This window comes from Macaca mulatta, chromosome 9 (assembly GCF_049350105.2).
Source record: "Macaca mulatta isolate MMU2019108-1 chromosome 9, T2T-MMU8v2.0, whole genome shotgun sequence".
NCBI classification, from domain to species: domain Eukaryota; kingdom Metazoa; phylum Chordata; class Mammalia; order Primates; family Cercopithecidae; genus Macaca; species Macaca mulatta.
In genome coordinates, this window is record NC_133414.1 from 122,374,866 (window position 1) to 122,519,044 (window position 144,179).

General features: G+C 41.1%; 2 protein-coding genes across 12 annotated transcripts; one reads left to right on the forward strand and one right to left on the reverse strand.

The window, feature by feature from the left end:
• Positions 1-2,914: 2,914 nt before the first annotated feature.
• On the forward strand, positions 2,915-84,098 carry MXI1 (MAX interactor 1, dimerization protein). 10 transcript variants are annotated; one of them, NM_001261031.1, is given in 6 exon segments: positions 2,915-3,349; positions 24,023-24,155; positions 41,376-41,405; positions 75,830-75,944; positions 76,587-76,758; positions 81,779-84,098. In NM_001261031.1, coding segments are annotated over 6 exon segments (888 nt in total). In that variant the 5' UTR covers positions 2,915-3,075; the 3' UTR covers positions 81,943-84,098.
• Positions 84,099-90,234: 6,136 nt separating this feature from the next.
• On the reverse strand, positions 90,235-101,081 carry SMNDC1 (survival motor neuron domain containing 1). 2 transcript variants are annotated; one of them, XM_015148141.3, is made up of 7 exons: positions 100,879-101,081; positions 99,613-99,732; positions 96,709-96,898; positions 94,816-94,958; positions 93,727-93,888; positions 92,417-92,570; positions 90,235-91,472 (listed from the first exon to the last, which is right to left on the reverse strand). In XM_015148141.3, the coding sequence occupies exons 3-7, from the start codon at positions 96,709-96,711 to the stop codon at positions 91,335-91,337; spliced, it is 600 nt and encodes a 199-aa protein (XP_015003627.1). In that variant the 5' UTR covers positions 96,712-96,898; positions 99,613-99,732; positions 100,879-101,081; the 3' UTR covers positions 90,235-91,334.
• Positions 101,082-144,179: the final 43,098 nt, after the last annotated feature.

Consider the following 144,179-nt stretch of genomic DNA (forward strand, 5'->3'; position numbering starts at 1 on the left):
TGAAAACAAATAAGGAGGGGGCTTGGCACATTCGTCATTCCACATATGTGTTACCAAAATGAATATATGCAAGTAAACTATATGCGAGACTCTGGGGGCACAGTAACACAGACTTTATGAAACAAAAAGGCATTTCTCCTGCTTCCACTGTGTCTCTTGTGGTGCCATTGTCTGATGCTAAGAACTCACATAATAACAAAAAACAATGCCCCTATGATGGGGGGAAAACTTGATTTGGCACCAGCCGTGGTGTTTTCCATGGGAATGATGGTGGGGGCTGTGGCCGACTGTGGGAATAGTGCAAATCAGCACTTTTTTGTAGATTTTCTTCAAGCCATTGTTTATTTTGGCTTTGGTCAGATCCGTGGCCCAGCTTGAAGATTCCCACTGGGCTTTCTGAAACTCGCAGACCTATGAGAGATGGAACAGGCATAAATAAATAATTACAAAACACCCTTCCCCCACCATGCCACTCATGCACGCGTGTGCCTGCCTTGGTGGTGCATATATGTTGCAGTACTATATATCTGACCCATGCCACCACTGGGCAATTAAAGAGAAAGCAAGGTTTTGTCTGGGCTTAGCTGGTTCATTGTCTCAGTACCATCTTTCATTTGGGGCAAGAGAGATCAGAGCTGTTTCACATAAGGGCCAGTTTTTGCAAAAATGGCATTGGAGAAAGCTGGTTTGAAACTGTGCATACATGAGGTCTTCCTAACATTTTTAGATGTTTACAGGCGTTTCAACACGAATAACTCAGGTTGTGGTTCTCACAGAAACAAAAAAGTCAGTCATTGTTCTAATAATGGAAGATAAACTTTTATCTCCAACACTTAGAAGGTTCTACTCTATCGTAGCTAAAGGATGCAGCGATCACCCAGGCAAAATTTGTCACAAGATGGAAAATGAGCAAAGAGTATGTGTGGTATAATTATATTATGGTCCAAAATGAGAATACGTCGGCTTTAAAATGACAATTGCTAATTGTTCCTCTCATAGCAGCAACACGTTATTATGTTTTTAAAAGTGCACAAAGGCTTTCTTGAAGGCTCTGGGAGAGTGTGTGCATGTATACATATTCTGTAAGTTTTATACAGAGTATTTCACAAAGAAATGTATTTTCCTTTTTTTAAAAGAAAAGTTTCCATGACCTGTAAGAGTTTTTCTTTCTCTTTCTTTCTTTCTTCTTTCTTTCTTTCTTTCTTTCTTTCTTTCTTTCTTTCTTTCTTTCTTTCTTTTCTTTCTTTCTTTTCTTTTCTTTTCTTTTCTTTTCTTTTGAGATGGAGTTTCACTCTTGTTGCCCAGACTGTAGTGCAATGGCGTAATCTTGGCTCACTGCAATCTCTGCCTCCTGGGTTCAAGAGATTCCCCTGCCTCAGCCTCCCGAGTAGCTGGGATTACAGGCATGCGCCACCACGCCTGGCTAATTTTGTATTTTTAGTAGAGACCGGGTTTCTCTATGTTGGTCAGGCTGGTCGCCAACTCCCAACCTCAGGTGATCCACCCACCTCGGCCTCCCAAAGAGCTGGGATTACAGGCCTGGCCACTGCGCCTGGCCATCAAGAGTTTTTATGACAATGTGTATGAAGCTGCCTCTGAGTGGGGTGGCTGCATCGCACACCTCCAGGGGGCAGCATTGTCTTTGTCCTTTATATAAATGGTTTCCCTGGAGGAAAACTCCAGGTGACCTTGCAAAGTAACCATATTTAGATGGGCTTGTCATACAGATATTTTCCAAGGAAGTGCAGAAGAGTATTGTTCACTACATCTTGTTCCTTTCTTAGATACAAGTTACATCAGAATAGGGGACTCAGGCCCTTGCCTGGGTCTGGATTGGAAAAAAAAAGATCTTACCATGGGCCAGTCTGTGCTAAGTCAGATACAATTTAGTATACAAGCATCTTATCAGACATTTCAGTGATGTGGAAACTTAGGCCAAGAGAAGTTTAGGGACTTGTCCAAGCTCACACAGTCTGTATGCAGCAGCGCTGGGATTTGAACCCTTTCCTATGGCACTCTAGAGCAGCCTTCAATTATCCCCTGCCGCCTCCAGTACTTCCCAGGGCTGGAAAGCATCCATGATTGCTGACAGCAGCGGCAGTGAAACAATGTCAGCTGGGGAAGGGGTCTTCAAAGGCAAAAGGTGGAATTCAGTTGGGGAGGAGGGTGGTTCCTGAGCTGCCACTTCTGCCTTTCAAATAAAAGGGAGCCAGGTGTGGAGGCATCCTGGTGTGAGCTTTGCACAGCTGAACCACGGCTGGGGAGACGAGTGTGGAGAGGGATGCTGACATCTCCTCCTACTTCTGAAAAATAACTTTGCATTTGAAGGGAGAAAGGAGTGAGTAAATCTGTAACTCGGATTTGGACGGCCTGGGATTTCATTTGGCTGTGTGAAGGCACACACAGGTGCCTGCAAGTGTGTGCATGATTACGTATGTATGTGTGTCTGTGTGTAGGAGTGTTTGTGTTGGGGGTGGGGAGATCTCCTGGTTACATACTGGTTCCCTTCTTCCCATTTGGATTGGGGGCTTTTATTTAAGTCATAGCAGCCACCATGTATGGAGACCTAACTATGTGCCAAGCATTGTGCTGGACAATTTTTGAGGTATTATTTTTCTGTGAAAAAAGTAGTTTGTTTTTATGCAGGTGCACCCAGAGACATCAAATATTTTTTTCCATTCCGGTTAAAACAGTGTTCTACTCTGTGGTAAGTCTTGAAGAGAGGCAGGGAAGGCTGCGGGGACGGGCAGGGGCGGTCCCGGCCTCGCTAGTCTCCACCTTTTATTTTGACCGGTCCGATGGCGACAGTCTCGCACTAGGACCCAGGCGCCAGAGCGCCTCCGTCTGTCCTGTAGGTTCATTCAATCTCCCATACACACAGACCCACTGCGAGACCGACACACACTCCCATACACACACACACACAACTGCAGGCAGCGAGGCTCGGGAAGTCAGGCCGGCTCCTCGCCCCGGCGCCTTCTCCTCTCCAGCCGGCCGGGTCTCCCTGGGGGCCCGGAGCTCGGCCGGGCAGCGCAGCCCCGTTAGAGGACGAGCTCGGCGGACCCCCGTTGCTCCATGGGCAAACGCGGGCGGCCGCGCAAGGAGGCGCGCTGCGAGGGCGCGGGGCTGGCCCCCTCCGCGCCCCCGGTTGTGCCCCCCGCCGCGGCCGCGCCCCAGCCCCCGGCCCTGCCCGAGGAGCCTGCGGGGGCCAAGCCCAGGTGCCCCTTCTCGGACATTTTCAACACCAGCGAGAACTCGATGGAGAAGCACATTAACACTTTTCTGCAGAACGTGCAGATTCTGCTCGAGGCCGCCAGCTACCTGGAGCAGATCGAGAAAGAAAACAAAAGTAAGTTTGGGGGCCCCTGCTCTTCCTCGGCGCCCGGCTCTTTCTTTCTCCCCCACTTGGGCGACCCCTGTCGCGAGCTCGGCCCGTGCCCCCCCCCACCCCCCACCACACACATCCAGCCCTTGGCAGTAAAGCCGATGACACCGGAGAAAGGACACGCACGCACAAAGCTGCTAAAGATGTAACAAAGACGGGCAAGGGGGAGAGAGGGGCCTGTCGGTGCGTCGGTCTGTCCGTCTCTGGCGGGCTGGGGCTGGGAGGATGGCCCAGCGGAGGAGCGGGGGAGTGGTGTTGTTTGCTGACAACTGAGCCGAGAGCTCATCTCTTTGAGGTCGCCTTTCTTCCTTTTTTTTTTTTTTTTTTTTTTTTTTCCGGAGCCTTCTCAGGCAGACAAGTGTTGTTTTTCTGTCGCTCGTTCCTGGGTGGGGTGGGGATTAGAAGCCGAAAGTTGGAAACCATAGGCAGAGCTCAGAGGTTCCAGAAAGAAAACACAGACACACACTACAACAATAACAACCAAACAGCTCTCCACGGCGTGGGCTCGGCTCTGTCTCTCTCTCTCTCTCCCTCCTACTTCGCCTTTTTCCTTCCCTCTCGCAGCAGGACTGGGCTCAGGCCATCACGTCCACAGACACAGTCCCCCAGTTGCCCTGGGGTGCCACCGCCGCCCCCCCAAAGAAAGAGGCCGGCGGGGCCAAGCAACGCCAGCAGCTCGCCCCGGACACGCCGTCCTGAGCCCGGGAAACTTGGCCGTGGGGACGCGGCTAGAAGGAAACTTTGGGATCTTGGAGAAACAATAGTTGGGGAACAAGGTGTGGGCTGTTGTGTGCTTTTTCTTTATTTTCCGGGAGACGGCTCCTGAGTGAGCGCGCAGGGCAAGCAAGGCAAACGCCTTCCTGGTCGATTTCTACCTCCCCCCCCAACCCGCCCACCCCCAGATTCACGTGGAGAATAGTGCGTGGGTGGGGGTGTGCTGGGAACCCCACCGTGGCCTGGCCTCTTTTTTTGTATTTATTTGTTTCATTTTTGCCACTACCAGCCAGGTCCCCCAGCTTTCCCCAGGCAGTCGACTCAGCGCCCTAACGGGGGCACGCGTGTGCAGCGTATCCAGCACGGTCCTCAGAATAATAGCTGTGAAAAGGAGGAAGGGAACTAGGCAGACAGACCGACAGACAGGAGGAAACCGGGATGTTTAATGTGTCCGAACAAGTAGGAAGATCAGTGAAGTGCGAGTGTGTGTGTGTGTGTGTGTGTGTGTGTGTGTGTGAGAGAGAGAGAGAGAGAGAGAGAGAGAAAGAAAGAAAGAAAGAAGGTCCCGATTGCAACGTGTCAGATCTTGCAACCTTCCCCCCACCCAACACAACAACCCTCAGACACAAAAACACCATTGCTGACCGACACCCCAGGTCTTTAGTGTTAAAGTAACCGTGTGTTGGCAGCGCAATTATGCAGACGCTGTAAGGCCAAAACAAGGATTTGTGTTGCGAGGTCGGTGGTGCGTTCTTTTCTTTCTCTTCTCGCCTGTTTTCCCGGAGTGCTTGGGTTGCGAGAGAGGCGCATCGCAGGCTATGCAGCCGAATCGCTTCGCAATTATTCATGCTGGGGGGGGGGGGGGGGGGGGCGGAGGGTGGGGGGAAGCTATGTGTGCATTTGTCTGGAGGGTAGTTTCTGAAAAGCCAGAGCTGGTGGGGAGCTGGGTGAAGACGTGGTTTTGTTTGGTGTGTTTGCTTTTGTTGCAGGGGGGAGGGGCGCGATTTCTTTAGCTACCCCTATCCCCGGCTCCCAGTTCTCTGGAGTCTGTCCCGTGGCTTTGACTCTAACTAGGGGTACACCCCATGAGGGCACCTTGGCAGTGTGTGGCGAAGCTGGCTTGTCCCTCCACCCCAGCCCCCCACCCCCGCCCGCCAGCGAGGTGTATGGAGGAGGCGGTCGGAGCTTCCTCAGCGTCCCGCCCCCACTTCGCACCCGCTCCGCAGACAATCGGAGACCTCCCCCCGCCCCACCCCGCCGCCCTGGCCGCCGCCACCTCGTTGTTTACCCCGTGCCGGGGCTCCGGCGTGGCCACCAGTCACGTAAGCAGAGAGCCAGGCGCGCTGGGCTCGGGCTGCCCCGCGCGGGGCGGGCCCGTGGCGGCGTAACCGGGCTCCAGAGGCTGGTGAAGCCGAGGGGCTTCCTCCCAGCCCATCTCCCGAAGCGTCCGCCCTGCAAATCTGCCGGCCCCCGAGAGGGGTTTGGAACCTTAGCGCCCTAGTCTAAGTCAACTTCGTGTGCGTAATAAGTCCCTCGGCCCCGCAGCCCCCCTCCTCCGGCCGGCTCCCGGAGGGAGTATTTTTAGCTCTCTCGCCTCTTTTCGCCGCTGCTGTTTGGCTCTAAATGACGTGATGCCAACGGCCCCCAGATTTCCCCGAGAGCTTGGGGCGCTGCGCTGTGCCCACTTTGGCTGCAGAGACCCTGCTTCAGGCTCTCGCCCGTCTCCAACAGCTCGGACAGGCTGGGGTGACCTCCGGCAAACTCCGTGCGACCACCCGCCAGGCCCTCCGTTGTTCCCCTCGCAAAGAGAGGCGGCCCACGGGGGCCACTTTATCCCACCCACCCCCTCTCCTCCCCTCCTTCTGCCCGGTCTAGGTCTCTGGGTACGGAAAACGGCGGGCCCTACATCTGCCTCGTTTTATGGGGGGCGCTTCTTCGCGCTGGCGGCGCTCGTCGTTGTTTTCTGCTCGCTGCACACAATGCCCGCGCGTCACGGCAATCCGCGTGTGCACAGCAATAACGCGAGTTGGGGGGCGGGTCGTGCGTGCGCCCGGCTCGGGCACTGCGGGTCGTTCTGCGCGCGCGGGGCTTGTTTTGCTCCAGAGCTCTGCTTTCCGAAACGCTTACATCATTCAGTCGTTGGGGGAGGGAGAGGGATCTGGGCGTTCCGATAGGATTCCAGCATCTACCGGGTCCCTGGTTTCTGGAAGGCAGCAAGGACCCTAGCTTTTTAGTTATTATTATTGGGGGTGGGGTGAGGTAGTTTGTTGTGTACTTTTTTTTTTTTTTAGGTCACTACTGCAAAAGGGCATCGCTGGCCGACTCAGGTGCACAACCTCCCCGCCTTCATTTCAGCGAGTTCCCCTATAATCACTTGATCTCGGTTTCTCCGCCTTCTCCTCCTCCCCCTCCCGGCTAGAGACACATGGTTTCCACATGGAGACAAACTTCTTTCCTCCGACTGGACTTGACCTAGCTGCGTCATTCAGCCAATCGGCAGCTCCAGCCTCTTCTGACGTCACGCGTTGCTGAGGCCGGAGGCTGCGGGGGTGGAGCCAGGATGCAAGCCAGGAAATCTCCCGGAGCTGTAGTGAGGCCAGCTGGTCCAGTCTCTTCTTAAAGGGACGCTTTTCTCTCCGGAGATGAGTGTCGGGCCCCGATTCTCCATTTCGGGTTCGGTGAGACCTTTCTGAGATGCACGGTGGACCCTGGTCACGAGTTAACACGTTCCATTTTTACTGCTGTTTGCGAAGTACTTACTTGGCAGGAGCTTGCCTTATTTTCCATCGTAGCCAGAACTGCTTTTCTTTCCCTTGTTGAGGTTTCCGTACTGGTAGTGTTCACCAAGTTGTGGCCACATTGCTGAATTATTTCTAGTGGAGAGGTTGAGTTTTCTTGGAGGAGGGGTTCAAATTAAGTCACCCGTTGTTGACTGTTTGCTGTGTGCAAGGCAAGGGGATTCCCTAGGAAAGGCAGGTACATTCTCCCAAAATTCCAACTGATGTGAATCTCTACGGATCACAAATTGAAGGCCTCCAGAAATATTAATCAAGAAGGCTGTGACCCTGTTACCATAAATTCAGAAATTATATGTAAATAATCTCTGACATCACCTATACGCATTTTGAGTCCAGTGGAAGGGTGGGAATTAAGGACTGACTCATAAGTAGAAAAAGATTTTGGAAAAGGTTAAAACTAAAAGAGAAGAAGAGATCCATAAAGGGATGTTATGTGCATAAGAGCTGACTGGCAGGTAAGTGAAAGAAGCTGTGAGAGCAGGTAAGGTCTGGAGGAGAGAAATGGGCTTCCTAGTGTCTGGGGGAGGTTGCTTTGGAGGCAACACTTAAGATAGGGAAGGGCGATCAGATGAGAGTAGAAAACCATAAGGCTCCTTGGAGTGGATCACCTGGGTTTGAGGGTGGGGTGCTTTCCTAGGGGCATGGAGAGCCCAAGAAGCAGCCTCTTCCTCCTGGCAGGGGAAGCTGCTGTTGTGTGGTGTCATTTGGCCCCACCCTGCCTTCCTGACTTCATCTCCTTTGCCTTGCCCTGAAACCTCTGTGTCTGTCCGGCAGATCCACCAGCAAGCAGGCTTCACAGTCGAACCTCTGTGCTCGACTTAGACTCTTCTACTGTCTAGAATGCCTTGATTCTCTTATTCCCCTAGGGATATCTGTATCCTACCTTCTCTTCAAGACTTAGGGCAGTTCCCACCTCCTCCAGGAAGCTGCCCCTAGGTATTTCAGCCCATTTGGCTCTATTTCTTAAGTCATTGTACTTGAGAGAATGAAACCTTTGCAGTCACATGGAGCAGGGCCCAGCTTGCTACTCTACTGCTTACTGGCTTTGTGACTTTGTACACAACTTACTTAGCCTGAGGTTCCATTTCCTTTTTGCAAAATGGGGATAACAATAGTATGACCCTCATATCATTGTCAAACAACTAAATGAGGCACTGCACTTAAATATTTAACGTACCTGAAATATAATAGGTGCTCAATAAATAGCACCTTCTCTGAGCTTTGATAATCAGTACCATGCACTTCTCTACTTGCTTCCTGTGTGTTAGCTTTATCTTTACAAGGACATTATTAGTAACTTAAGAGAAAAGATCACTTACAGTATTCAGTGTATGTTACCCATTGCATATAGCACACCACTGGGCATACAGTAGTAGATCCTTAACGTAAAGTTTTTGATTGGTTAGATTTGTCATTTACTAGCTATGGCACAAGGATCAGGTTTGGAGGCCAGGGAACACATGACAGCCTTTCTGAGATTTGGAGAAGAGTCAGAAATACTGTTCTCCAACTCCCTTGGGTGATGAGACCAATCCCTGTAAGAAGATGATAGTTGAGACCTGAAGAGCTGAGACTGCATCCTGTGAACAGCTGTGACCCTGAGAACAAATAAGAAAGTAGGAGACTAGAGTGACTTCTGCTGAAATTGAGGGCTTTGACGGCAACTAATGTTCAAGCTGGTTGCATTTTTGCATGGCAACAATCTTATGATGAATTCATACATTTTTCAAATGTACATTGCACGTCTACTATGTGCAGATGCTTCTTTCTGAAAACTCTGTAGGTTGAAATATGGTGGGAGTGGAGTAGGGTATTTGTCTTTAGTGGAGTTATGTGAAGAGCATTCTTACATCAGGCCCTATTTCCTCTGCATCCCAAATTATGTTCCCCAGATTTAACTTATTTTTTCCAGTTTTAAATATGATCTCTGCTAACTGGTAAATACCAGAAGGAGGCTTTTTTGAGGATATTGTTATGGCTTTCAGAGTCACAGAGCTCCCAAGGACTGCATGCCCTGGAAAAGGGGATCCAGGGAAAGGGGACAAGGCCTTGGAAGTTAGAGAAGCTGAATTGAGCCATTCCTGGTTTGGGAGCAAAAAGGAGGCTCCATTAGCTACCAAGGCAAAACAGTAGCTGCTCATCCATCTCTCATCTCTGATCAAAACACTCTCCCACGGACACATCCAGAAATGGGGATTCATCTGGGGATGCCTGGGCAAAAGTCTAGAGGTGAAACTGAAGAAAATGAAGAGGGTGCCGGCATGCAGCAGCAGCAACTAATTGTATGGCATAATATCAATAATGGCTACCATTTATTGAACACTGACTATATTGCAAGTATGAGGCTATGCATTCATTATCTCCCTCGATCTTCATGCTAACCTTCTGATGGATGCAATTTTATTACCCCCTTTTACGGAGGAGGGAACTCAGGAGCCGGGATGCCTGGTAATTTGCCCAAAGGACATATAGCTAGTAAGTGACAGAGCTGAGTTTTGAACTTAGGCCTCTAATTCCAGAGCCTGTGCTCTTAACCATATACACATGTACTCATTTTACAGCCAAGGAATGAAGTCCAGAGAGGTGAAGTGACTTACTCAAGGTCAGCCAGGAACCTGAAGCAGAGCTGGTATTTGAAACACCTTGTTTATTGTCCAAGGTCTTCTTGTACACACCTTGCTTAGAAAAGGTTTAGAAGTGAGGCTGGAGACAGAATAGCCAACCAGAGTTTTTTTTTTTTTTTTTTTTTTTGGTCTTTCAGAGTTGTTCAACTCTCCTGGCCTTAACTCAAGTTTAGGGCTCCTAGGAAACACCACCCCCTCCTACTGCCTTTCCCAAGTCTGTCCTCTGGGCATATTAGAGGACTTGGGGCTGTTGCTATGGTACTGGGGCCAACAGCAGGTTCATCAAAAGCTGGGTCTTTTGCCTTTTGAAAAAAAAAACCAAGCCCTGCAGAAGCGAATTGGCCACAAAGATTTGCATCAGTCATTGTGGCTTGTTCTGTTTTAGATCCCCCTGCCTCCCTACCCCACCCCCTCCTCCCTACCACCACCACTTTCTATAAATACAGTTGGATAAATATTGATTTAAACTGGGTTTATGGAGGAGAAGCACATGCTTGCCTTGGCTTGGTCTTCACTTAGATACCACCAGTATGTCAGGCCTGACACACCTAACCCCCAACAGCTCTGGCTTCCAAATGTCCTGTTTTGGGGAGATGAATTGTGGTTTTGTGGCTTTTGAGTTTTTTTTTTTTTTTTAAGGAGAGAAAGAAAAAGAAATAAAAAAATAACAACCCAGCAAGAAATGGGAGTTTTCCTGCAGAATGAGGCAAGCAGTTTTCAGCATGCAGAAATGCGGGACCTTTATTGTAATCTGGCCTCCTAAACTATTCTTCTCCCTTCCAATGTTTCTTTCCGGTCCACTTCAGGTTTTTTTTTTTTTTTTTTTTTGAGATGGAATCTCACTCTGTTGCCCAGGCTGGAATGCATTGGCATAATCTCGGCTCACTGCAACCTCCGCCTCCTGGGTTCAAGCGATTCTCCTGCCTCAGCCTCCCAAGTAGCTGGGTCTACAGGTGGGTGCCACCGTGCCTGGCTAATTTTTGTATTTTTAGTAGAGACGGGTTTTCACCATGCTGGCTAGGCTGGTCTCGAACTCCTGACCTTGTGTTCTGCCCGTCTTGGCCTCCCAAAGTGCTAGGATTACAGGCGTGAGCCACCGCTCTGGGTCCAGGTTTTGTTTTTAAAGGAGGCAGGTAGTACCACAGAGCATCAGGTCCAGAAGAAGCCCCAGAGGTCACAGAGCATCCATCATCTGTACAGTCATGGAGTCTGAGACCCAGAGAGGGACACTGGCTTGCCCAAGATGACACAGCAGAGGCAGAACCAGGTCTTTCTGGGCTGTGTTCCCTCCCACCTGATACAAGAATCAGTTCCAGGTAGAGTCCCAACCTGGGCATTTGTTTCACAGGTCCAGTGCTCGTAAAGTCAGCAATTTTCAAACCTGGTTTACTGATCCCAGGGTGTGTCTGGTTATTGCAAAGGTCATTGCAACATTCTCAATAGTCTTTCAAAATGAAGCTAATTTCAATTTGCCATACTTAGAAAAATACTGTCTTTTACATTTGGGGGGTGGGAGGAGGGAGGAGCTAGAAGGTGGTGGCAGTGTCCAGATGGCTATCCCAAGCCTTGACTGAGGAGGAGGAATTCAAGTCTCAGGGGATCCTGCTGGAGGTCAAGAGTGGAGCTCTAGACTCACAGTGGGGAGAGAGAAAAAAAGAGAGGGAGGGAGGACGGAAGGGAATGGGAGAGGCTTCAATTCCCCAGGGACAGACACCTGCTCTCTGGCTCTTCTAACTTAAAGGAAGCAATTGTCTCTGATGTCATTGTATCCGAGTGGCCTGGCTAGAGGTGTTAAAGCTGTCAACAGCTGACTTGATCTTTGTGGTCAAAAATAATGGGCATTTGCCACCATCATGCTGAGCAGGAGGCTCCTTCTTTGCTTCCTCATCTTGGCAGAATGTGTGCTGGGCCCCTTGCTTATGAAATGTTTTGAAAGTTCAGGTGACCCTTGCTTTGAGCAATACACTCTAGGAAATATATGTAAACAGAATTCTTTTTCTTTTTTTTTTTTTTTTTTTGAGACGGAGTCTCGCTCTGTCGCCCAGGCTGGAGGGCAGTGGCGCGATCTCGGCTCACTGCAAGCTCCGCCTCCCGGGTTCACGCCATTCTCCTGCCTCAGCCTCCCGAGTAGCTGGAACTACAGGCGCCCACAACCGCGCCCGGCTAATTTTTTGTATTTTTAGTAGAGACGGGGTTTCACCGTGGTCTCGATCTCCTGACCTTGTGATCCGCCCGCCTCAGCCTCCCAAAGTGCTGGGATTACAGGCGTGAGCCACCGCGCCCAGCCAGAATTCTTTTTCAAAAAAAATTTAGAGAAACTTCTTGAAAAGCCCTTGTGGCAACTATTTTAGTAAGATGTGGAATTACGTTGTGAGCCATTTTCCCTAAATTTGTGTTTATTCATTCATTTATTAATTAAAACATAAAGAGTACATACTTGCTTAATGGGAGGCACTGGGCTAGGTCTTGGAGGTAGAGTGCCTGCCCTCATGGAGTGTATTATTGTAGTGCCAGGTTTTAGAGGTAGAGTTCCTGTCCTCATGGAGTGTACGATTCCACTGCCAGGTTTTAGAATTTCACTTGTCTTAAAGTGAACCCCAACAATGCAGGATGGCATTTGACTTGAGGTTTTCTGTCTTTGGTTCTAGCCATCGTTATAGACTGAATAAAAATTTAGCCTGAGCTTCCTAAAGGAGTAGTTCCTTCCCTCCCTGTCTCTTCTATCTATGTTTAAAATATATACATATTTTTGGAGACAGGGTCTTGCTCTTTACCCAGGCTGGAGTACAGTGGCACAGTCTCAGCTCATTACAACCTCTACCTCCTGGGCTCAAGCAATCCTCCCTGCCTCAGCCTCCCGAGTAGGTGGGACTATAGGAGTGTGCCACCTTGCCCCACTGATTTTTTTACTTTCTGTAAATACAAGATTTTGCTATGTTGCCTAGGCTGGTCTCGAACTCCTGGGCTGAAGCAGTCCGCCAACCTCGGCCTCCAAAGGTGCTGGAATTACAGGCGGGAGCCACCGTGCCTGGCCTGCAATCCTTTGTGTTTTTGTGTTTGTCCTTGTAATGTCTACAGATGTATTTTTTTTTTTCTTTTACTGCCTGAGCTTAGGAAACTGTAAGCAACATTGTAAATAAATACATTCCACTCTCAGTTCTTTACAGATAGGGGCCTTCTGCACTTGGAGGATTGTCCACACCAGCATTCCTCCCAAGTCCACTCTCCTGTACAATATGCTCTTGGCCACAGACCTCTAATACCCAACTCCTGTGTCTGTAAGGAAATTTAGACACAGCAAAATTAGAAAGATAAACACACGGTCTTGAGGGAGAGGGAGATTGAGAAATTCAAACTAAAGCCAATAAAAGGGGATTTGGATTACCTACTATTTGAAATTTCTTTTTCTGTGTCTTTATTGCCATTAGCAAGGATACTTGAATAAAGATGATTTGGAAGTAGGAAGGCTATTGTATTGAAGTGGAGGGCATGCCCAGGGTTGCTCTGGGCAAGTGAAAGCTGGTGTGGACTTTGTTTTTATTTCTACAGGGGCCCAGAAGTACCTTATGGTGCCCGTGTGTTATTTCCCTCTTACCTCCACTACAGCCTGACCGTCCTGCCGTATTTCTTGGCTCCCAAGACTGTGCGTGCCTTGCATACAACCTTCAATTTTTTCTACCAGTTGTAAAACTGAGCTAAGTTCAACAAATAATTTCTAAAACCTGCCAGAGAGCCAAGCTCTGTGCTTGGTGCTTCCAAAGTGAAGCATGTATGATCTCCAGTTCCATGTCTATATTCTAGTTCAAATGACAGACATAGAAATCAGTCAACAATTTTTGTCTGTCTTCTGGGAGTGTGATAACCTGTCCCCAAGAGAGCTGCTGACAAGCGCAATGTCTTCTCTGTTTTCCAAAGGAATGGTGATAATGGCCTTCTGTTATTGAGCATTTACTATGGGCCAGCACAATGCTACACGCTTTATATTAAATCCTCACAAACATCCAATATGCAGGTGCTGTAATAACCCTCATGTTGTAGATGAGGAAAGCCTTAGCTTTAGCAAGGCTAACTTTCCTAAGGCCACAGGCTAATAAATAGTGGAGTAGAGACTAAAACCTCAGGGTTTTCTTTCTTCCTAGAGAGACCTTAGGGCTCTGGGAAAAGCCCTGGGGAGTAAGAAACGTGCAAGAGGCAAGAATTGGAATCTGGAGGCCGGGCGCGGTGGTTCACGCCTATAATCCCAGCACTTTGGGAGGCTGAGGTGGGTGGATCACAAGGTCAGGAGATCAAGACCATCCTGGCTAACACGGTGAAATCTCGTCTCTACTAAAAATACAAAAGTTAGCCAGGCGTGGTGGTGGGCGCCTGTAATCCCAGCTACTCAGGAGGCTGAGGCAGGAGAATGGCGTCAACCCGGGAGGTGGAGCTTGCAGTGAGCCGAGATTGCGCCACTGCACTCCAGACTGGGTGACAGAGCAAGACTCCATCAAAAAAAAAAAAAAAAAAAGATTTGGAATGTGGAATGTTTTAACTTAGGCTGAGGGTCTCCTTGGGGATGCCTCCCTGGAGCGACTTCCTTTTCTCTCCACTCTTGCTAGGGTAGAGAGCAGGCTGTCAGAACCTCCAGGGCCCTTTGGGTGTTGACAGTGGAGCCAAATGGCTCCTTTCTCTAGACAGAGATGGTTTAGGGTGTCACTGCTTGCACGTGCAGTAGTACCTTGCCCAGCACCCCCTGGGGAACTCACCCAACCAGTAGGTCTCCTGTGGTTCTGCATACGAGGGTGTCAGGGTGTGAATCCACACCCTGTCAGGCTGTATTAGGCTTCTGGAGGCGCCCGAGCTTGTAGGGCAACTGGGCTGGCCCATACATGGAGCCAAGGGCTTCTGCCAGGGAAGCCAGAGGAGAGAGGCAAGTGTGAGCTGCAGAGATGAGCATTAGGTCCTCGCTGCCACTGTGACAGTGTGGGTCAGCTGGTTCCGGTCAGACAATGACATAGGCCAACCTCTTCCTCTCACTGATCCAGAGTTAGGAGATAAGAGGGATCTTAAATATAACTGGGTTTGGCCGGGCATGGTGGCTCATGCCTGTAATCCCAGCACTTTTGGAGGCCGAAGTGGGTGGATCACCTGAGGTCAGGAGTTCGAGACCAGTCTGGCCAACATGGTGAAACCCCATCTCTACTAAAAAGTACAAAAATTAGCCGGGCATGGTGGCGGGTGCCTGTAATCCCAGGTACTCGGGAGGCTGAGGCAGGAGAATTGCTTGAACCCGAGAGGCGGAGGTTGCAGTGAGTCAAGGTCGTGCCACTGCACTCCAGCCTGGGCGACAGAGTGAGACTCTGTCTCAGAAAACAAAAACAAAAGCAAAAAATCCCAAAATGTAACTGGGTTCCTGTTACTTTTTAAAAGCCCTTCAATAGTTTCTTTCCTGCCTCACTTAAAATAAAATCTGAACTCCTTGCCATGGCCTTCATCATTGCCGTTCAGAGTGAGTGTGATTGGAGGATGGAGAGCCTTGGTACCTGCTGGGAGCTTGTCAGAAATGAGACTCCAGATCTGCTGCAGCAGGATCTGCATTTGCCACAATACCCAGGTGATTTGTGTGCTCCTTAAAGTTTGAGAAGATGTCCTAAACAGTCTTTGTGATCATCCCAGAACTCCTCACCCACCCACCTAAACCTTACCCCACTTTTATCATTTATCCTGTATTCTACTCATCACAATTTACACTTACTCTACTTGCTTATTGTCAGTCTGGAGGGCTAGAATATAAGCACATAGAGGACAGGGACCATAAGTAGTTTTGTTCATTATTTTATCTTTGGCATCTAGCTTAGTGCCTGGCACATAACAGATGCTTAAGGAATATTTATTGAATAAATGATGAGTTTTCTGCCTTTATCTTTCTGACCTAGTGTTTCTCAACACAGGAGCTGTTGGTGTGACAGTTCTTGTACAGATTCGTCTGGAATATGGCAGGATTTAACATCCTTGGTTCCCACCCACTAAATGCCACTGGAAACCCCCTAGTTGTTGTGACAATAAAAAAGACACTCCTACAATGTTTCTAACACCTCTTAGTGTGATGGGATTGCCCTTGGTTGAGACCATTGCTTTAACCAATTTCGTCTGACCTTATGCGATTGAACATAACATGATGTATGCTGTAGGGTCCAAGAGTCAGAAAATTCAGGTTCAAATCTTTTCATAGCCTTTGTGACCTTGGGCAAATCACCTAACCTTTCTGGGTCTTATTTGTAAAACAGGAATCTCAGAGGCGTGCTGAGGATTAAATGAACCGACTAGAGGAGCAGCAACGTGCATGGCAGCCCTAGTTACGTGGCAGCTAGTAGGCAAATGGATGCGTGTTGTTCTAGGATCTAGGGACAATCCCAGCTTCCTCAAATCAAACCACTGTTGGCTGGAAGAGCTGGTGAGATCAGCTACACCTTGGACAGGCAAGAGAATGTTATTTTTATTATAAGTGCTGCATCTGAGACTGAGAGAACTCAGATACAAGGTGGCAGGAGCTGGTTGTGTGGTTTGGTGTTCAGGGCCTGGCTGGACCTAAGCGTGACCTCCACAAGTTTCTGCTGCCTGGAGAAGGGTGGTGATGCCAAGGGGTGGGGGCAGGGCAACTCAAGGCCAGCTCCTGGCAGGGGAGGGAAGGTTACCCAGGGCTTTGGCAAGAATGTGGGGCATCCTCTCAGCAGCAGGAGAAGACCTCTGGCAGTCTTTTTTATTTTTTAAGGCTTTAAAAACAAGTTATATCTAACTTTGAAAGAACAGACTATTGCAATACCAACATCTAGTAAACACAAGAAAAAATACAGTTTACTTTTGCTTTCAAATATAGATGCAGAAATCCTAAACAAAAATATCAACTCTTGGAACTGAACAGTGCTTCAAAAGAATCACACACCATGGCTGACCAGGTTATTTGCCAGATATTGCTGAAAGTCACAAAATCTACCAGCATAAATGATTACAGGCACAAATTAAAGAATAAATGTGATTACACTAATAAATGTTGAAAAGTATTTGGGAGGCATTTCTAATGAAGAAAACTACTTTGACACAGCAAAGATTGTTTCCTGTGGTGGTCTTTTAATTATAGTGGAAGGGTGAGGTTGGGCCCAAGGCTTGCGGTCATCACCAGGAGTGAAGGAGTTCACTCTGATGGCAACATTTCCTTGGGGAAGAATGAACCACGAACAGAAAAAACAGCACTCGGATCCTTTGGGAATGTAACTTGATCTTGATATTTAAAGGATTGGGCCCCACAGGTTTAAAAAGCTTGAGTTCTAACCCTTATTCCATCAGTTTGATAGACAGCTGTTGGCCTTCTGCCAGTTACCATACCTCTCTGAGCCTGAACTTTCTCAACTGAAAAATGGGGACTGTATTGAGAAACAAACTTAATAACACAAACTTCTATGACATAAACCTTGAAATGTTATTTGGGGAAATATTCACTTGGCATGGCCCTAGCAAACTCCTCCCAAATACCTTATCAGTAGCACCCTGGTGTCACCCCAAGTGGGGTGCTCCAGAGTAAGCAAGCCACTTAGATGTGCATGTTAATTGAGTCCTGCAATGCAGACGTCTTGGATCCAAGTTCATGCAAAAAAGAAGGAAAAGGACATTTGAGAGATTAACACATCCATTATAATCACTGAAATAGGCTGCTGTAATAAGGGCCATTTAATAAAATGTAAGAAGCCCTTTTCTAAGAGGGAAGAGATGGGTCAGGATGGAAGTCAAGTGCAGCTGTTTGAGCCTTTGCCAGTGGTCTGATCTCACCAGTAAAACTGGAGTTAAAAAACAACAAACTTCCAGATTCAGCCGTCTCAGATAAACACTGCCTCCCCCTGGCGTTCCACCCACCCCAAGTCCTTTCCCTTCCTCCCCAGCTCGGGCAGCACCTGAGTCGCTTGGTGCGTTTCCGTGTAGTTGGGATATCAGCCGGCAGCCCTGGCGACCGGAGCCCTGGGAGGCGGCAGCTACCTCTCGGGTTTAGCATTACGTCATTCCTTCTAGGCCCAAATTTATCTCGGCTGCACAGAGACCCGCAGCTCTGAGCTGCCGCTGACTTGAGGAGAGCTTACGCATGAACTTAGGCAAGGCTGACTCACCGGGCGAGGGAAAGGTTTTCTGCTGTTCTTCACGTTTCTGGGCTCCGGGGGAAGAGGAGGGGAGGAGGCTGCGGTAGTCATTTTGGAGTGGGGGATGGAAAAATGTGTAACTGTTACGGTTCTCACTTAAGAGCTTGTAGTTCACCTCCCCTATCCCCAATGTTGAGTATTTGAAAACGCCCATCCTTAAAAGATAGTTGCAGAAAACAGTGCCCTAGTCAGTAAACACTTTGCAGTTTCAGGGAAGTTTTCCAAAGTGCAAGGTGTCATCAACACAGTGACTTTGGACTTGTAACTTAACCTCATGGCCCCTTCCTCTCTCCCCATCTCTCCTCCCTAAAGAAAAGATACAACACATCAGCCTCCATTGTTTATGAATCTGCAATAAATCACTTGGAAATTGTCACTAAGTAAACTGTGCTGAGAAAGGACCCTTAAGAATTGAGGGCTTTGCCTGCCTCCTTCAGAAGGCAGATTGTCCCCATCTGTGGCTGTGATCGTTATAGGCCTGGGGGATTCTGGGGGACTTTCTCCATTTTCAAATGACTCCCTTGAGAGAGATACATACTTTAGGGAGAGGGCAGAACAGAGACTATGGGTAGGATTCCAGGTTCTTATATCAGTAGACTTCGGAAGCCTTGCTTTTCTTGTTTCCCCATCTGCATTTGTAGTGGAAACTTAATTCATTGGAGCAAAAGAAAGGCCATGGCTGCCTCTGGGTTCCTCTGGGTTGAGACTGTTGCTGAGGGATGGTTTGTGGGTAGCATTACTTTCCTGTGGATAGAGCCCTAAGCTTTGCGCTGGAGAGGCCCTTATAGCTGATATCCTAGGAAGGACTCCAGGAGGCAGCCAGAGCAGGGAGAAGGAAGTGGTACTTCAGTTGCTTTTGGAAAAGGCTGGAGATTTCTGTACATGAACCAACCCTTAATACTGCCCACCATGATCATCATCTCTCCTATTCTTCAATGCAGGTGGCCTTTTGGTGAGTCTCGCTCTACTTTCCATGTCCTCATCTCCCTCTTGGCCATGGCTCTAGAAGAAGGGCTCTAGATTAGTTCACCTGGAGGTCAACTGTGGAAGGCCATGCATAGGCCCCAGGCCTCTTGCATGTAGCCATCTCTTCCTAACCAGCTATGGCTCTGTGACCTCTGGAATTAAAGCCATCTTGAATTCATGTATATTTTCAGTTTGTACTACTTTTCTTGATTGCTTGTCACACAAGTTTACCTCCTATTAGGAAAAGTAGAGTTGTATTTGTCCTGACCAGGCGCAGTGACTCACGTCTGTAATCCCAGCACTTTGGGAGGCTGAGGCGGGCAGATCACGAGGTCAGGAGTTCGAGACCAGCATGGCCAACATGGTGAAACCCTGTCTCTACGAAAATACAAAAAATTAGCTGGGCGTAGCGGCAGGTGCCTGTAATCCCAGCTACTTGGGAGGCTGTGTCAGGAGAATCGCTTAAACCTGGGAGGTAGAGGTTGCAATGAGCCGAGATCGCACCACTGCACTCCAGTCCGGGTGATAGAGTGAGACTCTGTCTCAAAAAAAAAAAAAAAAAAATTCTACCCTCAACTAACAGATGTTCTAAATGAATGATATTTTCTGTAAAATAATCCACTCCCACCCCTACCCAACATGGCCCTTGTTAAGGGTGGAGGGTAGTTGTTACCAACACCCAATGGGAAAGCTCAGATCTGAAACGACCTAGTCAACAGCTAAAAAAACAGTCCCTTTTTCAAAGCCTTTACAAAAAAAAAAAAAAAAAAAAAAGTGTGGCTTGTGAACACCTCTCATTTTGGGTCTTCTTGGATTTGATGGAATATCTATTTGGTTTTAAATGTGGTGCCAAGTGTAATATTTAAAAGGACTGGCAGAATTTTGCAGCTTGTGACCTCACTGGAGATTTTATTCACTTTAGAAAAAAAGAAAAAGAAAACAAAAGGTATGAGGGAAAGGTATGTTAAAATGCAGCATGAAGCCGTTAACATTTTTAAGAGGGTAAGAGTTCCGTCTCAAGATGGTATTTTCTGCAGGAGCCAATGGAATGACCACGGGAGGGGGAAATTCTTCCCTCACCAGGAGCTTCATGTTATTTTGGATGTGATATCAACCAGCAGGTTAAAACGATTGGGGTGGAGGCCCGGCGCAGTGGCTCACGCCTATAATCCCAGCACTCTGGGAGGCCTAGGCAGGCAGATCATGAGGTCAGGAGATCGAGACCATCCTGACTAACACGGTGAAACCCCGTCTCCACTACAAATACAAAAAATTAGCTGGGCATGGTGGTGGGCGCCTATAGTCCCAGCTACTCGGGAGACTGAGGTAGGAGAATGGCATGAACCCGGGAGGCGGAGCTTGCAGTGAACCGAGATCGTGCCACTGCACTCCAGCCTGGGTGACAGAGCGAGACTCCGTCTCAAAAAAAAAAAAAATAAAAAATAAAATAAATAATTGGGGTGGAGAACAAACAGTTATGGGTATGTTTGCATGGTTCCCAGCTTGCTCCTAGAGCATTCAACAAGTACGATCCTCTTGTCCTTCCTCTCCCTAGATCCCTTGTTCCCAACTGGGGGACAGGGGAGGGATTTTGTGTCCCAGGAGACATTTTTGGTTGTCACACCGGAGGGGTAGTGGTGTGCTACTGGCCTCTAGTGGGTAGAGGCCAGGGATGCTCCTAAGCATCCTGCAAAGCACGGGACAGAGCTCCTGCTCCAAGGAGGAATTACCCAGATCAAAATGTCAATGATGCTAAAGTTGAGAAACCCTAGTCTAGACTTTGAGAATTTTTTAGATGGAGGACTTAGAAAGAGAGTGGCCATGAGAGCAGTCAGGGGCTTTTTTTTTTTTTTTTCTTTTGAGACTGAGTCTTGCTCTGTTGCCCAGGCTGGAGTGCAGTGGCGTGATCTCGGCTCACTGCAACCTCCGCCTCCCAGGTTCAAGCGATTCTCCTGCCTCAGCCTCCCAAGTAGCTGGGATTACAGGCACCCGCCACCATGCCAGGCTAATTTTTGTATTTTTAGTAGAGACAGGGTTTCACCATGTTGGCAAAGCTGGTCTCGAACTCCTGACCTCAGGTTATCCGCCCGCCTCAGCCTCCCAAAGTCCTGGGATTACAGGCATGAGCCATCGTGCCCGGCCAGTGGCAGTCTTTTAATGTGGTCTCTGCTCTCTTTAGCTAACTCCCCTTTTAGCTACAGAGGACAGCGTAAGAGAAAAACATCATCATCGCTTCTATTTACTGAGTGCCTAGTATATACTGAGTGCTGGAATTACTGCATTTAATCTTCGCAAAAAGCCCTACTGAATACATGAACCTCGAGAGCAGGTCTGTGTCTGTTTCTCTTTTACTATGCACACTAAGTCTAGTACAGTGCCTGGCACATGGCACGCGCTCAAGGTCGTGGCTATGATCATATCCATTTTATACATAAGGAAAATGAGACTGAAAGAGTTCACACTGTCAGTGTAAGTAGCAGAGTCAGGATTTGAATCAAACTCTGTTCAGCACCAGGGAGAATTTTCTGGCGTCTAAAAACATTAGTGAGGGACTGAGGGAGGAGAAAGTTTTTAAAAGTAAGATAACTACTTGTCTGTGTGCAAGCTGAGGTGGAAGAAGGGCTTCATGGAAACCCTCTCTGATGAAATCATCCCTCGTTTTTGAACAGCAATTTCGGCTTTTCCAGTTTCTGTGTGCGCTGTTGGTGCAGGTGTGTTACTCTTCTCATTTTGCAGATGAGGAAACTGAGGCACATACGTTACATGAGAAAGTAGGAGATAAACGACTGCAACATGATATTTGGAATAAAGCGTGTCTCAGCCCCTGGGCAACCGCAGGGAGTCGCTGAGAAACAAGTTTCCCCGGGAGTAGACTCCCAGCTTGCTCAAATCCTTCCCATTCCACATCGTGTCTGGAGGGGGAAAAAAAAATCCTTCCCTCCCAGAAGCAAAGTCCCACAACTACTTAGGCTTCCCTAGAGACAGGAAAGGAAACCCAGCGGGACTACACCTTCCGACGAACTTTGCGAATCGTGCGGAACGCAGGCGCTCTGAAACGGCGTGCGCACTACGATTCCCGGCAGCCGCGGGCGGGGGCGGGACTACATTTCCCAGGGGGCAGAGGCAGGGGCGGGAGGGGGCGGGCCGCGGCTCTGCTCCCGCCCCTCCCCCGTGCTCGCGCGGAGAGGTAAACAAACCACGCGCGGGCTGCCGGTGGCACGGCGGGCGCGGCTGGCGCGGCTGGGGCGGCTGAGGCAGCGGAGAGCGCGCCGAGCCGCGGCCGGGCTGGCCCGCCCGCCTGCCGCACATGTTCCGGGACGGCGCCTCGCCGTAGCCGCCTGCGGCGCCTCCTGTCGGCCCGGGAAGGGAGTGCAGAGAGGCGCCGATCGCCACCCGCGGTGCCCATGGAGCGGGTAAGGATGATCAACGTGCAGCGTCTGCTGGAGGCTGCCGAGTTTTTGGAGCGCCGGGAGCGAGGTAATGGCTGGGCGCCGCTGCGTGAGCCCGAGCGCTACTAATCTTTATGGGGAGTGCGGTGCGGCCGGTGAGGGAGGGCACGCGTGTGAGGTGCGCGCATGTGAGGGAGAGGGTGTGCGTGCGTGTAAGCGTAGGGGAGCGCGCGTGTGAGGGGTGGGGCGTGTGGGGAGGGGAGCGGGCGTGTGAGGGGTGGGGCGTGTGAGGGAGGGGTGCCCGCGTGTGAGGGGAGGGGCGTGTGAGAGAGGGGTGCACGCGTGACGGGAGGGGCGCGCGTGTGAGGGGGGGCGTGTGAGGGAGGGGAGCGCGCGTGTGATGGGAGGGGCATGTGGGGAAGGGAGCGCGCGTGTGAGGGGAGGGGCGTGTGAGGGAGGGGTGCGCGCGTGAGGGGAGTGGCGTATGAGGGGAGGGGAACGCGCATGTGAGGGGAGGGGCGTGCGTATGTGAGGAGAGGGGTGCGCTCATGTGAGGGAAAGGGCGTGTGAGGGGAGGGGAGGGGCGTCTGCGGGTAGGGGAGCGCGCGTGTGAGCGAGGGGTGCGCGCGTGTGAGGGGAGGGACGTGTGAGGGAAGCGCGCATGAGGGGAGGGGCGTGCGCATGTGTGAGGGGAGGGACGTGTGAGGGGAGGGGCGCGCGGGTGTGAGGGGAGGGGCGCGCATGTGTGAGCGGAGGGGTGCGTGCATGTGAGGGGAGGGGTGCGAGCATGGGGGGTCGAGCATGTGAGGCGAGGGGCGCGCGCATGTGAGGGGAGGGGTGCGCGGGTGTGAGGGGAGGGGCGTGCGTGTGTAGGGAGGGGCGTGTGAGGGGAGGGCCATGCGTGTGTGTGAGGGCAGGGGTGCGCACAAGTGGGGAGGGGCATCTGAGGAGAGGGGCTCGCGCGTGTGCGAGGAGGGGCGTGTGCGGGGAGGGTCGCGCGTGAGGGTGCGCGCGTGGGAGGGATGGTGCGGGGGAAGGGGCGTGTGCGGGAAGGGACGTGTGCGGGAAGGGGCGTGCGCGTGTGGGAGGGGCGCGCGTGCGTGGGAAGCTCGCGCGCGTGAGGTGCGCGTGGGGAAGTGTGTGTGCTGAGATCGTGAGTGGAGGCGTGTGTGAGAGATCGTGCAGGTGCGGGGGGAGGTGCGAGGGTGCGCCCGGAGGGTGGGGCTGTGGGTGTGCGGGGAGCGGGAAGGAGACGGGCGGAGGGGAGTTGGAGAGAGGACGGTCCGGGACTGGAGAGAGGGTGACCATGGAGAAACCAGCAGGGCCTGGAGTGGGAGAGGGTGCTGGGAGTTAAGAAGAAGGAGGAACGCGGATGCTGGGGGTGTCTGGGGAAAGCCGGTGGAGAGTGGGCAGAGGACTGGCAGCGTGCGGAAGAGGCCTCTGAATACCTGCGGGGTGATGAGATAGGGCCCCTTTGGCGGTGGCAGCCCAAGGGACTGTGGAGATGGGGCAGGAAGAGCAGGAACTCGGAGATTGTTGTCAAGAGAGAAAATGTCTCTGTAAGACTTGTTCGAAGTACGCGAAAATATTGGGCTTAAAAGAGACTCTTTAGAACAGAGAGAGTTGAAAGTAAAGGGGAATTTTTGAGTCAAGTAAAATCAATGAAGCGAATGGTAACTGGTCAAAAAATGTTCTAAAGCATCTGAAATCTCAAAAAAAAATTTTGGGGAGAGAAGGATTTTGGAAAAGGGGGATAAATTATTTGGTTTAGAGGAGGTATCAAAACACCTTCCAGCTGATGGGGTGTCACAGGATTGATGTCCAGGCGAGGGACATTAATCTTCTAACCAAAAAGAGTGGAAACATTGTACCTTTTTTTTTGCTTTCAAAAACCTGTTACTGCAAAGACCTTGGATTTGTGGTTCAATGGATTTGGGTACTATATTCTTCTTACTATACCTTTTTTTCTTGCTCTCTTCAGAGTGTGAACATGGCTACGCCTCTTCATTCCCGTCCATGCCAAGCCCCCGACTGCAGCATTCAAAGCCCCCACGGAGGTTGAGCCGGGCACAGAAACACAGCAGCGGGAGCAGCAACACCAGCACTGCCAACAGGTAGCAAGCTGGGAACGCTTAGAAGAGGGAACTGGAGGGAAGGAGCACATTTCTCCTGTAATCCCAAGTCTGGAGGAGCAGCACTTGATGGGTTTCTTTACTACTACCCTGGGGTGGGGATTTGGCCCTTTAATAAAGTCTAGAAATCATAACCTGGTTTTGCATGGAAGGGAAGGAATAGAATCTGGAAAGACAACCAAAGACGTTCTTGCTGGGATTATTAAGATGGCTATGACTGAGAGGACAGTAAGTTGAGAAACTTGAGAAACTTGGCAGCATGTGTCCATGCATGCAGCCACCTGCTAAAAGTAATTGTGGGGTGGCTTTTAATAATCTGGTCAAGTTTAGGACAGTCCAAGAAGGTTAAAAAAAAATCAGAAATAGGTCTGGCAGGATATAAAGCAGAATCAAGGGCTTTGTTAAAGGAATAAAAATATTTAGGTAGAATTGGTAGTGAGCAGGTATGGTTATTTGTTTAAGGAGGAAAGGGAAGACCGTACTATGAAAGTTTTGCCTCTTTAAATAAGATCCGATTGGTTGGTGGGCTCTAAAAGCAAAAATGAAAAAAAAAATCTGCTTATCTTTCAAGCAGAATAGATCTTTTAGAATATACTTGTCTAGATGTACTTGGAAAGGACGGGCCTAGTGGCTCTCACCTGTAATTCCAGCACTTTGGGAGGCTGAGGTGGGAGGATTGCTTGAGCTTAGGAGTTCAAGACCAACCTGGATGACATAGTGAAATTTTGTCTCAAAAAGAGAAAAAAATAGACGTACTAAGATGTAGCTGACTTCCATTTTTGAAAACTCTGAGTAGTATCTGGCTGTCTCTTCAGTGTTTTTATTCTGGGGAGCCAGTAAATTCCTAGGATTCATCTCATAAGAAGTTTTCAAAAGGCCTTTCTTAACAGAAGATTAACAGATGGCTGCCTTTTCCATTGATAAGGGGAATTAAATGAGACCTTTATTTCTGTTTCCCAGAGCTTTGTCTAGAGAGTATAATAAACATTCATTTTAGGGAGGACAGAGCAATCCCTGGGTAACCAAATTTCCCTGAAGGCTTTGGGGAGCTTCAGTCAGGTGGTTGGTTAGTCATTTGGAACAGCAGATTGGGACAGAATGGGGCTCTTGATGCAGAAAGCCTGAGGCTTCTATAGATAACAATTGGAACTCATGAGGTTGGATCATCCCACTCTGTATTTCAGACATCTCCGAGGAAAAACTAGGATTCACTTTTCTCCTTTGACTTCTCCGTAGAGCTGCATGTTCCCTTTTTTAGCTACTTTTCATTAAGACTACTATATAGTTTTTAATTTCTTAGGTTATAAAAATAATTAACCATAAGCTTGATGTACTATATGTGTTATGTGTAGGTCTAGAGATTTTGTTGTAGTATGGTGGAGATGAAAATATGTGGTATGATACACAGCATTTAAAAAAATGTACATTTGCTTGCCCTTACAGTTTCAGTGTTTAAGCTATCAAGAATTAAGACCTATTCAGGAATTTATGTATGTTTCAATCCACATAGATTAAAAAAACTCTTTTTTTCAACTTGGAGACATAGTAAGAGTACACATAGGAAACCAAACCTGAGTTCTGTCATGCTGCAAGTATTTAAGCCTTTCCTATTTTCTAGAAATTAGGTATATAATTTCAGTACATTTCCCATCCCTTACTATATTCATCTGTAAAATGAGATGTATTAGATTCTCACCAAGGTCCCTCATTATCCTGAACTTCTGTGACTCTGATTTATTGACAGTTTTAGAGATTGGTTACTATGTTAGTAATTTAATATGTCTCCCATCATTGCAGATGTGACATTTTTAGGAACTCAAGGATTGTAGAGGCATAAATAAGATGCACATTCCTAGGTTTTTATCAATTACGTTACCTGTCATTAATAAGAAACTCTTAGTCATCTGTTGACTTATACTTTGCTCAGCTTGGGGTTTGGGCTAAGTGATGTTTCTCTTTCATGCTAGCATTTCTGTTAGGATTCTAATATTATGTGTGGGACCACAGTGCTAATTACTGTGTTTTAGCATAGCATGTCGGAAAATTTGTAAAACTGCAAGCATGCCATAGTGTTCTTATAGTGCCCAAAGGAGAATATGTGAACGTTAGACCACCTAAAACAAAAGAAGGTACTTTTATATGGGAATATAAGTAGCAAGAAAGAGAGAGAGAGAAATAAATAGATTTTAGAATGTATTATCAAAAGATCCACAAATGTGTGGGGTTTGGGCTGGGGCCTATGAGAGAGAACTAGTATGTTAAAATGAAAAACTAGAAATTATTTCTCCTTAGCCTCTTATTTAAAATGCCTGCTTCGTGGAATTAAGGAGAGCTGAGGTAGAAGTTCCAATACTGGGGTATTTGGACAATAGTGTTGATCCATTTCAAAGAGGGCTCTGTAGGCTTCTTCTTAATTTTAAGTTTACTGTTGGATTTTAATAGAGATTTTATTATGCTGGTTACATAAAGCAGAAAGAAGACTTACAGAAATATCCATGTGTTTATCATCTGAAACAAGGAAAGGAATAGAGTTCATAAGTATATGTGTCTTATTTTTACCTGATCAAAAAGCTACTAGTGTGGAAGTAGCTTTTATTACTATACATCGTGAACATTGATGTATGTTATAAAATGACATTTGTTTCTTTGACATCATAGCATCTTTAAGATATAATGGTGATTGACTCTTTTACCCCTGATATTCTCAGGTATTATATGGTATGCCTGACAAAAATGTTACTTTAGGCCAGGTGCAGTGGCTCACGCCTGTAATTCCAGCACTTTGGGAGGCTGAGGTAGGTGGATCACCTGAGGTCAGGAGTTTGAGACCAGCCTGGCCAACATGATGAAACCCTGTCTCTACTCAAAATACAAAAATTAGCCGGGCATAGTAGCGTGTGCCTGTAATCTCTGCTACTTGGGAGGCTGAGGCAGGATAATTCCTGGAATTTAGGAGGCGGAGCTTTCAGTGAGCCGAGATTGCGCCATTGCACTCCAGCCTGGGCCACAGAGTGAGACTCCATCCCAAAAAATAAAAAAATAAAAAGTTACTTTATAAATTTATGCTGAAAGTTAACTCCGAATACTATAAATTCCTATTCCCCTTTCCCCCATGCCTTAAAATCTTATTTTCACAGAAGTACAAAGGAGAGAAAATAAATGATATAATGTGATATTACAGATATGTTCCTTGCAAATACCAGTAATTTTATCATTTGGGATGGTTCTGATAGTTGGAAGTGGGACCTATAATATATAATTATTTTTAAAATAAATGCTTGATTTTACTGTGGTCTTGGTCACAGCCTTCTGGCACACTTCCAAAAATCAACATTGCTAAGATGTTACTGCTGTTAGAGAATGTGGCTGCAATAGCTATCTGGCTCTTTGGGGAGCATCAGATAAGCTCAGATTCTAGCTTATTTACTATTTGGTATCACAGGTGAAAAAATCTCAAGGTCTGTCATCCTTAAAACTCTACTAAATAAGCCATGGCTGCAGTGTAACACTGATTTCTTCCTAAATATCTCTTCAATCGGCCTTCTTTCCTGTTATCTTCATTACTGTCCTCCTAATCTCAGCTACCATCATCTCTTACCTGGACGACTGCAGTAACTTATTACCTGGTGTCCTTGCAACCACAGTTCTTTTTTTTTTTTGTTTTGCTCTGTCACCTAGGCTGGAGTGCAGTGGTGTGATCTCGGCTCACTGCAAGCTCTGACTCCCGGGTTCACGCCATTCTCCTGCCTCAGCCTCCCGTGTAGCTTGGACAAAGGTGTCCGCCACCACGCCTGGCTAATTTTTTGTATTGTTAGTAGAGACAGGGTTTCACTGTGTTAGCCAGGATGGTCTCAATTTCCTGACCTCATGATCCTCCCGCCTCGGCCTCCCAAAGTGCTGGGATTACAGGCATAAGCCACTGTGCCCGGCCAGTTCTTATGAATTATATTGGTCAACCTTCTTTGGATACACGTTTTCTTCTACCTCAAGATCTTTGCATACATTCTGTTCCCTGCCGGAAATCATTTTTCCTCCCCCTTTGTTCTCTCTGTTGAACAACACTTTTCCTTCAGCTCGATCATAAGTTCCTCAGGAATGTTTCCTCATCTGTCATAGTAGTAGATCAGGTCTTCACATACTTCATGGCACCCCTATTTTTCCTTCATAGTGTTCATCACGTTTATAGAAATACTGTTATCCAATTCTTTCTTAAATTCGTATCCTATTCACTGGATTAAAAACACTGTGAGGCGGGCAGGGATTGAGTCTCTTCTGCTTCAACATTTATCCCTAGTACTTACCACAGTGCCCCGTACATAGTATGTGTTTCTTAAAGAATGGAAGGTTTTCAAACTCCAAGTAGACTGTCTTAAATTGAGTTTCTTTTTTGTGCTGAGTACCATATTAGACTTGAAGGAAGGATGATAGAACCCCTGCTTTGGCAAACTCTAATTACTTTGTGTTCTAAGGGATGTTAATGATACATTTGGAAAAACAGTATGTAGTATTTAAAGAATAAAAATCTCTAAACTGTCAATTCTTTTAAACAAGTAGGCTACAGAATGCCACAATTTTGAAGAACGTTCAGTGTCATCCTGTTTCGTGAAAATAAAATAATATAAAAACTTGCGTATTGAAAGAACCAGAAGTCTGTCAAATATTGGCAATAAATATTCGTATGAGCCTGTGACACGCACATAGTAATTGCATTGTTTTAAGGTAATCTGGGAAGTAGTAAATAGCCAATTTATGCTTTAATTTCAAGTTGATATATTTCTTCTCTTTAGTGTCCTATAGATACTAAAGAATCTCATAACAGCAGTATTTCAGTTCCACCTTCTAAGATTGAGGACACTAAAAAACAACTTTTCTGTTGCTTATAAGGCTTTAGTTTAATTTTTCTTAAACTATAGAATAAAGAAATGTTTTAGTCTTATTTTAGATAGAATTATTGTGTTGTTACATTTTTAGCTTTGCATCCTTATCGGCTATCTTCATGGATTTTTAGTTTTTCTGCAGGGAGGGATGGTGGTGAATTATTTTCCTAGGATAGTTACAAAGGATTTTTTCCAGTAGTAATTTGAGATGCTTTATCTTCTCTTTATTCTACATGAACCTATTTGTTCATAGAAGAATTGAATGAAGCCTTATTTTTATTTTTGTGTAATGTCTTTCCACTATTCTGTTTCAAAGTTTTTTATTTTAAAAAATAGTTTCTGGGTCTTTGTCCCCTAGAAAACTCCCAAAGTTTCAGGACAAAAATGTAGATTAGTACCAGTTAAACTCTTAATGATGTTGTTATTATTCTTCAGTATTTTCTGCATTTTGAGTGATTAACACTTCCAGTGAAATGTGTTTTGTGATAGTCTTCCACGAAAATTGAGTTAAATGAAAAATTCCCAAGAATTATATGCTTTATACTAAAAGAACTCAGGATTTCCTTTAAATGCTTCCTTGAAGTGTAAGTTTGCTTCCTTGAAGTGTATGCTATTTTTTTTTTGAGAGAAGTCTCGCTCTTATCCCCTAGGTTTGAGTGCAGTGGCTAGATCTCGGCTCACTGCAACCTCTACCTCCTTTAACAATTAACGATTCTCCTGCCTCTGCCTCCCAAGTAATGGGGATTAAGTCGCCTGCCACCACGCCTGGTTAATTTTTGTATATTTTGGTAGAGATGGGGTTTCACCATGTTGGCCAGGCTGGTTTGGAACTCCTGACCACAAGTGATCCGCCCGCCTCGGCCTCCCAAAGTGCTGGGATTATAGGCGTGAGCCACTGCGCCCGGCCTGCTATTGCTGGGTTTCTTAAGGTTATATTCCTCTACGGAAGTATTGAAGGAGACTTGTATGATCATGCCTTGTAAGTCAGTAGGACAGTTGTTTCTGTTCCCATTCGATGAAAGGCATTTTTGTCAAAATATTGAATATGTGATGTAGAAGATCACAAAATGTAGAAAGGGAATGCTTCAGTACGGTTCTCTGTTTTATGAAGACAAAATATTATCACTCATTTTATGGTTAAAGCACATGTGGCTTAGAGATGGTGATTGCTTAAGCCTTATAGCTGTAGATGGTGGCTGACTTTATTGTCAAGCTGGATTTTAAGCAATACATGCATCACTGTTGTAATCAGGCAGTACTGTTGACTCGAAGAAAGCTTTCTCTTCTAGATTTCTCCTTACAAATGAAAGAACATTGCCTCCTTTTGAATATGGCATGATTCTTTGTCATTTTTTCAGTAAGGAGAGTTTTCTAGATACTAATCTAATCAAAGAGGTTTGATAGTATGCTTTGACAAAGTATATTTCCAGGTCCCATTTTTAGTGTGATTTTATAGTGCCGATGAAATATAAACATGCATTTTTTTGTTAGATTGTTTTTTTATTTTGATTTCCTACATTTTAAAACACAGTCAGCGGTACCATAATTAACAGCATTACCCATAATATCAAGTCTATTTTTTTGAAGTTGCTCCTAATTTTTATATTGTTATTAATATACTCACCTCCTCCCCATAGATGCAAGTGTTATACATCTATAGGACCACTCATTTTTCCCCCAACAATTATTTACTGAGTATTTATTTCAGGCCTGACTCTTTTTTTTCTTTTCTTTTCTTTCTTTTTTTTTTTTTTTGAGACAGAGTCTTGCTCTGTTGCCAGACTGGAGTGCAGGGGCACGATCTCGGCTCACTGCAACCCCCACCTCCCGGGTTCAAGTGATTCTCCCACCTCAGCCTCCTGAGTATCTGGGACTACAGGTGCGCATCACCATGCCCAGCTAATTTTTGTATTTTTAGTAGAGACGGGGTTTCACCATGTTGGCCAGGATGGTCTTGAACTCCCGGCCTCAAGTGATCTGCCCGCCTCAGCCTCCCAAAGTGCTGGGATTACAGGCATGAGCTCGCGCCCAGCCAATGCCTGACTCTTTCTTAAAATGATTACCTTTGGAAGTCAGGTGAGTTAGGAAATTGCTGATATTTTCTGTACTTTTAAAGGTTTTTTAGAATATTGCTCTGTAATAGAATTTGTTGTTAACCAATGAAGTAGTTTAGATAATTAGTGGTTTATCTTAATGTCTTTTTAAACTTTGAGAATATGTTTAAGACCAGTTATTTTAACCTTCAAAATTCTCTGTAGTTTCTAGTGTTGCTCCCTTACCTAAGAAGTATTATTTTACAGGGTCGGGCGTGGTGGCTCACACTTGTAATCCCAGCACTTTGGGAGGCCAAGGAGGGCGGATCATGAGGTCAGGAGATCGAGACCATTCTGGCTAACATGGTGAAACCCCGTCTCTACTAAAAATACAAAAAATTAGCCGGGCATGGTGGCGGGCGTCTGTAGTCCCAGCTACTTGGGAGGCTGAGGCAGGAGAATGTTGTGAACCCGGGAGGCGGAGCTTGCAGTGAGCCAAGATTGTGCCACTGCACTCCAGCCTGGGCGACAGAGCAAGACTCCGTCTCAAATAAATAAATAAATAAATAAATAAATAAATAAATAAATGAGCTCTGTTGGCCAGGTGTGGTGGCTCATGCCTGTATTCCCAACAGTTTGGGAGGACGAGGCAGGTGGATCTCAAGGTCAGGTGTTCGAGACCAGCATGACCAACATGGTGAAGCCCTGTTTCTACTAAAAATACAAACATTAGCCAGGCATGATGGCACATGCTGGTAATCCCAGCTACTTGGGAGGCTGAAGCAGGAGAATCACTTAATCCTGCATAGTGGAGTCTACAGTGACTTGAGATCACGCTACTGCACTCCAGCCTGGGCAACAGAGTGAGATTCCATCTCAAAAAAATTTTTTTTCTTCTCTATTTTTTCTAGCAGTTTATGTTAGGTTTTACATTTAGATCTAAAATTCATTTAGAGTTAATTTTTGCAGAGGGGGTGAAGTAAAGGTTGAAGTTCATTTTTTTTTTTTTTTTTTTTTTTGCAAATGGACGTCCAGTTGTTCCAGCATCATTTGTTGAGAAGACTATACTTTATTCATCAAATGGCCTTGGCATCTTTGTGAAAAATCAGTTGACCACAGACTTGTGCATCTTATTTCTGGATTTTCTGTTCTGATCCTTTGATCTAAATATTCATCCTTATTCTAATGCCGCACAGTCTTAATTATTATAGTTTTTCAGAAAGTTATGAAATCAGGTAATGAATGTACTCTGACTTGGTTCTTCTTTTTCAAAAGTTCCTTTGGCTATTCTGGGTCTTTTGCATTTTTATTTTAATTTATTTATTTTTTTGAGACAGGCTTTCACTCTTTCACCCAGGCTGGAGTGCAGTGGCATGATCATGGCCCACTGCAGCCTTAACCTTCTTGGGCTCAGGTGATTCTCCCATCACAGCCTCCTGAGTTAGGAGCTGGGACCACAGGTGTGCACTCCTACACTTTGCTAATTTTTGTATTTTTTGTAGAGGTACGGTTTCACCATGTTGCCCAGGCTGGTCTTGAACTCCTGGGCTCATGCAATCCTCCCACCTCTACCTTCCAAAGTGTTGGGATTACAGGCGTGAGCCACTGCACATGGCCGGCATTTTTACATAAATTTTAGAATCAGTTTGTAAATTTCTACAACAGAGAGCCTGCTGGAATTTTTATTGGGATTGCATTGGATCTGTAAATTAATTGGGGGAAACTCAATATGTCTTAACTATTGAATCTTCTTGTTCATTAACATGGTATGTCTATTATTTGGATGTTTTCAAATTTCAGCAGTATTTTTTAGGTTTTCAGAGTGTGGGTCATGCACATACTTTGTTAAATTTACCCAGTATTCTTTGATGCTATTTTAAATGGCAATTCAATTTGGCATATTGGTTTTGTGAACTGACTTCGCTAAACTTAATTGTTCTAATAGTCTGTATATTCCTTAGGATTTTCTTTTTTTTTCTTTTTTCCGAGACGGAGTTTCACTCTTGTTGCCCAGGCTGGAGTGCAGTGGCGCAATCTTGGCTCACTGCAACCTCCACCTCCTGGGTTCAAGTGATTCTCCTGCCTCAGCCTCCTGAGTAACTGGGATTACAGGCATGCGCCACCACACCCGACTAATTTTTGTATTTTTAGTAGAGACAGGGTTTCTCCATGTTGGTCAGGCTGGTTTCGAACTCCTGACCTCAGGTAATCCACCTGTCTCAGCCTCCCAAAGTGCTGGGATTACAGGCGTGAGCCACCGTGCCCAGCTTCTTTAGGATTTTCTAAATAGACAGTAATGTTGTTTGCAAGTAAAGACATTTTTATTTTTTCCATTTCCTTCTCTGTGTTTCCTTTTTTTTTGTTTTATTTCACTGGCTAGAATCTCTAGTACAGTGCTGGATAGAAGTGATGAGAATGGACATTCTTGCCCTGTTCCTGATCTTATGAAAAAATGCATTCTTTGACCATTGAGTGTGACTATAGTTTTTCTTAGATGCCTTTTAGGTTGAGTGAATTCCTTTCTTCCCTTATTTGCTGAGTTTTTATCATGAATGGATGGTAAATTTTATTAAATGCTTTTTCTACATCTATTGAGGTGATACTGTCATTTTCTTTTTTATTCTGTTAATATGGAGGATTACATTGATTGATTTTTGAGTCTCTTAAACCTGCATTCCTGAAGTAAATCCTACGTAGTCATGTTGTATTGTGTACTGTTGCAGTACCGATACTAACAACCGAGAGCTAAAACAAACTTCACAGGTTTAAGGATTTAGTTCCCAACATGTCTGCCCTCGCTACAGATGCCAGCCGTAAGTTTAGGAGTCCTCAGGCCACTCTCACATCTGACCAACCGGCTGCAAATTCAGAGGTTCCTACAGCCCCTTCAGGTTTGACAATTTGCTAGCACTACTTGTAACTCAGGAAAGTGCTACACTTTGTCTGTTTTTAGAGACAGGGTCTCACTGTCACCCAGAGTAGAGTGCAGTGGTAAGATCATAGCTCACTGCAACCTCAAAATCCTGGGCTCAAGGCAGTCCTTCTGCCTCAGTCTCTCAAGTAGCTAACAGTACAGGCATGCGCTACCATGCCCAGCTGCTATGCTTATAATTGCAAGTTTTATTGTAAATGATACAGATCAGGACCAGCCAAATGCACAGACACAGAGAGTGAGGTCTGGGAGGAACCTGGACACAGAGCTTCTGTGCCTTTTCCATGGAATCAGGATGCATTACCCTCCTGGCACATTTATATGTTTACTAACCATGAAACTCACCCAAGTTTCAGGTTCCAGAGTTTTTATTGGGATATTATTACATAAGCATGATTGATTGAAGCATTGGTTATATGGTTGTCAGTTCCCAGTACTTCTCTCCTGGCCAGAATCAGTGACTCAAAGCCCCAACCCTCTAATCACATGGTTGGTCTTTCTGATGTGACCAGCCCCTATCCTGAGTTCTCTCTCCTTGGCATAAACTCAGGTGTGGTCCAAAGACTCACCATGAATAATGAAGACACTCCTAATTACTCAGAAAATTTCAAGGTTTTAGAAGCTCTGTCCCAAGAACTAGGGTACTTTCTTTATATTATTAGGTTCAATTTGGCAATATTTTGTTAGAATTTTTGTGTCTACGTTCATGAGAGATATTAGTATTTGTTTTGTTTGTTTTCTATGTAATTTCTTTGTCAGGTTTTGGTATCAGGCTAATACTGGTCTCATAAAATGATTTGGAAAGTGTTCCCTCTATCTTTATTTTTTCAAATATTTTATGTAGGATTGGTTTTATTTATTCCTTAAATGCCTGGTAAAATTTGCTAATGGAGAACTTACAGGCCTGGAGTTTTCTTTGTGGGAAGTTTTTTTTTTTTTTTTTTTTTTAAATTATGATTTTAATCTCTTTAATAGGTGAAAGGCAATTCAGAGTTTCTGTTTCTTCTTGAGCTAGTTTTGATCATTTGTGTCTTTCAAGAAATTTGTTCATATCATCTAAGTTATCAAATTTAGATGATCTGGGCAATTGTTGGCATAAAGTTGTTAATATTCTCTTATCCTTTTAATGTATGATGTATGTAGAATCTGTAATGATGCACACTCTTGATACTGTTTTTGTGTTGTAATTTTTGTCTTTTATTCTTCATCAGCCTTAGAGGTAGTTTATCAATATATTGATTTTTAAAAGTCAGCTTTCAATTTTACTGATTTTCACTATTTCTCATTTTCTATTTCTTTCATTCCTATCTCTGGTTTTTATTATATTTCTCTACTTCAGTTTCTCAGCGTTAGCAGTCTTGACATTTGGGGTCAGATAATTCTGTTTTGTGCATCTTAGGATGTTTAGCAGCATCCCTAGCATCTCCTCACAAAATGCCAGTAGCCTCCTCCTAGTTGGCATAACCGGAGTATCTCCAGACATTGTCAGATGTCTTGATGGGCAAAACTGCTCACAGTTGAGAACCATTGCTCAACTTCTTTCAGTTTAGTTTGTTCCTTTTTCTGCTTTCTTAAGGTGGAATCTTGGATCATTGATTTTGGACACTACCCTCCCAACAGAAGGATTTAAAGCTAAACAGTTGTGTTTAAGCACTGCTTTAGCTACATTCAACAACTTTTGATATGTTGTGTCATTAAGTTTAGAATATTTTCTAATTTCTCTGCAATTTGTTCTTTGAGCTGTGATTTATGTTCCAAATATTGGGATTTTTCTAATTAGCTTACTGTTGCTGATTTCTAATTAAATTTCATTGTGATTGGAGAACTTACTGTGTATGATTTCAGTACTTTTAGATTTGTTAAAAATTATCCTTTACAAAGCACATTTCTTTGAGATGTTTATGTAGTATGCCAAAAGATTTGTCAAGGACTTACATTAGGGTGTTTGCTATATTTGAAGTAAGAATTGATTTTTAAAGAATTCAGTCTGTATGCTATTAAAAAATTTTTTCCTGTTTACCAAAGTAAAATGTACATACAAAAAAGCATACAAATTTTGTGTACAGTTCAATGCATTTTTACAAAAGCAAAGAAATATTACAAATCTCAGAAACCCCCTCCTGACTTTTCCAGTCACTGTCACCCCTTCCCCAAGGTAACTGCAATTCCAACTTTTTTTTTTAATTCTAACTTTTTATGCCACAGTTTAGTTTTACCGGTTTTGAACTTTATGTGAATGGAGTTATGTAGTGTGTACTTTTCGTGTGTGTTTGGCTTTTTTCATTCAAATTATGTTGAAATTGTGTCGATTAATCCATGTTACTGTACAATAGTTGTAGTTAGTTTATTCTCATTGCTGTATAATACTACGTTGTATGAATGTTTCACAGTTTATGCATTCTACTATTGATGAATGTTTCCAGTTTGGGGTCAGTATGAATAGTTCTATATGAGCATTCTTTTGTATGTCCTTTGGTGAACATGTAAACATATATTGGTTTGGTATATGCCTGTAAGTGGAAATACTTAGTCACGAAGTATACATATATCCAGCTTTGATACGTAAGTTTTAAGGAAAAAGGTTTTTGATTGTAGTTATTGTTGTGCATCTTGTTTAGATACTTGCTGTTTGGGGCTTAGTTCTTGTGGTGGTAATGGTTTTGTCATTGTTAAGAAAGAAGCAATATATTTCTTATGAGGCATTTTTTCTAAAAGTTTACAGTATTCAACTTTTACTGTTTTTAATGGTTTTTAAAATGAGATGTACTTTTTGATGGAAACAAATGCACAAAACTACCATCTTAAAAGAAGAGTAATAATAAATAGAAGTTTTACTGTTCCACTAATCCCAGTATATTTTCAATCTCAACCCCTTTGGTACATCCTTGAGAGATACCTGCTCTACTGTAGCTGAAATTTTCTGTTTTTCTTGCCCTCTACGTATATGTGTAAGAATTGTAAGCTTTAGGATACCAATTAGAATTTAGCTTCATAGAATGTGTTCTTTTCATTGTGTGGAGGGCAACATGTGTGAGGCACTTCAGGATTAGAAAGTAAGTTAAATGATAATGTTAACAAAGTGTAGGGGTTTGGCTCATTAATTCATCAAAATTAGAAATCTTTTCTTTTGCTAGAAGAGAGTATTGGAATTCTGGAGTAGGGGTTTTTATTTTCTTTCCACGATGGTACTGCTCTTGAGCCAAACTGTACCATTTCGTATAGTTTCAATTCTATGGTTCATTTCTTTGACTACCACCAAACTACACCCTAAATAATCACAAGTTTATGTATTGGAGCTATGTTGTAGTCAATGAAAAGTCACATATCTGGTTAAGGTAGTCGCATTTCATAGATAATGACTCCCATTCAAATAGGGAATACATTAGGATGCCTCTCTTAAAGGGATGCTGTTTGTGAAAAATATTACCTGTGATTCAGTCATAAAATGATAGACATGTCTTTTTCTCTGTCATTGGAAGTTGTTAAGCATTCAGGGTAAGGGTGTTTGAAAGGAAGACACAGTTCATTAGTGTTTGCTCTCAGAGGTGCATTTTATTGGGAGAAGAAAAGTGGGCTAACTAGATGGGTTATTCAGAACATCTCAGCCTTACACAGGGAATTTATCGTAATTGAATATTTCAGTGGAACATTTTTGGAAGGGCTTGGGTGGACACATAGCTCAGAGAAGCAAAGGGGTTGTTTCTGAATGTGCTAGCGTGTGATGCGTTTAATTACTTGTTTATCGCCTCTGCTGTTTGGATTACTTTCTCTGTGTACATATAATTAGGCATCTCTCTCTGTAATATACTCCTAAACCTTGTACTGTCCTCACAGCTGACTAAATGATCAAGTAGCTTCAGTCACCTATCGTTCAGTTTCTCTTTCCATCATTATGGTTGTCGTTTGCTTATTTCCAGGCTAATTCTGTTATTGAGAATCTATCAATTTGTTGTCCCATGTAGTATAGTTAATAATGTTTTGGGTACCATAATTTTAATCTTTTAAAAAAATAATAAAAATATTAACAGCTAACAATAGCTAACGTCTGTTAAATGTTTATTAGGAGCTAGATGTTTTTATATATGTTTCTCTAATTCTCACAGTAACCTGGCTGAGGCATATGTAATACTCCAGTTTTACAGATGAGGAAACTAAACCAGAGAGGTTAAATAATTTGTCCCAAAGTTACACAGCTAATGTGAGTGACAGAGTTAATATTTAGATTCAGGACTTTCTTTCTCTAACACCATGGGTCTTTATGATCTCTCTGTGTTGTTTGCTGGTTTTGCTTTGGACTTCACAACTCGACTTGTTTGCTTATCTTATCCCTTCCACTTGGAATGGCATCTCCTTAACAGTTTCAGACTCTACCAGTAGCCAATGTACCTATCATTTAAGCCTTAGAACAAATGCCACCCTTTTCTGAAGTTTTTCTTACAGTGCCATTTGGAAGTAAACTGTCTCTTTTGAACTCCCATAATACTTTGTACCTTTCTTTGTATATTTATTTTGCCTTCAGTTATAATTATTGCTAAACATATCTTAATTTACCCAATGGAGACGGTCTTTGATTTCCTGCACTGTAAGACAGCCTTGAACACTGAAGCTTCTCAGTATTTGTTGACTTGATATTACAGGTAAAAACCCATCAAAACAGAAGTAAACACTATTGATGCTTTTTTAAAAAAATTGGAAGAACATGGCAACATGGTAATGATTTGTATATTTATAATCATTTTTGCTTCTTGTTATTTGAAAATCTTGCTAAATTTTGCTGGTGGTATAATTAAATGTGGCATGCATTTCCTGGTTTAGTGAAAACATAATCTTAGCTATCATTTTCATTAAAAAAAGATAATAAAGAAATGTCTGTTTGACAGGCAGGAAGAACCCGCTGTTTTAATTTTGTTCACAGCAGTGGGTCAGATTATGATCTTTTGGAGCTAGCTTTGATAATAGACTCAATATAATATTGGAATTCAACAATTGGTTATTGTCAAGTATATTATCTCTTGCACTGATGGCTGTCAGTGCGATTGCCAGACTGTTTAGAATAAGTTTATGGCTGTTTAGAATAAGTCTATGGCAAATAGTCTACTCTTCTCTAAATACAATGTTTCCGTTTATTACTTACTGTAGTATTTTATATGTGCATTGTCTTTTTGTTTTGTTTTTAGTTTTCTTCTCAGAGAGAGGCAATTAAACCAAAACTTGCTCACTAGTGGGGGTGGGGAATCTTATTATTGATTCTTTACTCCAATTTTGAATGATATTTTTTCTTCTAAACCTCTTTAAATAGGCCTTTTCCCTCTTCTAACTTAACTGATTTACTTTAACATTTAATTCAAACAAAGATTAACAAAATTTTAAATAAACACTTTTATGGTGATAAAGGCACACTGTGGTTGTAATTTATTGAATTTTGAGCTCCGAGTCGCTGTTAAACTAGGATTTCTGACTATGCTTTTATAGTTTCTTCTATCTGAATTCTTGAAACATGGTAAGACTCTATTTACTTCCCTCAAAGGAGAAGTCCTTTTGTTAAGATAATATTTTTTAAAATGAGTATCAGTCTTTTTAATCTCATGTCTCTTAGACTTTATGAAATTACTCATGAAGCAAAAGGTGGATAGGAGACAGTAACTCAGAGAAGTCTTTTGGCCCTTGAGCTAAGACAGTGGATAAAATTTACACAAATTACGAGACCAGCAAAAGCACTCTTTTTTTTTTTTTTTTTTTTTTTGAGATGGAGTCTCGCTCAGTCGCCCAGGCTGGAGTGCAGTGGCCGGATCTCAGCTCACTGCAAGCTCCACCTTCCGGGTTTACACCATTCTCCTGCCTCAGCCTCCCGAGTAGCTGGGACTACAGGCGCCCGCCACATCGCCCAGCTCGTTTTTTGTATTTTTTAGTAGAGACGGGGTTTCACTGTGTTAGCCAGGATGGTCTCGATCTCCTGACCTCGTGATCCGCCCGTCTTGGCCTCCCAAAGTGCTGGGATTACAGGCTTGAGCCACCGCGCCCGGCCAAAAGCACTCTTAATTTTAAGGTTTGAGGATCTGATTATTAAATATCCATTGAAATAATCAGATTAAAGCAGTCAATATTCTTTAAGCATTTGACATTAACCAGAATCTACAAAATGATGAAAGTTTTAGTTCTAGTGACAGGAATTTAAATTGTCCTTCACAAAATTCCTATTGTTAATGTCAAGTTATTGCAAAAGTAACACATGTTAATTCCAGGGAACTAGTATAATTCTAATAGTAGCTAACTTTAGAGTTCATTATATTTTGCTATTTAGTGTAAACTTGTTAATCCTTATAACAATGATGAGGCAAATACTGTTATTTTTCCTATTTCACAGATGAGGAAACCGAGCACAGAGAAATGGAGGGACTTTACTGAGGCCATACAGTATTTGAACTCAGGCAGTTTGGCCTTAGAGTCTGTGCCCTTAACCTCTATTCAGTATTGCTTCTCACTGAATGGTTAAGATTTGGGGATTATTAAAATAGACCTGGATTTAAATCATGGCTGCCACTTTATACTCTTGGGATAGGAGTATATTTCTTGACTTCTCTGAGCTTCAGTATTCTTGTTTATAAAACAAAGGTTGTTTTAGGGATAAAATAAGATACATTAACTGCTTATCCCACTGTTCCCCATATGCTGTGCTTGTTCAATAGATGGTATCATTTAAAACAATGAGAAGCAAAATGAAAAAAAGGCACCAAAACAAAACAATAACCATTGCTAACATTTCGAATTATCCAGTCTTGTAAAATATGTTTCTTGATTTTATTAATATATTTTTTCTTATATTAGTATATTTTTCTTTCATGTATAACTTTTTCTTGTTTTTGTTTCACAAAATAAGGTGGGAAGACTTGGATTTGCCTCTATCACTTAGCAGTAAGGCAAGCCTTTTTTGGCTTTTATGCTAGCCAAAACTTTTTTTTCTCTGTTTAGAAGTGGGTAGATGGAGATAGAGGAGAACATGGAAGTACACACACTTTTTTTTTTTTAAACAAAAACAGGATTATATTTAAAATTTCTTATATAACATCTACAGATCAACAAAATCTAGGATGCTAGAAGTAGGGAGAACATGTGCTAGTATTACTTTTATTAAAATAACAAACTCCAGTTTCAGAATATTTAGAGTTGTTAACTGAAAATACTTTATTTGAATGAGCAATCTTAATGAATGTAGACTATTTCCTCTTGATGAGTGAGCTTGTAGAAGTCTGACCATATATTGCATTGTTAAATACATTCATTGGGTGTAGCATAACCTCCTGTCTTTCTATAGCTTTTATCAACAAAGCATGGCTAATGCTTTTTTTTTTTTTTCTTTTAGATCTACACACAATGAGCTGGAAAAGAATCGGTGAGTCAGTGATGAGGTGCAGCTTTCACTTATGTTTAAAAGCAAATTCACCATTTTACCTGTGAAAATAATGTAATAGTGCATATGTAGTTGTAATTTTACTTTTCAGATGTACAGCCTATTGTGAGTCTGATACATATGTATTTTCTCCAAAAAATGACTTAAATAGTAAGCTTATAGCAGCTAGAAGACGTAAATACATTTTTAAAGCTTATTCGAATTTGAGTTTTAGGTGTAGCCTTTATTTCTGTCTCTGAAAACGAGTTAATTATTAAAAGCTCATGGTTTAAATGTGGTTTTGCTAAAGGGTAGTATTTCTAAAGAGTAGGTAATAAGCATTACAAATTGGAGGGTATTGAAATTTTCTTTCTTTGTAATTTGTTCATTCATTCATTCAATTTATTCATGCATTCAACAACTATTTATCAAATATGAGCTGTATGTCAGTGCCAGACAGGCAGAATGCTTTATATAGGAAATATAAGAATATATAAGATAGTTTTTATCCTTTCCTTAAGGAATTCAGAACTTTGTAAAGGAAAGACAGGTAATTAAAGTACTATATAATGTGGCAAGTATGGTAATGGAGAAGCAGAAGGTACTGGACGTACTGAAAGATATTTTGGAAGGTCACCTGATTCCTTTTTGAAGGGAGTCTTGGAAAGTCTGCAGAGGATGGTGAGTGAGCAGTGTATACTGAGGAAGCTGCAAAAGGGTTCAGGATGACTATAAAAGATTGTAACATGAAGTAAAGCATGCCAGGTATTGAAAAGTCTTGTCTACCATGCCGAACGAAGAGTTTAGACTTCCTGAGATCCATAGGGAGCAGTTAAATAATTTTAAGGTGGTTATCATTTGATCAGCCTGTTTCTTGGAAATATCATTCGGCTACAGTTTGAAGAATTGGTTGGTTGGGAGAAGGGATACCAGAGGCATAAAGACGCTTTTTAAGGCTGTGCAGTAATTTAGGTAAGAGATGATGGTGGCCATTGAGATAGAAGTAGACAAAGTAAAGAGTATGGAATGGAGTCAATAGAAATTGGTGATTAGTTATGGATAGTTGAATCTTAGATGGTATTACTATTAATTGAGGAAAGAGAAGAAGAGGACAAGTTTGGAAGAGAACATAAGAATTGTAAGAGTAAAATACTTTCTTTTTGGTATAGCGATTAGGTTAATAGCAGCCAGGCATGGTGGCTCATGCTTGTAATTCCAACACTTTGGAAAGCCCAGGTGGGAGGATCACTTGAAGCAAAGAGTTCGAGACCAGCCTGGGCAGCAAAGTGAGACACCCTCCATCTCTACAAAAAAATAAAAATAAATTAGCTGGGTGTGGTGGCATGCAGTCCCAGCCACTCAGGAGGTTAAGGCAAGAGGATCACTTGATCCCAGGAGTTGAAGGCTGCAGTGAGCCATGATCATGCCATTGCACTGCAGCATGTGTGACAGAGTGAGACCCTGTCTTAAAAAAAAAAAAAGAGATTAATAACAAACTGAAATCATATGTACCAGCTGTTTTTGACAAATAAGATCTCATGACCTTCAACTTTCTGTCCTCTCTTTAACACAAAATAGATTGACTAGCCTAACTGCCTCATTGCAAGTAAGTTTAAATGTCAAATCCCCTTGAAAAGGCTTAGCATAGTCTTTTAGGCAGACTCAGTGGCTGTGACTACTTTGTTTGCATGATACTCTGTTCTTGTCTCCTATTGTAAGGCTGAATAGTTAGCATTGTAATTATTTGTTCGTATGTCTCTTTCTGCCAAATGACTATGCCCCAAATGCAAAGATTCTGTTTTGTTCAATTTTGTATCCTCAGTGCCTAGCATTTGAGGCATGTATAGGAGACAGTGGCTCTCATATTGAGTGAAGGATAAAACTGGAGCTCAAAGTTGAGTGGTCGAGTCAAAGACATTTTGGTAGTTAGTGGTAGAAACTCCTTCGTTTTAAAGAATCTCTTTTCTGCTTTTAATTTCTGATTTATTAAAGATCTGGATAGATAAAGGAAGGACATATCTGGCTATGTTAAACATAACAAAAAAGACTGAGAAATGAAAGTTCTGAGGATCCTAAAAATAAAACCTTAAATTGAAGTTTACTCTAAATTAGATCATAGAGTATGTTTTGGGCCCATGGATTAAATATTGATAAACATGTGGCTTTTATAGTGGCTTTTACTTCATTTGGATGTGGTCCTTGGGAGACCCTCATTGGAAACCTGGCAAAAACCATGAACACTGGAGTAGAGACTCTTTTTAGTAACTATTTGGAATGGAGCTTTAAAAATCTTTGATTCAGTTTTGTTGAATGTATTTTGCAGATTCTTTCTGACTCATTGATAACCTTTTTAAAAACCCTCACAGAAGATGTGTGCATCACCCATAGTATTACTTTGGTATGCCATATAAGTTGTTTAATCTAGCATCTAGCTGTGGCACAGGTATAACACGTGTGGTTTTATTACCTGGGCTGTGTGTAATCTCCAATAAAAGTCATTTGTTCCTATTTTATTTACTTAGATATAAGACTTTTAGACTGGTTTCTTACCCTACCTTACTTCACTTAAGGCGTGATTTCCTTATCTTCTTCTAATAGCTTTGGAAGTGCTAACAGATATTCTTTATTAGCCCAGAGGACTAATAGACATTGTTTATTTCTCAAATTATTTCTTCCCCTCTCTCTTTACTCCTTTTCCTTTCGCTGTTCCCTGAGGCTTCATTGAAAGATGATATAGAATTAACTTTTCCAAGATATATTTGTTTTTAAAAGGGATTTTTATCAACAAAAATAAAACTCAAATTTAGAATAATAATCTGTACCCCGCTTCTGGAAAGTTACCAGTGGTGGTCTGGCAAAAAACAAAAATACTGGTAGACGTAGGATAGGGGAGGTGGTTTAGCAAGAAGGTGGCACAGGAATATTTTTAAAATTTAAGCCTATGTTGTTTTTATGTTTTAAAGCCCCCATCCAGTTCTGTTTAACAGTCCTCTTTACCAAGGCATCATTTTTATTTGACATGTTAAAGAAAGAAAAGTTAATCTAGCTTTGGCATCCTTTAAAATAAATAGAATTTTGGCTTTACCTTTGATATGCCTTTGAGTGTGATGTTATATGAAGACAGTAACTCACTATCAAAAGATTAGTTTTGTCTTCATTCTGAAAGACATTCCTGAAGTAATTCATATTTTTAAAAATTTGTCACTTTATATAACATATTCGTGTCAGAAATTACTTTTTTCCTTTTTAGCTTGGTTCTGAAATCTTGGATATAAGCTTCTCTGCGTCAGTGTTTTTTTTTTTTTGTTTGTTTGTTTTGTTTTTTGAGACGGAGTCTCGCTCTGTCGCCCAGGCTGGAGTGCAGTGGCGCGATCTCGGCTCACTGCAAGCTCCGCCTCCTGGGTTTACGCCATTCTCCTGCCTCAGCCTCCTGAGTAGCTGGGACTACAGGCGCCCGCCACCGCGCCCGGCTAATTTTTTGTATTTTTAGTAGAGACGGGGTTTCACCGTGGTCTCGATCTCCTGACCTTGTGATCCGCCCGCCTCAGCCTCCCAAAGTGCTGGGATTACAGGCGTGAGCCACCGCGCCCGGCCGGTGTTTTTTTTTTTTGAAACGGAGTCTTGCTCTGTCACCCAGGCTGGAGTGCAGTGGCGTGATCTCAGCTCACTGCAAGCTTTGCCTCCTGGGTTCACACCATTCTCCTGCCTCAGCCTCCCGAGCAGCTGGGACTACAGGTGCCCACCACCACACCCGGCTAATTTTTTTTCTATTTTTAGTAGAGACGGGGTTTCACTGTGTTAGCCAGGATGGTCTCCATCTCCTGAGCTGTGATCCACCCGCCTCGGCCTCCCAGAGTGCTGGGATTACAGACTTGAGCCACTGCGCCCGGCCTGAGTTAGTGTTTTTTTATTGGAGCAAATGCAGTGAGATTTGGAGTAGGTGATTTTAAATTGCTGATGAATGGCTAAGTAATTCCAGATAGCTATCTCAAACAAAGCCCTAAAATTGTTGAAGCCCTGGGATCTGGCCTAAAGGATATAATAGCCACCAGATGTTGAGGTTCATACTACCAGATCTCCAAGGGAAGTCTAGTGATGGAGTTTGGGTTTTGACAGGCCCAGAGTAGTTGGTTGTGATCCACAATTACCCCAGGATTCCTATAGCCCATTAGGGAGCTCTAGGTAGTTTCAGGACTGATAGAGAAATTCAGTTTTTCTTCTTGGATAGGTCTTGGGAGCTGTTTTCTGCCCAAATCCTTATTGGTTATACTGAGTCTGCTCTAGATGGTTCAGAGCATTTGTTACCTGTGTACCAACCCTGTCCGCCTAGGCCCACAACAGGTCATAATAGGCCTTGGAGATGGAGGGGAAGCAAAATACTTCAGATGTTCTGCATTCCTCAGGAACCTATGTGAATCATCTCATAGTAAACTTAATGAGACTTTGAGATTGAAGAATTAAGATATTACTTTGCCCATTGGCTTATCTTACAGGTTGGGTCCTTTGTCAGAGAAGACACAATTCAGTATCAGTACAGATTTTAGATTGCCTCATTGTTTTTTCATTTTTTTAATTCAAATTGCTGATGATGTTTTAGAAAGAATCAAAAACTCTGGCCAGGCATGGTGGCTCATGCCTGTAATCCCAGCACTTTTGGGAGGCCAAGGGAGGTGGATTGCTTGAGGCCAGGAGTTTGAGACTAGCAGGGCCAACATGGTGAAACCCCGTCTCTACCAAAATTACAAAAATTAGCCAGGCATGGTAGTGCATCCTTGTAATCTCAGCTTTTTGGGAGGCTGAGACACAAGAATTGCTTGAACCTGGGAGGTAGAGGGTGCAGTGAGCCAAGATCATGCCACTGCATTCCAGCCTGGGCAACAGAGCAAGACTTGTCTAAAAAAAAATAAAATCAACAACTTTAACAGGACTCTGATGGTCAAGAACCTTAGTGCTAGAAGGGCCAAAAGAGAACACTGGACTAATAATGTCTTCCTAGGCAGAGGAGAAGTGACTAAATATTTGTTAAAATAAAATAAAATAAAACAAAATAAGAAAAGGATGTCTAGTGAGTGGTAATAGGTGTTCTCCATATAGGGACTTTCACATACCTCTGAGGGAAAAATGGAAATTAGCATTTATAGAGTTCTTACTGTGTTCCACCACTGTGCAGGGTTGTTACATAATTCTGTAAGGTAGAAAGGCTGAAAGTTTGAGTCAAAGTGTCAAAAACTGGCCATTTTATCATCATAGCTACAATTTGAAACAAGATGGATATGAGCACAAAACAGTTCTAATCATGATCCTTTTTGATCATGAATATGAGAGTTATGGTTAATATCAATCTTTCTCTTCAGCAACAATTAATAAATACTATATGTGGCATCATGATAGATCAAATGAAGTATAAGATACCCTATTCTATTCTAAGGTTAAGGTCATTATAGTTTGGTATTTATATTTCATCTTTCAATATCATGATCTAGTTAAGTTACCAGTAAATGTCTAGAAGGGTACACTAATAGTGTTTTTCATACTGAAAATTGAAACTCACTAGTGGTCTATGTGATCATTTAGTGAATCATTTTGAAAAAGAAATTGAAGAAAACACCAAAGTACACTGCATGAAGTAAAGTTAAATATGGAATTGTGAAACTTGTGTATACTGGATTGTGATATAAAATACTGTGCGTCATAGTCAAAACCTACTACTGTGGGTAGTTAAGGAGAATGTATACTGAGCCATGAAGAAGAGAGATAATTTGAATATAAGAAAAGAATACGGAAAGGAGTCAGTGTGAGTAGAGCCGTGGAAGCAGGAATGTAGCATTGTAAGCTGTGTTCAGGAAGGAGTGAGTAGACCATATTGAGTTAAATAGCAGAGTCTTATCAGATTAGTAGTGGAAGACGAGGCTGAAAAGGTGGTTTGGAATTAGACTGTGGAATGTTACTGAATGCCAAGGAATTTGGATTTTATTTTATTGGCAGTGGTGAATTTTGAGGCTTTTGAAGCAAAGAGATAGGCATGTACAAAGCATTAAAAAAAATACAATCTAGCTCTGGAAGCAGGGAGACCAGTTTGGATGCTTTTTGAAGTAGTCCATATAGTAAAAAGATATGAGTCAGCACTCAGGTGATAGAATTGGGAACAGAAAGGAAGACAAAGGTCTAAGAAACACTGTAAATAAAAAATTATTTTCTGTTAATTGGTACTACTTATTTCTTCACATAGCTGCAAAAGTTATCTTGTCTCAGTGCCTACTGCAGCAAGGAAAAAAAAATGATCTTCTCAAAGAATATATCAAATTGAGTCATTTCTCTGTTTACAGTCAGCTTCTCACTACAATTAGATAAAGTCTGTGGCCTGCAAAGTGCACCACTCTATCCCTTATCTCCTGTAGACCTTCTGACATTGCTTCCTCTCTTTTCTTTAAACACAGCATGATCATTTCCATCTTAGGACTTTTACACTTGCTGTTCCTTCTGCTTGGAAAGCCCTGCTCTAGTTCTTCATCATTATTTAGTTCTCAACTCTCAGGTCATCTGATTAGAGAATAATAATCACCTCCTGGTCACACTCTATTGCATTAGTTTTTATGTCACCTTAACATGTATATCTGCCTGAGTTATTTATTCATTTATATTGTCTGACTTCTTTCACTAAAATATAAGTTTCAGGAAGGCAGGACTTTGTCTTATTTACCCGAGGACATAGCAGTCATTTAGTAAAAATTCATTGAATAAAAAATTATATGTGATAGTAGATTTATAATCAACATGTTTTCACATTATAATGACTTCAGTGAAAAGTGATGAAGATATATACTCTTGAGAGTTCAGTTGACCTAATAAAATAATTTTATAATAGGCAAGTAGAAAATTTAATGAATTCTTAAAATGTAAATAAATTATATGAGAAAACTTGGTAAGTGAGAACAGCTTAAAGGATTTTTACCATGCCAGAGTTTATCCTACTTTTTTAGAAGTGTATGGACTCATTCAGTCCTTTAGGATATCATACAGTACACTAAGATAAGGATAGGTAATTTTATAAAGGAGAACACTTTATCTGATGAAGTTTTTGCTATACTTGTGGGATCTTTATTCCTTTCTCATCCCATGACTTGAAAATGGTAAGCATTTTTACGAGGAAAAGATTTATTTATACTTGTAGACAAGAATCCTGTAAAAAATTTCAAATTTTTTGTGTTAGAATTTTTGATGGATTAGTTCTGTTTATTCCAATTATTTGGACATGATAATGAATATAATTTTTTTTTTTATCTATACTGCCTATCATGTCCCCATTTTACATGGATGTTTTAACAGAGTGATGGTTTTGGTCTACCTTATCTTAGAACAAATGTAAAAGTAAATCTTTATGACTGAGGTAAGGCAGTGTTTTCTCTTGGTACATCATCAGACTAATTTAGGATTCCTTGGCAGGAAGAGCATATCTGAAATGGTTTTCACTGCCTATTTTTTGTGCTTTTAAGATACTTGTTTAAAAAGGACCTTTTTTTTTTTTTTTTTTACATGGTGTGCACATTCTAGAAAAAGAATGTTCACTTGTTAGTAGGAAAGAAATAATATTGGTTTGGCAGAACTTTCTTTAAAACTCTTACCTCAACTAATAGTACTTAAAGGGTATTTGCTTGCATTAAAGTCTAGTTGCAGGGTTAGAGAAATCAAACCTTTATTGTAGGTTTGAAATTAACCTATAACTTCAGCTGGATTAGAAGTCTATGGTTTTAGATTGGGTACTGTAATTTTGGAAAGTTTAGTCAAAATCCCATTTTAGCCTTGGGTTTTACTAGGATGCAAAGGGTATTAGTATGTCTCAGTTTGAAAATACTTTAGAGTAACTTTCTCAACCTGATAAACAGCGTTAATGACAAACTCACAGCTTATGGCACTTGTAATGGTGAAAAACTGAATGCTTTCTCCCTAAGATCAGAAATAAGGATGTCAACTTTCATGACTTAATACTCAACATTGTACTGGAGGTTCTATCCAGGGCAGTTAGATAAGAAAAAAATAAATAAATAAAAGGCATCCAGATTGGAAAGAAAGAAGTAAAACCATTTCTGTTTGCAGGTATCATAATCTTCTGTACAGGTATACTTCGTTTATTGCACTTTGCAGATACTGCATTTTTTAGCAATTGAAGGTTTGTGGCAACCCTGTGTCAAGCAAGTCAGTTTCCAACAGCATATGTTCACTTCATGTTTCTATGTTGTATTTTGGTAATTCTTGCAATATTTTAAACTTTTATTATAATTTTATGCGTTATGATGATCTGTGGATCTGTAATCTTTGATGTTACTATTGTAATTGTTTTAGGGTGTCACAAACCATGCCCATATAAGATGCAGACTTAATAAATGTTGTGTGTGTTCTAATGGCTTCACTGACCGGCTGTTGCCCCATCTCTCTCCCTCTTTTGGTGCCTCCCTATTCCCTGAGACACAGCTATATTGAAATTAGGCCAATTAATAACCCTACAGTGGCCACTAAGTGTTCAAGTGAAACGAAGAGTCACGTGTATTTCACTTTAAATTTAAAGCTAGAAATCGTTAAGCTTAGTGAGAAAGGTATGTCAAAAACCACGACAGACTGAAAGCTAGATCTCTTATGCCAAATAGCCAAGTTGTGAATGCAAAGGAAAAGTTCATAAAGGGAATTAAAAGTGCTACTCTGGTGAACATCCAAATATGAAAGTGAAACAGCCTTATGGGTGATATGGAGAAACTTTTAGTAGTCTGGATAGAAACCAGCCAGAACATTCTCTTAAGCCAAAGCCTAATCCAGAGCAAGGCCCTAACTCTATTCAATTTTATGAAGGCTAAGAGGGGAGGAAGCTGCAGAAGAAAAGTTGGAAGCTAGCAGAGTTTGGTTCATGAGATTTAAGAAAAGAAGTCATCTCCATAACAAATGTACAAAGTGAAGCAGCAGGTGCTAAGGTGGAAGCTATAGCAAATTGAGAATATCTAGCTAGAATAATCAGTGAAGGTAGCAACAGGTTTTCAAAGTAGACGAAACCACCATCTATTGGAAGAAGATGTCATCCAGGACTTTCATAGCTACAGGCAGAAGTCATAGAGAAGAGAAGTCAATGCCTGGCTTCAAAGTTTCAAAGACTGGGCTGACTGTCTTAATAGGGGCTGATGGGCTAATGCAGCTGGTGACTTGAAGTTGAAGCCAGTACTCATTTACCATTCTGAAAATTCTAGGCCCTTAAGAACGAGGCCAGATCTCCTCTGCCTGTGCTCTGTAAATGGAACAATAAAGCCTGAATGACAGTACATCGTTTATAGCATAGTTTACTGTTTGAAGCCTACTGTTGAGACCTACTGCTCAGAAATTTTTTTTAAAAAATTATTGCTCATTGACAATACACCTGGTTACCCAAGAGCTCTGATGGAGATGTACAAGGATATTAATGCTGTTTTCATGTATGCTAACACAGCATCCATTCTGCAGTCCATTGGACCAAGGTATGATTTCAACTTTCAAGTCTTTATTATTTCAGAAATACATTTCATAAGGCTGTATTTCCCATAGATAGTGAATCTTCTGATGGATTGGGCAAAGTAAGATGAAAATAATTACATGTACAATAGCATCCAAAAGAATAAAATACCTAGGAATAAATGTAACCAAGAAGATGAAAGCTTTGTACACTGAAAACTATTAATACAAAATACTTTTGAAATAAATTAAGGAAGACCTAAATAGATGAAAAGATATCCTGTGCTCATGGATTGGAAGACTTAATATTTTAAGATGGCTATACTCTCCAAATTGATCTACACATTCAGTGCAAGCCCTATGAAAGTTCCAGCTTCCTTTGTTTTTTTTGCAGAAATTGACAAGCTGGTCCTATAATTCATGTGAAAATATAAGGTACCCAGAATAACCAAAACAATCTTGAAACGAATAAAATTGAAGAGCTTGCATTTCCTGATTTCAAATCTCACTATAAAACTACAGCAATCAAGGCAGTATGGAACTGACCAAAGAATAGACTTACTGATTAGTGGAATAGAGTTGAGCGTGTAGAAAGAATTTCTGACATTTATGGTCAACTAATTTTTAACAAGGATCACAAGACAATGTAATGTCTTTTCAACAAATAGAGCTGACACAACTGGATACCTACATACAAAATAATGAGGTTGGATCCCTACCTCATACCATACACAAAACTCAAAATGGGTCATAGACCTGAATTTAAGAGCTAATAAAATTCTTAGAATAAAACATAAGTGTAAATCTTTGTGGCCAGGCACGGTGGCTCAAGCCTGTAATCCCAGCACTTTGGGAGGCCGAGACGGGCAGATCACGAGGTCAGGAGATCGAGACCATCCTGGCTAACACGGTTAAACCCTGTCTCTACTAAAAAATACAAAAAAAAAAAAAACTAGCCGGACGAGGTGGTGGGCGCCTGTAATCCCAGCTACTAGGGAGGCTGAGGCAGGAGAATGGTGTAAACCCAGGAGGCGGAGCTTGCAGTGAGCTGAGATCCGGCCACTGCGCTCCAGCCTGGGCGACAGAGCGAGACTCCGTCTCAAAAAAAAAAAAAAAAAAAAAAAAAGGGTAAATCTTTGTGATGTTGCATTAGGCAATGGTTTCTTACATATGACACCAAAAACACAACCAACAACAACAAAAAGATACATTAGAATTTATCAAAGTGAGCCACGCACGGTGGCTCGTGCCTGTAATCCCAGCACTTTGTGAAGCTAAGGCGGGCAGATCACCTGAGGTCGGGAGTTCAAGACCAGCCTGACTAATATGGAGAAACCCCGTCGCTACTAAAAATGCAAAATTAGCCAGGCGTGGTGGCACATCCCTGTAATCTCAGCTACTCGGGAGGCTGAGGCAGGAGAATCACTTGAACCTGGGCAGCAGAGGTTGCAGCAGAACCTGAGCTGACATTGTGCTACTGCACTCCAACCTGGGCAAAGAGTGAGACTCCGTCTCAAAAAAAAAAAAAGAAATGGCCAATATACATGTGAAATGCTTAGTATTAGTAGACATTAGGGAAATGTGAATCAAAACTATACGATACCACTTCACAATTACTAAGAGCAACCCATCTAGGGTTGCTCACCAACTTTGTAGTCATCCATTCATCATACCAGTTACCACTGATCGGAGAAAGGTCTTGAAAAGTCCATTGAGTTTGCAGTTTGGCACTTAAAAAAACTGATAATCTCATCATCAGCTGATGGCACTGCACAGATGGCTCAACACTTTGGAATTACTTAAGACATGTAATTAACCACAGGTAAGTTTTCAATATATTATGTGGTGCCAGTATGTAATGTGGTATGAGTATTTAATAATGGAGAAAGATTAGGCTCAATTTAGCATATAAAAAGAATATACCTTTCTTTTAGCTGGAACTACCATCTTCCAGTAATTTACCAAAATAACAAACATAAAGGGAAAGAGGAGAGACTCCTGATATATGTTCTCTGGGTTTTTTAGAAAACATGGAATTGTTCCTTTGGCCACAGACATGCGATTCTGCAAGAAAGATGATATTGTAGACCTCAAAGGAATGGGTACTGTTGAGAAAAAAGTCCACAAATGTTACCATGGCAAAACTGGAAGACTGCGAGCATGATATTAGCATTGTTGTACACAAACAAGTTAAGGGCAAGTTATTTATTTATTTATTTTTTGAGATGGAGTCTCGCTCTGTTGCCCTGGCTGGAATGCAGTGGTGCAATCTTGGCTCACTACAACCTTTGCCTCCCAGGTGGTCCAAGTGATTCTCCTACCTCAGCCTCCCAAGTAGCTGGGATTACAGGCACCCACCGCCACACCTGGTAGTTTTTGTATTTTTAGTAGAGATGGGGTTTTGCCATGTAGGCCAAACTGGTCTCGAACTCCTGACCTGAAGTGATCCACCTGCCTTGGCCTCCCAAAGTACTGAGATTACAGGCATGAGCTACTGCGAAGGGCAAGATTCTTGCCAAGAGAATTAATGTGTATTGAGCATATTTTTTAAGCACTTTAAGAACTGAGGTAGCTTCCTGAAATGCATGAAGGAAAACAGAAAAAGAAGCCAAAGAGAAAGGTTTCTGGGTTCAGCTGAAGCACCACACTGCTCCATCCAGAGAAGCGTACTTTATAAGAACCAGTGGAAAGATGCCTGAACTGCTGGAACCTATTCCCTGTGAATTCATGGCATAATAGGTGTTTAAAAAACAAACAAGCAAACAAAAACCCTCTGGACTGGAAAAAAATGGGGGGGTGGTATAGGTTTCAAGGATTTCTAAATAACAGTGAAATCTAACAAAAGACCAGATATTGAAAGAATTTACTAGTTTTATAAATTTCATTTAAGATGTAATGGAATATAACTTGATTATATTTGTTATAACAACAAAATTAAAGGAGTATAGTTGTGGAGGAAAGGAGAAGCAACATTGTCCAGTGATCAGGAAGTAGCTACTGATCCAGTTTTCTGGATTTTATTTCTGGCAGATAAAAATGGTGGTTACTTCCCATTTTTAACCTAAAGGTAGAAAACTGACACCCATACTTTTAATTATTGCAAAAGTCCTGAAGAAGATAATTGTATTCTTTGCACTTTTTTAGACAGTAGGAGTCCAATTGCAGGGCTTAATTATAGAGGGTTACTGTAGAACACTTAAAAAGTGACTATGTCTTGGAAAGTAGGGATCCCTCATTTAATTGAATTTTCTTATGAAACTCCAAGTAGGGGACATTCATTTACTTGAATTTTCTTAGGAACCAGATAAATATGTAAATTAACATCAAACAGTATGAAGAATAGGATCATTTGTCAGACAGACATATAATTCATGTATTTCTTTTTGTATGCAAGTAAATGAATATTTTAACTGTAATTTCTATAGGGATAGGAATACTGAAAACTGTAGACCAACTAAAAATAGTTGTCAGAGGGCAGAGATAGGCACCTGTTAGAGTTATAATTGAATGCTATATGAGATAAAGATGAAGTAATATGCAGCTTTTAGAGATAAAATAGAGGAAATGTAGCCAGGATAAAATTACACATCTAAAATGCAGTCTGTACAATGAAGTCGTGGCAGTTGTGTCTAGATAGATTCACAGTTTCTATACTGACCTTTGTTAGAAATAGTTCATTAAGACTAAGTTTTCTTCTCCCTGACCTAGGTTACATATACAACAAGGTGACAGAGGCTCATTCAGAGACAAAGACTGAATTGTAGGAACCAAGTGTTCTTAGTATTTCAGCTATCCAATTATTAAAGTTTAAAGCAATTCTACAACTGATGTGTGGGAAGAAATAAGATCATGAGATCTTAAAAAATAATCAGAAGTATTATAACTTGAAATTCAGCTTCTAAAATTATGTATAGAAATAAATAAGTCAGACCTTGAATTATTGACATGGTATATTATAGCGAAGTTGAGGTAGCTTTTTGTGCAGGTGATTGCAGAGTGCCTAACTTAAGCTGTAACTTGTTTAGGAAAACAATTCTTCTCAAACTATGAATTTGTAATTTAAAAAAACAACAGGAAGAGTTTAATTAATAGATTTTCTTGAGATATTTTAGATGATGCAATATAAATTTATTTTATATGCAGCTTTGAGGAATGTGTTTGATTCATAAACTGACTATACCTTTAGTACTGATGCTTGTAATAATTACACAGGAGAATCCTACTAGACTTTAAGGCAGTATGTTATTTTGCCAGATTCTTTTGCTGCATATTGTAAAGGAATTTGTCCATTGTAAATGCTGTGATAAATATTGAAAGTTGAATAGTAAGCACAATTCAAATAGTTTTCCTTAGACTAGAATCTTCTTCATTTAAAGATAATTTCTATTCTGGTACAAATTTTGGCAATTAAAGCATGCCAAGAGGAAAATCAGTAAGAAATCTTGTCTTTTTATTAGATGGGAGACTTTGTTAGTATCTTGCATTTATATTCTAAAAATGAAGAGATTCGGATTTTTTGATATATTTTAGCTGTTTTGAGGAAGAGGGTAATTCTTTTCTGCTTGCTTATCTTTTTCTTTTTTCTTTTTCTTTTTTTTTTTTTTTGAGACAGAGTCTTGCTCTGTTGCCCAGGCTGGAGTACAGTGGCCGGATCTCAGCTCATTGCAAGCTCCGCCTCCCGGGTTTATGCCATTCTCCTGCCTCAGCCTCCTGAGTAGCTGGGACTACAGGCGCCCCACCACGCCTGGCTAGTTTTTTGTATTTTTTTAGTAGAGACGGGGTTTCATTGTGTTAGCCAGGATGGTCTCGATCTCCTGACCTCGTGATCCGCCTGTCTCGGCCTCCCAAAGTGCTGGGATTACAGACTTGAGCCACTGCGCCCGGCTTGCTTATCTTTTTCTATTTATTCTAGTGAATAATGTCAATCCCATGACAGTGAAAGTCCTGAGTTACTAGTGAAAAACTTTAGGTCTAAACTAGGATTCAATAATGACAACAGAATTTCCTAATCTGATTACTAGCTAACCAGTTCTTTAAGGCAAATTTGTTTGGAAAATAATTAATCAGCACTATGACAAACACATGACATATTGCTTATACTCACATCTTCTAAATCAAGAAAAGTTGGAACTTAACTCATAAGTAAATGACTTCCTTGTTTTGTTGTTATTTTGGGAAACGCCAATGGAGAAAGACAGTTTTTAATACTAAACATGATTTTGGAGCCAAATTGTCAAAAATGATACTCAGAATCCAACACAGATGACCCTTGAGAGATATGTAATGCATTGACTTGAGTGTCATACCAGAAGTCAGAAGACATAATTTTTCCATCCATCTCTACTGCTGATAGATTGTGAATGTTGTATAAGTTATACAACTTCTTGGGGTCTTGCTTTTCTTGGCTATTAAAGGAGGAGCTCTAGATAATCTTTGAAATCCCTGCTTACATGTAAAGTTTTGTACAGTTTTGTGAATTTTTGAGTTCAGTTATTATTGGCATATTAGAAACTTAGTTGTTACTCTACTGTTTCTGAAGCATTTTCCTTGATACAGGTGTGTGTGTGTGTGTATATATATATATAATATATATATATACACACACATACATACATATACACATATATATGACACTTAAGACACACATACACACGAAATGAAAGACCAGCAGGAAAAATCAGCTTAGAATCTTACTTCATTTAAAATTTGGTACTTTGTAAATATCTAAAGATTATTATAATACATGGTACTGTAGCTATAATAAGGTTTTAATTTATAATGAAGTACTTTGATAAGTAGTAAATATATAAGACTAGAATTTGCCCTAAGAAACATATATTTGTGTGTATATTACAAACACATTCCTCAAAGCTGTGTGTACACATATACACACTCATATGGATAGATACGGATACAAATTCTGAAGTTTAAATGCTCAGGAACATTCAGGACCCTGTCCCTTTTGGAAAACTGCTTACCAAGGACATGTAGTTAATCTGGTAAACATTATTGTGCTATAACTTCTGGCCACTTTTTTTTTTTTTGTATTGTCTGACAAGTTTGTATTTGCTCAGGCTCCAGAAATCTGGTTTTGTGGTTGTAACTGTATTATATTATTGTATCTCATCAGTCACTTTAATAGGCTCCAGTGATCACTGGATGGAGTGAGCCATATACCAGGAGGAAAGAGCACACTGCTCTTACACAAAACAAGGAGCTCAGCTTAGCTCATCTAAAATATTTGTCTATAAACAATCTGAAGAGAAAGTAGCTGCAGGTCAGTATGTTGGAATCTTTCTTCCTAACCATTTAGACAATAAAAGTAGCTTTTAAGTAATGTCCTCACTGCTTTGATAATCTGCCAAGCACCATTCCTAATTCTAGGACATGTCTGCTGTTTATGTTTTGCTTGCAGAGTTTCTAAGCGTTGGAAATCAGAGCTGTGCTGACTGAGTCCACTAGATAGTTACGCTGTGTTTTAATTGCAGCCTTTATGGATTGGCTATTTTCACTTCTCATTGTCCCCTTATAGCATTTATCATAATGACTATTCAAACCATTTTTTTTTTTTACCCCTCCAAGAGAGTGTGAGGCAAAAGCCAAAGCTCTAGGGGTCATCAAATTATATTGTAGTTTACAGACAGGACCTTAGTTCCTCTAAAATTATGTGATAGAGATGAATATCTTTTAAGATTTCTTCGAGACTAAAAATTTCTGCTATTTGAAGTACCCAATCCCACTTTTTACTCTTAGATCTAGTTTTTGATCCAACGGCTAGGACCCGTATCTCCCATCTCCTAGTCTAAAGGTATTTCCAGTATCCTGTTGTGACTCTTCATTTCTCCCTTTGCTGAAAATATGGATGCCTGGTCTGAGCTTTTTCATCTTCTCCTATATTTTCTACCTTTATAACTTCAGCTCAGATTGACTATATACTTCCCCTGCTTTTTGAACTTCTACTCATGCACAGATAGGCGTGAACAAGAATAACAAAAGAGTTTATAATAACAAAAGAATTAGAAGTAACATGAATTTCTCCTAACAGGGGAATGACTAAATAAATGATGATACATCCATACCATGTAGCAAGTAAAAAGAATGATGTAGATGTGTATATGTGTATGTGGAGAGATTGCCAAGTCATATTAAATGAAAATAAGCAAATTGCAAAATAGCATTTCAATATGATCTCATTTATGTTAAAAAATAACAAAGCAAAATCACATATAGTTGGCTCTTGTATCTGTGAACTCCACATCCATGGATTCAAATGACTATGGATTGAAAGTATTTGGGGGAAAAATTGCATCTATGCTAAACATATACAGACTTTTTCCCTTTATCCTTATTCCCTAAACAATACAACAACTATTTACATGGTATTCACATTGTAGTAACTATTATAAGTAATCTAGAGATGATTTAAGGTATAGAGGAGGATATACATAGGTTATATGCAAATATTACACCATTTTATATCAGGGACTTCAGCATTTGGGGATTTTGGTATCCCCCATTGATACTGTGGGATGATTATATTTCTATATGTACATGTATGTGTATATAAACGCATAGGAAAAGGCACACCTCAAAAGAGATGTCAAACGGATACACTTTTGTTACTTCTGGGGAAAGGAGTGAGATTCAAGGGGAAATGATCATGTTGATTTTATTGTCATAGTTTCTGTAGTAAGAGTGCATTAATTTGTGAACTTAAAGATTTTTTTTGAACCACTTAGTTTACAGTACTTTAAAGTAAGATTTTAAAAAAGGCAATAGGTGTATTCTGTTCATACATTTCCACAGACAATAAAGGTGGGAGAGACCTTAGAAGATCATCTAGTAGAGTATTGAAAATCTAAGTCCCTTTAAGTAATATGCTCTGCCAGTCTGGTTAATGACAAAGTCAGGATGAGAAACTAGGTTTTCTGATTCGCAGACCAGAGTTTTTTACACTACCTTCAAGGTGCACAGCTAAGATACATAATTTTTCACAAAGTGTTTCCTGATTATCCAAACTGATCTCTCTAAATTCCTATCTCAGATTCACTGTTTGTATCACTTGTATGAATTTTAACCCATACTACTTTATAGTGTTATTTCCTCCCTTTCTAGATCATTTATATTCTTGCTAGAGCATGTATATTCCATGAGGGCAGAAACTGTAACTTGCTTGTCTTTGTATCTGACACAGTGCCTTACACTTAATACTTAAGGTGAATTAGTAAGGAACATTTCTGTAGCAGGCTCTGCACCTTTCGTTAGATTAAGAGAAAAAAGTTGACTGCCAAGTCAAATAAATAGCTGAATTTTTTTGTTTGTTTGTTTTTGTTTTCGCTGGTAAAACCTGCCATGTCAAGATAGAAAATATTTTAGGAAGGCACATACTGAGATATTTGCTACTCTGCAAATATATTCCCTTTCCAAGGAAAATAGTTTTGTTCTCCACTCCTGCTTCAAAGAGAACAGTTTGTCCCCATAGAATATTCTAGGTAATATGACCCACTTAGGAAATATGTGGTGATTGTGCTTCATAATGGGACCTCTTTGCTAAAGTCGTACCATGAGAAAATGCCTCTTGAGTGCAATGGTTTTACAGATGAAAGTACTTTTTTTTCTGTATTTGAATTGGTGCAGCAGACCAAGAAACTCCATTGTAACTTGAAGTTTACTGTAATTAGCATAGAAGCTGTGACAGATCTTTTTTGTTAGGAAAACATTCCTCAGAATTTTGGGAATTTATACAAATATCTGGCCCTTGAGGTGTTGTTACCCTGTTCTGTCTAAATAGCTCTATAATTTGATATAGCATCTTAGATTTCAGCTTGCTTTTTGAGATAAACTCTTTTCTACGATTTTCATCTGCAGTTGTGTTAATCCTATTTTCCTTCTGTTTTTTTGTTTCTTCTCACAACTATTTAATTTGACATCATTTAAGGCCTGTAGAATTATTTACAGAAATACAATCTTTCATGGAAGTTTCCATGATCTGCTGGAACACTGACCTTGGACAGAACCTTAGGAAGACCTATTCCTTTTTGGAAAGCTAATGTCTCTCTTAGTTTAGAATTAATAGCTTTAGGAAAATATGTTAGGATGTGCTAAATTTCCATACATGCTGCTAGCTACAGAGATTATTATTGAAACGGCCAATGGGTTCATCTGGAGCCACTTTTCTGTTGCCACAATTTAAAAGCGTGTATGAGAGAGATACATATGCACATCTTTTTTTCCACAAAGGTATATGAGTTACATATATGTGAGTTCTGAGTTTGATTCATTTGAAGGCTGTGAAGCAATTAGAGATAAGAGGTTATTAAAAATAAAGTAATTTGGCTGGGCGTCGTGGCTCACACCTGTAATCCCTGCACTTTGGGAGGCTGAGGCAGGCAGATCACGAGGCTAGGAGATTGAGACCATCCTGGCTAACACGATGAAACCCCGTCTCTACTAAAAATATAAAAAAATTAGCCGGGCATGATGGCGGGCGCCTGTAATCCCAGCTACTCAGGAGGCTGAGGCCGGACAATGGTGTGAACCTGGGAGGCAGAGTTTGCAGTGAGCCGAGATTGCACCACTGCACTCCAGCCTGGGCAACAGAGCGAGACTCCGTCTCAAAAAAAAAAAAGAAAAAAAAAGAAAAAGTAATTTATAACTATTTTAGTGAGTTTCAAATATCATATACCAAAACTTGTTCCTGCTGTATTGGGCATTTTATTAGAAAATTTGAAAATAGTTTTGTTTAGCACATTCTGATTTGCTGTGCTTAGAAGGAAATATATTAGTGATTTATTTATTTATTTATTTATTTTTTGATATGGAGTCTCGCTGTGTCACCAGTCTGGAGTGCAATGGCGTGATCTTGGCTCACTGCAACCTCTGCCTCCTAGGTTTAAATTATTCTCTTTCCTCAGCCTCCTGAGTAGCTTGGATTACAGGCACCCGCCACCACGCCCAGCTAATTTTTATATTTTTAGTAGAGACGGGGTTTCACCATGTTGGCCAGGCTAGTCTCAAACTCCTGACCTCGTGATCCCCCCGCCTCAGCCTCCCAAAGTGCTGGGATGAGCCACCACACCCATCCTAGTAATTAATTTTTAAATATTCTCGAGATCATAAAATTTTAAATTTCATCCAGATAAAGATTTCTTATGTAGATTAATTTACTCAGGCAAATTCCTGTTAACTTTATTATTTTTTAGATTTTAACTGGGTTTATAATTTGCCATAATAAAATTCCATTCATTTAAAATTGTAGTCAACAATGTTTAGTAATAGTTGAATGGAATAGAAAACAATTGATTTTTAAACATTAGCTTGAGGCTACTGCTGTTTAGTGCTTTATGTTAAAACTTTTGTTTTTTCAAATGGTGGTCCTTGATGGAGAAATGTTTTCTAGAAATGGTATAGAGAACTGTATTCTACTTCTATTTAGGATTTTTTAGTTCAGATATGGAAAAGCTGGAGCTCAAACATATTTTTTGAGTTTGTCACCTTCGATTTGCAAAATGGACACATCTTTCTTGGCAGGTGAAGATTTTGGTAGAGCTCTTGAGTATGGCGGAGTTAGATGCTAGTACAGGCCCAACAGTGGTTAGGAATAAATAATAGTTAAAAATTGTTTATCTTTTAACAACAGTTTTACTGTTTTCAATAAAGTACAATTTGGCTCCTCTCTCTCACTCTTTTCCCTTCCTCACCCTTTGCACTTTTAGATGAGAGAACAAAGAAATATGTTAAAAATTTAGATTTAGGGTTTGTTTCAAACTTCCTTGATTACTTGATCTTGAAAATTTAGGATTTATTTTGAACTTCCTTTGATTATCAATCTAGGGTGACTTACAAGTAATGGGTAATTATGCTGATGTCTCTTGACAGTCTTACATACCCCAAGATGGTGTTTTCTGATTTGAAATTTTTGGTGGAAATGGGAGTTCTTTTGAAGTGGTATAGATCCTAACACTGACAGAGGACTTCTAAAGATAATTACAAATCAACTGACAAGCACGTATTAGGCATTGACCGTGTGCTAGGTAATGGGGATAGGATAAAAGAAGTAGAAGTCCTAAGCCCTGCTCTGGAGACTTATAGTCTAGGTAGAAGACAAAAGATATTATAAGCTTCTATAAGCAGCATATAATTAAGTGCTAAGTTGTGTGTGTTTGAGATGGGAGTTGAGGTAAACTCATAGCAGGGGTTATCCCAGGCTGAAGCTAATATGAACACCTTAGACACGAGTGGTTATTCCTCTGCATGGTTCTGTCTTGGAGTTTGCCATAATTGGTTTTTATCATGTTTTCAGTATGTTTAAAAGGGCTTTCAGGAGAAATACTACATCTGAGTCATTTTTGCTCTTTTAATCATTATAGTTGTCGCCTACTCTGGGGTGAAAGTGAGCTTGCAGCTTTTCAGCATGGATAAGATAGATACAGGCCTGAGAGTACATTTGGAGAATGTGATACAACCTTCTTATTAATTTATAGTTGCTTTCCTGGTATGTCTCTGATGACAGCTAAAATACAGTGTCATTTTTAATGGCTGTGTTTTCTATGAAGGAGTGTCTACAATGGTTCTCCCTCTTTTTGTGGTGGCAATGTTGGTGAATGCCCAAATGTCTTGTGAAAACAACCAAAAGCCTCAACGGGACAGATCAATCTATCATTACCTCTAAGTAAATAAGGATAACTGAACATCCGATTCCTTAGCCCTCCATAATTTTCTTTTTACTTTTTTTTTTTTTTTGAGATAGAGTCTCGCTCTGTCGCCCAGGCTGGAGTGCAGTGGTGCAATCTTGGCTCACTGCAAGCTCCGCCTCCCGGGTTGATGCCATTCTCCTGCCTCAGCCTCCCAAGTAGCTGGGACTACAGGTGCCTGCCACCACGCCCGGCTAATTTTTTTGTATTTTTAGTAGAGACGGGGTTTCACTGTGTTAGCCTGGATGGTCTCGATCTCCTGACCTCGTGATCTGCCAGCCTTAGCCTCCCAAAGTGCTGGGATTACAGGTGTGAGCCACCACGCCCAACCAGCCCTCCATAATTTCTTAGAGGTCATTCTGTTTTGGAGTACTATTGAAGATGTCAACTTTATTCTAGTAGGCCCTATATGATGAAGAGCCTAGTAACTTTTGAGATCATGTATTTCACCTTGTACATTATATTTTACCTGAGTGCTTCTCATCCTTTAATAGAGAAGCCCAAGCAAGATGTTTGCATGGGAAATCCTGTGCCTTTTTAAACTTTCTGCCTGCTTTAGTGCATCAACCCGTGATTATTGATTTTTAAAAATTTTAACCCATAACCTATCTCTTGTAAGCTTCCCTAAAAACTGAGGTTAATAGGGGATTTTATGCCATTACAGAAAAATCTATGTTTCATAGAATGCATTATTTTCTGATACTTTTATCCTGAAGTAACTAGAGCAAAGCCGTCCCTTTAAAATCTAAAATTAAATGAGAAAGATACAGGTTTTCTAACGTTGAAGTGTAATGGCTGAATTAAGATAAGGGAGAAACCCAGAAATTAGGAAAAGGTACACTTAGATTTCTTCTTCAAAAATCATAATGACTAAAATGAGGGTGTCTATTCCCTTTGAATCTTAAAAGAGGAATTCTCAAATTAAAAAAAGTCTTAATACAATGTGTGGTAACTATCTTACTACCCTAATAAAAATAGAAATAAAATCAAACCAAGTTTAGATCAGTTCTTTGATTAAATATTGCTATTGGGCTTTAGTAAGGAGATGTTAGGCATATGTTTCTGTAATATATTGGTTACTGTCATGGAGGACAGCCATCATAGTTTTTTCTGAGCCATCTGTTGGTGTCATTGTCAATAGTGAACTCTTTGGCATTTGGACCATTGATGCAACCAAATATGTCATTTTTCTTTAGAATTGTTATGTTTGTAGGGTTTTTCTATCTTGATTCACTTTATTCCAGCCTGATTCACAATTACTCCTTTACAGAACAGCTTGTATTCGACAAAGCTGTGAAAAAAATTACTCTTTTCTAAATAAGGTTCTTTTTTTTGATTAGAAATTCCATCTTTGCAGTTAAAACATTTGTAAACATAACACAATTTAGATAGAGCTGATTGACTTTTCAAGACTGCTATTTTTATAATGGAAAATGATTTTTCTTAAAGAAGCAATTTGGTGATATGGGCCCTTAGGACTTCCTTGAAAACAGTTGGAATTTACTGTTAGCATATATTGGGTCAGATGAATGAGGGAACATGGGTTTGCTGGTTTGCAATGTTCAAGAAATATTGATATTTTAGAAGAAAATACAGAATATATGTTGGGTCTTATTTTCTACCATGTCCAAGTATCCTTCATATGCCTTTTGTTCTGTGATATAACAGTTGTTGGTGATCCTGAAAGATGTTTTAGAACTTTCATCCTGCAATATCTGAAAGGAAATGTAGCCAAGATTGGAAAATGTAACCTCCATACTCTACTGGCTTCTTTAGTTGGAGTAATAGTCAATATGTTCTTGCTATTGGAATATACTTAGGCAAGAGAGCCACACAACCTGCCTGATGAACAACTAAATTATTGATTGGCAATAATTGAAACATGTTCCCCTCCGCCTGGCTCTTCCTTCTTTTCTCAAATCCCTGGAACTGTATAGATTTTTCAGGGCTGTTCTCCTGAGCTATTGATGAAATGAAAATAATAGTACTTGTGTAGCAGTCCTTAGAAAATTGTAATGGTATTGAGCTGAGGCTGGAATCATATAAAATAAATACTAGAGCTCTGATTCCTGTCTCATTTAATCTTTTCCTGGGCTTTTCTAGAGGAGAGTCAAACTAAGATTTAGACAAATATAAATAGAAGCAAGTCACACAGTGTAATGTTGCAACCCAGATATAACTTGAACCCAGTCTTTTACTTGATAAAGAGGAGATAATTGTAATTGGTGTTAATCTATCAAACCATCTTTCCCTTTTCAGAAGGGTTTTAAAAAATAAAGTAGTTCTTAGGGTTCACTTTCTATCTGCCTAAAAGTGCTAATCTGTAAGTGCCCTACTATAACACTGAGAAAATTTCTGCCTTATCAGAGGAGAGCATGCCCAGGATTGGTGCCAGGTGTTGTGTTATGCTAGGCTGCCTCCAAAAGTTACTCTCAAAAACTACTCTTCAGTTGGGCCCTTTGTGGTCAGGAAAAAAAAAAAAAAAAAGTGATACAGTATAATGAAAGAGAGCTCAGAACAATTAAGTAATTTAGAAATAAAAAGACATACCAAAACATCGATTCTCTATTATTATCGGGGACTATGGCATATTTTAAATTCTGTGAATTTTATTTTTCCAGAGGTTGCAAATGGCCTGTAAATGCCTCAGTTGTTAACAACGACAACACCACCACATACACATACACATTGGCCAACAGTTCACTTTGTTACCCTTTTTCTACCGCAGATTTTATGTCCTCCTCACCAAAAAACAAACTGCATTTTGATTTTGGGAAAATTGTTCTAAAATGGGACTTTAAAAATAATTCCTGGCTGGCTTAACTGGATTGGCAGATGTCCAGCAATGCCAAATCATTTGCCATCTGCCAGTAGTAAGCATGGTTACCACTTTTAATCGTTTAACTCTCTATTTCAGGTTACTCATATTCAGTACAAATTATGAATATTCGCCTTCTGGGGTGAATTAATTCTTGGGTCAGATTATTCCTGTTCCATTTAATAAAATGTCTTTCCTCCTACATGAATATATCTCCTTAAAATGAGCTATTTTACAACTCACATCTTATTAGTAGGGCCATTTTTAAAGGTGCTTTGCTATTTTCATTTTACGCTTCTAGATGAACAGCTATATTACAAAGCATTCTTTAAATGTGCTGTTTTGTGCTATGTAAGATCACCATTTTAATTAGAGATCAGTAACAGTATTTCATCATTTCCCTCTTCCATCCTGGACAATAATTTGATATAATAAAGCAATTATACTGGGCTCTGGGTAGGAATAGAGCTGTGAGAGTTAGATTTAAACTTTCATAGAAGAGTAGACTTAATTCTTGCATTTTGTATATAAAACTAGGTCAGTGTCTTATAGAACGTTATCACTGTATCTCAGATCTCACTTGCCAGCACGTAGGAAGTTTGTTTTGGTTTCAAAATGTACTTTACCCCATGGTGGCTGGCAGGGTACAATACTATTGACATCACTGTGTTTCAAATAGAAAATTAACAAGTAGCTACTGTTGTGATTGCAGATTGCCTTCCCAGTCCCTGTGAGAGAATGCTTTTTCTTTTGGACAGCAACACTTCTCAGCCCCTTGGTACCATTAAATCAGCCAATGGGGGCTGCCAGAATAGGGATGAACACCAACAAAAGGCCAAAGAGTAGAAAAACTGTTAATAAGGCAGAAATCTTTAATCAGTTTCCAAATTGATGTGAAAGATAATTAAAAAATATTCTCTACCATCGATGGCTAAGTTTTGACAGTAGTCCAGGTTCAGAGCCTGATCTCTCTAGAGAGGAGTATCCCTTTCCGTCCACCCAAACCCCTGGAAAGTTGCCAAAGGAAAATAAGCTATTTTGTATTTAGAACAAATTGCCACTGTTTTCTCCAGTGATGTAGCCCTATTTCCCAGACTTTGAAACTTGGAATACAGAAAGTTCTTGTGTGACTAAAGAAGAAATATGGTGAATGAATGATCAAGTTTTTCTTTTTAACTAAATCCTTATAAACAGATAAGAGAGGGTTTTGGAAGTATGCATAGAAACTAAATTTAGCACAGAATGGATGTCAAGTGAGCAATTTCTGTTAAATCACTTTGGAGACTGGGTTCCTTGTGGGAGTTCCAGTCAAGAACAAATGCCTCTGGAACAAGATTTAATTATTATTATTTTTTTCAAATGAGGCTGTCAAAAATGAAGTCTTCCTTAGACATGAATGCAGGATAATTAAAAAAATAGTTGTTTATATGTTCTGCACTATAGTCTTCAACTTAGCAAGCAGTCCATGGATCTTGTAGGCCTATGCATACACTAGTTTCTCATTTATCACATGGGACTAAGAACTGTTGATTTAATTTCTTTCTTCTTTGCATTGTGGAATATTTCTTTCTGGACTTTCCCTTCTCATACCTTGGTTTTCTTAGCTGTTTCTTTTCTGTTTTCCTAGTCCTAGGCCCCTATCACTGTAAATACTTTGATAAAGTCATTCTGTCGTAAAAGCTGCAGTTCTTAAACTCTGCTTCACTATTAAAAAAGGTGTTGGCCGGATGTGGTGGCTCATGCCTGTAATCCCAGCACTTTGGGAGGCTGAGGCGTGCTGATTGCCTGAGCTCAGGAGTCCGAAACCACCCTGGGCAATACGGTGAAACCCTGTCTCTAGTAAAATAAAAAAATTACCAGCACTTTGGGAGGCCGAGACGGGCGGATCACAAGTTCAGGAGATCGAGACCATCCTGGCTAACACGGTGAAACCCCGTCTCTACTAAAAAATACAAAAAACTAGCCGGGCGCGGTGGCGGACGCCTGTAGTCCCAGCTACTCGGGAGGCTGAGGCAGGAGAATGGCGTGAACCCGGGAGGTGGAGCTTGCAGTGAGCTGAGATCCGGCCACTGCACTCCAGCCTGGGCTACAGAGCGAGACTCCGTCTCAAAAAAAAAAAAAAAAAATTAGCCGGGCGTGGTGGCACGCACCTGTAATCCCAGCTACTCAGGAGGCTGAGGTGGGAGAATTGCTTGAGCCCGAGAGGCGGAGGTTGCAGTGAGCCAAGATCGTGCCACTGCACTCCAGCTTGGGCAACAGAGTGAAACTATGTCTCAAAAAAAAAAAAAAAAAGTGTTGACTCTCATGAAGAGTTAAGTTGGAGACTGTTGGTTACTCTACATGTAGACATCTTTGGTGGTGTGCACCTTAACATTTGCTGGTGACTTCAGTTGCACCAGAAAACAAAAAACAATAAACAAACAAACAAAAAACGGTTAAGAGTTCTGGCATTCATAAACAGATCTCTCACAAATGCTAGCCTGGCATCTGATTATACTGTTTGGAGGTCCTAGTATTGATTGTTACCTCAACTTTGGTGAGTTTAAGAGTCCCAGAAACATCCACTAGACATATTACATCTCTCCTCCCCACTGTGTGCCAGTCATTTTGTTTATTTGAAAAACAGAAATGACTGAAAGTATGGCTTCAGTCTCAATTGAAATACAGTGTGATTAGTATAAAATCAAGTATTATCTGAGGAAGGAGTATCCCTAGGATGATCTTGTGGAAGAAATTGTTTGGCCATGGCCTGAAAATGAGTTAGATGCCCACCAGGTGGACATTTGGAGAGAATGGCATTCCAGGTAGAGAAATTGGCAAGTATAAAAAAGCACATTTGGTTATGGAAGCGGTTTGCAAGGGTATGAGTTATGGGAAATGAGGCTGGAAAAGTGGTAGGCAGAGGACTAAATTACAGTCTTCAAACAGGTAAAGATTACTGACAACTTGAAAAATCGTTACAGCATTTAGCTCAGTGGTATAATAGGGCACTGTTGTTTACTGATGATAATTGTTACTGACTGAGTAACACTTCATGTTCTTCATATTTCTGAGTTGTAAAGACTAAATAACATTTCAGCCTATGTGGAATCTGTGTAGTTTGAGAAAGAATATGCTACTATTTTGTCATCATTAATTTACATCTCCCTTTCCTCTCTCTTCCGTATCTTCTCTCCCTTCTCCCTTGTCCCTTATTTTTCCCTCTTCAAACCTTTGAGAGACATAATCCCAGCCATGAGTCAAAAATGATGTTCCAAAGTCTATAGTGATGTGTAGTGATTTGCTCTAGCAGTCTGAACATAAATTCCTGGAGATCCTGGGATGTAGTACAGGTTGAGCATCCCGACTCCAGAAATATGAAATGCTCCAAAATGTGAAACATTTTGAGCATCAACATGACTCTCAACAGAAGTGCTCATTGGAGCATATCAGATTTGGGATTTTTGGATTTAGGATGCTCAGCTGAATATAATGCAAATATTCCAAAATCCGAAAAAATGAGAAATCCAAAACACTTCTGGTCCTAAGCATTTCACATAAGGAATACTCAACCTGTCTGAAATAATACGAAATTTGAAGTCTTCTTTTAAAAACATATTTTGCATTATCTGTGCTTGTTTTTATATACAATGTTTTTCTTCCAAATTTTTGAAAAAAAATTAGGACTTCTGGAAAGGATAGTATAACCCTGTGGCTTCAAATATCCTCTGGCTCAGTGTTGAATACCTCTAGCGGTATATATAGCCTATGCTAAAAACTATTTAGATTTTATTGAAAGAAAGTGGTTTTAAAAAGTCTCCCAAGAATAAGTAACATGCATCTCAACCATTTTAATTCTTATTTGTATACAGATAAGCCCTTTCATGCTGAGGCTGACAATGTGACAGAATAATTTATATTATTATATATTATATGTAATTTGTATAATTTGCAACTTTATAATAACACTTGATATTTCTATTTGATTATTTTATAAGATACCAATTAAGACTATTTAAGTGAAAGCTGCTTCTTTTTGAAAAGTGAGAAGAGAGTCCCAGCTATTTTCCTAAGTTTTTATTTCTGTCATCATTAAGTCCCATGACTACCACAATCAGATCTGACGCTAGGGACATGCCACTTGCCAAGTTACTACCTGGGAGTTAACAGTCTGTTTATTTTCTGTGAATTAGAGAATATATGAGTTGTAGGTGAAACATACAATTATCAAATGCCATTTTGTAGAAATAGCTTGTTTAGCTTTTTTTTTTTTTTTTTTGTGAGATGGAGTCTCACTCTGTCACTCTGGTTCGAGTGCAGTGACGCGATCTCGGCTCACTGAAACCTCTGCCTCCCAGGTTCAAGCGACTCTCCTGCTTCAGCCTTCTGAGTGGCTGGGACTACAGGCGCGTGCCACCACTCCTGGCTAATTTTTTGTGTTTTTAGTAGAGACTGGGTTTCACTGTGTTAACCAGGGTAGTCTCGATCTCCTGACCCCGTGATCCGCCCGCCTCAACCTCCCAAAGTGCTGAGATTACAGGCATGAGCTACCATGCCCGGCCTTTGTTTAGCTTTTTTATTTCATGAACAGAATAAGCTGAACAGCAGAATATGATCGTACATGTTTTAGTAAATAAAACTCAGCCACAATATGCTTTTGATATATCAGGATCCATTTTTAATGTCATTTTTCATTAGGAAAACAGGCAGGCAGGGTTTTTTTGGGGGGTAAATTTGGGTTTTCAGAAGATTCTCAACACATTAAGTTTTAGAGACACTTTGGTATATAGAATGTGTAGGATAAGTAGCTAGCTGCTGTCACATGCAGGAGTGTGTGTCGGGAGTTGGGAAACCTGGCCACAAGCCACTGCAGCTTTGAAGAATGTGGCTCATGGGAGGACTCATAGCCTATTACGTAACATTCAGCAGAGAGGAAAATATAAGCACTGTCTCCATCACTTGACTTGCTTTCCATTTTGATTTAGTTACCTGGTAAAGTCTAGGTATCCTATAGTGGAAGAATGAAAGACAAGCAGGTTCCAATGAAGGACCATGCCTCCAAAGGCATCTGCCAGTGGATCATCTGTGGGGCCAGGCAGGGGTTAGATTTATTATTGTTGGACAGGGGCATTAGAGTTTTAAAGACTACTTGAAAAACATCATCAAATGATACTCGGTTTGTTTCTGAAAGGGTATTCTTTCCTCTCTTTTCCCACAACAGTGTACGCTTCCTATAGTTGATACACCTGTGCTTTAAAATAGCACAGCTACTAGTGGAGCCATTTTATAGCAAAATCATTTCCCCTTCATGTTCTGTGGTACATCAGTTTGGCAGTAGAGGTTACAGAGTTTGAAATCAAAGGGAGCATTGGTTCCTTCAGGGAAAAATGATCCCAGTCTTCCAAAATAAAAGCCAAACAGACTCTAATTGTTCTTTATCCCACAAGGGGCTTGCCCTTTTTTGAAGGTGTGGTTAATTTTGATAGGACTCTTCTCTCTAACAGGGTTAGTGGCTGGGAATTACCTTTTCCCCTGGGCAAAACCCACTTTAAAATCTCATTTTAAAACAGAACTCAAAGTGTCTTTGAAAATAAAAGTACTTTGGGAACTCTTCATTCTCCAACCCCCTCCCTCAGCAAGGCAACTCCAGTTTTCTCACAGGGCACTTCCTGCTGCAGTACTTTAATTCTAACTTTGTTTTACTATAACTCATGCTAAAATAGGAAAGGTTTCAGTTTTACAGTTTTTATTAGCTGTTCATGTTTTTTTAAAAAGGTATATGTTAAATAAAAGTAAAGTAAATGTCTACCAAGGAGCTACATGTTTTAAAAAATCAGTTTCCATTAAATGTAGTTCTATAAATGTTTCAGTACCAGGTTTTTTCTACTTGCTGTTTGTCTAGTGTTCATCATAATATTCAGAACAGCAGCCTTAACTTTCCCCGTCCTTCTTTCCCTTCTTTTACTAGAGGTGCAGGACCATGCCTTTCATGAATCCTTATTCTCTGTGTCAGCTCTTCTCTCCCTTAGAGACTTGAAAAACATCATCATATGATAGTTGCAATTTTTTTCCTCAGTGAATAAGGAATTTTTTTTTTTTTTTTGGTGGAGTCTTGCTCTGTTACCCAGGCTGGAGTGCAGTGGCACGATCTCAGCTCACTGCACCCTCCACCTCCCGGGTTCAAGCAATTATCCTGCCTCAGTCTTCTGAGTAGCTGAGATTACAGGCATGGACCACCATGCCTGGCTAATTTTTGCATTTTTAGTAGCGTCGGGGTTTCACCTTGTTGGCCAGACTGGTCTCGAACTCCTGACCTCAGAAGATCTGCCCGCCTGGGCCTCCCAAAGTGCTGGGATTACAGGCGTGAGCCACTGCACCCAGCCCGTGAATAAGGATTTTCAAATCAAACCAAGCTATTTTCTTCTATTGCTTGTCTTTTTTCCTTCCCCCGAAGTCTTACAGCATCCATGATTTGGCAACCTCATACAGGAGGCTCTTGAGCTACCAGTCACATGAGAATGAAGGCAAGAAAAGAAAGGACCAGATGGCATCAAAAGATATGCCTTTCTAGGTCACTGGTGGTTAAGCTCGCAATCTGGTTACCAACAGGGAGACTTATGGGGGAAAGGGTGGAGAGCAGCACCATTGTAAAGGAAGAATAATTTTGCCATACAATTGCTGTTCTAAGAATTTGTAGGAGAGAAAAAAACTTACACATTGAGGAGAATGGATTTTTCTGATTTAACTCTTTCCAGTTTACAGTTACAGGGCATCCATTGCTCTTGGAAGGGTACATTTACCTAAGTGGCATCTAAGGACATGTGATAACTGTGTGCATTATTTGGATGGGACTCTCCCTCTTGGTCAGCTGCTGTTCAACTGCCATTAACCATTTGTTATTCTACTCTCCAAATGCCTGTTTCATTTAAATACAAAAACTTAAGGAAATGACATTTATCTTCCACAGGTACACCTCTCTCCACAAGAGCAGAGGAAATAATTCACTGTTCATCCTTCATATTAATATCAATTTTGGAGGACTGTATTTACAAAATATGAAGAATGGCATCACTGGCCCTTGTGAGAGATCTCAGGGTGTATTTTCTTGGTGTAAGCTGTATCTCAGAGCAGATGAATAATTATTTGACAATAAATGTTCAGTAGTGGCTAATAAAAAATACCTTATAGAGCATTCTGCCTTCCCTGTTCATTTAGGCATTTTTCAAACTTTGGTCTGGGTACCTCCTGATTTGTCAGTGCATTGCAGATCCTCAGACAGCTGAAACTAGCTGATTATTTCCTTATAGAATTCCAGCTCAGTTGTTTTCCCTTGAAGGAGAGAAAATAAGGCATTTAAAATTTTATGTTTTTTTTTTTTTTTTTTTGAGACGGAGTCTTGCTGTGTCTCCCAGGCTGGAGTGCAGTGGCGTGATCTCGGCTCACTGCAAGCTCCGCCTCCCGGGTTCACGCCATTCTCCTGCCTCAGCCTCCCAAGTAGCTGAGACTACAGGTGCCCGCCACCACGCCCGGCTAGTTTTTTGTATTTTTAGTAGAGACGGGGTTTCACCATGTTAGCCAGGATAGTCTCGATCTCCTGACCTCGTGATCCACCCGCCTTGGCCTCCCAAAGTGCTGGGATTACAGGCTTGAGCCACTGCGCCCGGCAAAATTTTATGTTTAAACATGCTCTCCCAGTTTATAAATTTAGGTCCTTTACTTTTTAAATTACCTGGAGAATCCTTGCTTTTTCATAGACAAATTCAATATTCTTCAAGTCCAAAGTCAAATTTCAACCTCTTTTTCAAGTCTACCTCCTCTGATTACAATCTCTCCATTTATTCAAATTCTGTTGTCCTTGATATCTGTATGACTCATTCAGTGTGGACCAAATGATACAAAACAGTATGTTTCTTTCTGTAGTCTAGAACGTAAACTCTTAAAGTTAACATTTCTTTTTTACTTTTCTTTCTCAAGCAGCTATCTGAAACAGTGCTGAGTACGTAAAATCCATGTAATAAATACATGGAATGATTAAAGAGAGAAAAAATTTTAATATGTTATTTTCATTCTAGGTTTTAGCAAGTATCACAAAACGGAAAATAGACCCACCTTTCTTTTCCTTGATATGAAAGTTTACGGAATCATTTTGATCTCCCCTCTCCTCCCCTCCCCTCTCCTGTTGTTCCTGAGGCAGACTTTCACTCTGTGGCCCAGGAAGAATGCAGTGGCGCCATCTCGGCTCACTGCAACCTCCATCTCCTGGGTTCAAGCAATTGTTGTACCTCAGCCTCCCGAGTAGCTGGGATTACAGGCATGCGCCACCATACCTGGCTGACTTTTATATTTTTAGTAGAGATGGGGTTTTGCCGTGTTGTCCAGGCTGGTCTCGAACTCTTGGCCTCCAACAGTCCGCCCACCTCAGCCTCCCAGAGTGCTAGGATTGTAGGCGTGAGCCAGCATGCCCAGCCCATTTTGAAGTTTCTTAAAAACTAAAAAATACAAGATAATTCTTACATATACTGAAGTTTTGGAGTTAATTCGAACAAAATTGACAAGGTATTCTTGTGGTAATGTGCTTAACTTTACTAGTTGCTTTGTTGAGTTTTTTAGAAGACTGAATTTAAAGCTGGAATGTCTATTAATGTAGCTGCCAGTCTCTGTTTCCACGCTCCAGTCATATTATATGAGTGCAGTTGTTATATGCCATAATTATCTTAATGAAGAGTTTAAAGGCACTTTTTACTCCAGTGTTTTGTTGTTGTCGCTGTTTGTTTGCTTTTTCTGGTCTGCTGAGCAAGAGTACTGTGGTCACATGGGAATCCTCACCTAAGAAATTTTCCAGTTAAAGATAAAAATTTAGCTAAAGGTTCCATGCATTTCAGTAGTATAGTATGGGAGGAAAGTGACTTTGAAGTTGTTAAATATCATTAAGGAGAATCCATTGATACACCTTTAATTTAGGGATTCCTTTATCCACATCACTTATGTCAGGTTTCAGCCTGGACCCAAATATTAGACTTGAGGTACTGAACTCAATAAAGAAATTTGAAATGGAAATACTGTCAGACCTTTAACTATAGTTAGGTTAGTAGGTGCTAAAAGAATCTTAATTCATCAGCCAAACCTCTGACCTCATTACCTTTAATCATCCTTGTTTATCATGACATAATTGGCTGCTTATTGCCTTCTCCTACCTCTCTTTCAAATTGCTAGCCTTTTAGAATTTCACTTGACATTATTTCTTGTCTATTAAGACAGAGAAAGCACATAGTTTGGTGTATGAATTAGCAAAACCATTTTGGTCCTCTTTCAGAAGAGAATGGAGGGTATGTGTTTTGTTCTTGATGCAGTTAAGACAGTTACTGAAAGTTCAATTATAGGTCCTTAAGGAGGAGGGGTAAACTATGAACATATTTGTGGATTTTCTTTTCAGATATGCTGTTAACTGCTGGATTACCTTATCCCTTATGAAACACAGGACCAAAGATGTGGACTAGTATTGTTTTAGGATGAAGTTAAATATTCAGAACTCTCTCATCACCATGATCATAGTTCTTTTAGGGCACAGGGAAGGTAAATCCATGAGGTTCTCTGCTATCATTTCTAGGAGAAATTTCTGTCAACTTTCCCACAGAAAGGGTACATTAGAGAATGCAGTGACTTTCAGTAAGTAATTTTTGTCACCTGTTGTCCTTGTGGATTGGAGGCAGGTAGTGAGAGAGAGGAAGAGAGAAAAATAAAAAAAAATTAAGCTAACAAGCTAGCACACTTAGATAAGAAGCAGGGGGTTATTTTCTGGGTTATTTCTGTGGCTAGAATTGACCACAGGACATATATTTTGTCTAATCCTACCCTAGCTGGTCACAGAATTTTGCTTTTTCTTTTGTATTGGGGTATAAGAAATCACCATTTTTATAAGTGAAAAGTGGTTGAATATCAGAAATTTCATATGGTTCAAACTAATATATAACAACATGTAACACACTGTAGGATGGCTACAGTTGTAGAGAAGTAGGGTGTGTGTGTGTGTGCACGCGCATGCCCACACATACATGTGCAAACAAGTAAAAGGTGGGAGGGAGGAAATAGAAACTTGTGAGCATTTTATACTCCCTCGGGGTACCACAGCTGAAAACCTCTCCTCTCGCCTGTGGTTTTAGTTATTCAAGATCAAATACAATTGTCCTGGTATGTTTTCACACTTCCATATTATACAGTTGAGACAGTTTATGGGGTGAGTTAAAAAATAAACCATCTTGACAGAGATGGGGATAATAATCTAAAGTGACTGTTGTCTAAAGAGTACAACAGAAATAGAGACTGAAATGCAGCGAAAGTGGAGAATTAGGGGTGTAACATCTATCCTGTGGGCTGAATAGATGCAAATTATTGTTTATCTTAAAATAGATTTTATGATATTTCTAGTGAAATATCCAGACTGTGCTGATTTGACTTTTTGTCTTTCTTAGACGAGCTCATCTGCGCCTTTGTTTAGAACGTTTAAAAGTTCTGATTCCACTAGGACCAGACTGCACCAGGCACACAACACTTGGTTTGCTCAACAAAGCCAAAGCACACATTAAGGTGAGAATTTTTACTTTCAGATTTGCACAATTCACTCGGTTCTGGTTTAATTATTGGCACTGATTCCTATTCATATATATCAGCTAGTTCACCATGCCCTTCTTAGTAACTGACCTCAAGAGAAGTCTTTCTAAAAACTTATCAGCTAATCTGATGGGAGCAACATAACTTGATTAAACTAAATTGTTTTGACAGTGTGGCCATTTGAAGAGCTGGGAACACTAGGAAAATAACAATTACCCTCTTCATACTCAGAAGGAAGGCAGTTGTGCCCTCTGGTGGAGATGACTTCATTTGGCTGCGTCCTTCAGTATTTTTCCATCAAATACCACACTACAGAGGAAGTTTCTCTGTGGAGATTACAGACTTTTAGAAGTCCATCTTGTTCAGTAACATAGCATTCATTACATACACACAAAAGTAAAGACAAAACTATTTTTCATTTTTAAAAATATGTATTTATATGCATTCTCATTTCGGAGGCTTTAAAAATGTATTTATGTATTTTTATACACACACACACACACACACACACACACACACGCGTGTATATTCATTCATGTTTTCTCTGCCAAAGAAGGAATCAGTTTTTTTGTTTGTACTGGACTATACACAAATGTAAAAATCATTTCATCATTTCAGAAACTTGAAGAAGCTGAAAGGAAGAGCCAGCACCAGCTTGAGAATTTGGAACGAGAACAGAGATTTTTAAAGTGGCGACTGGAACAGCTGCAGGGTCCTCAGGAGATGGAACGAATACGAATGGACAGCATTGGATCAACTATTTCTTCAGATCGTTCTGATTCAGAGCGAGGTAGGCAACTTGCCTCTTCTTTAATGAAATACTAAACATCTCTATATCTGGATTTAGGGAGGGTATGTTGGGAGGCACCGTATTTGCTTTCTTTTTAGCGAACAGTGTAACACTGTAGGTTTTATGCAATCATAATATTGTCTGGCAGAGCCAGTGTGGGCTATTAAACTTTTTGGTTTTTTTTCCTTGAAAAAAAAATATATTCATATTTATATATTTATATTATATATTATATAATGTCCCTCAATATGGGTTTGTCTAATGTTTTCAAATGATTAGATTGAGGGTATACAGTTGGGGTAAGGAATATCACAGAAGCAATGTTGTGCCCGGTGGCTCACGCCTGTAATCCCAGCACTTTGGGAGGCCAAGGTGGGTGGATCACGAGGTCAGGAGATCGAGGCCATCCTGGCTAACACGGTGAAACCCGTCTCTACTAAAAATACAAAAAATTAGACGGGTGTGGTGGTGGGCGCCTGTAGTCCCAGCTACTTGGGAGGCTGAGGCAGGAGAACGGCGTGAACCCGGTAGGCAGAGCGTGCAGTGAGCCGAGATCATGCCACTGCACTCCAGCCTGGGCGAGAGCGAGACTCCGTCAAAAAAAAAAATAAATAAAATAATGATGTGCCCGTGTCAGGAAGATACATGATGTCAAAGTTTTTATTACTGGTGATGTGAATTTTTATATGTAGATTTTAAAGTACAACACCCTTTATTTCGCTTTCCATCTATCCTAGAATATTTGTCTTTGACAGAATTAAAGAACAGAAGTCAACCAAAAAAGAATGGTTTGAATTTTACTGATCATTCTTCTAAAGCTCCCACCACATCAGGCTTCATATCACATTAAAAGATCCCAGAGGTGAACACTGGTGATTTGAAGCCTTACATTTGGAGAAAAGAGCTCATGAGCTCTTCAGGATTCTAAACATGAGACAAATGACAGGGTTTTTTGTTTGTTTTTAGGACTCTGATTTTGTTTTTTGGTTTTGACTTTTTTAAGTGGAAAATTTCAAACATACTTAGAATAGAATAATGAACTGTATACCCACCATTCAGTTTGAATAGCTGTCAACTTGTTTCATCTGTTTTTCACTACCCTCACTCTCAGTATTTTTTCTGGAATGCTTTAACTCAAATCCCAGATAACATCATTTTGCCCCTAAATACTTCAGTATGTATCTTGTTTTTTTTGTTTTTATTTTTTGAGACGGAGTCTCGCTCTGTCGCCCAGGCTGGAGTGCAGTGGCCAGATCTCAGCTCACTGCAAGCTCCGCCTCCCGGGTTCACGCCATTCTCCTGCCTCAGCCTCCCAAGTAGCTGGGACTACAGGCGCCCGCCACCTCGCCCGGCTAGTTTTTTGTACTTTTTAGTAGAGACGAGGTTTCACCGTATTAACCAGGATGGTCTCGTTCTCCTGACCTTGTGATCTGCCCGTCTCGGCCTCCCAAAGTGCTGGGATTACAGGCTTGAGCCACCGCGCCTGGCCTTCAGTATGTATCTTGAATAAATAGGATTTAAAAAAATGTAATTATAATGCAATTATAATACCCCACAAAATTAATAAAATCAGATAATCTTATTTAATATCATCTAATATCCAGTCTGTGATAAATTTTCTCCAGTTGTCTCAAAAATGGTATTTTACCATTGGTGTGTTTAAATCAGGATCCAAAGGCCACATTGCATTTGTTTGATGTGCCTTTTAAGATATTAATCTATAATAATTTTTCCTGTTCCACACCATTTTGGTAGAAACAAAAACTGATTTCTATACAACATCTCAAAAAGACTTCTTTGGCAGAGAAAACATTAATAAATATATAGGTATAGATCTGTGTGTGTATATATGTACATATTTTTTTAAACATCAAGAGACTGAGTCATTTTTCTTATAGAATTTCCCACATCCTAGATTTGTCTGGTTGTATTCTCATGGTGTCATTTAATATGTTATGTCCTTTATGTTTACTGTAAACTAGTTGGTAGATGCAGAATACTTCATAGGTGGTGCTTTGTACTTCCTGTTAAGTCAGTATTGTGTCTAGTTGTCGCACTTTTAATATTAATCAGTAGGTTCAGGTAAGGTCATTTTAATACATTTATATAAATGTATCAGCCTTTAACTTAATAGTTTTAGCAATTATTGCCCTTATTTCATTGAGGTGTCATAAAATAGTGGTTTTCTAATTGTGTCATTCCTCATGTACTTATTAACTGTTTTTCTTCTATAAACATTTTCTCAACTTTTCCGTTATCCTGAAATAAAGTTCATACAGGGAAGGTGGGATAAATGCTTGGTCTTGTTTTTTGCTTTATCAGTTTCCCAAACAGAGCTGGTACCATAGCAACTTCCAGAAGTAACAAGTTTTGGTTTTACTGGTTTTTGATTATATCATGAACTCACGTTTTGCTGTACCGAATGTGTTCCAATCCATTGCAGTCATCCTTTTAAATTCTTTTGAATGCTCAAACTGTCCCAGATTTGGTGAGTAGGAGCCTTTCAAATAGTTTCTTCATCCTTTTTAACACAACCCTAGGAGTTCTTGTTTTTCTGTTCTGTTATTTTTCTATGTAAAAGTTTATTTTTGTGTGGCACTCAGTTTTCAAGAAAAGTCTACCAGAGGCAGTAGCAAGAACCTGAAGGACATGCTGCATTTATAACAGTGAAGTATAGCAGAAATAACCCTGAATTAGGTATAGCAGAAATAACCCAGACCTTGGTGTCCTGGTCTTTCCTCTATTGCTAACTAGTGGAAACCTCTTCTTAGGTCTTTAGGTTTTAGCTGTCCTTCCTGTTACCTCCTCCTTGTACCCACCCCAACTACCTCCAAATTTCAGAGAGGAGGGTATATTTCATCACTATAGCTCTCATATTTTTTTTTAGTGTTCCCAGTATACCTTACTTTAGTAGTACCTTACCAAGTACCATCCTTATCCTGAGCTGGCAACCTCCTTTTTGTAGTGTTACAGGGGCTTTTAGTTAACATCTCTGGTACACTTGGCTAAAGCAGTTTCTCATTTTTTTAAAAAAATTTTTAAAACATTTTTAAATTTTATTAAAATAGAGATAGGCCTTGTTGCCCAAGTGGTCTCAAACTCCTGGGCTTCAAGCAATTCTCCCGCCTTGGCCTCCCAAAGTGCTGGGATTACAGGTGTGAGCCGCTGTGCTGGCCATCATTTTACTTTGTTTTGACTGAGTTCAGCATGCTCTTTTGAATAGTGTGCCTTGTTACTATCTTCTAGTTGTAGGTTGGATGAATGTTCAGTGGTGTGGGGAAAAATGGTTTCTGAAGCAATATGGATATAGAGCAAATATATGAATTAATAGATTATTTGGATAGCTGCCTACATTTTAAAAACACAACTCTAGAATCTCTAAAACTTTTGAAGCAACAAGCCCTTTTGAAAAGTATATTCCTGGAAATAGCTTCACCCTGTCCTTTTGGCCTCACAAGAATCCACTTTTTTTTTCTTTTGAGACAGAGTCTCGCTGTGTCTCCCAGGCTGGAGTGCAGTGGCGCGATCTTGGCTCCCTGCAATCTCTGCCTCCCAGGTTCAAGTGATTCTGCTGCATCAGCCTCCCAAGTAGCTGAGATTACAGGCGCGTGCCACCATGCCCGCCTAATTTTTGTATTTTTAGTAGACACAGGGTTTCACCAAATTGGTCAGGCTGGTCTTGAACTCCTGATGTCGTGATCCACCTCCCTCGGCCTCCCAAAGTGCTGGCCGCACCTGGCTGAATCCACTTTTTTTTTTTTAAAGCAGTTGTGATTAGTGTGACCCCTTAAAGTCAGTGCCAAATGTGAAAGAAACATCAGGCTTTGAATTTGTTTTAAGGTAACTGAAAAATCCTGGGTTCACTCTAGCTCTGATGGGAGAAAACAACTTTTTAACTCCTTTTTGTTTTTAACGTGTATTGCTTTATGTATATTATTGGTGATTGAATATCTAGTATTTAACAATTAAGATTTTTTTTTATTTGTAAGAGACAGGGTCTCACTCTGTCATATAGTCTGAAGTGCAGTGATGAGACGTGGGCACACTGCAGCCTCAACTTCCTGGGCTCAAGAGTGATCCTCTCACCTTAGCCTCCCGAGTAGCTGGAACTACTGGCTCACCCACTGTACCCAGCTAATTTTTGTGGGGTTTTTTTTTTTTTTTTTGGTAGAAATGGGGTCTCACTTTGTTACCCAGGCTTGTCTCAAACTCCTGCGCTCAAGCGATCCTCCTGCCTTAGCCTCCCAGAGTGCTGGGATTACAGACACTGCATCCAGCAACATTATCTATTGATAGCTGAGTCAAATATTTATTTATTTATTTATTTTTTAATGTTTGGTTTTTAAGTCTGTATACTACCACCAAAATGGATCTCACTATAATCTGAAGACTTTTAAGTCTCAGGCCCTTATTTCAAGCTATATTTGATGCAAGAAAGTTAAATCTAAGACATATCCCTCAAACTCTACTTTATTATGACTTGTTTGACTGACTAGTTGAAGATCTTTATGATGAATCCTAGAAGTCTGTTGAACTATCTGTAGAATGGCACCAACAAAGGCCTGGATGGGTAAATTTTCTAGTTTGCCTATATTAAGTTTATGCTCCTGCCCACCATTTAAGGCAACCCTGATTAATAAACAGAACTGAGAATTAGTTTGTGGTTTAATGCAAAACAGATGTTTTTAAACCACTTGGGGGTTAGGACCTTTTAATATTAAGCACTAATTCCCAAATACGCCAAGTGGTTTTAGTGGGAGGTCCAGACGAACTGGCGTCAAAGGATTTAGTAAATTTGCTGCCTAAATTCAGACCACCACTGTATGTCAGACATTCCCCTTGGCAAAAAAATATTCCTGTCTCTTCACCTTCAGTTCCTCTGTTCTCCAGGGATCACTGATAATAGGCTTGTTGTATTAACATTTCTTATACCTCTTTTCCTCATGCCGTTAGTTTTTGAAGGTGTGCTATACTTGATTATTAATGTTCTTTTTTTTTTTTTTTTTTTTTCCTTTGGCAGAGGAGATTGAAGTGGATGTTGAAAGCACAGAGTTCTCCCATGGAGAAGTGGACAATATAAGTACCACCAGCATCAGTGACATTGATGACCACAGCAGCCTGCCGAGTATTGGGAGTGATGAGGGTTACTCCAGTGCCAGTGTCAAACTTTCATTCACTTCATAGAACCCAGCATGACATAACAGTGCAGGGCAAAATATTCACTGGGCCAATTCAATACAAACAATCTCTTAAATTGGGTTCATGATGCAGTCTCCTCTTTAAAACTAAACTATACTTGAACAAAAGGGTCAGAGGACCTGTATTTAAGCAAATACTTAGCAAAAAGTGGGGCAGAGCCTCCCAAGGAGAACAAATATTCAGAATATTCATATTGGAAAAATCATAATTTTTAATGGCAGCAGAAAACTTGTGTGAAATTTTCTTGATTTGAGTTGATTGAAAAGAGGACATTGGAGATGCCATCCTCTTTCGCTTTTCTAGTTTGCTCATACTACATTGAGTAGACACATTTAAGGATGGGGTTATGAACCCTTCCTGAGCTTTATGGTCCTAAAAGCGAAATAAAAAGTATTCAAATGAAAAGACAAGAAAATCAGGTATTAATCTTGGATAGCTAATGAGCTATTAAAACTCAGCCTGGGACAGTTTATCATGAAGCCTGTGGATGATCAATCCTTTATTATTATTATTTTTAAAAAAAGCTCATTTCATGCTCTGCAAAAGGAGAGACTCCCATGAAGCCTTTTGAAAGGGATCATCATGCAGCTCAGCTTTCTGTTGGATTCCATGCTAAGCAAGCTAACCTTATCCTGCATTGTTAGCACTAGGGCACCCAACTGCCAGCTCTCCATCCTGCTGCCCTTAGGCCACATGGGAGCAGTTCATGCATGACAGCCTCTATCCTACAAGGCCTATGAGTATGGATTGGGGGGCCAGAAGGAAAAAGCTCCACGTGCCTCTGTGTCTGCGTGGGTCAGAAGAGTTGTGCACGCAGACTAGCAGGCCAAGGTCTGAGCCACAGCAGCATTTTTATTTCAGATTTTGATAACTGTTTATATGTGTTGAAAACCAAAATGACATCTTTTTAAAGCTTATCCATAAAAAAACATAGATGTCTTTTATAGTGGAAAAACACATGGGGAAAAAAATCATCTATTTTGATGCAGCATTTGATAATGATAAAACACCTCACACCTCACTCTTTATAGTGCACAAAATGAATGAGGTCTGGGCTAGGTAGAAAAAAGGTCAATGCTATTTTTGTTTTTAGAATCATTACCTTTTACCAGCTTTTAACCATCTGGTATCTATTGTAGACACACTATCATAGTTAACATAGTTAAGTTCAGCACTTGTCTCATTTTAATGTAAAGATTCGCTTCCATTTTCCTACAGGCAGTCTCTCTCTTCCTCACAGTCCCACTGTGCAGGTGCTATTGGTACTCTTACGAATATTTTCAGTAATGTTATTTTCTTCTAAGTGAAATTTCTAGCCTGCACTTTGATGTCATGTGTTCCCTTTGTCTTTCAAACTCCAAGGTTCCCCTGTGGCCCTCTCTCTTACCCTGGGAAGGCCTCTTGGAGACCTTACCCCTGGCTGTTTGGACTTTGTATACTTTAAATAATTTAACTACCCTTAATTACTTAAAAAAAAAAAAAAAGCTTTATGATTTTCATAACTTATTGCTGATTTTAATGGATTGTTAATTTCAGTCCTGTAGTTTTATTTTATGTTTAGATAGGGCTGGGCAAGGAAAAAGAAAATAAAGACAACCATATTTAGCAGTGCAGTTGAGTTGTGTGTTAATGTTAGACTATCCCTTTGTAAGTGGCACTTTAACAGCATTCACTGCTTCTATATATAGTGTACCATCTTGGTCATATGTTACGCCTCAACATATACTTGTTCTTGTGCTCTTCCTGTGCCTCTGGAAGTTTTTCCTTGATTGTGCTATGTTTGAGTGGAAGAAATTCTTTGAAGTAGATGTGAGTGAAAAACTGCATGCCTTTAGAAGCCCAGTATCAGAATTTGCTACGTTTCAGGTGCTAGGGACTTAATGAAAAACATGACAAAACAATTCATTTTTGTGGCCCAGGTAAATTATTTCTGCTTTCACTTATAATTACTACTGGCTGAGTGAAGATGTTGCCTCTATATTTGCTTACTCTTGACCAAGTGTGAGACAGTTTGAAGAGTGTGCTACCATGGAAATTGAATGAAGCCAGTGACTAAGCTTCTGTTTTATTATTCTCATGGCCTTCGCATGCATTATTTGCCCTAGGGCATTATTTGGGCCTTCATTCAGAAGAACTTGAGGTGCTGCCATTTCGTTGTATATGTACAGGATTATGGGCTGGAAAGCATTTGTTATATACCTATAGTGCACATTTTAACTGCCCCCTAAATTATTCCTTCCCTGGGTTTGTTTTCTTTGGGGTGGTGTAGATTGTATGACGAGTAAGAAGTATTAATTTTTTAAAAGACAAATCAACTTTGAAGACACAAAAGTTAATTGGAAGAAATAAAAACTGTGAACGAAGAATACCCGAGTTCTTTTTGTACCATCCTTCTTTATGAAGGCAAAAACATGAATAGGTATCCACACCTAAAGAGTTAACTATCTCCTAAATGTCTATTTTGTTACCAAATCAGTATCAATGCCAAATCGAATAGCAGTTTGAATTATAATTGCCATTCCTGTTCTGCAATTTCAACAGGAGCCTGACTTATAACTCCATATAACCTAACTGCATGTGGTTTAATGTGCCATACTAATAATAATCTTAACTGCTTCAGGTAGGACACAAAGCCATTGTCATGATCTGTTCTCTAAATAACTTGGGAGCATCCCTTTAGCTACACTATTACTCAAATTGCAAACACAAGTCTGGAAGTTCCACTAACCTTAGTCTTCACTAACCTTATTTAGGGTACCCTATTTATAAAACACCTGAGTGACATTTGTATTAAAAGGTACAGGTAGGCCAGGCGCAATGGCTCACACCTGTAATCCCAGCACTTTGGAAGGCAGAGGTGGGCAGATCACTTGAGTTCAGGAGTTTGAAACCATCCTGGCCAACATGATGAAATTCCATTGCCCACTAAAAAAAAAAAACCTATGAAAAATTAGCTGAGCGTGGTGGCATGCGCCTATAGTCCCAGCTACTCAGGAGGCTGAGGCAGGAGAATCACTTGAATCCGGGAGGCGGAGGTTGCAGTGAACTGAGATTGAGCCACTGCAGTCCAGCCTGGGCAACAGAGCAAGACGCTGTCTCAAAGAGGTACAGGTAAAACCTATAGTGCATTATGACTAGAGGATTCTGAAGTCATGGCAACTCAAGTTTCTGGTTAGAATAGGTATGAAAACTCCTATTTTCATACCTTTCTAATCTCCCCGACAATGACTACTTTTAGCGTTACAAAGGAATTTTAAGAGGCAGTGAGAATTATTGAGGCAAAGTTCCTGACCAAAATCAGGTTCCCAACAGTTAACCCAAAACAGTAAAATGTGGGAAAAGCAAGTGTTTTAATTATACTTTAATCCCAGTTCCAACATTTGCTGACCCTGGTTGTTACTTAATTTCTTCATGGAACCTTTTTCCTCCTGAAAAGCTATTATAAGTACTACCTCTATCTTGAAAGGTTGAACTTAACCACCCCACTCCCCAACTGCCATCTAGGAAGATGTAGGAAATTAAAAGGTGTGTGTTTCTCTAGTTTCTCTGTTGAATGCAACCTTCTAACGCATCCTTAATCCTGAATTTTAGTTACTCTGACTAGGTCTTGCAGAAAAAGACTGTTTCTAAATATTAGTTCACTTAAGCAAAATTCCATGGTAGGTAATACTTTAATAAAGAAGTCATTTGTTATTTCCTATAGAATTTCTGTCACGCAGGCTGTAGTGCAGTGGCGCGACCTCGGCTCACTGCAACCTCTACCTCTTGGGTTCAAGAATGCTCCTGCCTCAGCCTCCTGAGTAGCTGGGACTATGGCATGTGGCACCACACCCGGCTAATTATTGTATTTTTTAGTAGAGGGCATTTCACTATGTTGGCCTCCCAAAGTGCTGAGATTACCGGTGTGAGCCAGTGCACCCAGCCTCCTACAGAATTTCTTAAATGAAGGCTTTATATAACGTAGCATCAGTTTTAGTGATTATTTGTTCTAAAAAAAAAAAAAAAAAAAGGACTAACCTCAAGTTGAACATATTGTATACTGATAGTAATGTGCCCTAGGTTAATATTTAGTGTTGACTTTGCCAAGCAAGAGAAACAGCAGCTATCTCCTTTCCTATGTATCAGATCTAATAGGAAACTGGTTTTCTTGTAGAATATGTCAGATTGTTTTAAATAGGCAGCGTAGTTCAACATAAATGTACTGGCTGATCACTTCCTGTTCTGTTTTACCTTTCTATAGTCATAAATTAGAGAAAATGGCTTCAAATGAAGTTCTTTTAAGATACTGCCAACTAACTTACTGTAGTTTTGGAATTTTTTCCATATCCTCAAGCTCATAGCTCTTTGCCATGGGGAATACTTTAAAAATCTTTATTGGTAGAGTAATAATTGAGATACTTATTTTAGATGCTCACACCAGGGCACAGAATAGCACTGTAAAAATATAACAAAACCTATAAAAGTACCTCTAAAATTTATAAGAAGAGTATAAATTTAAGATCATCAGTCATTTCTAAATTAGTAGCTTCATCACACTTAGAAACCTAGGTCAACTAAACCTGAGGGTGATTTTGGAGGGAAAAACTCCAGGCAAAAGAATAAAAGGGATACTTACTCCTTCCTGCTACTTCTGAGCAATGAACATTTGGACAGTTACCATCTATTAAAGTGATTACTAGCCTAGCTTCAGATCTCAGGCTTCAACTCTAGTTTCCCAGGATATGGAGTCAAGTGTTTCCTCCAAGCCTGAATTCTTTGTTTCTCTGGTCAGAAATTCACTGCATCTTGCTAAAATAAGTACACGGCTTGAAAGGGGAAAAAACAAAAGCACATCAGTTTTACCAAGAAAGGGAAAACCCTGAGCCAGCAAAACCACCACCACCTTAACTTTCAGCCCCAAGTTGAGAAAGTAGCTCTTCAAACAAAATGCCAACTTTCTCTCCTAGTATCACCATGGCTCTTTCAGCTGTATTCTTAAAAAAAAGACTAAGTGGAGAAACAAATTACGGTTTAAATAATTCCAGTGACTATACTGGTTTTGTTTTAAATAACTGGTAAGGTGTGTGGTGGAACTAAGTTTCCAGTTTTTATTGCCTGGGAACTGAAAGATTAATTAAATATCCAAAACTTCGTATGTTTAGCTAGTTCAGCTGTCAACTACCACAAACCCTTTATTCTCAGTTCTGCTTTACCCCAGTCAAGGCCACAAAAGAACCACCTTTATATACATAAGTTAAAAGGCAATTAAAACACCTCACAGAAATCTAACACCATTTTGTTTTGTTTTATTTAGTTTGGCTAGGCCAAAACAAATGATTAAAATGTTCCAACTATAAAACTGATTTCTGAACCTCTTAAGATGTTTCTTAAGAACCTAACTATACACATATATAGGCCTTTTAAACGATGATCGGGTAAAGGGTGCCAATTACTTGGGTTTTTCTGTTTAAAATACAATATTACCTGTTATTTTGCCTGCTATGCTCTTCCTCTCCACTGCAGTAAAAATTCAGTTTAACTTGCAACTCAAAAATCCTAGATACAAAGAATGTTTACATTTACTGTTGAACTTGTAAATTGCCATTTATACTAATTGATTGCTTCGTAGTACCATACACTTAATTCAGCTGATATTTATTGAATCAAGATTTTAACAAATATAAAACCTCATTGGTTTTAATAGATTTTATTCCTTTATATTTTCAATTACTACCCAAGTTAAAGCAAAAAGCTATATCAAAGCTTTAAATGTTTTTTTTCTTTGGTTGAATTTACAACCGGTAGTTTTAATCTTATAAAAATTGTAATTATAAAATTATAATCTAGACACACAAGAGTCACAAAACTACAATTTTCCTTTATGTTAACCTGATGGTCTCCTTTGCTATTTTTAAGGCAGACATTCAGCATCAGAATTGCATACTGGAAACATACACACCCTTCAATGTGACAAGCAATTTTTTTAAAAAAAAATGTGTTGCTACAATAACTGATGCATCTTGTTTTGGTTTGATGCCTAGTCTTCATGATTAGGCTAAAAGGTAATTTTTCTTAATTTCTTTTTTTTTTTTTTTTTTTTGAGATGGAGTCTCGCTGTGTCGCCCAGGCTGGAGTGCAGTGGCGCGATCTCGGCTCACTGCAAGCTCTGCCTCCCGGGTTCACGCCATTCTCCTGCCTCAGCCTCCGAGTAGCTGGGACTACAGGCGCCCGCCACCACGCCCAGCTAGTTTTTTGTATTTTTAGTAGAGACGGGGTTTCACCGTGTTAGCCAGGATGGTCTCGATCTCCTGACCTCGTGATCCACCCGCCTCGGCCTCCCAAAGTGCTGGGATTATAGACTTGAGCCACCGCGCCCGGCCTTTTTTCTTAATTTCAAAAGTCAAATCTTTATAGTTAACAAAACAGTCCTCAGACGGGGTTGCACATCAGGATCACCTGTGGTGTTCGTCAGACAGACATACCTTGGCCTGGATAAGTCTAAGGTTGGTCCCAGGTCCACAAATTCCTCTTTAATTTTAAACAAGCATTAGGGGTGACTTTTATTATAACCTTCACCCCCTTCCCATTAAGAAAACATGCCCTAGTATACAAATTAGTTCAAACATTTAACTAGGAATACTAAATATATCTTACAACCTTGGTAATTTGGTAACACTTCAATAATGGTTATAATTGGATGCCTCAAATCATAAACAATGGGTATTGTTATCCATTGTAATGTGGATTGCTGTTGAAGTTACAGAAAAAAATACCAGATAATTCACCATTGCCACTCTGCAGAGTAATAGCAGACACTTCTATAGTGCTTATGCCAGACACTCTTAAGCTGTTTACACATTTGAACTCAATCCTTAAAACTGCAACAGATTTTTCCATTCTACAGCTGAGAAAAATGAGTCAGAGGAATACACAAGTAATAAATGGGAATACACAGGTAATAAATGGTAATAAACACTCGTCTGGTTCTAGAGTCCTTGCTGTTTTCCAATATGCTCTGTGGCCTCCCTACATGTTAATTAAAATAGCACTTGTTACCTGTGATTACTACTAAAACTAAACATTTTGGTTATTAATTTCCGGGAGGTTAGAACTGTTCTTTCCTTGAAATGGTAACAACAGTCAAATGTCAAGCTTTGGTAAGTTACATGCAACCATTTCTACTTAGGGGCCCATAACTCAGTATTTAACATTTCAGTCTGTCACAGTTTCAAAGCTTCAAGTCTCCTTTCTTAATGGGGAAAACTCCACATTAAATTTTCTAACAAAGCTTTTTAAGGTCAATGTTTATATTTCGTTTTAGAATAGAGAGCTTAACCACCTTCAATTGTAAAATACTGTTGGTATCATGCTTCTCATTGAGCGTCTTCTCAAATTCAGTATCACACTGACAGGTAGTCTCCCCAGGAGTCCTGCCTTAGTTCAGAGACACAATCATCCTGACACTAGGATTTTCCAAAGGGCCACATCTAGATCTTTGACACAATGGTTGCTGATTTCATTCTAAAGGTCTATTTTCAAAATGGATTTTTTTTTTGATAAGGTCACTTTTATTCCTTTTCTCTCTCCTACTGCAAAGTCCTCTGGGAAAACTAAGGCCCCCAGGGTCAAAAGAGGGACAAGACTGTTAACAGTCCTGCCTACACAAACATCAGGTGAATTACTATTCTACCACCACCAAGGTAATCTCAACAACCATTTTCTGGGGTCACAATGACACCAAATTTCTTCCCATTGCTTTTAATTCAAAGGATTCTCTTGCAGTCCATCAAGGCCACTCTTGATTATTGATAAGCTCTTAAGATGTTACAATAAGAAACTTTATTTTATTTAGAAGTTTACAGGCTTCAAAGAGCCCTTTTTCTACTACAATTTGTGCCTTTCTGTCCTTTGTGTCCTACCCTGTGGCCACGAATTATATGAAGAAAAAGTGACCCTCCTGGGTTGAGAGGGGTTGGGGGTGGAAGGGAGAGATGAAGAATTCTACCTAACACTGTCCTAAGTTTCAATTTATAAAAAAAATTAAAATTCATGAAATAAAAACTTATTTTCCCTTTCCTCCAAAAATCTACAAACGCCCATTAAAATGAGAACATCCTATAAACACATGCCTAGTTTGCCCTTTAAGATCCAATTTCTTCTAATGGAAGGAATACTTAAGGATTTACTGAAACCTTTCTCTCACACTCAATATTCTCTTCCATGGCAATGCTGTGTGCAAGTTTAATCACTGTTAAGTGCTGACAGCTAAAGAGCTTACCCTTTTGTTAACACACCCTGGAGATTTTAAAAACACTTTATTTAATAAAAGTTAAACATACAAAACTGAAATAATACACATCCTAAAAATTACCTTCTTCCATTAATAGGAAGACCCTTTTCTATGCATGTATTTGGCTTAAACTCAACTCAGGATAACTGTGATGTTCATTTACACCAACAAATGCAGACAACTTGATCTAATTAACAAAAATTACAAACAGCTAAATGAACATAATATACAGGGAAATTATGGTCAGATTAATGCACAAGAAATACAAGAAATTTTTAATGATGAAACATTCAGTACTCTTGTTCATTAATTTAGCCTTGTGTTTTTACAAAAATAGTATCTACACTGTATACAGGGCTATACATCAGCTTTTTGTTCTCCCATATAAACATTATACACCCAAAACATGGTACCACTGCCGTAAATGAAAAAAACAAAAAACAGGAAAAAAGCAAACATACAAAAAACAAAAACACCTTAGAAAAGGGAGCTCATCCTAAGGTTTCTTACATAGAACTAAGAGTACATAAAAATAAAACACATCAATTTTAGAGATGGCCTAATAGGCCTAGGATACAAGTTTTTGAGGAAAAACCTCAAAACAAACTTTGCCATTTACAAATTAACCTATCTTTAGGCTTAACTGAACGACAGCTAAGTTTTAAAGTTGAAAATAAGAAAAATGAAAGGATCTCTTTAGCAGGTTGGTGTTTTTGCCTTGGTGTTCCAATGAATTGCTAGAGTATGTGTCAAGTTCAAAGCATCTGAAAATTTCAAGTTACAACTTACAAAAAGTACATACCATAGGTTAAGTAGGCGCCTGATATTAGGAAGATCAATAATTCATCTAAGTGCTGTATGAAACAGCATCTACAAAAATTGCTTTATTCAACAAACTTTGAGGGAACCGTGGTACTGATAATGAGAAAAGTTAAACAAATAGCAGTTATCAAATGCAATTTCTTCACGTTTCATTCTACTGAAGTCAACCAATGACGACAATGGTATCTTGCTTACTCATCTAACAAATAATTTACCTTTAGAAAAATATAAGGATAAAAAGGTAAATGTAAAGCCCTGCAGAGATGATATCCAACAGTTTTTCTGATTATTGAGGCATCAAATGCCTGACATTGTATTTAGAGGTATCTTGATATTGTGTCATAGGTTTATCGGCAATTCCACAAGTTCCTACTCCAACTTTGCCAGTCACACTCTCAGGTGAAGCAAAAATACTCCTCTTTACCTAGGGGAAAGAAAACAGAAACCATTCCTATTAGTATTGGAAAAAATAAAAAATTTCAAATTTTAAGTAATGTTAAAATATATTCTGGTTTCAATGTTTAAAAGAAGAAAAGCATATTGCCTTTGTTCAGTGTTAAAAAATGGGTACAGAAGTGGTCCCATGCTGGAAGCCATTTACTCTAACTTCTAAGTTGAGGAAAATATCATTAGACACTAATACTCATAACACTTGCTTTCTGATACCTCAAAATTTTAGTTTTGCAAACTCAAATCCTAACTTCAGCTGTGAGCGAGCCATTTTAACATGATTAAAGCTCTGGCTATATTGCGGTTTACTGTGGGGCCTGTTATGATATCTAAATTGTGAAGTCCCTTGGCCTTTATTTGTCACAAAATAAACATCTTTATGAAAAGGAAGCACTTCTTTCCAGAAGCCATGTCCATCAATGGAAGGCCTACCTTGATGGGAGTGACGAGTAATACATGGGTGAAAGTCAGGCTATCCTTATTCTCAACTTCCTATATGAATGCTAGTTTTTTTCTACCCAACACACACTTAGAAAGACAAGTGTATCAAGGGAAACTGAATGTACTTTTAAATAAAGTCTACCCCCTAATGCCCAGCATGAAGGCATGTTAACAAAGCAGGTAGAGTGAAGCACACTGCCTCCAAGTAGCAACCATTTTTTCAAATATTAGTTTATTAAAGGAAAAGAACATAGACCTTTTGTAATTCCTGATATAAAATTCTCTCATTTGTAATATTTTTATGCAGAGACGATGGCTAACATTTTTCAATAAGCTAAATTGAGCATCAACAAGGATTCTGAATGCAAAATCTGAGTTAATCATACTTTAAAAAAATCTACATACTTCTCTTTTCATTTTAAAGTTAGTAAGTCACATTTCTCAAATTTACAAAGTGTCATAAAAAGATTTACCAACCTGGCCTTTTTTGTTTTTGGAATAGGCTCTGTTGTTGAATTGTTGCCATTTCACTTTCTGGTCCTCTCTTTCTTGCTCAAGTTCTTTTATTCTCTGAGCTTTTTTCAAAGCTTTCTTCTTTTTATATTCACGCTGCTGGGCAATCATTTCTTTTCTGCATGAAAAAAAAGTTAAATGTCAACTGTTGAGACTTATTATACAAGAATGACTTCCTTGAAGACACCGGCAGTGCCAAAAAAAAAAAAAAAAAAAATCAAACATATACAATGGTCTATGAATAAAAAGTACTAACTCATTAAAATCAGTACCAATCACCCAGAATTACTAAGCAATTTTTTTTTTTTTTTAAATAGCATCCTTGGGAGCTTTCAAACATAAGTATAATCTATTTACCCATATAAAGTAAACATTCCAACTATAATTTATTTTTTTATTTTGTGTTAGAGTCTTGTTCTGTCATCCAGACTGGAGTTGGAGTACAGTGGCACTCTCGGCTCACTGCAACCTTCACCTCCTGGGTTCGAGAGATTCTTGTGCCTCACCCTCCCTAGTAGCTGGGACTATAGGCGTGTGCCACCATGCCCAGCTAACTTTTGTATTTTTAGTAGAGATGGGTTTTTGCCATGTTGGCCAGGATGGTCTTGAACTCCTGGCCTCAAGTGATCCACCTGCCTTGGCCTCCCAAAGTGTTGGGATTACAGGCCCCTATCTGACAGACGAGGAAACAGAGTTAAACAGCTTATCCAAGGTCATAGTGCTCATTAATAACAAAAAATTCAATCCTAGATCAAAGTCATATCACCTTGTAGCTTTGTACTTGGTTATCTCTTATTCTTTTCAAATCTCAGTTTAGATGTCGTTTTCTCAAAGAAATCTGCCCTAATAAAAGTGTAGGCTGAGTACCTCTTGTTCCCTTACAGTATCTGTTATAGCCCCTTTGTAATGTTTACACTCTATTATTAAAGCACTTCATTAATGATGAGTTTTCTTCTCTAAATATAAACTCAGTTGGGACAAGGCCCGAGGTGGTCTCCTGTGGTGTAGCCCCAGCACCTGGCTTATAAAATATGCTGGGAAGATGTTCATTGTACATAGTATCTTCTTAATATTTACTGAATGCCTAAATGGGAATCAAAATTATCTTCACTTAGGCACATTTATACAGACAATGTTGACCCTTTGTTGCTAATCTTCAAAACAACAGTAAAACAGTATTATAACTTTCTTATGCATAGATTCTCTCTGCAGACTACTTCAAGTATCCAAGTGGGGAAGATTACACCTAAAATGGAAAAGTCAAAGTCACTTACTTTGACATGGGTTTGTTGCCACTGTCCTCCTTTGCTTTCCTTCCTTCTTCTACAGGCTTGAGGTTCAACAGTGGAGTCACTTCAGCATTGCCATAACCAGCAAAGGTGATTGCAGCGGTGCCATTTTCTTCATCTATCTCTTCAATCTCCGCTTCATAACACCTGTAAAGATATCATGGCTGTAAGCAGGTGAGTAAAGGTTTAGTACTCAGCCTACAAGACTTATACTGTAGTGATACAATTATTACATGTGTCTATAATGAAACTTCTATAATCAAATAGTTGTTTTAGCAAAGAGAATACAAAAGAGTGGTTGAAGTTAGTTGTATTTTATCAAAAAAAAAAAAAAAAAGACATCCTAATCAAAATATTGCTGGGAAAGTCTCTTGCATGTATCTACCCAATGTGCTTTAATGTCTTTGAGAAAAGAGGTTTCTTTTCTTTTTTGCGACAGAGTCTCACTGTCACCCAGACTGGAGTGCAGTAGTGCAATCTTGGCTCACTTCAACCTCCGCCTCCCAGGTTCAAACAATTCTCATGCCTCAGCCTCCCAAGTAGCTGGGATTACAGGCACACACCACCATACCTGGCTGATTTTTGTATTTTTAGTAGAGATGGGGTTTCACCATGTTGGTCAGGCAGCTCTCTAACTCCTGATCTCAAGCGATCCACCCACCTCAGCCTCCCAAAGTGCTGGGATTACAGGCATGAGCCACCACACCCAGCGAAAAGATATTTCTTATAGGAATGATTTCAGTGTATGCTCTTCACAGAATTCTCAGAAAAACCAGCCGTTCACTTAATTTTCAATTTGAGGAGAAAAGAATTTAGATTATTTTAGAAAACACCCATTCACTGTCCCGTTTTTCCTTCCTCTAGAATCCAAGTCATTCTTATCCCCGAAACTTAATCTAAAGCTAAAACTAAACTGTATTAATGGCAACCACCCAAGAATCAAATTGGCTCTATGAATCATACTGCCTAATAGAAGTAAAGATTAAAATAGGGTAGTTAAAACTGAATAAAAACTTCTTACCATTGTATTTTATTATTTCATGTTACAGTTAGGGTTTTTTTTTCTACACTTACTGTCCATCTTCACTCCAGATTGCCATACACTTGTCTCCTACTTTCCATGAATGAGTAGGTTGAGTAGAAGCAAAACTGTCTGAACTTGCAAGTGTCTCAGAAGGTTGAGTTGACAGAAGGTCTTTGGTTAGTTCTATAACTTCCTAAAAAAGAAAAACAAAAACCACAACATTATTTTCGTAATTCTCACTGTCAACTTTGTTTTTGATGACAGCTTTCATACTGTACACTAAGTACTCTCTATATATTTCATTTGCAGTTCATAACACTATTAAGCAAGTACTGTGATTATCCCCATGTAGAAACTGAGATACAGTATTTTCTACGAGTTAAGTGGTAGAGCTGTGATTTAAGCCCATATAGTTGCCTTTCAACTTAACCACAAATACTAATGAAAATGTAAGACTTGAGCTTATACCATTTCTAAGTGCCTATTTTAGCTGAATAGATCTCTCTAAAGATGAGAAAGTCAAGTATGAAGAACTGAATTAGATACTCTTATTGTAACGTATTTTATGCAACTGTACTGTTTTATAGGGCATTACTCAGCAGTATTAACTGCCAAACAATTCCAAAACAGTTTAAGCAGCTTTATTAGTAACAAAAATGTTCCTACTTATACATATCTCAACTAAAATACTATAGGCATATGTAAAAGAAACCAGTGGTCTTCCTATTCAATTACTGTAAAACTCACCCCATCTGGGTAAGCAAATTACCAGATTAGATTTTAAATGTTCCATACCTTAATGTTAAGCACATCAGCACAGCTTCATTTAAAAGGGGGGGAAAAAGGTAACACACATAGGCAATGCCTTTCTGTGTGGCAAATATTTTTTTCTAATTCAGGCTTACATTTATTGGCTTCATTCAAAGATGTCTGGTGTAGGGATGGCTAAAAAATTGAGAATAGTACAAACTGACAGATTCTGCTACCTATCTACTACATTTTTACTCTAATGAAGATCCACACTATGCATCTTATCTGATCTAAGAACTGGCGTAGCTGTTCACCCACTGTTGCATTTAAAACATCATACTATGTGTTTGGGGAGAAAAATGAACAAAATTAAACTATGTACTGAGTTTCTTCTAGTTCCCACTGAGGTTTCATAATAGTAAATCTGATTCAGTAGCCAAGAAAGTTAAATATTACCTCTCTTCTAAAGATTCTAAATCTTCCTGGCTATTTCTGAAAAACCTAATATTTGAGTATTAATCTCTTCAAGAAAGGTTAGTTTTATAAATAAATAAATAGAACACTTTGGGTTGAGTTAAAAATTTAGTAGGAATAATATCTCTAAGTTTTAGTAGTTGCCAACTAGCCATTAATTAAATCTTTTTAATTAGATAGTCCTTTGCAAATAAAGCAAAGAAACTTCCAAATAACTAGATCAAGTAGTACACAAAAGAAGAGTAAATTATCTGGTCTTACTTTTAACCACTTTTAGGGGTAGGAATGTAATCCAGTAAGCCTGACTCAAGAGCCCATACAAATCTCTATCATTAAATATTTCCAGATCCACCTAGGGATCATTTAACTTAAGCACAGACATGAATTCTGCACTTGCAGGTTTCAGATTTAGAACTCTGTTTCTTTTAGGGCAGAACTATTTTCCAAATCCACTTTGTTAGAGAAATATATTTCATCAAAGAAAAGGGTCCTGAAAAGCTGTGCATATTAGTGAATTCAGAGGCCTGTGCTGAAATGACCTTTTTTTAGAAAAAATCCAGAGCATTTACTTCTCATGTCCTCTAACTTTGCCATGGTTTTACATAACCCTCCCAACAAACTATGAAGAACCTTCTAAATTTCTATTCTTCACATGTGCGTATGGACCAAAGTATTAGAAAAACTATTTTATGTATGAGGGGGTTCTTGAAGGTACATACCATTAATTACTTTTCCTCCCTCAAGTCTGAGTTCTGAAACTGCTCCTTCATCGACAGATGGGCAGCAGTTACAGTAATCGGCAATTCCAGGAAGCATCAGGTGTTGTGATCTACATATCAGCAGGTCAAAGGGGGTGCACTCAAGCACTCTGCTTACTGAAGGAAGGCGTTTCGGGGATGCAGAGAGCCACTGTAATATATGAGACAAGTGACTTGACCCCTGCCTCCTTTAGAACCAGCTTATTCAGCAAAACAGCCTAATAAATTGACTATCTGTGATTATCATAGACTGCCCGGGGAGCTAGTCAGCTAGCTAGCCTGGATTTTATTACACCCACTTTTTTAAGTGAAAAAAGAGAGGCAGGACTTTAGTAGATTATTTTGCTGCCTGCTGAATAACTTCAGTCTCTATGAAAGACAGTACATGAAAGAGATAAACATAGAAACCTTACTGGCAAAATGAAGTCACTGAAAAGATGCAGAAAAAGTATTTTGTCATAAATCAAAGGGCAAACAAATTAATAACCAGGATAAGGACCTAATTCTATAGAGGAACACAAGAAATTAGAAACCATATGGTCAAAAAATATTAATATGAGGAAGCCACAAAATCAGTCTGAACAGACTTCTCACCAAATGTAACAGGCTGAATTAAATACCCATAGCATGAGATACATCCCAGAAGGCAGAGAAGGAAAAAAGAGGTGAATGAGCGGGGGAACCCCCATAGCTAAATAGAAGCTGTAAGTATAGTCTCAATGGAGACAACAATTACTGGGTGGAAGCATATAGCCAAATACTTTTCAGAGTATTACCTCATCTTAAAAGATGGTTTCCATTTTTGAGTAGTTTTCAATTCAAAACAGACCTTATCTAGTGACCAAAATGAAATTTCTAATGATAGAATAAAATGGGAAGAAACTTTGATCAAGACTGGTCAGGAAAAATATTGTTATTACTATCTGAAGTATGAGAACTTACACTTCTAAATTCTTGCCATCCAATATGGTAGTCACATGTGGCTAATTAAGTTATATTAAAAACTCAGCTCCTAAGTAAACCTAGCTGTATTTCAAGTACCCAACCAAATGTGGCTAGTGGCTATGGTACTGAAAAGCAGATATAGAACATTTCCATCATCACAGAAAGTTCTACTGGACAGTGCTGTTTTAAATGGTTATAGAAAAGAGGATACTTTACAGAAAAATGATTTCCAGGTCATTATTAACTGAACCCCCGCAGGCAAGCCTTTTAGGGGCTTACTACAATGTTTATCACAATGGTTTCCCCCTACAGTACTTTCCACTACGATGATCATGACATGGTAAGGCAGTTCTGCCCAGACTCTAATGATGAATTAATCTAGAAATATTAAAAAGACCTGATGATAATGCTATTTCTAACTCCACTCCCAACTTCCCCAACCCAACCAGTTCAACAAATACCCCTCCTCCCACTGCCCAGGAAGCAATATACAAAACACTGGCACCCAATGTTTTATTTTCCTAAAAAAGGACTGCTTAAGTTGGTAAAGGTAGTCGAGGCATCTCTCTTTGGAACAAACAGAAAGTGCTTTACAGAGTGTAAGAAAAGAGGTTGGTGTACCTCTGCTGCCTCATCTTCAATGTATACTCACAACATGTGAGCAAATCAAATGGACAGGTGGCAAACCATTGGGTTATTTTTCACTTAAGGGCCTGGGAGTGGGAGAAAATGCTCCCAAAACATCTTTTTCTTATTGACTGGCACCCTGAAACCCACAGGCCTGGCTTCCACGTATCAAAGAGGGGTCTTGTTCATATTGAAATTATCCCAGATGGTTTGTGTGTGTTTAAAAATAACATACTACTGCAATTTTATTCTAAATCTAGAATTTGAAAGTATTCAACTCATTTTAATTATGCCCAGATAAGCAGTTCCAGAATTCCAAATCTGGACCCTATTTCAGTTAATTTTGTCTGCAGTTGTGATATCCCCAAAATAGTAATAGTTTTAATGGACACTGGAATAATAAAGGGAGGGAAATAATTTTTAGACAGGATACAGATTCAAGTTTAGTACTCAATTGGTAAAGCAATCTCTAATCAAAACACCCTTGAAATTTTTTAAAAATCAGGTTCAGAATTTAAAGGAAGCTCTTAAAAGTCATATATATTTGTAAATTATATATGGCATTTTTCTGAATCAGTCCAGTGTCCTGAGAAACAAAATGTATTTACTATGAAGGCTCTGTCTTGAAATCCCAGTGCAGGTTTTTAAAAAAAGGTTTTCATATCTACTGGACTTGACAAAGATCTCCTTTTCACCACACAGTTCAATTTCCCCAAGTGTCACCAACTTTACTGTAAAACCTAGCCTTAAGTCCTAACATCTGTGTAACAATTATACAGAGCACGTCTCTCTCTAGGCATCTTTGCAGTGTGTTTTCAATACAAGATATAACCCGTAAATTTTGGGGCGGGGGGGAAGTCACGCATTTTCAAAGAATCTTGTGGTATTAAAAGGAATCTTAAGGTTCTATTTTTCTCCTTCAATCTTTGTTACTTTTTGAACTAAATTTCATTTTCCAGGTCTTAAAAAATAAAAGTATTTTTCATTGTGAAGTTACATGTACCTCTCGTCTTGAAAATCTGACAGACTTAGAAATTTCTACCAACTTTTGTTTTTAAAAATCATGTAAGTACACAAGATTTATATAACAAAGAACAATACGTCATTCCCTCTGATGTACAGAAACCTGAGAACTGGGGAAACAACCCTACTTCTACAAACCACAGTACCTACACAATTTACCTATATACGCAGGGTGGGGTGTAACCCCTCAAAAGGCGCTTTGAGTACTTAGGGATTCAAGCAATAATATGAAAAACAGAGAAAAAACTACAATTGCCTACCCATACTTACTTGTAAATCTTTCTTCAATTTTAGCAAATCTTCATTTTCTCCATTTCCAGATAATGCAGCTTCAACTTGCTGGAGCTGAGCTTTGTAGCTTGCTAGCTGCTTTGCTAAATCCTCTGACATCTGGGGAAAATAAAAAGGGTTAGACCACGAAAACTGAACCAAAAATCAAGGCATAAAAAACTAACTTCCCTGTCTGCCTGAATTACCAGTTTTTGCCTCCAACTCCTTCTAACACTGCAGCTTAATTCACCACCATTACCTTTACTCTCAGACTTCACCTAAACCACAAACTTAAAGGCAACAGCTTCCGAAGATTATAAACTTGAGATACAGTCCATACTTTAAAAAAGCACACAGATACAAAGAAATTTCTAATTTTCTTTTAACTCCTATCCACAGGGTAGGTGCTGAGTTCGGCTCAATAATCGTTATCTTTTTAAAAAGCACTACTCTGCTGGAAAAGTCGAAACTTTCAAAAACAATCTAAATACTTATTTTTAAGCACTAAAGTACGCTTCCAAAGTCAAACAAGTACGTTTTTAACTTAACTACACAAACAACTTTACGTGAACTATTCAATAAAGAGTGTATTTAAAAGTGCTTCTCCAGAACAAAAATCTTTCGCCCAGTCGCTTAACTATTTATCGCTGCATTAACTTCAGCAAAAAGAACAGCACAGGTACTCTCCCATTTAGACGTTCTAAGGAATGAGCCTTTCGCCAAATCCAGCTCACTCAGTTTCCTGAAAATAAGACACTAATTAACCCTTTTTGATGGTTTATAAGCAAATGTACGACGTTTCCGAGTACTCTTCTCTCTCGTAAAATTTCCGTCCAACCAAAGGCGGGGAGCCGGAAAAGGCCCCCAAGAGTTACAGCGACCCAGGCTGCTCTCCTCCCCGCCACGCAGCGCCTCAAAGCCCGCCACAACTCGATCATTCGGACCTGGAAATCCAAACGCCAGCTCAGGACCACCGCCGGAGCCCCGCTGTGCTCCAACAGGCAAGCTCCACAAGGAGCCGCGCGGCGCCCAGCCCCACCCGACCCGGTCCCCTGCGGGCAGTGTTTGCCGCCGCAGCAGGGAGGCCAGCGCCGGCCGGGCCGCCGAGGCTCAGCTCTGGCTGGGAGACGGCCATGGCTCCGGGCTCCAGGGCCAGAGCCTGGGCGTCTCCGGCGAGGCGGGTTCCTCGGCCTTGGGCCTCCGCTTCACCTCGGGAGGCACCCGGGCCCGGCCAGGCCTCACTCTCTCCCTCAAAGGGGTTGTTACCTTGTGTGGGGCTGGGGGCGGGGCAGCGGGAAGGGGTCGGGGCAAATAAGCCCAGTGGTAGTGGTGGCGGCAGCAGCAGCAGCAGTAGAAGGAAAATCTCCGCGACGACGAGACGACTCGGTCTGAAAAGGAAGAACTCGGTCGGCGGCGAGGGGGGAGGGGAGGAAAGCCGGGCACTGGAAGGAGGAAAAGACAGAGACGGTGAAGTCTCGCGAGAAATACAAACTCTCGCGCGAGTTCGCTCGACTCACGTGACTCTACGCGCCCTCTAGCCTGTCCCTGGCTGTTAGGGACGCAGAGTAGGCGGGGCCTAGGACGGATATGGCGTAGCTGGGCTGCGCCAGGCGCGGAATGTAGGTTATCTTCCTGGAGTTCCGGCTTGGAATTTATTGGAAATGCAAATTCTCAAGCCCCACCCTAGACCTCCTGAATCCAGCGACTCTCTTTTAACGAGCCCACCGATGATAGCAATGTCTGCTGACGTCTGGGAACCACTGCTTTTCGGGAGCGGTGGTGGTGGGTTGGGGGGGGTGTTGGTGGGGGCTCTCCTTATGTTGCCCTGGCTGGTCTCCAACTCCTGGGCTCAAGCGATCCCCCCGCATCGGCGTCCCAAAATGCTAGGATTACAGGCGTGAGCCACCGCGCCCGGCCTGAGAACCACTGCTTTATATGATACAAGGCTTGGTAGCAACAGAAAGCTAATTAAATCGTGACAGAAATAACCTATTGGAGAGGAGATTGATTTCTTTAAAATCTTTTTTGTTAAAACCTACTTGATTTTAATTTAGTTGGGTTAATCTCGCCTGATAGGGAACAAAGTCCAAGTTAGTCTAGAATGGTAAACAGAGTGGTAGGAATACTGACATTTGTGTTGAAAAAGAAATGCCCCTTGTGTATGTTTGTAATAATATATACGCGTTCTGGACAGATACACAAACCTGTCCAGAGGTTTGGAATGGAAGCCAAATGTTTTATTGATTGCCTTCTTTGCTGTTTACTCTTTTTCCTTTTCTTCTTCTTCTTCTCTTTTTTTTTTTGAGACGGAGTCTCGCTCTGTCGCCCAGGCTGGAGTGCAGTGGCAGATCTCAGCTCACTGCAAGCTCCACCTCCCGGGTTTACGCCATTCTCCTGCCTCAGCCTCCCGAGTAGCTGGGACTACAGGCGCCCGCCACCTCGCCCGGCTAGTTTTTTGCATTTTTTGGTAGAGACTGGGTTTCACCGTATTAGCCAGGATGGTCTTGATCTCCTGACCTCGTGATCCTCCCGTCTCGGCCTCCCAAAGTGCTGGGATTACAGGCTTGAGCCACCGCGCCCGGCCCTTCTCTCTCCTTTTTTTTTTAACCACATGTATATAATTTTGTTTCAATTGAAAAAACAATAAAGGCCTGAGACACAAAGAGTTATATAGATGCCAGGAAGCAACCTTTCCTGGGAGGTGGGGAGTTTGTTGCTGGACCCATAAAAAGGCCCACTTCTTGCGGATCACCTGAGGTCAGGAGTTTGAGACCAGCCTGACCACATGGAGAAACCCCGTCTCTACTAAAAATACAAAAAGGAAAAAAAAAAAAAAAAAAAGCCGGGCGTGTCCGAGCTACTGTAATCCCAGCTACTCGGGAGGCTGAGGCAGGAGAATTGCTTGAACCTGGGAGGCGGAGGTTGCGGTGAACCGAGATCATGCCATTGCACTCCAGCCTGGGCAGCAAGAGTGAAACTCCGTCTCAAAAAAAAAAAAAAAAAAAGGCCCACTTCTCAGATGGGATCTTTTGAACTGTACCAACATCTTTAGTTCCTTGCTTTCTTTTCAAGGAGCCTTCCCTTTTGTTGTCTACATACACACACGTAACCCTTATAGTGAGTCAGATAACCGGTATAGATGGAAACTAGGTCAGGTTTGTGTGATTGGGATGGCAGTCAACTTAGAAAGATTGAAATTGCAGCAGAGTGCAGCAGTGTGTAGCTAGAATTAAGAGGGAAGACAAACCAGAAAGCATGTGCTTTTAAATGAAGAGATTTGTTTAAAATAAAATGTAGTTTTAGAGAACTGCTGTTACTGTAATTGTGTGTTTTAAGAACCGATGCGAGGAGGAACTTCCTTGAATATAAAGTAAACCTTATTGTGTAAAAATCTCTTAAATGAGAACTTTTCCTGAACCCCATAGATCAGAAAATCGGGAAATATTCATTATCAGTTCCATTATAGATTTCTATACTATCTTAATAATTTTGTTTTCAGGATTGTTTTTATCTATGCAACATTCATTTATAAAGAAAAGCTGTATTGAATTTTAATTTTCACAAAGAAATAACAGTTTGTATGTGCCAGATACCATTCTAAGCACTCTACACATGTTCCCTTAATTTTCACAATTGTATGCAGTGTTTCTCCAGACAAAACTGGAGCAGACAAAACTAACAGCAATACTTCAGATAGGCTTTCTGAATTAGTACTTCCTTTGAAGTGTCAAAATTTACTTTCAGTGTCTGATTTTTCTTAAAACATTTGTGTTCAAACTTAATCATGTTTATTCAAAAAGCAATATCTTAAACCTTCAGTTTTGAAACATGATTTTTATTTTATTGAAAGACGGTAAATAAATAAAATGTAAAGGTTCCAAATTGTCATCAGAATATACAGCTATTTCTACTAAAGAAAATTAAAGTATGGCACCATGGCACCCAGCTACTTGGAAGGCTGAGATGGGAGTCTGGAAGTTTGAGGCTGCAGCACACTCTGTGCCTGTGAATAGCTGCTGCACTCCAGCCTGGGCAACATAGTGAGATCCTGTCACAAATTTTTAAAAATTAATTTTTTTTATTTTAGATGGATTCTCGCTCTGTTGCCCAGGCTGGAGTGTAGTGGTGCGATCTCAGCTCACTGCAACCTCCACCTCCGTGGTTCAAGCAATTCCCCTGCCTCAGCCTTGTAAGTAGCCGGGATTACAGATGTGTGCCACCATGCCTGGTTAATTTTTTTTGTATTTTTAGTAGAAATGGGGTTTCACCATGTTGGCCAGACTGATCTTGAACTCCTGACCTCAGGCAATCCGCCCGCCTCGTCCTCCCAAAGTGCTGAGATTACAGGCGTGAGTCACAGCACCCAGCCTAAATTTTAAAAAAATTTTTTAAAGTATAGTTTTCTTTGGAAATGTGCCACCCCACTGCAGAGCAGAAGAATATGCAATGAAGTAATACATATTGGTCAAATAGGTTTGGGGTTTTGTTTTGTTTTGTTTTGTTTTGTTTTTGAGACTGGGTCTTACTCTGTTGCCTAGGCTGGATTGTAGTGGTGTAATCTCGGCTTGCTGCAACCTCTGCCTCCCAGACTCAAGCAAACCTCCTGCCTCAGCCTCCCTAGTTGCTGGGACTACAGGCACACGCCACCATGCCTGGCTAATTTTTGTATTATTATTATTTTTTTTGCTAGAGACAGAGTTTCGCTATGTTACCCAGGTTGATCTCAAACTCCTGGACTCAAGTAATCTACCCACTTTGTCCTCCCAAAGTGCTGGAATTACAGGGTGAGCCACCTCCGTGGGGCAGAGACTGCATTCTTTATCTCAGCTTTTATTGTATCATTTCCTGACTAAAAGGAGCCCCAGATTTGGTTACTTTTTTTCTATTTTGACAAAATGCCAAAGGTAATGGATTAGAGTTGTGTACGTAATCATAGTAATTGTTTTATGCTCCTTTCCTTAGTCCTAATAAGTGATTTGAATCTTTGCATAATTTGCTGCAGGACAAGCTACTTACCTTTTTGTGCTTATTTGAGTGTTTTTGGATACACTGCATGGAACACATGTATCCTGGGATGAAGCTTAGGTGGCATCATCCATTTAAAGTTGATGGAAAACAACCTGAAAATGGTGTTGGTCAGTGCAGGCGCTCAGATATTCATCAGTCATAGCAATACTGAATTGTTTGCTTAAATTTGTATGGCACAGCTAGCCTTAGGATGTGCATTTTCTTTTCTTTTTTTTTATTATTGTTATACTTTAAGTTCTAGGGTGCATGTGCACAATGTGCAGGTTTGTTACATATGTGTACATGTGCCATGTTGGTGTGCTGCACCCATTAACTCCTCATTTACATTACATATATTTCCTAATGCAATCCCTCCCCCCTACCCCCACCCCATGACAGGCCCTGGTATGTGATGTTCCCCATCCTGTGTCCAAGTGATCTCATTGTTCAATTCCTATCTATGAGTGAGAACATGCGGTGTTTGGTTTTCTGTCCTTGCGATAGTTTGCTGAGAATGATGGTTTCCAGCTTCATCCATGTCTCTACAAAGGACACGAACTCATCCTTTTTTATGGCTGCATAGTATTCTGTGGTGTATATGTGCCACATTTTCTTAATCCAGTCTATCATTGATGGACATTGGGGTTGGTTCCAAGTCTTTGCTATTGTGAATAGTGCCACAACAAACATATGTGTGCATGTGTCTTTATAGCAGCATGATTTATAATCCTTTGGGTATATACCCAGTAAAGGGATGGCTGGGTCAAAAGCTATTTCTAGTTCTAGATCCTTGAGGAATCGCCACATTGTCTTCCACAATGATTGAACTAGTTTACAGTCCCACCAACAGTGTTCCTATTTCTCCAGATCCTCTCCAGCACCTGTTGTTTCCTGACTTTTTACTAATCGTCGTTCTAACTGGTATAAGATGGTATCTCACTGTGGTTTTGATTTGCATTTCTCTGATGGCCAGTGATGATGAGCATTTTTTCACGTGTCTGTTGGCTGAGGATGTGCATTTTCAAGTATTCTGTGTTTTACACGTACCATTGAGGAACAGAAGACTGTACCACTAAAAAACAAAAATATGCCACTGAAAACAGAAAACAAGAATTTCTTGAGTTTGAGAAAAGATTATAGTCTAAGGCTTTACAGGATAAGAAATGTCAGGGTTTTTTTTTTTTTTTTTTTTGAGACGGAGTCTCGCTCTGTCACCCAGGCTGGAGTGCAGTGGCCCAATCTCAGCTCACTGCAAGCTCCGCCTCCCGGGTTTACGCCATTCTCCTGCCTCAGCCTCCCGAGTAGCTGGGACTACAGGCGCCCGCCACCACACCTGGCTAATTTTTTGTATTTTTTAGTAGAGACAGGGTTTCACTGTGTTAGCCAGGATGGTCTCGATCTGCTGACCTCGTGATCCACCCGTCTCAGCCTCCCAAAGTGCTGGGATTACACGCTTGAGCCACCGCGCCTGGCCTTGTTTTTTGTTGTTGTTGTTTTTTTGAGATAGAGTCCCACTCTGTTGCCCAGGCTGGAGGTTGGCGTGCAGTGGCACAATCTCGGCTCACTGCAACCTCCACTTACTGGGTTCAAGCAATTCTCCTGTCTCAGCCGCCCGAGTAGTTGGGATTACGGCCATTTGCCACCACGCCTGGCTAATTTTTGTATTTTTAGTAGAGACGGGGTATCACCATGTTGGCCAGGCTGGTCTCGAACTCCTTATCTCAGGTGATCCACCCCCCTCAGCCTCCCAAAGTGCTAGGATTACAGGTATGAGCCACCATGCCTGGCCAGAAATAGCAGTTCTTTTTTTTTTTTTTTGAGACGGAGTCTCGCTCTGTTGCCCAGGCTGGAGTGCAGTGGCACAATCTCAGCTCACTACAACCTCCACCTGCCAGGTTAAAACAATTCTCCTGCCTCAGCCTCCCAAGTAGCTGGGACTACAGGCGTGTGCCACCATGCCCAGCTAATTTTTTTTTGTATCTTTAGTAGAGATGGGGTTTCACCATGCTGGACAGGCTGGTCTTGAACTCCTGACCTCGTGATCTGCCTGCCTCGGCCTCCCAAAGTGCTGGGATTACAGGCGTGAGCCACCGCGCCTGGCCCTGAAATGGCAGTGTTTTACTACTTATTTAGAAGTAATACTCCAACTATACATTCTTAGTGGTTTATATTCTGAGAGCAAAAAGAACGAAAACAAGCAAAAGCCCTCAAACACCACAGATTTATTGCCAGTAGTGGTATTGGTAAATTTTGAAACTCTTAGGCCTACTATAAAACAAACAATAAATTTATTAGTAGAAACTCTAAGAGAAAAGAAATACAAATATCCTTTTTGTATTTTATAAAAGAAGATCCACCTTCTTTTATATTTGTACTTCTTTTCTCTTACAGTGGGAAAAACTGATGTTAAAACCTCTGATATTAAATTGAATTAGAATTTTTCATATGTATATTTCTTAGAAGCAATGTCACCCCACTAGAGAATGCCCACAGCTTGGTATCAAAATGCTAATCCCCACTAAAAGGAAACAATGTTTCTTAGAGAAATGGCTAATTTCCGGTTTCAGGCCCATAAAGTACAAAAAAAGAAAGTTAAGCCTGAAATACCTTGCCAGAAATCATGGAAGTGGCCCAGAATGAATAAGGTCAAGTTAAAAGCCCACAGAGCCCAGCTCAAGTGGGGTCCACTAGCCACATATGAGACAATTTGGCCACTAAAAAGAATAATTAATAGATCATCAAAGCCTTCAATACATTTTAAAAATCCATTAAGTCCAGAGTGATACTCAAAGAGTTTGGGAAGGGAGTTTCTCTTTAAAGAAGAATGTCAGCCAATTCATATAAATAAAATGACAGAATCAGAAAAATCACCATTTGCCATTTCCAATAATTCAGGCAAGTATCATCAGAAGCTAAAACCCATCTGGTGAAAGGAGGTGGGGAAAAGGAAGATGCTGGCGTGATGTCAAAGTATCACACATACATACAAAGTATCCCCACAGACTATTCAATAATTACAAAGGGGAAATATATCTTACTATGATAAAATTCAGCTGTCACCAACTTAACCCAGAGATCAAGTTTAGTACTGCTAATTGTGGAACAACTTGATTTTATATGCCTCTTGATTTGATGCAACATGAAGCAATAATAGCATTACCTGTGAAGGAAGGCTGCCAAAAATGCTTAACCTGAATACAATCAAGCTTATTGACCCAACTTCCAGTATACAAGAAATATGGGCATAAAGGAACAAGTAAATTGAGCATGAGGGAAGAACTACATCCAGAATATGGGACATTCTATAAGAAAACACCTAAATTCTTCCAAAGGTCAGTGACATTGAAAAGTGTGGGGAAATGTTCTAGATTAAGAGGTAAACAGATGTAACAAGTCTATGGATAAATCTTGATTGATCTTGGTTTCAAAAAATAAAGCTGTAAAAAAATTTAAGGACCCCTGGAAAATTTAAGTATGGACTCAATATTAGATTATATTAAATTATTGCTAATTGTATTAGATGTAAAAACTATTTTATGGCTTCTTAGGAGAATGTCCTATACTGACTATAGAAGTGTTCTATAGAAGTGATTGTTTCAAATTTTTCAAAACGAAAAATATAGATAGACTAGCTAAAACGCCTTTTAGAATCGTTTTGGGAGGTGTGTGTGTACGTGTGTGTTTGGGGATGATGGGGAAGAGCAGAAGGTAGTTGCAGGGAACTCTGGGCATTAGCAATAGTTTAACAAGCTGAGAAGTAATACAGGAGATTACAAAAGCATTGTCAGAAACAAAAGACAATAGAAGGCCAGATAGGTCAAGGTTTAGCAGGAAAGATGTGGGCAGTGGAGGCTGAAGCAGTCACCAGGAGCTCTTTGAAGGGCAGGAAGGAAAGCATGATTAACATGTGAAAGAATTACTTTGACTTCCCCACATGCAGGAGAGTCCAGTGGGTCTTCCCTTCTGATGTTGTGATAGGACGTTTTTTTTCATCTTTTGGCCCAGTTTAACTTCCTCATATAGCAGCTCCAGCAGCAGTCTTAAGACAGTCTTTTAAACTCGGAGTTCAATGGGATTCATTTGCATCACAGTCCCTGAAAGTACCCTTCTCATCTGGATATTCCCCACCCCATATTCATGTCACTTACAGATCATTTATCTTAGAAAAAAGAGGAATGGGGTGAATTAGTCCACATTATTTGTATTGCACAGTGGATAAAAGAGCAATATTTTAATGAAGGTTGGTTAAACCAAACAACCATGAGTGGCAGGGGATGTACGTTCCCAAATGTAGACAGGAAAAAATAAGACAGTTAACTTGACTTTTTCCAAAAACCAAAATGAATCCCAGAGTTTTCCCCCATGAAGACTAATGGGCATAATTTGACATGGTCACATTTAGCCATTTTGTTGATACTATTTATGTCAGCAGTTGAAAAACCCCCGAAAACTACACAATGAAGACCTTAATGCTCAAAGATTCCATTAGGTGGCAGTCACGATACAGGAATCTTTTGATGTCTGATTTTTTTTTTTTTTTTTTTTTTTCCCCCCCCACCCCCACCTCCTCCAGCCTTAGTGAAGGAATATTGCCAGGTAGTGTGGTGGGGAGAGAGGAGTTAGGGAAAAACAAACAACCCCAAAAAACTATGGCTCGCAGTATCCAAATGACAAAGAACAGCAAGTTATCTGTGTTCAACTTCCATTTTGGTTCTAATATATTTGTATTTATTTGGCCTTGCTGTGATTCCTTCCTTTATAAATTATTTTATATCTAAAGTCCTTTATAGACCACTTGTAATGCTTTTCACATCCTGTGTTATTAGTCTTACAGCACAAGTAGGAAGTGTGGCTCATTTTCTTAAAGACCTATAAAAGTTCAAGGGACTTTTGTAGTGACGGGGTTTCACGGAGAAAGGACTCTAAGATTTCTGTGCGAGAGGTAAAGTTTTGGAGAGTGCCCTTGGGAACATCACCTGTGAGGGCTGATGGGGAAGGCTGCACAGAGGAAGGTGAACTGTTACGTGCTTGCAATAGGGACCTTAATCAGTCCTGTAGAAGCTCTGGAACTGGGATGGCCCTTCTGTATCTGAGATGCCCCTGTCCCTTAAGTCAAGGAGCCAGGGCTTTATGTTCACCCATCATCAATTGACCAGCCAATAGATGGGGGCTGTCCATGTGAAAGGGGCTAAGAACAATTCAGCTAACAGCTGTCAGCTATCAGCACTCCCAACTGCTAGGAGAATGAGTACCTCAGTCCTAAAGAGGGAATCTGGGAAGCACACCATAACATCTGCTACAACAGGGGAAAAAGGCATACTTTTTGAGTATCACCCCTATTTTTGGTATCTCTGATATTGTTTCTCTTGCAAAAGCTACCCATATTAGAGATCATGAAACATCACCTTCTCATCTTGTTTTCCTTTGATTAAAACTAATGGAGAAATGCCTCAGCACTTCCTGCAGATGTATGTCTGTTTCAAATTGATTTCTGATACATATATTTTATGCTGTATGAGAGTTTGCTTATGCAGAAGCATCTCAGACACAAAGATTAAGCATTTCCTCTGTTGCAGAATACTCCAAAATATTTTGGCACAATCGGTGATGATTTACTCCATTCCCTCAAAAAGCCATTAAGAGTGAGTTTTATAAAAAGAGAAAGAAAAGGAAGAATAAATGATATTTTCTGAAAATAGCCTATTTGCAGGTAGTAAATATATGATTGGCTAGAAAGAAGATTTTAAATTGATATTTTTGCCTGACCTTGTCTTTTATTGTATTTTGTGACACTGATGCTCTTCCTAATTTTTTTTTTCTAGTTTTAGCTGAAGGAATCACTTTCCTCCCTTATGGTCATTTAACTAGTTTTAAGGTCCCTCTGAAAGCCTTTTGGATGTATTTCCTTTCCTCTATCCCCTGTGTTGCAAACCAGGCTGTCATCATTTCTCACTTGGTCTAATGCAATAGCCTAAGAATGAATTCCTTCCCTGAGACGCATCCTCCACTCTTGGTTATCAGATTGATCTTCTGGAAACACTAATCTTCGCATGCCCACACCTACTCATTGAAATCCCTTGTTAGCCCACCATATAAGGCCATTGGTGATGTTGTCACAGCCTTAGCACTGGCACATACTCCATATGTAAACCTGCCCTGCCTTTTCATGCATTACTGCCTTTGCTCTAAGTGTCTGCTCTACCTCACATGCCTTTCCCCACTTCCCTGCCTGGAAGAATAACTTTAAAGACCCAGTTCTTTATTTTTATTATTTTTATTTTATTTTTGGTATAGAGTCTCACTGTCACCCAGGCTGGAGTGCAGTGGCCCAATCTCAGCTCACTGCAATTTCCAAACCTCCACCTCCTGGGTTCAAGTGATTCTCCTGCCTCAGCTTCCTGAGTACCTGGGACTACAGACGCCTGCCACCACTCCTGGCTAATATTTTTCTGTGCGTTTTTAGTAGAGATGGGGTTTTGCCATGTTGGCCAAGCTGGTCTCAAATTCCTGACCTCAGTCTCCCAAAGTGCTGGGATTACGGGTGTGAGCCACCACGCCCCACCAAAAGACCCAATTCTAATGGGCATTGGTGACAGCTCACCAGCTTTCATGAGTAGAGCTCCTTGCTTCTCTTTTCTGCTCCCTTAGTATTTTTATATCTGTTAAGAGAACCCTGGACTACTGGGTTTAGAACTGGGAGCCTTGAGACATTATATCCAAGGGGGTAGGGGGTAGTCACATCCTGTTCTTTGCGTCTTCAACACCTGGCAAGATGAGCCTCCTTGATAACGTGACTGTTTAGTTGGACTAAATTTGATCTCCCTGAGAACACAGAGAAAGTATATTTTTGGTATCAGTGAACACTGTATTTGACTTTGGCAAATATTCTAAAGATTTCTCGGAATTGGTGTTATATTTCTCTAACACTCGGACACGTGATAGCAATTTCTTCATAAGTTTGTTGCTATAGTAAGAAGTAAGGAGTGAACGTTTTAGGCATTTTCATTATGGAAAGAACTTTTGATTAATCCTAATGATAGCATGTTTTTTACAGGCAATTGAAAGTGATTTTTACATTCATGTGTGCTGGTAAGGATATAGATATGAAAAATGAGAGCTGTAGTAGCAGCTTGGTTATGAGCAATTTAATCAACATAGCTCTGGTTTATTTTTTTCAGCATTACTGGCTTCTCAAGTTTGATGCTTTCTCTACAGGCAACATTAAGTAGAACCAATTAACCTGGCTGGCAGTAGAAGAACAATATTCATGTAACTGAGACAAGAAAGTAGCTATGATGTATAGACACATGTGGCCAGTGATCCTGTGACTTATGAAAGTATTGAACGTGTTCTTTGTGTCTTATCTAGAAAAAAAAAATGAGGACAACATATTTCCCTATATCCTTATAAGACAAACAAATGGATGTGAATATAATAGCTGTTTCTAACAGTTTCTGTGCCACATTTAATGGTCATGGACTTTTTGGGGTGTTGATGTTCTGTTTTGACTAATTAGTTTTTTCTTCACATCACTCTCAAAACTATTTTACCATCAAAGGAAGACATGTCAACATTCTTTTTTTTTTTTTTTTTTTTTTTTTTTGAGACAGAGTTTCACTCTTGTTGCCCAGAGTGGAATGCAATGGTGTGATCTCGGCTTACCGTAACCTCTGCCTCCTGTGTTCAAGCGATTCTCCTGCCTCAGCCTCCTGAGTAGCTGGGACCACAGGTGTAGCTGGGATTACAGGCATGTGCCACCACGCCCAGCTAATTTTGTATTTTTAATAGAGACAAGGTTTCTCCATGTTGGTCAGGCTGGTCTCGAACCCCTGACCTCAGGTGATCCGCCCGCCTCGGCCTCCCAAAGTTCTGGGATTACAAGCATCAACCACCATGCCCAGCCCTCTTTTTTTTTTTTTTTTGAGATGAGGTCTCACTCTATTGCCCAGGTTGGAATGCACTGGCACAATCATGGCTCAGTGCAACCTCCATCTCCAGGGCTCAAGCAATCCTCCCACCTCAGCCTCCTAAGTAGCTGGGACCACAGGTGTGTGCCATTGTGCCTGGCTAATTTTTTGTATTTTTGGTGGAGACGGGGTTTTGCCATGTTGCCCAGGCTGGTCTTGGACTCCTCAGCTCAAACAATTCACCCAGGTCAGCCTCCCAAAGTGCTGAGATTACAGGCATGACCTGCCATGCCCGGCCCCATGTCAACATTCTTAATGAGCAGGTGAGACAGCACCCTGGATGGGAATCTGTAGTTCTAGTATGGATTCTGCCTCTCACTAGCTGTGAGACCTTCTGCAGAGAGACCTTCGGTGTGCCTCCATTTCCTTACTTACGTTAATTTTTCCCCCACATTTAAAATTTGTTTTTATTTTACCTGAAATTACAAGAATAGTTATTCCCAACCTACTTTACCTCATTGCCTTATGTAGAATATCATCTCATGAACATTTTTTATTGGTATAACACTTAAATGTGATACAGATAGATAGATGTTTTCACTGTATACGTCTATTTATTATCTTTAAAAATAATTTCAGACTTTATTAAATGTAGTTTTAAACACTTTTAAAAATGAAGACATTTAACCAAGAGTAGGAATTAAAGAAAGTTGTTAGCAAGTTTTTTTCTGGATATATGTCATATTCTTTTACATAATAAGATCATTTAGACAAATTAATTTGTGTGCACAAATTTGTGTGCACATCACATTCATAAAGTGAAATACCTAGTTTTATGGAATTAGTCACTTCTGATACTGTTAATATTTAATGAATTCAACCTAAGACATATTTAGTCAAAATACAAAATTGTTACTTCTTTTATAACTACTATATCTAAATCTCCTTATAAAATATTTATATGAAAGCTATAGATGATTTTTCTTCCATGGTCAATTGACCACCAGTTATCTATTAATTTTCTTTAATGAAACGTCCCACAATTTAAAAAATTTTAATGGTTTTAAATATAAAATATAAATATATAACTATAAATATATACTATATATAATACGATGGTTTAAAATATAAATGTAAAAATGCCTTTTGTAGGCATAATTTCAATATAATTTTATATATTATACTTTAATATACTTTTTCTCCTTTCATTAACTAAGATATTATCCATGAATACTCTTACTTATGTTTCTTTGCAGCCTAAGACTCTGTGATTCCTAAGTGTCCAGGAAGTCATAAAATTTGACATACAGTCTGCCCTGATGAATCCAGTCCATAGACAATTACTCAATCCTATCCCAATCTCTCCTTCCTCAAGTTTCTACTGCAGTATTTCAGAACTACACAGTCTAATGCTTATCAGTCCTCTGATGGTAAGTTCTACTAAGGCAGGGTTCCATGTATGAAATCCTACCTCATCTCCCTCCCCTCCAACCCAGCCAATTCCCAGGTCAGGCATTTGGTGTGGACTCAGTGAATGCAAGGCGATGGAAGGTGGAATCTCAGGAACGCTACAGCTATATCCAAGAATTGTCCTCCCCTTTCATTTTACAGAGAAAAGAAAGATCATTTGGCAAGAATTTCCTAAGATATCTTCCCTCTCCAGCACATACACCTTCAGGTTTTATTCATCCTTGAAAATATTGAAAAAATATGACTATATTAAAATGTAAATCATGTATACAATCAAAGACATCCTTAAAAAGTTAAAGACAAGTCACAGACCATGAGAAGTTATCTGTGATAAATAATTAGTAGCCAGAGTAATAATAATTTTAAAAATCCTATGTATCATTTAGAAAATAGATAAATAGGCCAGGCGTGGTGGCTCAGCACTTTGGGAGGCCGAGGCAGGCAGATCACAAGGTCAGGAGATGGAGACCATTCTGGCTAACACGGTGAAACCCCGCCTCTACTAAAAATACAAAAAATTGACCGGGCGTGGTGGCGGGCGCCTATAGTCCCAGCTACTCGGAGGCTGAGGCAGGAGAATGGCGTGAACCCAGGGGACGGAGCCTGCAGTGAGCCGAGATTGCGCCACTGCGCTCCAGCCTGGGCAACAGAGCGAGACTCCATCTCAAAAATAAATAAATAAATAAATAAATAAATAAATAAATAAGAAAATAGATAAATAACCCAATGGAAAAATGAAAAGTAGAAGAAGAAAAAAGGAAAGTAGGAGGCTATCTAAACAAACAACTTACAAAAGAAAGAACCCCAAATGGCTGATAACATACGAAAAATACTCAAACTTATGAATAATCAGGGATATATCAACAAAAACTATAGCCCCTCAGGTAGGAGAAAATGTTAAAGTCTGAAAAGAAAACAGCAAATGGTAACACTCATACACGACTAGGGGAAGTACCTATTGTCATACCCACTGTGGAGGCCAATTTGGCATTATCTAGTGACAGTAAGGTGGGTACTCCTGTAGCCAGCAATTCTGCTCTTAGAGAAGTTCCTGGATATGTAATGAGGAGACACATAAAACCGATTACAGCTTTAATTTTACAAATGAAAACTTTAAAACAAAACCTGGCCGGGCGCGGTGGCTCAAGCCTGTAATCCCAGCACTTTGGGAGGCCGAGACGGGCGGATCACGAGGTCAGGAGATCGAGACCATCCTGGGTAACACAGTGAAACCCTGTCTCTACTAAAAATACAAAAACTTAGCCGGGCGAGGTGGCAGGCGCCTGTAGTCCCAGCTACTCGGGAGGCTGAGGCAGGAGAATGGCGTGAACCCGGGAGGCGGAGCTTGCAGTGAGCTGAGATCCGGCCACTGCACTCCAACCTGGGTGACAGAGCGAGACTCCGTCTCAAAAAAAAAAAAAAACAAAAAAACAAAACAAAACCTGAATGCCCATCAATAGGAAAATGCTGGGAAAAGCATGGTATATTTATTCAATGGAGTATTGAATAATACTCCATTGAATAAATATTTTATGAAATGAATAAAAACAAATGGACTAGAGGTACAAATATCAACATGGATAAATCTCAAAAAAAAAGTCAAGCAACAAAAAAAAAAAAAAAGAAAGGAAAATTTCAAGAAAATATGTATAGTGGGAGACCGTTTATACACATTTTAAAGTCATGGAAAAATATTTCATGTTGTTTATGGGAACACATTGGTAGCAGAGTAGAATACCATGCATGAAAATGAAAAACACCTTCTTCAGGATAGTGGTTGTTTCCGGGGAAGAAGGAGGGGCATTGGGGTGCTACAGAAAGCTTTTCACTATGTCTGTAATATTTTATTTCTTCGATATATGATGAGTCATATGTTTAAAAAGCAGAGAAATCAAGATCTCGTAAGAGTCCTCATGGCATATTTATTTAAAAATATGTAAGTTCAATACAGGGCCACTTTTGTAAATCTTAGCAAAAGGCGATATGAGAGGGGGCGGGGAAGTGCTGTATAGAGAAAGGTGAGGTCCCTGGTGAGGACTCCACCCTCGGGCCTGTACCCAGGGACCTAAGTGAGGACAGGCATTCCTGGTTTCCTGCCCAAATGTTGCATTTTCCACGACTACCCTGGCCTGCCACACCCCGCATTGTGTGCCCACAAAAACCCAAAGATCCTAGCGGGGCCACACACAAGCGGCTGGACACCAAGAGGAGCAGAGGAGAAGGGCCCACCGACAGACACCAGCAGACGCTGGCAGGCCATCGATGGCAGGACAATGTGGAATTCAGTGGTGGGGGCGGTTGGAAGAGTCCGGCCAACCGGAAAACAGGGCACAGAGGAAGACAGCCTTCCCACACCATCTCCCTCCTGGCCTCCCCATCCATCTCGCTGGGGGCTACTTTGCACCCATCCTCCAGGCCCACATGTGACCCAATTTTTCTGGTACATTAAAGCAAGAACCCGGGATACAGAAATCCTCTGTCCTTGCAATAAGGCAGAGGGTCTAATTGAGCTGATTGACACAAGCCACCTGCAGATAGTAAAACTGAAAGAGCACACTGTAACACACGCCCACTGGGGCTTTGGGAGCTGTACACACTCAACCCTAGATGCTGCCATGGGGTCGGAGCCCAAAAGTCCTCCCCAGGATCTGCCTGTTTGCATGCTCCCGCTAGGGGTTTGAGCAGCAGGACACCAAAAAGGCAAGCCACAGCCCTGTCACATGCCTTGCGAAGGGCATAAGGGAAAACTCCTCTCATTTCAAAAGTACCCCCTCCCTTCAGCAAATGTGATGCCACAGAGACATGTTTAGCTATTACGTGAGTAAGGATGCCTCTTCCTCTGGGTTGACACAGCCCCACATCAGGGCTTATGGCTTGGAGAGCAAATGCTCTTCTCAGCCAGGGATCCACATACAGGACATGACCAATATAACCATATGTAGCAGCCCTGACTCTATATCAAAGAAACCCTTCTTCCCCTCCTCTCTTGCGTCTCAGAGTCAAAGGGAGACGTCTCCTTGCTCTTGTCCAAGGCAAACTGCTCCAGCTGAGGTAAGCTTAACTCTCCCCAACTTTCCTCTCTCATTATTCCCTCGATCCTGCAGCTTCAGCCTTACTTCCCTTCTAGCTCCTTTTCCTAGCCTTTGACCCCATGTTTCTATTTGCTGCCACTTCATAGCCCATTGTAGTCTTCCACTGTATCACTGAAATGATTGTCAAAGTCATCAAAGCCTTCCTAACTCTCAGAGAGCCACTCGGCCATTCACTTGATTTTTGCAATATTTGACACCTTCCTTATGAAAACTTCTCTTGTAAGGCCAGGCGCAGTGGCTCACGCCTGTAATCCCAGCACTTTGGGAAGCTGAGGCGGGCGGATCGCGAGGTCAGGAGATCGAGACCATCCTGGCTAACACGATGAAACCCCGTCTCTACTAAAAAAAATACAAAAAATTAGCCGGGCGTGGTGGCGGGCACCTGTAGTCCCAGCTACTCCGGAGACTGAGGCAAGAGAATGGCGTGAACCCGGGAGGCGGAGCTTGCAGTGAGCCGAGATCGTGCCACTGCTCTCCAGCCTGGGCAGCAGAGCAAGACTCCGTCTCAAAATAATAATAATAATAATAATAAAATAAATAAAAATAAAAAAATAAAAAGCAGATACTAGTTACGTGAAGATAAGTGCTATGGGGAAAAGTAAAGGAAGCAAGGAGATAGGAAGTGGAAAGGAGGAAAGGAATTGTATTTGTTTTATAGCAAACGGTCAGGAAAGCCTCAGTGAAAAGTTGACTTTGGGGCTGACAGCTGAAGGGAGTGAGAATTGTGAACCATGTGGATACCTGGTGGAAGATCATGCCATGCAGGGGGAACAGCAAGTGGAAAGACCCTGAGGTGGGCATGTTCCCGTTTTGAATATGTTGAATTTGAAAGGCCTATTATTTATTCAAGTGGAAATGTCAAGGCAGTTGGAAATATATTCAGACTTGGGGAGCAGCAGGTTGGCGGGAGGTAGGAATGAGGGAATGGGAGAATCAAGAGTTTAATTAATTTAGGCTAGATGAAGTGTATGGTGTCTATCAGTGATCAACATGTAGCTATAAAGTGGATACTTGAATCTATTCAATAAATATTTATTAAACACCTGGAATTCCATCTCTGTTAAAAGCAGAGTAGTTCATATTGGATTAGCCCTTCTGCAAATAACAATTATAAGCTCTGGAGGAAAAAAAAAATTGACCTAATGGCATTACAGAGTGACCAAACGAGAAACCAGAGGATAATTTACAATTGGAAGAAGGAAATGGTACTGGATGAGTCTGCTTTTTTCTTTTCCCCCTAATGAATTTTTGCCTGAGGACAGGCCTCAGTCAGCTCTGTGATGGGATAGTTAGAATTTGGATAGAAATATACAATTTTGGCCGGTCGCGGTGGCTCACGCCTGTAATCCCAGCACTTTGGGAGGCCGAGGCGGGCGGATCACGAGGTCAGGAGATCGAGACCATCCTGGCTAACACGGTGAAACCCCGTCTCTACTAAAAAAAAATGCAAAAAATTAGCCGGGCGTGTTGGCGGGCACCTGTAGTCCCAGCTACTGGGGAGGCTGAGGCAGGAGAATGGCATGAACCCGGGAGGCGGAGCTTGCAGTGAGCAAGCTTCACAGTAAGCTGAGATCGCGCCACTACACTCCAGCCTGGGTGACTGAGCGAGACTCTGTCTCAAAAAAAAAAAAAAAAAAAAGAAATATACAATTTTGAGGAACTGGAAGTCAGACCTTGAGGTTATCACAGCTATTGCAACAACTGGGAACTTGTTGTGGTGATGGGTATCCTAAAAATAAGAGAGCCACAGAAGAGAAACCAAAAATTCTGTGTATAAACTTTCCCCAAATCTCTAACTGTCCTCCAAATTATACGCATAAAGGGCAGACCTCAAATAGCCTAGCTAATGACAAAAGAACTGAACAGACATTTTAACTCTTGCCCACTAAACAAGAGTAAGAGTTTGAAGTTTTAGTATAGCCAAGTTAACTGTTTTGTAAAACAAAAAATTAAAAGCTTTCCAGAAGAATAGAACAGAAACCATGGTCTCTATAATGTATAATTTACCATGTGCAGGTCACGATCCAAAATTACTGGACAATCAAAGAAAACAGAAAAATGTGGCCTATATTCAAAAGAAAAGGCAATCAATAGAGATTGAATCTAAGATGATGTAAAAGTTTGAATGAGGATACAATTATTTTAACTATTATAAATTATTTTAACTCTGCTCAAGGACATAAACAAATATATGTTCATAATGAATGAACAGAGAGGAAACCTCAGCAAAGGGACAGAAACTAGAAAAATGTACCAAAAGGAGATTCTAGAGGTAAAAAATACAACATCTAAAATTAAAAATTCACTCAATGAACTTGACAGAAGGTTAGAAATGGCAGATGAAAATCAGTCAGCTTGAAGATAGACAAACAGACATTATCAGAACAGAAGATAAAAGAGAAAAAAATGATTGAAGAAAAATTAAGAGCTTCAGTGACCTCTGGGTCAATACAGAAAATTCTAACATAGGCACACCTGTAATCCTTAATGAAGAGAAAATAATACAGAACATGTATTAGAAAATAGTGGCTGAGGTTGGGTGCAGTGGCTCATGGCTGTAATCCCAACACTTTGGGAGGTTAAGGCAGGAGGATTGCTTGAACCCAGGAGTTCAAGACCAGCCTGGTAAACATAGTGGGACCCCGTCTCTATTAAAGAAAAATCTAAAAAATAGCCAAGTGTGGTGGTGCATGCCTGTAGTCTAAGCTACTCAGGAGGCTGAGGCAAGAGGATTGCTTGAGCCCAGGAGGCTGAGGCTACAGTGAGCTATGATCACACCACTGCACTCCAGCCTGGGCAACAGAGTAAGACCCTTTCTCAAAAAACAAACAAGCAAAAAAAGAAAATAGGCCAGGCATGGTGGCTCATGCCTGTGATCCCAGCACTTTGAGAGGCTGAGATGTGTGGATCACTTGAGGCCAGGAATTTGAGACCAGCCTGGCCCACATGGCAAAACTCCATCTCCATTAAAAATTCAAAAATTAGCTGGGTGTGATGGCATGCACCGGTAGTCCCAGCTATTTAGGAGGCTGAGGCAAGAGAGTTGCTTGAACCGGGGAGGCAGAGGTTGTAGTAAGCCGAGATTGCACCATTGCATTCCAGCCTGAATGACAGAGCAAGACTCTGTATCAAAGAAGAAAAAATAAGAAAATAGTGGCTGAAGTTTTTCCAAATTTGGTGAAAGACATAAAGTTACAGATTCAAGAATTTTAGTAAACCCCAAGCAGGATAAATACAAAGAAAAGCATACTTTGGCACATTTTACTCAAACTGCTAAAAGCGAAAGAAACCACAGACATTTTGCACACATGTCCAAAATGGAATTTATCCTCTTGCCTCCGAAGTTGCTCCTCTTCTTATATTTACTTTTTCAGGAAATGATGCTACCTGCTGCATTCTACAAGAGGGAACCTTGGAGTCCCTCTGAACTCATTCTTCTCCTTTCTTTTCTACTTCAATGGGACACCAACTCCATCTACTATGTCATTACATAGCTCAAGCCTCTTTCTTCTCTCACAGCTGCTGTCTTAGTACAATTCCATATTTATAGCCTGGGAGCCTCCTAGATTGTCATCCTGATCTCTTCTCTTTCTGCTGCCAGAATGGTTATTTTAAGCCCTAATTCTGACCTTGTCACTTTCCAGTTTAAAATCTTCCAGTGATTTTCCATCCCTTTGGAAACAGAATTTCTATAACATAGCATATTGCTTCAAGATCTGGGTCCTGACGTAATCTCCAGCCTTAGTTATGCCAAATCACTTGGAGGTCTCCAAAAGAGCCATGGTGTCACACCTCTGACGGCTTTGCCAATGTTGATCTTTTTTGGTGGAAGCTTATTCTCTTGTTTCTCAGGCTAATCTGTACTCATCCTTCAATCATCAACTCAAGGGTCATCTTCTCTTGGAAAATGTCCCTGACCCTTTTCCCTAAGTGGAACTGGATGCCCCCTGCTCATCCTGCATAGTGCTGTGGTATCTGTGCTTCTTTACCTTTATTACATCTGGTGTTCCATTGTACTCTTGCCATTGATTTTCCTTTAGCATCAGGTCTTATTCATCTGTAGATCTCCAGAACATGGCAAATACATGGGGCTCAATGTTTGTTGAATGAGCAAATGGCTGAGTGAAACAGTTCAAATTGATTCCCTATATGGAGTCTATCTGTTTCTGAGGCAGTAAGTTCTTCTTTTGCCATGATAAACCTCCCCAAATAAGATTATCCAGGTGAGAAAACCAGCAAGGAACCTGAGGCAAAGGCCCAAGGAGAGGAACTTTGTACACATGCTTAGGTAAGGGACAGTGAGGCACCTGGGCTTATTTTTCCACCAAGGAGATGCGTTGGGTTAAGCAATTCACGTGCAACTTTGTATGGTCACTAGCACATGAGTAGACCAGCAATAAGCTTAAACTAGGAGAGTGATCTTTTTCAATGAAACTCTTTTGCACTCTTTTCTGCTGTGGGTGAGAGACTACCCTTCTTTGCTTTTTATACCACTTTTTGTGGACTGGTACTCATGCCCATCATGCCTATCCCTAGGATTCTTCCTTATAAATCTTAAGCAACTCATTTGCCAAAACAAAGTCCAAATTTCTCCAAAACATTGTCTTTTGTTTGCAATCATTTTCAGCTCATCAGCATTATTGATTTTATGTCCACTCTGAAGGGAAGGCCACAGAGTTGATACCCAGGAAAATGATTATCACTCAACTTACAGACCAGCTTAAACCAAGAAAAATGGGACCTGCAGAAAGATCTGGCTGTCCCAGACAAATGGGCGTGAGTCAGGTTTAGCTCTGTCAGGAGGCCTCTCTGCTGCTGCATTACTGCCACATCAGCTGCCCTCCTACACATTCCTGCTCTTGCCTCTTGTCTTCTGGAGCTGGTTAAGCATAGGCCCAGGGACCCAGTGAGTCAGCTCTTACCTCTTTCCTCACTGGCTTATGCCAGTCCCCTCCTCTGTGACCTGGTGCTTTTCTTTCCATCCTTTCTTTTCTATCATCCTCCCAGATGATAACATTTCTCTTATAAAGATTATATTATGACCATACTTGAAATATTTGTACATATTTTGTTTATTTTCATTGCTGGAGCTAATTACCACACTAGGGCTTTCTGTAGATATCTCTTGACTAGCCCAGAATCCTTATCCTGAGTCCACTTAATAGATAACATAGGTGGGAGTCCTGAGACCTGGGAGAGGCAATAATCCTCCAGTGTCCAGCCCAAGCCATATACTGAACATCTGTTGCCAACTCTCTTTGTACTCCCAAGAAACTCCTTTCACATGAGGGAGACCCCTTCAGGGTTCACTAAAAAGCGATTTGGAAGTAGCAGAAGTAGCATCAACAAAGGTAAGTCAAAGAAGGAAAATAAGTTGTCAAGAACAGTGAGCAATGATAGAGCTCAAAACAATCAGACCACATATTTCTTTTTTTTTTATTTGAGATGGAATTTCACTCTGGTTTCCCAGGCTGGAGTGCAATGGCATGATCTCGGCTCACCACAACCTCCACCTCCCCGGTTAAGGTGATTCTCTTGCCTCAACCTTCTGGTAGCTGGGATTACAGGCATGCACCACCATGCCCGGCTAATTTTGTATTTTTAGTAGAGATGGGGTTTCTCCTTGTTGGTCAGGCTGGTCTTGAACTCCCGTTGACCACATATTTCTATGTTTGGGGTGTATCCATCAAAGTGAGTGGGTGACAGTTGTCCCAGCCCAACACTGAATGACTCACCTTCTGTGCTATCAGCAAACCACCAAGCCTCTGTCTGGTAGTTAACAAACTCACTGAAGGAAACGCTTTTCTGAATCTGTCACGAATTGAATTTTTAAATGTAATCCAATTGCCAGCCAATTTACAAACTTCCTCTGTATTCTCCAGGTTGTTTCCAGCCTTCCGCCTAATCACTTTTGCAGCCTGGCTGGATTTGATCAGGTTTATCTTTGTTTGCTTTGAGATGGACTTGAAATGCCTCCTTCTCTAAGAAGATGATTGTATAGCCTAAGAAGATGATCGTGTAGCCTAAGAAGATGATTGTATAGCCTAAGAACATGATTGTATAGCCTAAGAAGATGATTGTGTAGCCTAAGAAGATGATTGTATGGCCCTTGCACACTTTGGTTAGAGCACAAGGTGATCTCATAGGGTTTTTTCCACTCGGTGTATCTGATTTTAAAAACATAAATATGTGAAAGCCCCAATGTTGCCTCTTAAAATCCCCTTTGTGCTCAAAGAGGAAGTTTGGTGAACAGTTTCAGCAAAGTATCAGGAATATCAGATGGCATTGATTCACCGAGTTCTGGAAACAAACCTCAGTTTCTCCAGTCATTGGCTCGTGATAACAAAACTTCCCTTTCTCACAAACTAATATCACAAAAAACAGAGATCAGCCTGTCCTCTGATAAAGATGACACATGAATCTGATGAGTGTTCCATCTTTTTTTTACCCCAGCTCATGCTGTGCCCTTCTGGCTACATCAGTGCCCTTGCTTTTCTACACAAGTCTTCTTCATTCTCACTCTTGCCCAGTAACCTTCACCAACATTCCAGCCTATGGGGAGCTCTTCCTTCCCTGAACTCCTCTGGCTTGTATGTAAAAATTTCTTAACATAGACGTACAGTATAGACTTTCCAAGGCAGGGACTCTGCTGAATTCTTATTTGCATACCTGTGGGTTAAGCTGCTTAGCTCACAGCCTTGGTGTGCAATGCAGGCTGGGCATCAGAACCACCCATACAGCTTTGAAGAACTACAAATGTCTAGGTTGGGTGCAGTGGCTCACACTGTAATCCCAGTGGAGGCTGAGGTGGGAGGACTGCTTGAGACCAGGAATTCAAAACCAGCCTAGGTCTCTTTTGTAGAGACCCCATCTCTACAAAATACAAAATTAAAAAAATTAGCCAGGCATGGTGGCAGGCACCTGTGGTCCCAGCTACTTGGGAGGCTGAGGTGGGAGGATTGCTTGAGCCCAGGAGTTTGAGGCTACAGTGAGCCGTGTTCACACCGCTGCACTCAAGCCTGGGTGACACAGCAAGACCCCAACTCAAACAGCAACAACAACAACCACCAAATAAACCACAAATGTCCAGGCTCCACTCCAGACCTTCTGAATCAAAATCACTCCGTAGGTGACTCTGACTTGCTGAGAGAGAGCCACAGGCTTAGCCACAGGCTTAGCATCACTGGAAGGATGAAATGAGTTACATACAGACAGATACTTTGTAAACTATAGACTTTCATGACAAATGCTAGTTATGATTCGTAGTGAATGCTACAGTTGCCCCCCACCGCATCCAACCCCTCTAACTCCTCCTCCTTTTCTCAAAGGTTCTGTTCGGAGGGTCACTCCTCCTCCATGCAGCCGTAGCTCCTCGCTTCAGGGAAGCTGACCCCGCCTTCCGTGTCAGGTGAGGGGCTGATTTGTCTGAGCCTAAATCCACGATTCAGGAGTGGGGATGTGACTGGCCATTGAGACCCAAAAGGACTGCTGGAGGCTTCTGGGAAGAGTTTCCCTCACTTCTTCCGGAAGCTTCACTCTCCTGTCATGATTCTAGTTGTTACTGATGGCTATTCTGGAACCTTTCTCTCTCTCTTTCCTCTCTCCTTTCCCCAAAGGTAACTGGGCTTAGGATGACACTGTGAAAATACATAGGTCTCGACCCTGAGCTGATCTCAATTTGGATTTCCATTTCTGTGTACCAGGAAATGCCTCGTTGTTTAAGGCAGCTCTGTTACTTGTGCCTGAAATATCCTCCTGGCTACATTTGCTTTTAATTCCTTCTCAAATATCACCTGACACAATGCCCTGTTTAGTAAATGCTTCAATAAGCATTTGTTGAATGAATGAATGACTTCATCGTCATTGAGTGCCTAGACTTGCCAGGTACTGGAGATACAGTAGCAACTAAAAGAAGTCCCTTTCCTTATGGATTTTATATTCTGGTAGGAATAAAACTGCACTTGTGGGTCAGGTTAGCAGCTTCCCTAGAGAAATAAACTTTATGTTTCTAGTTGTACAAACAGATCGGTTCAACCAACATTAGGGGTTAGAATGGTAACACTTGTGCTAAAGGATCACTGCTTAGGAATTCACCTGACCACCAGAGTGACTTTCTGCAGCTAAAGAAAAAGGAAATGACAAGTAGAATCATGAAGAATACTTTAGAATCATGAAGAATACTTTGTCCCTAAGTTTATGACTCAGAGGAAAAACTACAGGGCTCTTGTTTCCAGATCGCAACCCCAGAGCATAAGACAGGTCTTCGATTGCAGAAGACCAGGTGAGGAGTAACAATCCGAAAGGTTCAGGAAAACTCGATTTTAACAAATGAATGAAATTGGAAGAAGGGGAAACTGATGACCTACTGAACGTTAATATTCGAGTCAGTGCAAGGTATCACGGGAGGTAGGGATCAGCTCATCTCTAGGTCTTCTGTCTGCAAGAAAGCAGGCAAACGGAGGATGCTTCCAACTTACAGATTGTCCAGTGCAGCTTAAACTGAGGGACAGCCTTTCTTCTTTACTTTTGTATAGGATAAACTCTTTTTCAAGATTGCCTTAGATGTGTTCTTTGCACAAATGTTGGGATGATCCCATAACTTCTCCGGGGAAGTCAGTGCTAGCTAGGATGGCTACATTCACTGCTCAGGTCAAGGAAAAAGTCACCTGGCAAGTAAAATGACTGAAATGAAAAAATGTTTGGGGCAGCAACAGGCCTGGTGATTCAGGTGGGCTGGCCAGAGAGCAAATTCCAAGGGGGAGGATAGGAGGGGAAGCAGTCCAGCAACCTGAGGTAAGGGCCAAACTCAGGAAGATTAGTGATAATGCAAGGCAAAGGTAAACACTCTAGACCTGGAAGATGAGGGCTTCATGGAGCAGGGCTCAGGAACTTTAAAGCCTGGACACTTGGGGAACGAGAGGTGTGGACTTTGACCCTAAGATCCTAAGGTTAGGTCTTAGTAATAAAACTCAGCACCAGCTGACAGAAAGGACACTGACAAAGGGTATGCACTTCAAGGATAGGAGGAGTCCTACAGGCTTTGTGAGATGTGGCACACAGTCAGTTCTGTGTAAATGTTAAATGGGTGAATGAAGTCAGTAGGCTGGGCTGTGCGATGGCAGCAATCAGACTGCTTTTCATCCTTAAGCTCTAAAACTACTGGTTCTTCTGGAACTGGCAAAAGTTTCAGTAACACACTTTAGTTCCCCAAAACAGATAATTGACATAGTTTTTGTTTTGTTTTTCCCCAACCTGCTTCTATTCCCCTAGAGATAGCATTGCAGTTTTCTCTGGGGGACTGCCCCTCCTCTGCCCTCAAACCTTGCAGCTCAGGTAATGCCCTCTTTAGTAAATGCTTCAGTAAGCATTTCTTGAATGAATGAAAAAATTCAGCCGGGTGTGGTGGCTTACGCCTATAATCCCAGCACTTTGGGAGGCCGAGGCAGGCGGATCACGAGGTCAGGAGATTGAGACCAGTCTGGCTAACACGGTGAAACCCCATCTCTACTAAAAATACAAAAAATTAGTCAGGCGTGCTGGCAGGTGCCTGTAGTCCCAGCTACTCGGGAGGCTGAGTAAGGAGAATGGTGTGAACCCGGGAGGTGGAGCTTGCAGTGAGCCGAGATTGCACCACTGCACTCCAGCCTGGGCTACAGAGCAAGACTCTGTCTCAAAAAAAAAAAAAAAAAAAAAAAAAAAATTCATTGTCATTGAATGCCTAGACTTACCAAACACTGGAGATAAAGTAGTAACTGAACTAAGTCCCTGTCCTTATGGATTTTATATTCTGGTGGGAATAAAACTGCACTTGTGGGTCAGGTTAGCAGGTTCTCTAGAGAAATAAACTTTATGTTTCTAGTTGTACAAACAGGTCGGTTCAACCAACAAAAGTTGTTCAAATGGGAACCCTTGTGCCAGAGGGTCACTGCCAACCATGCTCTCCTATCTAGGAGTGGGCAAGTGGCTTAGCTAATTAGCATATTCCATTCCTCTAGACACAGTGATTAGTTCAGGGATGGGCACATGATCTAAGTTGTTCCAATGGAAGTTAATTCTGAGATTTTTGCTAGAACTACTGAGAAGGGGCCAGTTTTTCTCTACTGAGGTTGCTGAGCTATACAACGTGGAATGTAAAACCAGGGTTGGCAGGAGCCACTGCATGGAGCTGGCCTTGCAGCAAATGGAACCAACTCAGAAAAAAGCATAACTGGGGAACTGGGGGATAGATTGAAAGACAATAATTCTGGTGATATAATTTGAGTTTCTGCTGCCAGCTGTGCCTGAACAGAGGCTTACTACTGGTCTTCTCTATGACTATTGCATAAGCCAGCCTGAATTGGGTTTCCATTACTAACAACTTGGTGTCCTGAAATGATAAACAATGGAGACCGTATGATAAGTAACTGCTTTCCCATCTTGTCAAAGCTGATGAACTCCAGGCCAGGCATGGTGGCTCACACCTGTAATCCCAGCACTTTGGGAGGCCGAGGTGGGTGTATTACTTGAGACCGGGAGGAGTTTGAGACCAGCTTGGCCAACATGGTGAAACCCCATCTCTACTAAAAATACAAAAATTAGCCAGGTGTGGTGGTGCATGCCTGTAATCCCAGCTACTTGGGAGGCTGAGGCATGAACATTGCTTGAATCCAGGAGGCAGAGGTTGCAGTGAGCCAAGATTGTGCCACTGCACTCCAGCCTGGGTGACAGAAAGAGATTCCATCTAAAAAAAAAAAAAAAGAAGAAGAAGAAGAGTTGACAAAATCCAGCCAATCAACTGATACTTATATAATGATTTCTATTGCTAGATACTGTTCTAAGTACTGGGGATAGAGCTACAAACAGAAGTCCTTGCCCTCAAAGAGCTTATATTCTTTGAGGAGTATAATCATTAAAGTAGTTAACAATAAATACATAAGAAAAGTTTAGGTATCAATAAGAGCTATTAAGAAGATTAAATAGAAGCTAGCCACCTGCTCTCAGACAGGGCCAATCTCTCAGAGGAGGCAACATTTGAATTGAGGTCATAATGACAAGATACAAAGAAGCAGTTGTTCAAAGATTGGGGCAAGAATGCTCTGAGGAGAATGAAGAGCAGGTACCGAGGCTCTGAGACAGGAACAAGGCTGGCCTGCTCAAGAGACTAAAAGAAGGCATGCGTGTCTGGAATGTCTTGAGTAAGGAGACCAGTAGAGAGAGGGAGATGGGGCAGAGAGGTAAGCTGAGGCAGTCACCTAAATTTTGTGAGAATTCGAATTTTATTCTGAATGCAACAGACCCTCACTGGAGTTACTGAGACCTGATTTACCTTTTAAAAACATTATTCTAGGCTGGGCACAGTGGCTCACCCCGGTAATCCCAGCACTTTGGGAGGCCAAGGCAGGTGGATCACCTGAGGTCAGGAGTTCGAGACCAGCCTGCCCAGTATGGCAAAGCCCTGTCTCTACTGAAAATACAAAAAAAAAAAAAAAAAAAAAAAGCCGGGCGTGGTGGCTGGTGTCTGTAATCCCAGCTACTCAGGAGGCTGAGGCAGGAGAATTGCTTGAACCTGGGAGGTGGAGGTTGCAGCAAGCCGAGACTGCACCATTGCACTCCAGCCTGGATGACAAGAGCAAAACTCCATCTCAAAAAAAAAAAAAAAAAAAAAATTATTCTAGATGTGGGTTGAAGGTTGGACTTAAGAAATGGCAAGAGAGAAGTAAGGAGGACCTATTAGGAGATAATGCAGTAGTCCAGGCAAGAGATGATGGAGGGGCCCCCGGCCAGGGTTGGAGCAGTGGAGATGGAAATGGAGAAAGGGGGTTGCATTCAGGGTACGTTTTGGAGGCTTAGTCAATAGGATGTACTGTGGGTTAAAGGGAGGTGTGAGGAAAAGATGATTTAAGCCTGATGACTGAGTTTTAGCCTGAGCAGCTAGGTGAATGATGGTGCCATTTACAAAAATGAGAAAGTCGAGGTGGGGTGGGAAGGAATCCATATTGTTGGGAGGAAAGCTGAGTGTTGGGAGAGAAGCTGAGGCAGGGCTTGCATGTCTCTTAGACTTGCTGGCTCCTTGCTTCTAGCACTCCCATTATCTCAAGTAGCCATATATTTCTAATTCACTTAATACACTGTTTCCTTTCAACCCCCATATCCTCACCACCTGTTTCTTTGTTTGATCACCAATAAATAGCATGGGCTCCCAGAGCTCACGGCCTTTGTAGCCTCTACACTGGCGATGGCCCCCTGGTCCCACTTTCTCTCTCAAACTTTTTCTCATTCCTTTGACTCCGCTGGACTTCATTGCCCCCACAACCTGATGTTGGGTCAGATCACCCCAATACATATTGCTGCCTCAGCTATGCAAGACATCCAAGTGGAGATGTCAAATGGGCAATGGGATAGAATATGCCTGGAGTTCCTTTTTTCTTTTTCTTTCTCTTTCTTGCTTAAACAACAAATTTATTTTCTCACAGTTCTGGAGACTAGAAACCTAAGTCCGAGATCACAGTGTCGGCAGGGCTGCTTTCTTCTAAGGGCTCTCTCCTGGGCTTAGAGATGCCCATCTTCTCCCTGTGTCTTTGCATGGTCTTCTCTCTGTGTCTGCATCCTAATCTCTTCTTTTTATAAGGAAGCCAGTCCTATTTGACTAGGGCCCACTCTTATGATTTTATTTAAACCTAATTACTTATTTTTAAGAAATTAATCAATTTATGGTTTTTTTTTTTGAGACAGGGTCCTACTCTGTCATCCAGGCTGGAGTGCAGTGGTATGACCAGAACTCACTGTGACTTTTACCTCCTGGGTTCAAGCAGTCCTGCCACCTCAGCCTCCTGAGGAGCTAGGGCTAAAGGCAAGTGCCCTATCACACTCACCTATTTTTAAAATATTTTTGTAGAGATAGGGTTGCACTATGTTGCCCAGGCTAATCTGGAACTCCTGGCCTTAAGCAATCCTCCTGCCTCAGCCTCCCAAAGTGGTGGAATTACAGGCATGAGCCACTGTACTGGGCCTAATTTACTTTTTTTTTTTTTTTTTTGAGATGGAGTCCCACTCTGTCTCCCAGGCTGGAGTGCAGTGCAAGCTCTGCCTCCTGGGTTCCAGCAATTCTCCTGCCTGCCTCAGCCTCCCAAGTAGCTGGGATTACAGGCATGTGCCACCACACCTGGCTAATTTTTTGTATTTTTAGTAGAGATGGGGTTTCACCATGTCGGCCTGGCTGGTCTCAAACTCCTGACCTCAAGTGATCTGCCTGCCTTGCCTTCCCAAAGTGCTGGGATTACAGGCGTGAGCCACTGAGCCCGGCCCAATTTACTTTTTAAATTAACTTATAATTATACATATTTATGGAGTACCTAATGATGTTTTGATGCATATGATGTATAGTGCTCAGATCAGGATAATTATCATATTCATCATGTCAAACATATATCATTTCTCCATGTTAGGAATATTCAATATCCTCCTAGCTATTTGAAACTACATATTATTCAACAGAATATACATTCTTCTCAGCACCACATCACACTTCTTTCAAAATTGACCACATAGTTGGAAGTAAAGCACCCCTCAGCAAATGTAAAAGAACAGAAATTATAACAAACTGTCTCTCAGACCATAGTGCAATTAAACTAGAACTCAAGATTAAGAAACTCACTCAAAACTGCTCAACTACACGGAAACTGAACAATGTGCTCCTGAATGTCCACTGGGTACATACCGAAATGAAGGCAGAAATAAAGATGTTCTTCGAAACCAATGAGAACAAAGACATAACATACCGGAATCTCTGGGACACATTTAAAGCAGTGTGTAGAGGGAAATTTATAGCACTAAATGCCCTCAAGAGACAGCAGGAAAGATCTAAAATTGACACCCTAACATCACAATTAAAAGAACTAGAGAAGCAAGCGCAAACACATTCAAAAGCTAGCAGAAGGCAAGAAATAACTAAGATCAGAGCAGAACTGAAAGAGATAGAGACACAAACACCCTTCAAAAAAATCAGTGAATCCAGGAGCTGGTTTTCTGAAAAGATCAACAAAATAGACCCTTAGCAAGACTAATAAAGAAGAAAAGAGAGAAGAATCAAATAGATGCAATAAAAAATGATAAAGGGGATATCACCAACAATCCCACAGAAATACAAACTACCTTCAGAGAACAATATAAACACCTCTAAGCAAATAAACTAGAAAATCTAGAAGAAATGGATACATTCCTGGACACATACACCCTCCCAAGACTAAACCAGGAAGAAGTTGAATCTCTGAATAGACCAATAGCAGGCTCTGAAATTGAGGCAATAATTAACAGCCTGCCAACCAAAAAAAGTCCAGGGCCAGATGGATTCACAGCCGAATTCTACCAGAGGTACAAAGAGGAGCTGGTACCATTCCTTCTGAAACTATTCCAATCAATAGAAAAAGAGGGAGTCCTCCCTAACTCATTTTATGAGGCCAGCATCATCCTGATACCAAAGCCTGACAGAGACACAATAAAAAAAAAAGAATTGTAGACCAATATGCCTGATGAACATCGATGCAAAAATCCTCGATAAAATACTGGCAAACCGAATCCAGCAGCACATCAAAAAGTTTATCCACCATGATCAAGTGGACTTCATCCCTGGGATGCAAGGCTGGTTCAACATATGCAAATCAATAAACGTAATCCATCATGTAAACAGAAACAAAGACAAAAACCACATGATTATCTGAACAGATGCAGAAAAGACCTTTGACAAAATTCAACAGTCTTTCATGCTAAAAACTCTCAATAAATTAGGTATTGATGGGATGTATCTCAAAATAATAAGAGCTATTTATGACAAACCCACAGCCAATATCATACTGAATGGGCAAAAACTGGAAGCATTCCCTTTGAAAACTGTTACAAGACAGGGATGCCCTCTCTCACCACTCCTATTCAACATAGTGTTGGAAGTTCTCGCCAGGGCAATCAGGCAGGAGAAAGAAATAAAGGGTATTCGATTAGGAAAAGAGGAAGTCAAATTGTCCCTGTTTGCAGATGACTTGATTGTATATTTAGAAAACCCCATCGTCTCAGCCCAAAATCTCCTTAAGTTTATAAGCAACTTCAGCAAAGTCTCAGCATACAAAATCAATGAGCAAAAATCACAGGCATTCTTATACACCAATAACAGACAAACAGAGAGCCAAATCATGAGTGAACTCCCATTCACAATTGCTTCAAATAGGATAAAATACCTAGGAATCCAACTTACAAGGGATGTGAAGGACCTCTTCAAGGAGAACTACAAACCACTGCTCAAGGAAATAAAAGAGGACACAAATAAATGGAAGAACATTCCAAGCTCATGGATAGGAAGAATCAATATCATGAAAATGGCCATACTGCCCAAGGCAATTTATAGATTCAATGACATCCCCATCAAGCTACCAATGACTTTCTTCACAGAATTGGAAAAAACTAATTTAAAGTTCATATGGAACCAAGAAAGAGTCTGCATTGCCAAGACAATCCTAAGCCAAAAGAACAAAGCAGGAGGCATCACGCTACCTGACTTCAAACTATACTACAAGGCTACAGTAACCAAAACAGCATGGTACTGGTACCAAAACAGAGATATAGACCAATGGAACAGAACAGAGCCCTCAGAAATAATACCACATATCTACAACCATCTGATCTTTAACAAACCTGACAAAAACAAGAAATGGGGAAAGGATTCCCTATTTAATAAATGGTCCTGGGAAAACTGGCTAGCCATATGTAGAAAGCTGAAACTGGATCCCTCCCTTACAACTTATACAAAAATTAATTAACGATGGATTAAAGGCTTAAATGTTAGACCTAAAACCATAAAAACCCTAGAAGAAAACCTAGGCAATACCATTCAGGACATAGGTATGGGCAAGGGCTTCATGTCTAAAACACCAAAAGCAATGGCAACAAAAGCCAAAATAGACAAATGGGATCTAATTAAACTAAAGAGCTTCTGCACAGCAAAAGAAACTACTATCAGAGTGAACAGGCAACCTACAGAATGGGAGAAAATTTTTACAATCTACTCATCTGACAAAGGGCTAATATCCAGAATCTACAAAGAACTGAAACAAACTTACAAGAAAAAAACAAACAACCCCATCAAAAAGTGGGTGAAGGACATGAACAGACACTTCTCAAAAGAAAACATTTATACAGCCAACAGACACATGAAAAAATGCTCATCATCACTGGCCATCACAGAAATGCAAATCAAAACCACAATGAGATAGTATTTCACACCAGTTGGAATGGCAATCAGTAAAAAGTCAGGAAACAATAGGTGCTGGAGAGGATCTGGAGAAATAGAAATAAATACACTGTTAGTGGGATTGTAAACTAGTTCAATCATTGTGGAAGACAGTGTGGCAATTCCTCAAGGATCTAGAACTAGAAATACCCTTTGACCCAGCCATCCCATTACTGTATATATACCCAAAGGATTATAAAACATGCTGCTATAAAGACACATGCACACGTATGTTTATTGTGGCACTATTCACAATAGCAAAGACTTGGAACCAACCCAAATGTCCATCAATGATAGACTGGATTAAGAAAATGTGGCACATATACACCATGGAATACTATGCAGTCATAAAAAAGGATGAGTTCATGTCATTTGTAGGGACCTGGATGCAGCTGGAAACCATCATTCTCAGCAAACTATTGCAAGGACAAAAAACCAAACACCGCATGTTCTCACTCATAGGTGGGAACTGAACAATGAGAACACTAGGACACAGGAAGGGGAACATCACACACTGGGGTCTGTCATGGGGTGGGGGAAGGGGGAAGGGATAGCATTAGGAGATATACCTAATGTAAATGATGAGTTAATGGGTGCAGCACACCAACATGGCACATGTATACACATGTAACAAATCTGCACATTGTGCACATGTACCTTAGAACTTAAAGTATAATAATAATAAAAAAGAAATGAAGTATTATTAACTATAGTCATATTCCAGTGGTATGGATCACTAGAACTAATTCCTCTTGTTTAGCTTGTTTAGCTCAACAAATGGGACATGTTTTCTTAATATACCATTTAACACACTCTGTGAAAGAACAAGTTTCATTTTTCAACTTTAAATAGATGAGTTTTACATAAAATAGCTCTTTATTCAAAAAACACTGGCCAAAGCAAACTAATCTACTGCATTAGAAGTCAGGATAAGGAGGAGGAGAGAGTGTGTAGCGATGGGAAGGGAAATATCAGGAGCTTCTGAGGTGCTAGAGATGTTCTATTCCTTTCACCTGGGTGGTGGTTACATGGCCCACTTAAGGATAATTAAGCTGTACACTCAAGATATGTATACTTTTCTGTATGTATGCCTCAACTAAAAATTTTTTTTGACAATAACAAAGGAATCAGGAGGCCTGTGCTTCAGTTCCAGTACTGAAGGTAACTAGCTGTGTGATCCTAGGCAAGTTACTTAACATCTCTGGACCTCAAGTTTTTTCACCTGTCAGTGGAGAGGATTGAGCCAGATGCTCTCCAAGATCCAGTCCATCCAACATGGTTCCACAGGCAGCTTCGTCCACTTGAGATCGGGTACTTGTGCTGCTGCAGTCAGCCCGAAGCCCTCTCTGACCTTCGCCAAGGAGGAGCTGGTCCTTTTTCATGTTCTGCCTTTCAGAAACTAACAGTTGTGGCTAATATCTTTGTGGTACCACTTGTTACTAACAAGGCAGCAGTGAAGTTAATGATAGTGCAAATAAAAAGCTGCTGGTAATTAGGTGGCTACATGTTCAGGCATTATTGTTGTTTAAAAAAAAATCGGCTGGGCACGGTGGCTCACTCCTGTAATCCCAGCACTTTGGGATCCGAGGTGGGTGGATCACCTGAGGTCAGGAGTTTGAGACCAGCCTGAACAACATGGTGAAACCCCGTCTCTGCTAAATGCAAAAAAAAAAAAAAAAAAAAAAAAAAATTAGCCGGGCATGGTGGCACATGCCTGTAATCCCAGCTACTTGGGAGGCTGAGGCAGGAGAATCGCTTGAACCTGGGAGGTGGAGGTTGCAGTGAGCTGAGATTGTGCCATTGCACCGTAGCCTTGGCAACAAGAGTGAAACTCCATCTCGAAAAAAAAAAAAAATTCGATTAGCTGAATAAGAAAATGCCATTGAGATGAACATTTATTTTTCTCCTTAGCATGATTCTGGTTGGATAGGAGGATAATGTGGTCAATTCCAGAAGGGAAAAATATGTTTCTTATATATTAGAACTTAATATATACTTTTACAACTGCATAGGGGGCCGGGTGTGTGTGGTGGCTCATGCCTGTAATCCCCGCACTGTGGGAGGCCGAGGCGGGTGGATCACGGGGTCAGGAGTTCGAGACTAGCCTGACCAACATGGTGAAACCCCATCTCCACTAAAAATATAAAAATTAGCTGGGCATGGCGCACACCTGTAATTTCAGCTACTTGGGAGGCGGAGGCAGGAGAATCCCTAGAACAGGGGAGGCAGAAGCTGCAGTGAGCCGAGATCTTGGCACTGCACTCCAGCCTGGGTGACAGAGTGAGACCCCATCTCAAAAAACCAAACAAATAAAAACTGCTTAGGGGAAGATGGAGGCCTTTGATTTTTTACAAAAGGTTTCTGTAAGTGAGGGAGAAGCTTCATAATAATGACCTGTGATTTGTACCTACTGCTGACTTATTAACCAACTTCTGACTCTGGCAATGATCACATCTTCATTTCCTCCTTTTAGAAGGTAACCAAAAACACTTCTAGGAAGTCTGGGGTTATCAAGCTGTACTCCTATCTCTAAGACCTGGATAGTCTATAAAGCCAAATGAATGAAGCAACAAAATTTTTTCCCTATACTTCTCTTGTTCACTGTTCAAATAACTACATTTAAGCCAGCAGGTATTCTAATATGGCTGCGTTTATTTACGGCTGTCTTCTGAAGACTGCCTGGATCTGTTTTAACCCTGTAACCCTGGGCAAGTTACTTACCCTTCCTGAGCCTTATTTCTTCATCTGTAAAAGGAGATACTGATGGTACCCACCTCAACATGTGTATGTGTGTGTGTGTGTGCATGTGTGTGTGCATGGACATGCATGTGAATTAGGTGATACAGCCCATGGAAAATGCTTTGCACAATGCCTGGCATGTAACAGGCTCTCAAAAAATATGAGCTATTTTTACCCTTAGGTAGAAGTGGTTCTTACACCTGTGGTGAAGGGACCGGGCAACGTTAGGCAGCAGAAAGTAGGTCTGACTGTTTTCCTTTTGTGTGGCCTTGAGAACTCCTGCATATAAGGGCTCTTGTCCATCCTGGCTCTCACAGGACCCCCAGCAGGGCTTTTAGACTTCTCTGTGTTTATCAGTTTTCAGTCCCTGCTTGTCATGCTTTTAGAACCACAAATAGCCTCGGAGAGAGGGAGTCAGATGTTCCGAATCTTCCACTGCTGATGGATGGGACCACACCCCCTGTCGCCACAGCTGGTAACACAGGCCTTTAGCATAATGGAAGGCATTTGGGGATCTATTTTTCTCTCACTGCGCAGAGCGTTACTCACCTCACTCCTCTGTGTTACAAGGAAGGCGAAGGAGAAAAACACAATAAGCTGCCAAGGATGAGTCAAATTTCAATAGAGCGTCTTTGCTCAGAGGCAGTGACTGCCAACTGCCGTTTCTTATGCATTCCTGAGATTCACATTGCAAAGCAAATCCTGAACTCCTGCCCCTTTCTTCTTTTTTTTTCCCCAGGGAAGGGCAACAAATGGAGCTGCGTTTTGACTGCACTCTTTCTAGGTTGGAGAAGCAAGGGAAGTGATACTCTGGGAGCTGGTGTCTCTAAGGCCTCTGTGAGTCTGCATGGCCAAACGGCTGGCTCTGCCTTTGCGCTCAGCTTCTCCTGAGGCATCAGCCCGCATCTAAGCTCTTCTGCCTCCTTTCCAAGAGTGGCCACAGTCTTTGGTTTCTCAGCTGACTCTAGATTCAGGAGAGTGTGGAGAACTTCTCCTTCCCTGACCAGTGGTATATTGCTGTGACCCTCGTAGCAGGGGGACAGCCTATCTGCTACTACATTCATTTCAGCCAAGAGGTCAGTCCACTCCCACGCGGGAGCAGGTGCCTCCACCCATGACCCTGACCTTCTTATAAAGCTTTCATTTCAGGGTGGCATGATGTCTTTCCTCAGAAGGTGTCAAGAGAGAGAAACGCTAAAGGAAGAGATGTAATCAGTTTTATGATCATCAGGTGTTTAAGCAAAAAGGGCTTTTCTTATAACACACTGTATCTGTGGTATAAAGCAATGGAAGTGTCAGAAGGGAAAGGATGAGGTTATGTTCGTTTGTAGGGCAGGAAAAGAGAACGTACAGCATTATTGAATTAACCAGACTCTGTCTTGCATGAGGCATATTTTGAGCATCTCCATAGGCGATAGGAAACAACATTGCAGAAAACATTAATTTTAACTAAATGGGCGTACTTGAGGCTGGTGGTTCCCAAACTTGGCTGAGCATGAGAGTCACAGGGAGCCTTCTGATGATACAAGTTCTCGGTTCCGTGTAAGGGACTTCTGATTCCCTGGGTCTTGGGTGGAAATATTCATTTTAGAAGTTCCCCAGGTGGTTCAGATGACCAGTCAGTTTTGGGAACTACTAAGGTGGGCCACATTTTGAAAGGACATGGTCCCATATCATCCACTATCAACAAGTCAGCTTTTAAACTTTTTATTGTGAAATAATGCACAGATACAGAAAAGCTTATAAAACAGAAATGTGGCTCAGCTCAGTGATTTAGCTCAAAGAAAATGCCCAAGTGTCCACCTCCTCCTTGAGAAGTGGAACACTGCCAACAGATGTATTTTCTGGCAACTAAACAAAATCTTGAAATTGTCCCCATTTATAAACCATCGGAGCTATTTGGCTTCTCTAGTACCTGGATTTCAAGCCTTGGGCTTTGTGTGTATCTCTGATACTCTCAGACTTTGTTTTGACTTAAGGAGATGAGTTTTTCATCCTTTATAATCTTGTACTTGAAACTCATAATTAACCAGGAGTCAGAATCTCTCTTCAAATCTTAATTCCTCCACTTGCATGCAGTGTGATTGTGGGCAAGTTACTTAACATTTCTGGTTATTAGGTTCCTCGTCTATTAAATAATGAAAATAATAATATGCACCTGATAGGAGTTTGTGACCATTAAATTTTTTGAACAAACTCAATAATGCCTTACAACCATACAACACTTTTCTGTCAGATCCCGTTTACATTTTGCTATTCTCCAAAATGACTCTTCCCAGCAATTATTCCCTCTCTCCCTTGCATCTGGGCCCTGTGCCAGAACCTGTGTCATTTCCGTACTGCTATGGTATGAATGTGTTCCCAAAGTTTGTGTGTTGGGATCTTAATCCTCAATGCCACAGTGTTGAGAAGTGGAGCCTGATAAGAGGCGATTGAATTAATGTCATCATTATAGGCTTGTTATAAAAGCAAGTTTGGCCCCTTCTTGCCCTATTACCTTTCCACCTTCCGCATGAGATGATATAGCAAGAAGGACCTCACCAGATGCCAGCCCCTTGACCTTGGCCTTCCCAGCCTCCAGAACTAGAAGAAATAAATCTGTTCTTTATAAATTATCCAGTCTAAGGAATTCTGTTACAGCAGCACAACATGTGCTAACACAATTCATTGCTGCCTTACCTCTTACTTTAAAAGGAAGCAAGCAAACAAAAACATCTTCCTTGACCCCACATCTGTCTCCTGCCATCAGCTTATCATTCTGCTTCCTCTCACAGCAAAAATTTTGTAGTTACTGTCTATGTTCTCTCCTCTATCCTCTGCAGTTGGGGCTTCTGTCTCTGTTCAGCCACTGAGATGACACTTGTCAGATCGCAGTCATATCTGTGTTGCCCAGGTCCAGTGACTACCGCTCTATTCTGGACTCAGTTGGCCTTTCAGCAGTATTTGACAGAGGGAACTACAAATACAAAGGCCAGGCCTGAGATGGGGACAAGTTTGGTGAATTCAAGAAACGGAAAAAAAAAAATGCTGGTGTGGTTGGAGAGCTGAGAAGGCAGTGGTCTGTGAGGGCCAAATCACATGACAGCTCCTTGTCAACTGGAGTGAAGCTTCAGACCAGGTCTGGCACAAGCAGGTCTCAGTGTTAGCTATCACCATTGTTACTAAGAGCTTAACAGTGCCAAGTGTGAGCGAGGTGGGAAGGTGGCTGTTAGGGAAATGAAGAGAAAATCTCAGCCCTTGAAGAGCTTTCCATCTAGTTGAGGGTCTAGATTGTACCTGTGACATAGGTTACTGGGCAAGAGAGCCTGTGAGCCAATTTCTTGGTGGCCGATTTGTTGTCATTGCCCTCCTCTGCCCGGTTCACTTTCTTGGTGAATTGCGTCGCATCCAGTGATTGTGTCTGGATAATTAAGATTTTTTTTTTCAACCGGAAAGGGGGCAAAAGTGGGCTGTGAGCCCCAGTAAAGAAAGAGGCAACTAAGAAGTACCAACCATGAGATCAGAGTGCGGGTTGAGGACAGAAACTGAACCTGGTGTCCTCTCTCTTTTTCCAGATTACTCAAGATAATCCCCTCCAAAGAAATAATAATAACTGGTCACTGCTGTCTCATTTGTATTAAAGCTGCAAACCACACAAAAGAAGTCAGACTGCAGAAGTAGCCCTTTGGATTCCTGATGCAACACAGGAGGCCTAAGGCAGGTGTGTGTGTGTGTTTGAGACAGAGTCTCGCTCTCTCACTCATGCTGGAGTGCAGTGGCGCAATCTCAGCTCACTGCAACCTCCGCCTCCTGGGTTCAAGAGATTGTCCTGCCTCAGCCTCCTGAGAAGCTGGGACTATACCACCACCACACCTGGCTAATTTCTTTCTTTCTTTTTTTTTTTTTTAGACAGAGTTTCACTCTTGTTGCCCAGGCTGCAGTGCAATGGCGTGATCTCGGCTCACTGCAACCTCCGGCTTCAGGGTTCAAGCAATTCTCCTGCCTCAGCCTCCCGAGTAGCTGGGATTACAGGCATGTGCCACTGTGCCTGGCTAATTTTGTATTTTTAGTAGAGATGGGGCTTCTCCATGTTGGTCAGGCTGGTCTCAAACTCTCGACCTCAGGTGATCCACCTTCCTCCACCTCCCAAAATGCTGGGATTGCAGGCGTGAGCCACTGCACCAGGCCTAATTTTTGTATTTTTAGTAGGGAAAGGATTTCACCATGTTGGCCAGGCTGGTCTTGAACTCCTGACCTCAGGTGATCCACCCCCTCAGCCTCCCAAAGTGCTGGGATTACAGGCGTGAGCCACCGGCCCCTGCCAGGCATGTGTGTTTTCATCCTCCTGCTGTCTTTGTCACACATCCCTACTACAGGCACATTTGCAGGCACACACTCAACAGACCCATACACTCAACACACACATTCAATACATATGCACACTTAATACACGCTCAATAATATTAGCACTCATCACCCAGTTAACACACACAGACACACACACTCAGCACATATGCTAAACATACACACACCCAACAGAAACACAACTCTATACACACGTACATACACACTCAACCCACACGGTCAGCACCCACATATTCAGCACTCACAGACATTCATGCACAGTCCAAGCATTCATGATACTGATGGACTGTGAGTTATTTCCCATTTCTTTGCCTGTATTGCCCAGCAAGTTGAAAGTCGAACATCATGGAACACTGAAGTGAGTCAGGAAAGATTCAATTATAATTTTATGCCACTTATCTGCCACATCAGAGTCTGGTGAAAATGAGATCAAGAAAAATGAGCAGGTAATTCTTAAAAAGAAAGACACTACTGCATACCATGCTCGCTTTTTTCTATATATGTGTCTCTCTGACACTCTCTCTCTCTCTGTGTCTATCTTTGATTGTGGAAAAGCCGGACCAGAAGAGCATCCCATTTAGAAATGAGCTAAACAAAAAGTTAACACGTGCTATGACTTTTAAAGGAGACCTGTTTGAAATAGGCCATCCTGAGTTAACTCCCAAAGCTTGAAAGGTTAGAGAATAATACTCCAGATACCATCTGGGCAAATTAATGATGCTGGATGATGCAAAACCAAAACTTTAATGAAGGATTCCATAAATAAGTAGAATAGATGATCTTGCCCTATCTAAAATTAATTTGCTTTCGTTTCCAAACTCTGACGCTAGCAGAGTTCTTCCTCAAAATGATGAACCTGTAGAGCATTTGGGCAATTGCATGCAAATGAGTAAGATCGCTGTGTTCCCTGCTTGGATTCCGGTAGACCACTTCATATGGCAAGAAATATGCTAGGGTAGAGCATATTCCACTCTTAATCTGGTTGTTTTCAGATTTTCTGTTTGAGGACATTTTGTCATTATCCTAGTTTTCTAGTGTTCCTCTTTTTAATGTCTGGTAGCTCAATTGTCTTTTCTTTCATGCCTCATTTCCAGCATTCCAGGCCAGGTTGGTACCTTTATTCTCTCCGTTTTAGATTCTAAAGCATCCATTGACTGTCTGAATGTATCTGGCTCTATACAGGTGCTTTGTGTAAAGAAAACCTGGTAGAGTATTAAAAGCCAAAGTCACAGAAAAGGATGCAGCAAATTTTCCTTGACAATTGTCTTAGCACTTAAACAAATTTTCAATCTATTTTATAATCTTATTTTATTTTAGAACATATTGGTCTGCCACTAATGGAAATAAAACCAAAAAATTAGTCCATCACCCATGGGTGAAATAGATAACATTAATATTAAGAAATGCTAGCAATTAAAAGACAGACAAGGATGAAAAAGCAAGTCATAAAATGGGAGAAATTTTTTCAACACATTAATTGTCAAAGGAGTTATAAGAATTAATTCAAACAAAAATGGGCAAAACACACACACACACACGCACACACACACACACACAAAACCCATGGAGAGATACTTTACATGAGGAAATCCCAAGGCTCAAGGAACAGGTGAGTAGTGTCCAACCTGACTATCACGAGGTAAATGAATATTAAAACCACAATGAAAGCCACAGAGCCATCAGATCAAGAAAAACTACAACATCTCAGAATCCCAGGTGTCAGTGAGGATGCTGAGCAGCAGGAACACCCGAACACTCTGGTGGGAAGTAAACCCATCAAAGCCCTTCAGAGCACTCTTTGGCAGCATCCATCAAAGCTGAACATGCTCATGGACCCGTGAGCAGAAGTTCCACTGCTAGTCCTCATCCTAGGAACCAACAGCAGTGTGTGCACAAACCCAGCGGTGGGGATGGGAGCATTCATGGCGGCAGGATTTGTGATGGTTGCAAAATGGAAACAAGCCAAATGTCCACCCAAGCGCACTGGATAAATGAAAGCTGTTGTATTCACACTTTGGAATGGTAAACGGCAGTAAAGATCATCAAGTCACAGCTTCAGATACCATTGGTCTCGTCTGACTTCCCCACTGGATCTGCAGGGCATCCCAGGGACAGATTCTCCATGAATTCAGTCACATCTTAGTCCTGGGGTTATTCCTGTCTGCAAAGCCTACCCCTGCTTTGTGCCTAGACATCATAAGGGGTTAGAAAGGACCCCTGAAGGGGTCTTGGCTGGGAAGATCCCCCAGGCTCCCTGCCACAAGCTTTGCCCACTGGTAATTGCTGGGATGCTGTCCAGAGTATTTGATCTGCTGGTTCATGAACCACAGGTGCTTGTTCAGGTTGAGTCCTGCAGCCTTTCTGCTCTTTGTAGGCTGGGTACCCACTTTTCTTGAAGTATTTCTCCATCTCCTGCTGTGATTCCCTGCTAGGACTCTGTGATCCTGGTGCCACCTCCTCAAGGACTAAGGATGGTGTGGGGCCCTTGAGATTCTCAAGTTCTTGCCTCCTTCATTCATTTGTTCCCTCCCAAGAGCTTAATACATTTTTTAATGGTGTGTGTCATCTAAAATTTTCAAGTCGTATACTTGTCCAAAAAGAAGGTCTCCCAGAAGCATTAGACAATGAGACAGTTATGGCCTTGGCTCCTGTGAAGAGAGCCTGGATTGATGACTGAATAGAAGACACTTGATGAAAACGTTAAGACATTGAACAAATGCACACACAGAATACCAAGGACCTACCCTTTCCTCCTGAAAATAACCGGCTGCCTCTTTTCCTTCCCAGCTGCAGGCCCCTGCAGCCCCACTGCTTAACCACATCTTTCAGCGTTCCCTGCGCCTTCCCAAATGGATTTCGTTTACATTTTGCCTAATAGCTTTTGTGGCGTTTTCCTTCTAGGAGCCCTCATAATGGACTCCCAGTAGGCAGCCCTGCCTCCTAAAAATCAGCATCCAGGTAGAACAAGCCCCAGCCCCAGTTTCTGGAAGGAGCAAAGTCACAGGGTTAAAAGCCCAGAGACTCCTTAGAAGCTTTGTGATGTCTTCGCACTAAAAATGTGTATTTTTTAAAGTTGTTAATTGTATTTCTTTTTGAAAAAAATTAGTTCATCTAGTTATAAAATAGGTAAAATGTGTACATCTACAAACTGAAAAGGTAGAAAGAGGTACATGGTGAAAAACTCTCTCTTTGCTCTCACCCCTGTCTCCAGCCTCCCAAGCACCCTCTCCAGAGGTACCACTGTCACCAGTTTGTGCCAGAGATGGTCGACGTGTGTGTAAGATTATATGTACATAGACTTTCTCTTTATCAAAATTTCAAGCAATAGCACACCACACAGTGTTTGCCTTTCCACTTTAAACTATTTCTTGGCAATTGTATCATATAGGGACATTTTGCTCTGCCTCATTAAAGGCTTCATAGTTCTCTACTCTATAGAGGTGCCAATGGATGGACATTTAAGATTTTTAAATAATGTTTGGCTATTATAAATAAGACTGCAGTGAGTAAGAACCTCTCTGTTTCAATTGTTCTTCTCCAGACCCAGTCTTCTGGGGGTAGTCTTTCAAATGTTTAAGAGAATGTAGACAAAGGAGTGGTCGTCTCTCGTGCCTGCTGGGAAATTAGGACTCCTCTGTCTAGTACTGCGTCAACGTGGGAGAGTTGCTGATCATGTGGAGGTAAAGTGGGTAAACTCTCCTAAGAGGGGTCTGGATGAAAAGCAATAACACATTGGTTAAAATGCTTTAAGAA

Coding starts and splice junctions, on each gene's coding strand:
- MXI1 (XM_015148137.3), top strand. CDS start 22,057: ATGGAGCGGGTAAGGATGATCAACGTGCAGCGTCTGCTGGAGGCTGCC. Junction 75,945..76,586: donor AAGCCAAAGCACACATTAAG/GTGAGAATTTTT, acceptor TCATCATTTCAG/AAACTTGAAGAAGCTGAAAG. Junction 76,759..81,778: donor TCGTTCTGATTCAGAGCGAG/GTAGGCAACTTG, acceptor TTCCTTTGGCAG/AGGAGATTGAAGTGGATGTT.
- SMNDC1 (XM_015148141.3), bottom strand. Junction 93,889..94,815: donor ATCTGGAGTGAAGATGGACA/GTAAGTGTAGAA, acceptor ATATCTTTACAG/GTGTTATGAAGCGGAGATTG. Junction 92,571..93,726: donor GGCAACAAACCCATGTCAAA/GTAAGTGACTTT, acceptor TTTTTCATGCAG/AAAAGAAATGATTGCCCAGC.